Genomic DNA, 144,179 nt, shown 5'->3' with positions numbered 1-144,179 from the left:
TGATATCTACATACTACGTGAATCTGGCTACTGTGAGAGGGGCATAGGGTATTTTGTGAAGTTAATTATATGTTCATCCTTACATGTGAGGAGATATAAATTATGAACCAGCATGCATAGCAAAGGAGATGAAGTTGTAATATAAATTCAATCCCATAGCATATCATTCGCATATTTATTCATATTTTATTGACAGCCAAATTCTTTTTAAATTATTAGCCACATTTTTTGTATTAAGGCTAAACACCTCATAATGTTAAGGCATAGTTATCTACCATCTAGCAAATATTTTATACCTCCAGATATAGACGAGAAAAACAGGACCATGAAGGCAAGGGCTCCTAGTGAGACAGATTATGACTTTAAGAATGTATAGACAGAAGAATATGTTTTCAAAGTTAGAATACAAATAGTTTGTGGATGTGAAATCGGTAGCTAAAGAGTTTGTAAATACATCAGATTTGAAAATCAAAGATCTTTTGTGGCTAAGCATTACTTATGCAAATTTTTCAAAGAAACATTTAATGAAACTTCCTCCCAAACGAAAACTCTCTGCCAGGACACGACTTGAGAACATAAACTTGTCTTGCAACTAAGCTATAGAGACACAGTGGATAACCAGCCCTCACTGTTTCACTTTTTCTAGGATCCTCTCCTAATTTCTAAAATTCACAGAAGTACTTCTGCTTGTCTTGTCGGACTATCTGTCCTGAAACGTTGAGAGGAAATGTGATTGTTCCCAGAATTACACTTTGACTGTGCAGAAAAATGAGAGCTCTTTTGAAACTTCCTGGCAGACTGAAAGTGCTTGTTGTACTGGGGCTCGAACCTGCGATTTTCGTTATGAAAGTGATATAAAACAGAATAAAAGAAACAGAAACAAAATATGCTGTTGAAAATAAAGTGGAGCCTGGCTACCCAGTAACAGGAAGATTGGGAAACAGAAGGAAAACACAATAAATAATTAAAAATTGAAAAATGCCTCTTTCCAAATGTAATTACTGTTGATTGTATAATAGTCCTTATTTTCATAGCAGTGAAGTTGAAATTTTTTGTTATTAGCATACTAGAAGCGTATTAGCAAACTGAACATAATATTTCTTTAACAGTTGCCAAAAAATGTGGCTGCATAAAAATGATATTACTTTATACAAGGTGATTTTTTTCACTGTGTACAAACTCTAGGGATTGAACAATGAGAGGATATGGATCAAACTGTCTATTGAACTTGTGTTGCATGGTTTCCATACTAGAGACAATTTATTCAGCCATACACTGTTACAGAGACCGTGGTCTAACACACGCCATACCATGCAGCCACAGTTACAGTATGTGTTGAAAATGGTTTTCATGTGCCTCTACACATGCGTGTCAGCTGTGTAGCATGTTCTGGCTCACAGATTCACATCGACCAGGCTGCATCCAAACAGTGTCAATGGCAGCATGAATACGCTACTCCAGTGTCTCCACGCCGGGAATGGGCTTTGCATACACGATACTTTTGAGATGTCCCCATAACCAGAAATCGCATGGTTGAGACCCAGTGTATGAGCAGACCATGCAACTGGCCCCCTCATCCGATCCGCTGACCACGGAAGACACGATTGAGATGCTTCCAGACATTAACGGCGAAATGGGCTGGAGCACCTGGTACTCACACGGCGGTCGCCTTCTACAGTTTAATCACATTTTCCTTCAAGTCTGGTGTCCGAACATTTCGGCTACGTCCTTCATGATTTCCTGCTTCCTGAAACGGTCCTACTTGAGAAAAACAGCAAAACACTCTTGCAGACATTCTAAGCTGTGATTGTTGTCGGCATGGATAGGTCTCCTGATACAACCTTACCACTCACCGCTCATTGCCATTGCCTTTCTGTAAGTTAAACACCATGTTGGTAAACTCTCGATTTGGATACGGAATCACTGCATACAAGCCTGTATCACATTCACTAAGAGGTGAATCAGCTAGAGAAGTGAATTGGTCACAACATTACGAATTACTGTGGCAGGAGGGGACGCTAGAGTATGACTATGAAGAAGAGTACCACCCTCTAGGAGGAAACCATGCATATAGTAACTGTGGCTGCATGGTACAGGGCATATTAGACCGCAGTCTCTGTAACAAAGTATGATTGAATAAATGGTCTCTAGCACAGAAACCATGCATTTCCAGACACAAGTTCATTAGACCTTTTTTGTTCTGTATTCTCTCATTGATCAATCCCTTGACCTCGTACATGGGGGAAAAATCACCCTGTATAAAGATTACAAAAAAATAAAGAGTAAATTAAGAAAAGCCATAAGGGCAGTGCCTGCGAAAGGCAAGGTTCTAGGTTCAAGCATGCAGTTTTTTTTTATCTGTCATGTTTCTCCACAATATTCTTCCTCCAGAAATTATATTGCAGATTGAAGTTTGGAAAGTACAGGAGATCGACTGCCAGCAGTGAAGCTGCAAGGGTGGACCATGAGTCATATTTCGATAGTCCATTAGTAAGAGCATTGTCTATGAAAGATGGAGTCCAGTCCTGGGTATGGGCCTTGGTTCAGCACAAAGTTTTTAACCTTTTAATCTATGCAGCCAAAGCACAGTCCTCACATCTAATTTACCTCTTTCAAAAAACTAAACCTTTTCATAGTACTACCTGATTAATACATTTATAATAATAGTATCTAATAATAGTATAATAATATAGTATCTAACAGTAGTATCTTTAGACTAAACTTACATAAAGTAGTAGGTCTTTTTATTTTACGTTGATATGCCAAGCTCCATATCTGGTAAGCAATAATGCAGTACTGACTGGAAATGTTAAACAATTTAGGCTGGTTCATTACTATCAGGCCCCACCTCTTTCATTAAAAATTCTTCTCAGACACTGCACTACTACTGCCAACACACTTCTCAGTCGATCCAGGCTTCTCTTAAGAATTCCTGTGCAGTCAGTTAGAAATATATTAAAAACATCTTTCAGCACATTTTTGATTTAAGCGTCAACAAAACATGGGTGTACACTACACACAGAGAATCAACTTTGGATTCCTGCATGGTACATTCTATAGGACAAAGTCCTACATAGTTTCAAAGTTCTGGTCAAAGCCTCCCATCTGGGTTTCTGCAATCTCCCACCTGGCTTTCTGCAACAAAAACTTCCTCTCGAAGTAATTCCTACCCCACACACGTTGTCCCTAGTGCATTTTATTATCAAACATGTACACATCCTCACAAGAGCTGATGTCTTAAAAATCTACTCTTCTTTCATTCTATTCTTATTGCAGTGTGCACTACATGCCCTGAAAGCCTAGTTCATAAAATATTAAATTTTTACTGAGAACGCTGAATATATTCACATTTATTCCTTACCGCCCTTTCCCAGCTTCAAGAAGTTGTGAAGCAATTACAAATTCAGACTTCTTTCCATTTCACTGAAATTACATTCTAGTCACCCCATTCGGACCACTGATCTCTAAGTGTAATGCTTCACACACTTTCCTACCGTCAGAGTTCACGTGTGCAGTTTCCAGCTTTGTAATTCCTATTGTGAATGTTATAAGTTAGTTACTAATCACTGTGTCCTGGCTAACTCTCTGTCTTCATCAAGATTCTAAATTCACAAAAAAGACTAAAAAGCTCTTAACTTCCAGAGTAGAAATTAAGCTCCAAAAATATTTTTACTTTGGAAAACAAAACAAAAAATTCTCAGTTCATACATTTTATATCCTGAAGTCTAAAACATCTCAAGCTTTTGTTACTAACTAGGTCTTTCAGTTTCTCTTTATCATATATGGACTTTCAAATAAATTATGAATATTTTAAGATGTCCCATACATTTATCGCTTCAGCTACGACTATATACCCAGATCTTACTCCTACACTATAAAAAGGTAGTCAGATCCCTAAATTTAACATATCATTTTTCCCTTTCGACTGTCTGGTCAGATTTTGGATTACTGTTTTCTGCTTTCTCTCCCACGAAACTCCTCAGATTCAAGGAAAACAACGAGTTTCAACATGGGATCCCATTTTATTTTTCCTGCCAATATCTCTCTAGGCTGCTGAGTAATCTGCACTCGACAAATCCCTCTAATGCCCACTGGCAGTAAACTTTTTCATTCTCTTCTTGAAGGTGACCAACAAGCCTTTCCATCTTTCTCTTTGCTAATCTCTTTTCTGGAACATCTAAAGCTTCATTATTAGTTGCCATCCAGTCCAACCGCAGCAACACCTTCACTACTATGTACTACTTTTGTACAGAACCAGAAATATGGTTCTCAAAAAGATCTCCGAATTGATTTTACTCATTTGAAAATAATTTTCGAACGAAACAGCGTCATCGGCACGCAACTCCCTTATTAGGGTACTGGACGTTCCCAGACGATTCCTACAGGATGCCCATTCCCGTATCCAACGTTTGTGTGTCCGATTTTTGTTCGTTTATGTCACTAAAATCTCTTTGGCAAAAAGCTGCTAAATTCCAGTATGAATAATTTTGCTTGTCGCCATCTTGAAAGTCGCGTAACTAGTGTTTTCAAATTGCGCATGAAAATAGTGGTGGGGGCTGCACTGTAAGAAATTGATGTCTATGAAAACTCAGCTTAAAACTAGAGTCACATATTCCGTGAAATTTCGCCAGAATTGCCAGCTGTCAGTACTTTGATGCTACTTCCTCAAAGTCAGCTGCCTATCTTCTGGGGTATACAAGCAAAAGTGCACTGAGTTTCTCAGCTTAACATCCATCTGGTGCATCCTTGTTGATTAGACAGTTAACTGCGCAGGCATTACTTCAGCAGGAAGCTAACTCGAAGGTTGTGTCTAATGTAACAAAAATCAGTTCCAAATTTAACGTATTGTAAATGGATTTCTGTTAATTTTTAACTTCTGCTTTCCCAAGAAAACAAGAAGGAATAAAACACAAAAATCTGTAGATTAAAAAAATGATCAAAGTATTTTGTACAAGGAAAATGTGGTTATACCGGTACATAATTGTTAGGAAAACAGAAAAGTGGGACTGATTCAATTTTAAAAAGAATGCTGTCCTCTTTTAAGGAAGATGATTAAACAATCAAATAACCTCTGTATAATGGCTGAAATAAGTAAATCCGCGAAAAAAGTTACAGTAATATCAACAATAATGAACAGAAAATCTGCAAATTCAGTTAAGGACTGTGACTAGTTTGTTATTAAGCAAAGCAGCCAACGAATAAATGATACCAGTCAGATAGCCAACATATTTAATAATCACTTCCTGAAAGTAGGTAGGAAGATTGTCATGAATAGTTCAAAGGATAAAGCAATAGAATACATGCAAGAGGCAATGGCTTGCACATTCAGGAAAATCACAACTACTCCATGTCCTGCCAAAGAAATTATGAATGTACTCACACTCTCAAGAGCAAAATCGTTCAATGAGTTGACAATATCTCAAGTAAATTGCTGAAACTGTATTCTTTGCATATATGTAATGTATTCTCTTAAGTCTGTAACGCACCACAATCATAGGAGACATTTCTAGACAGTTGGAAATATTCAGTTCTCAGATCCCTTTACAAGAAACTTAGTAGAAGAGGCATTAAAAATTACTGGTCAGTCTCATTACTTACCTCATTATCGAAGATACTGGAAAAATATGTTTGCAAGACCCATAACAAACATTTCTCAGAATGCTGTACCATATTCAATCAGTCTGAATCTGGGTATGTGGGTTTCATAAGAGTTCACCACAGAACACCCATAAGTATTTGTGCTGCTGACTATGATTAAATGTACCTAACTTTTTGATAAGGTATCAATTTTGAAGAATATAAATCGAAAGAATGTGGGAAAGTGTACAATTAATCGGTGTTATAAGACATACAAAGCCTGTCCTACTAATGATCAGATACAAACATATGTCATTATGAAGATTAATTTTGACTAGTTAGCAAAATGTGTTACTAATTATGAAAGTGGAATTTAGTCAGAACCTAATTATTAGGTGAAATAAGATGGCAACGTAAAGTTTTTTTGATACTGTCTGAACTGTATTAAATCTGAACTTATGTAACAATTAATGATACATACTTGAGAGAAACTGGTCATTACACACTCAGGAGTTCAGTTTAATAGGCAAACTATCACAGAATTCAGATGGTCTGTTACTATTTATAGTCATCACTTTGGAATTGTTTAAAATCAAAATTGACTGACTTGCTAATCATTGAATTGGATGCGAAGATGTGTCATGGATGGCTTGTTCGCCAGACTAGACACTTCTGGATTTTTCTAGTGGGGATTCGTAAAAGACATTCTTTATAAAGACATTCCAACTACACCTGAAGATACGCGAGAGAGGATTGTCAGAGCATGTACTTCGATAAGTACCAATGTGATAAGGAATACAACTCAATCCATGATAAGAAGATTGCAGCACTACATAGATAAAAATGGTCATCACTTCGAACATCTTTTGTAAATTGACATTCATGTCACCTTTGTGACCTTCAACAACCTTACTGTTACACATCATTGGATTCATCTCGATAGCCGCTATCAGAAAATAAGTACCAAATTATTGCATCCCATTTAAAAAAACAAAGTTGACCTTTATATCTCTGACACAGCCCCACCTGGCAACAAAAAACCAACATCATATTATGGCATCCATTGTCCCATGCAACTTTTGTCCTTCAAACTTTTCATCTCCTATCATAATTTTGGAGTTATTCTAGGTGGCAATAGTTAGTGATTCACCCTGTATATGACTACATTGTAAGTTAAAATTAAGGTGGGCTATCAAGAAAATCTCACAGATGTTTAGGTTTGTAAATATAACTAAGTGTACATGCAAAGAATCGCATTCATTGTCTTAACTGGTTTTATCACCAGATAGCAGACTACAATAGTACTTGGTATGTCCACATAGCCCTTCTGAAATATATATGGATAATTAATGACAGTAGAATCAGATCAATGAAATAATAAGAATTTCAGTTACATTTATATACCTCACCAAGTAACACAGTTAATTAATTGCTGCAATGCAGTTCACAATACGCCCCAAATATGTGCAAATCATATATTCTTCCAATCTCGTTCTTTCTCATTGACAAAATGGTTTCTTTCTATAGTTCAAATGTGGCCAAATTTTTAAGTGGAGTGAAATCAAAGACAGTACAAATTACATAATAGATTTTTCTCCATTCTCAAAGCCAAACAGAGAGTGGGAAGTGGACATATAGGCCATCAAATAGACCATCGTGAGATCTAGTTTTGTAAAAGAAAATATTTAATTACCTCAAAATAATGAGATTAATTAATGAAAAATTAATTAGCGGTTTGAGAGAAAATTGTACAGTGGATCTTTGTCTAAATTTCCATAGGCAAATGAAGAGTCAGAAATGGACAAATGGGATATCAAACTGATCAGCATGAGGTCTAGTTTTGAATAAATGGGGTTATGTGCTTCAAATTAATCAAAGTAATTAAGAAAAATTTAATTGGTGATTTCAGGTTAAGTTTTTGTTCGAATTTTCAAACCGAAATGAAGAGTGAGAAATGGACAAATAAACTACCAGATCTGAATTTCCAGGAAGTTTCAAACCAGAAATTCATACTGTAAAAGATGCAACCACTTGAAAGTAATCTGGTATAGATCCTCTAAACTCGTTAATATTCCAAGTAAAAGACTGAACTTCAGATTCTCAATCAATGCCTCATTTGCTTTCCCTTGGTCTTTATACTTTTAACACTTATAGAATACACATCAATATTTAAGTATGTTGTAATTCATGCTTTCTCAAAATACCTAAAAATAAAGAAAAAATTAGAAAAAAATGTTGAAATTTTTTGTGTTATAGTAAGAAATACAACTGATTAAAGAAACATTTGATGTGCCTGTAAATGATGCTCAAAATCATATATAGCAAGCCGACTGAGAATTTAAAGTTCTAAGTTTAACTTAGAATTAAAGTAGTTCAAAGAGTACTAGTCGGTACTTGTCTTTGGATTACGCAGAGCATGCACTCAGGTGATGTGTGGCCTTGACGTATTTCTGTCAACTATGTCAGAAGGTCTAAAAAAGTTCCAACAATTTTTCAGTCTGAAAGATTTTCAATAGAAAATATTTCAAGTATCAGGAAACAGAATGCATGTTGCATAAGAGGTAATGTCTCGCTTCAAGTGCTTTCAGCATCATTGTTCTTGTTCACTTACTTTTCCCCATAGAAAAAAAATATAAGATATGGAATGAATGGATTTTTGGGTCAGCCACCAGAGGCCCTATTTTATTATTATTAGGAATATGCTTATGCTTGGACTGGTAGGCTATTCCTTTCTGTGAGATTATTTTTAATTCCTTGGCTACAGACTAAATATTCTTGTATTCTCAAGGGAAGGTTCTACATATATGTAAAGCTTTTCTGGAGCTACTGACTCCCAGTAAGTTTTCTTTTCTGTGCCAAGTAATAAAGTGTTTGCTCATTCCTTGTATGAAAGTTTGTATTTCATATGTCAGCAAGGCTAGATCTAAACATGTAAAACTTAGATGGTTGGATGGCAGATGCAGTAGGCAACCTGACAGTTGGTCGCCCCAACGCGATTTAGCCTGCACAATAGTACAGGAAGATTTCAAGCTACTAGTACACCAAACTTCGTACAATGATCGATGTACCTGATGCGACAGAACCGTCGATTTCCACACTTGTCGTGCGTTTACCGCCTTCCTGGTCACGCAACTCCGCGCTGTGGTTTGCGCAAGTGGAGCCCAGTTTCGATTATGCGAGGATCGCAATGGATTCTACAAATTTTGCAATAGTAGTGAGTCAGCTAGACCACCGGTACGCTGCAGAGAATGAAAATGTGATAACTGCGTCACCTGTAACAAACTTCTATGAGAAACTGAAGACGGAATTGATTCATGAAGTCTCTGCATCTCAAGAAGAGTGCATCAGGCAGGTTTTGACGCAGGAAGATATCGGCGACCAGAACTCAGCACTGTATCTGAGACAGTTGAGAAGCAAGGTCGACGCCAGCACCATATCTGACAACTTGTTAGGTGCATTATGGAGTGCTCGCCTACCACCAAAGTAAACTTAGTCATAGCGCCGCAAAACGAGATGCCCTTGGATAAAGTGGCTGACTTGGCTGACAAGATAATGGATGCGATGACGCCCACTCCAATAATTGCAATGACAACGTCATGTAGCAGCATATCGGCGACAATGGTAATAAGCACAGAATGTTCCAATCTTGCAGCCAAGGTCGATGCGCTCACTAAACAGATCAATGAACTGATATCTCGGCGTGATCGTAGCATTAACAGAAACCCCTGCTGCAAGAGGTCAAGAAGACGCTCTTCCGCAACCTCTACGACTTCTGGGGCAGATCACCACTCCATCTGTTGGTATCATCGTAATTTAGGGAGCAGGAGTTTTAATGCACTACTCCTTGCACCTACGCAAATGCCAGCAGCAATCGGACATAGGCGCATCATCTGACTCCCGAGAACAATCGCAGCGCCTGTTTATAAGTGATAGAAAGTCAGACCGGTAGTGTTTAGTGGATACTGTATCGGCTTTATGTATATTTCCTCGAAACCTATTACATGGCTGTCGACCGCCAAGCTTGATCAGCCTGTCTGCTGCGAACAACAATTCTATGGGCGTCATACCGACCTACGTTACATAGCAAATGGAATTAGATCAGGGAATACGTCTTGTCTACATATGGGACTTCACAATTGGGGATGTGACAGAGCCTTCGTTGGCGCCAATTTCCTAGCGTGCTACCACCTGTTACCAAACATAGTGAATGCGAGAACCGTCGACAGCATCACTGACCTGACAGCATTGGGTTTCCGATGTAGTGCAACAGTGCACATGGACAAGATTGTGCAAGCAGCCAGTGGCGAGTACGAGGGCATACTGAAGCAATTTCCAGCCTTGAAGCGATTGCGAGGGGCGCCTAAAGAGGTATATCATAACACAGTATACAGTATTAAACAACTGTCATTTCCTCTACCTCATATAGAACTAGACATCTACCTCCCGACCACTTAGCCATTGTGAAGCCAGAATTCTATTCCATGCTGAAGGAGGGTACTATCTGTGTGTCCAGTAGCCCGTAACACGTGACATACATGAGGAGACTATCTTGCACTCAACACGAGAACAGTGCCAGACCAATACCCAGTGCCTTTACTACAGGATTATAATTACGCCTTAGGTACTCGATTGTGCTCTGGCGTTTAGTAAGATCCCAGTGGTAGAAGAAGATATCTCATGGACAGCCATCATCACACCATTTGGCTTATCTGACAGTCTTTTCATGACATTTGGCCTACGGAATGCTGCAAAATCCTGGAAAAGATTCACCGATTCGGTACTGCAAGGTCATCCTTTTCGTTTTGACCACCTAGGTGACATTATTTTCTTTTAGTCCTCTTCCGAGCAGCACAAACAGCATTTAACTAAAGTCTTCATGTGATTAGAACAGAGCAGTGTCGTTCTGAACACCGCTGAGTGCATATTTGGTCAGTTGCAAATTAATTTCCTAGGACACCAGATTTCATCTATGGGCTCACTACCTTTATTTGAAAGAGTGGAAGCCATTTCAGAAATTACTCTGCCAAATACTCTAGAGAGTCTCGTCACTTCCTAGGCATGCGTAGTTTCTACCATCGACATCCGCCATGCTCTGCCAAGCTACAAGAACCATTGACCAAACTGGACCACAGCTCTATCAATGGTTTTCTTACGTCTTAGGAGTACTTACAAGCCAGATCCTCGCCAGCCTAACTAGTTTATGGTGAAGTGCTCCATCGTCCAGGATAGTCTGTAGACACACAATCCTTCCAGTTTTTGACTGCAGCTGCTGCGATTTGTATTGTCAGTTGAGTGAACACATTTCACAGATTCGTCTTCGCCAAGCTTCAGGACATGATACATCTCCCAGCTATGTATATCGTTACTTGGAAATATGTACACACATCATGCTTCATACAGTTGGTGTCAAACCCTCACTTCAACCACCGTAAACAGGTCCACACAGAGTCCTACAGTGAGCGCCATGCGCTCTGTCGACCGTGACAAATCTGAATATGCTTTCAAGAAAGTACTACTAAATGCGGCACCGTGGTTCCAACGTCCTTAGCCTGTGCAAACACATGCACCATCCACAGCAGACCCTCTTCTAGAATGCATGACACGGGGAGGATGAAAGATGCATTTTTCAGCGTGCTTTCTGGATGGCGTTCCACTTCCCTCAAGAAGGCTGATTGGCAACTGAGATTGCAGTCCTCCTTGTGAAGTGTTGAGTTGCATGTGTGTCTGTATTTATGTCGTGACTGTCAAATCATTCTTTGTGCCAGCTAGCAGAGGTACGTTTTATTCTTATTAGGAATATATTTATTCTGAGACTGGCTACTGTTTTTTGGAGAGGCTATTTTTACTTCCTTGGTTACGGACTTAACATTCTTGTATTCTCGAGGGAAGGCTTTACATATGTGCATAACTTGCCCGAAGCCATTGACTCCCGGTTACGTTTCCTATCTTGTGCTTAGCAATCAAGTGTTTGTTCATTTCTTGTACGAGAGTTTGTGTTTGTGCACCAGCCACGCCGGATCTAGACACATGCAACTTAGATGTTAAAATGGCAGATACAAAATATTTCTGCAAAATTTCGAATCCAGGAAATAGAGCAGGATATTTCTTACACAAAAAGTAGAAGTTTTATTATATAACATAGACAATTTCAGTAATGATAGGTGACAGCAACGTGTGCATTGTTGATGGAGCCAGCAATTGAACTAAGCTTAATTATGTCTAGATCAACGAAATATTTAATAGTTTTTACACAGTCTGATGAGACAATTATTTTTATCAGTGAACAGTAGTGATTGACTAACTGTTAACAAAAAATGGAGGAAACACAAACAAAAACGTGATCACTTAAGAAAATTAACGAAATGTTAGCTGTATTCGAAACAATTACGAAATCAAAATGATAATTGTTACTACCGTCATCAGATATCAAGAAGCTTAAACCCAAGATGCCCAGTTAGGCATAGATTTCAATATTGCCACACGACATTGTTTTGTAAGTTCATTGCTTTTCATATGTAATATTGGCAGTATCTAAATCAGCGTAATAAATAAAGAAATTTTAATAAGCAATCTAGAAAGTTTTATTTACAAACCTAGCTATACACCAATGCTTCACAATAGAAGTTAAAGAAGGTCCTTTGCATACCATCGCTTTTTAGAGTTCCATACCTCAAACAGTAAAAAAGGAAGCCTTATAGGATAACATTGTCAATACATTCCTATTCACTCTGCAAGAATTCAAATTTAAATAACACCTATCAAAAGAAGCAAAGTTAAGTTCTGGTTGCACAAAGCGAAATCAGTAAATTGGTATATCCTTGTCAATGTTAGTTTGCATTCATAAATATCAGACTGCATGCTTGATTCTGTTACTGACATAAACCTCAGAAAATACTTCTGTCACTATGGTAAAAGAATTAACAACGCTATCTATTGGTTCTTTGGTGTACTAAGAAACTAGCGGCGCCATATATCAGTTCTTTGGTGTACTACTTAGTCACTGTGAGAGGTGGCATGAGCCCCCTCTCATATTTCTATCTTACGATTTTCCTCTCTAATTGCATGCAGTGAAAAGTCGCTATTCCTTCACACGCGGACTTCCCACGCAGCGTCTCTCGTCACCCGGGTGGTCCGGTGACAGGCGGGCTCTGCTGATCTGGAGAGGGTTAAGCCGACGGGTGTGAGGAAGTCAAGTGAATGCTTTGCAGATGCCGACATTGTCAAAAGACACGCCCGGAGGGGTCTGAAGTAGCAGCTGGGCTAGAGGTTCCGTTACTTCGCAGAAACTTAGCGAAAACACTTTCTGGCGGGCTACCCAGGCAGTTGTGGCGGGAAAATTCCCGCGCTTTCTGCAAAATAGTAACTGTGATTGGCTTGCTCAGGGCATAGCTCCGTGACGTAGCAAAATCAGCGCAGAAATTGGCGCCAAGAATCTCCATTGGTGGAATGGTAGTGCTCGGGCAATAGAGTGGAATTTTCCGCCGGTTTTCGAGTCGCTGATTGGAACATTTAACCACGGCCACTGTCGTTGGGGCGGGAATGTTGTGTGTTCGGCCTGTACGGGTGCTCTAGGTAGTCGGCTCTCGCCTTTCGGTCGAGGACGTCGAAGCAACCAGCCATCGCCTCCGGTACGCCAAATCGTCTTCTTGCAGTTAACAAGACAGATTGGTAAGGTATGTCCACAGCACCGGCAGACAGGGATTTTCCTAGGTGATAATCAGAGCTCAGCAGAGCGCGCCTGTTCGTCTTTTTCTAACTTTGTTCAGTCTTGGGTAGCAGCAATTAATGTTGGGTTGGCTATGTGTTTTCTCTTAAGATTTGAGTTGCAAGGAATTGGCTCCACATACCACTTCGTCATACTCCTCACAATCTAGTTTAGGGACAACTTCACATTCACAGCATTTGTTTGAGTATCCAATTTGAGCCAATTTGATGTATTGTAAATGTTTCATGTGTTTTTGTTTATTATTTTGTGTTTAGTCTTAATAAATCATATTGTTATTTTGGACAGAACTTTCATTCTGTCAATCGGTAGAGCAACCCTATCATTCCTCACTATGTTAATGGAACCTTCGTTTATTTAACTTATTTATCAAATTAAATTATTTCAGGTGCCAAACTCTCTTCTACTCCACTGGCAGGGTTGATTAGAGTCAGTTCGCGTATTTTTTTTTAATCCTTGTGCAACAGCAAAAGTCGGAGTTAGAATAGGGGGGGCTTAGAGCATCATTTACATATGTAGATTCTAGAAGAATTTAGTGTTAAATACACTGCTAGCCCCGGCACCTCGCAACTGAGGTAAATGCAATAACTACTAACCTGAGCAGACCTTTAAATAATGAAATCTTTTTTGTATCCTATTTTGATTATATAAAGCCTATATTTTTCCCCAAGCTATTCTCAAATTACCTTGAAAACCCCATGACAATTCGTCTAATAATTTTGGACATCAGCATGGTTAAATAGATGAACAGACAGACAAGACAGCTTTAGATAAAATTTTAAAATACTATATCTTTTTTTCTATGATCGATTTTGATAAATTAAAAACTATACGTTGCCTCAAGCTATGCTCAAGTTGCCTGTCAAAACCCAATGAAAATTCGTTTTGTATTTTTGGAGGTTATCGTGTTCAAATAGATTGATATGACAGTTTTACATTTTTATTATTTGTATACATATTCACAATGAACGTGGATTCATACAGAAAATCTATTTCCTTTATTAATAACTTACGAAATTCATGAATTTTTGATTCAATTACAGATGGCAATGTTACAAAAGTTAGATACAATGGTGAAGCAATCCAAAAATTAATTGAAAAACTGGACAAAATGACACAGAAATTCTATAAATTAACAAACAGAGAACATTGATTCCTTTGGTGAGATATATGAAAAGAAAGATTTACTCACTTTGAAAGTGGACTCATTAGCGGAACTTGCTGAAAAACCAGAATAACTTGAGAAATTATCTGCAGTTACCACAAAATTTGGGAAATTACGACAGCCCATGAAAAGTCTGGACCAAGTCAGTCAGTGGTGTAGCAATAAAGTCATCATATAGTATTAGTAGTAACTTTATTTGTCTGTAGATCTCTTTTAAAGATACTGGATACAATTAGAGAACACCAAAAATAAAGTTATTCACATACACAGACCTTTACAGACTTACAGACCTAGAATGAGAATGGTACAATTCTCGACTTTTGTAAAGGAAGAAGCCACACAGATCAAGCAGTTACTAAATATAAATACTTTTGATTAGGAGTGACTCCAGGATCATGCTTAGGTAAAGGCTGTTATTAATATTTTAGAAAAATACATAGCTGAATCTGACAAACCCATGATACGAATATTAATAAAAAAAAGTTGGAGGAATTCAGTTCTAGTAAGGAAGAGAACCATATTCGAATTTCAGGAGAAATAAGAAATATTATAAATCAGTATTGAAAATCAGTCCCAATGTAGAAAATGTATGCAAGAAACTTGTGAAGCTTCAGAAGCAAGTATGTATGTGAGTAGACGGACTGCTCAACTTAGTTCAAGCCCCTGAATACTGTTTTGACATAGGTATAGCATCATTTCAACCAGTGACAGGCCCCAATACAATAACATTTCAACCAGCAACCTGTCTGAGTACTGCACCAGGCAAAAGTTTAATAACAATATTAGTACTGACAATGCTACACCACACTAGAGGAGCAGGGTACATTTTAGCAGCATATGTGCTAGAAGACAAAATTATAAGACAGATATTTTAACATTTTTGATTTGGATAAGAAAGAAGTACATCCTGTACCTTTTATTCGTTCACTTCGAGGTATTTTGTTACAAGCCTGATCAGAGATGCAGAAAATTAGACTCATGTGTGGTCATACACAAAGTGACTCTGCACTCTGTGTCTCACAGACACCAGAAACGTATATCTTTGAAAGAACAGTCCTGTAAAAATATGGGAGCTGGAAAGAGGTCTTCAGTCTGGAGTCTTATATGACAGATACAAGGAGTGTTTCGAAAACAATTTCAACAACGCAAGACATTTGGAAGAGGAAATAGGATCAGTTGACATCCTCCACATACTGAAAGCCAAGAGAGCATCTGTTGCGAGAATCAGTCTAATATAAAGATTGGACAGTATGGATTTGTTGGAGAATGATCACCATGGAAGTATACAGCATGATGCACACATACATTGGTGGGAACATGTGCATATTCACAGTGCTCAAGAAGCAAATTTTCACATGCCACAAAATGGTATATAGAAACTAATGGGGCCCAAAATTCCACTGTCATTGCAATAAAAATAACTATACACAGAATGGGAACAGTTTCCAAAGAAGAAGTCGGCAGATAAAACAGATACCAAGCTGGAAACGAAAACAACCACGAACAGTACAATAGGCCAAGTAGAGAGAAAGAGAGACAAACATAGAAATCATACTACCATGCCACATACTAACGTTATATTCCCACCTCCCACTCCACTGCCAATCTACACAGATCCCATGATCTCTCTGTCAGCTTTACGGCAAGGTCAGGCACAATGTGCAGCACGAAAGGTTATGTATAGTGAAATGCATAACTGTGCCACGCAGTCAGTTGTAAACTACACTGTGTTGATCTACTGTCCACACAAGAACCAACTAATGCACAAAAAAATGGGAAACTCAAAAATGACACAGAGCAAAACCCTGAATTTGTAAATAGTGAGCTCATCTAAATGTAAAAAGGCTGTATGTTTTTGGATTCAGGAAACGAGATGGGGGAAAGAATGAGAAAGTGGTAGTGTTCCACTTTAGGTACTTGTCCCAGAGCACTTGTGATAGTAACTACTAATGCACCATTTGAAGTGGTACAATGTGGGATTCGCTTGTTATAGATTGTAATTAAGTTCTTACATCTTGATGGAACTGTCACTAAAATTCTGTTTCTAATAAAAGCTACCTTATTCTGTCTTGATGGTCACCTTGAATTTTCTTGAAGCAGTGAACCTGCTACACAGGTCCACAAATTATGCTGTGAGAACTTCTTCACCATCTACAAAGGATTGAGGGCTATAAGATGTTTCACACCTACATCAACTCACTATGAAATGATGTAACCACTTGCGATGGAACACTTCTGTATTTTGTTGCACAAATAAAACCTCTTCACAGTTGGTTGAACAGATCTCACATTAACTCGAGCAACATATATTGAGTGAATTTTATCATATTACCTTAAGGAGGATATAAAGTCAAGTTATATATCAGATTTAAAACACTCACATCAGGTGGAGATGCTCAATCATCGTCGTGCTTTGCTGACTCCCAGTGACTGCATTTCCTTCATAATTTCTGCACATATCAACATAAAGCACACATAGTTGCTTGTTCGGTACCTTTTGTGTGACGTCATAAGCGAGTGACTGCGTGTGAGATCGCTCTCCAAGTTTTTATATATTTTTAGGTTTCAGATATATATTTTAACGATTTTTGTGATAATATTTACTATATAAGTGACTTATTAGTGGTTTCTTCATTCACCTCTGCCTTTCTTGTGTTGTGACCTGATATTTGTGAGTGTTTCGCATCGAGCAACGTAACCTCTTACCTGTGTTTACATTCCGCGCTGACCAGTTACAGCTGTAGCGGCGCATCGAAAGCTAAGTACTAATTAATTGTTTGTGTATAGTGGTTTATTTAGGAACTATAGTAGACTTCAACCGGAGTTTTTAGTGTTTTCTGGTGAAATAATTTCAGAAGAACCTTTTGGGAACTGTTTTCAGCTTCGTTACTGTCTCATTAGACGTTTGATTCTCTTTCTGTATTAGTCTTTTGTTTTATTCACATTTGTTGTTTATTAATACTGTTAATAATAGTAGTTACTTCCCTTGTAGAGTAAGTTTGTGTTTATTGTAGTCAGGTTTTTAACATCTTCTTATTGTAGTAGCGGAACTTAGAAAAAATAAAATTTTACCATGAGTGAGAAGTGTGGGCTTTGCCGTAGGTTCGTGAGTAGTGGATTGCGGTGTGAGACTTGTTCGAAGTATTTTCACTAGGGGGAATGCAGTGGGGAAGCCAGTGGGCATTCTGGTGAGATCCTCTCCTGGAACTTCAGGTTATGTAGCAAGAATAAGTTGATAGAGGAGCAGGAGCGCAAGATCTGTGCCCTTCAGGTGCAGTTGAAAAACGCACAGGAGGAGCTAGATAGGATGAGGAGGGAGAAGGGGGTTGGGGAATGGGAGCTGGCTGTTGGCAAGAGATCTGCTAGGAGAAGAAGATTTTCAGATAGTTTTACTATTGGTGTTTACAATAGATATGACCAACTGTCAGAGTCTAGTGGAGAGGAATCTATAGTAGCTGTAGATGTAGGAAGTATGCAGCAGACCTCAGTAGTTACAGTGGCTAGAACAGTTGCAAAGTCGAAGAGGAAGAAGAAGATTCTGCTGTTAGGTAGTTCTCATGGCAGAGGTATAGGCCAGCAGTTGCAGGAAGTGCTGGGGAGTGAGTACCAGGTCACCAGCATTGTGAAATCTAATGCGGGATTGGCTCAGGTGACTGTTAACATAGGGGGGTTATGTAGGGATTTTACTAAAGAGGATCAGGTAGTGATTGTGGGTGGGGCTGGTAACAGTATTGATAGGGATGGGGAATATGACATAGATGGTGACCTGGAAAAGATAGCCACTCAGACTGGCAACACGAATGTGCATTTCGTGGAACTGTTTCAGCGTCATGATCGGCCTCATCTTAATACAGCCGTCAGGCGTAATAACATGAGACTTGTGGGTGCGCTGATGATAGAAAGCATGGTTCACATTTCGGTGGTGTCGGTGGAGTCTATCAGCAGGACGGGTTTCACTAGACATGGCCTGCACCTCAACAGGTATGGGAAGGGGAGGTTGGCAAAGCTTATAGGTTACAGCATAGGTGTGGTTGGTGGGATCACTCATGGGAAAATTCCTACAGTAGTGGCTGTCAGAGCTGCACCTTTTTTAGATTGAAGTCAGCTGATATGTATTCCTGCTTAAGGGAAGTCTCTCTAACAAAGGAACCACTTTTGACAAAGCTTAGGTATCCGAGTAATGAGGGAATTAGTATATTTCATCAAAATATACAAGGTATTAGAGATAAAGTTAGTGAACTGCTTATAGATGTTGACTCTGAAATTATTGGTATATCTGAACACTTCTTAAATAAGGAGATTATTCAGAGGCTTCCTTTACCAGGATACAGGTTGGCTGGCAGCTTTTCGAGGAGCTCTTTGCGGTGTGCCGGAGTAGCCATATATGTGAAAAACGGCATCCCATTTGAGTCAATTGATGTTTCAAAGAACTGCACTGAAAAGGTGTTTGAATGTTGTGCAGGTGTGGTTAAATTTAACGGAGCTAAACTTCTAACTGTTGTTATTTATAGATCTACAGACTCCGATTTCACAACATTTTTGCTAAAGCTAGAAGAGGTTCTTGGTTCACTTTATAGGAAATACAAAAAGTTAGTTATATGTGGTGACTTCAATATTAATTGTATAAGTGATTGTGCAAGGAAGAGGATGCTGGTAGACCTCCTTAATTCATATAATCTTATGCAAACCGTATTGTTTCCAACGGGAGTGCAAGGGAACAGTAGAACAACCATAGACAACATTTTTGTTCATTCCTCATTACTAGAAGGGCATTCTGTTAGCAAAAAGGTGAATGGCCTTTCAGATCATGATGCGCAAATTTTAACTTTAAAAGATTTTTATGCTGCAACACGTGTTAAATATAGTCATCAGCTGTTCAGGAAAGCTGATCCAGTTGCTGTAGAGACCTTTCTAAACCTTATCAAGGAACAAGAGTGGCAAGATGTTTATAGCGCTGATTCAGTAGACGATAAATATAATGCTTTTCTCAAAACTTTTCTCGTGCTCTTTGAAAGTTGCCTTCCGTTAGAACGTTCAAAACAGGGTACTAGCACAAACAGGCAGCCTGGGTGGCTGACTAGAGGGATAAGAATATCTTGTAGAACAAAGTGGCAGTTATATAAAACGTTAGAAACAGTCACAATCTAAATGCAGTAGCCCATTACAAACAGTATTGTAAGGTGCTTAAAAAAGTTATTAGGAAGGCAAAAAGTATGTGGTATGCAGATAGAATAGCTAAGTCTCAGGATAAAATTAAAACCATATGGTCAGTCGTAAAGGAAGTGGCTGGTCTGCAGAGACAGGTCGAGGATATAGAATCAGTGCGTAGTGGGAATGCCCGTGTTACTGATAAGTCGCATATATGTAAAGTATTTAATAATCACTTTCTGAATATAGCAGGTGAACTAAATAGAAACCTAGTCCCAACAGGGAATCATATAGCGCTCGTAGAAAAAAGTCTTCCGAGACTGTTACTTGAAATGCTCCTCCATGATACTGACAAGAGGGAGATTGAGTTAATAATTAAATCACTAAAGACCAAGAACTCTCATGGATATGACGGGGTATCTAGCAGAATACTGAAGTATTGCTCCATGTATGTTAGCCCAGTACTTAGCCATATCTGTAACTTTTCCTTTAGGAGTGGTCGGTTTCCTGACCGATTAAAGTACTTGGTAGTGAAGCCACTTTATAAAAAGGGAGACAGGGATAATGTTGACAATTATAGACCTATTTCTATGCCATCGGTGTTTGCTACAGTTATCAAGAAGGTTGTATATGCAAGGTTACTGGAGCATTTAAATTCACATAATTTGCTGTCAAACGTACAGTTTGATTTTAGAAATGGTTTAACAACTGAAAATGCTATATTCTCTTTTCTCTGTGAGGTTTTGGACGGATTAAATAAAAGGTTGCGAACGCTAGGTGTTTTCTTTGATTTAACGAAGGCTTTTGACTGTGTTGACCACAAAATGTTACTGCAGAAGTTGGACCATTATGGAGTAAGGGGAGTAGCTTACAATTGGTTCGCGTCTTACTTTAAGAACAGAAAGCAGAGGGTAATTCTCCGCAATATTGAGAGTGGTAGTGATGTTCAGTCCCAATGGGTCGGTGCTGGGGCCACTGCTGTTTCTTATTTATATAAATGATATGCCTTCTAGTATTAAAGTTGATTCAAAAATATTTCTGTTTGCTGATGACACCAGCTTGATAGTGAAGGATCTTGAGTGTAATATTGAAACAATATCAAATAACCTAGTTCAAGAAATAAGTTCGTGGCTTGTGGAAAATAATTTGATGCTAAATCACAGTAAGACTCAGTTTTTACAGTTTCTAATACACAATTCAACAAGAACCGATATTTTGATCAGACAGAATGGGCATATTATAAGCGAGATGGAACAGTTCAAGTTCCTAGGAGTTCGGATAGATAGTAAGCTGTTATGGAAAGCCCATGTTCAGGATCTTGTTCAGAAACTAAATGCTGCTTTATTTACCATTAGAACAGTATCTGAAATAAGTGACACTTCAACACGAAAAATAGTCTACTTCGCATATTTCCATACGCTTATGTCATATGGTTTTTTTTTTTGGGTAGTTCTTCTGATTCAAAAAGGGTATTTTTGGCTCAAAAACTGGCTATTCGAGCTATATGTGGTGTAAGTTCGAGAACCTCTTGTCGATCCCTATTCAATAGTCTGGGAATTCTGACATTGCCCTCACAGTATATATTTTCTTTAATGTCGTTTGTTGTTAGCAATATTAGCCTATTCCCAAGAGTTAGCAGCTTTCACTCAGTTAATACTAGGCAGAAATCCAATCTGCATGTGGAATGCACTTCCTTGACTCTTGTGCAGAAAGGAGTGCAATATTCTGCTGCATCCATTTTCAATAAGCTACCACAAGAACTCAAAAATCTTAGCAGTACCCCAAACACTTTTAAGTCTAAACTGAAGAGTTTCCTCATGGCTCACTCCATCTATTCTGTCGAGGAGCTCCTGGAAGAGCTAAAAAATTAAGCAAATTCCAGTGTTACATTAATGATTTTCTTTATTTAAATTTACGACTTGTCACCTGAATATGTTTTTTTATATTTCATTTTATCTGTTTCTAATATCGTGTTATAATTTCATGTATTGACTCGTTCCATGACCATGGAGACTTCTCCTTAATTTGGTCCCATGGAACAATAAGTAAATAAATAAATAAATAAATACAAACTACCTAAAATGCATTTTCTACTTTCAGAAGCTTCTTTCGTTGTCCTAAGAGGAAAATGGTGGAACAAGTTGTTCTGGGTAATCTCATGTTGCACTTGACATTTCCATGCAGTCTTCCCCAAAATGACTTATCAGAAAAAGCATGGTCACCATAGGCAATGGATAACCAAAGAAGTAATCGAACACTTGAGTAGATTAAAGGGCCTCAGAAAGAATGGGAATTTTGACACATTTACCCCTTTTCAGAAGAAGTAGGCCTACAGGCAATTAATACTGGAAGCAAAAGCCAGTTCAATGAACAGAGCCACAACAAATTCGCAACATAAACATAAGGTGCCATTTTACGTAATTAAAACTGCAAGATATAGTAAATATAATGAAAATAAGATAATTATGTTAAGACCATTAAAACTGAGGACACCATAGACACAGCAGCAAACATTGCTAATATACTCCTAAAACAGTTTCATAGTTTATGAAAGAAATCAACACAAACCAATACAACCCAGAACACTTGAGCAACGATCCTACTGAATGTTTCTGGGATCAGTGACAAAACTGGAACGCATAAAAACTCTTTAGGGTCTAACTCCCATTATGTCTGCTTGAGATGATATATCGAATCATCTAATATTGCATGTGAGTGAGGAAAAACCTGTACCACTGTTGGATATAGCAAATTGCTCATTCTGAGAAGCAGTATTTCCCGAAAAGTTTAGACAATCAAAGTAGTTATAATATACAGGAGGTATCAAAGATGATTCAGATAGCTACAGACCAGTAGTGTCAATACCTAGTTTCTCTGAAATATTGGAAAAGCTTATCCACAGTTGATTAATTGAGTCAACCATTTCCAGACTCCATTACCTCCAATGTACATAAAGGTTCAGAAACGAGAAAAAATTAATTCAGTTATTGTTCAGTTTTTATTTTTATTCTTTATTATTCCTTTTATATTCTGGATGTATATTTATACTTCCCACAATTCACAGCACAATATTTTTGCCTAAAATAAATATTTTACTTTGAACATAAGGCCTTTTGGGATTGTAATCTGGACATAACAGTTTCCGGAAATGTTTACGTTATAAAGTGATGGGTAAAAAATGAAAAATAACAGAAATTTCATAATATTTATTCCTATTACAAAATAATTAGTGACCACTAGAAAGTATAACATAATACGTACCTACTAATTAATTCTTTTGAATAACTGCTATCAACTTTTCATTAAGGGGACCACACTGTGATTCAGGTCGAAAAAAATCGATTTTCGGTTTTCATTATATTTCGATAGATTAAGGTTTTATTTAAGTACTCTGAAAAGAATTTTGCTGAAAAAATTTTTCGAGCATATAAAATAGCACATATAGTGAGATCACTATCTTTTTACATCAAATACTGATCTGCTCTTCAGCCTCGCCAGGTAGCTCTCTGACATCAAATTCATCACCCAGCTCACTTCCAGACTTCTGTTTGAAGACTTTCTTGTAGAATAAAAGTTTATTAATGTCCATCCAACCTGGCCCATAGTGGTTCTGTAGAAGGACTGGTACAACTTTGACTTTTTCTGGTTTTACCATAACAGCTCTATGTATCTCTGCTGGTTTTGCACCCATCCAGGATATAACCTTCTTGCGGATACTTTTATCGTATACTATAAGTAACAGTGCTCTACCTTTCTATTTAATTAATATCCTTTCTGATGGCTCTCTCTACGATTGTGTACTTAAGAATGAAATCATTCTGGGTCTGTCTGTCAGATGTAACATAGACCTTCTGATTCATCCTTCTTCAGAAAGTTGATCACTTTCGTATGGTCGTCCATTATGCTTCCACGAGGGCATCGCTGGAAATCCCTTGTTGGAATATCTGGTAACGTAAATGCAATAAACATTAGACACTATACACATTTCCTTGTCTATAAGAAAGTTACTTTAAAAAAGCAGAAGTATATTATAAAATAAAATATACAACAGCTTATCTCATTTACTTTTCAAAATTTTTTGACCAATGTTTCTTCATTTGCCACTTTTTCTGCCATTTCCCTACATCAGCTGGTGTATTAACAGTATTGGATACTGCTGTACCTTCTGTATACATTATTTTATGTAGCTTATTGTTTTAAAATCAAGCTTACAATCTGTTAAGTTCAACTAAACAACCAGCTGTTACCCAATAATGTGTATTTGCACCAGAATCCAACATGACAGGTATACTATTATGAAAAATATAAAATACAGAAAGCTAAACAAAATAAAGTCGCATTTACCTCACAAGAGAATTAATACAATGTTTAAAATGTGTTCTAATTAGTATTTGACAAGTATACTGAAATAATGGGTTTTGGAAATGGTTCTTTTTCAGAGCATTAAATATGCACTGAATAAATCAGTTTTAGGTCCTGTGTTGCTATCTGGACTTATTGGCTACTTGAACTGCAGCCATCATGGATATAACGGAGTCTGGAACTACAGATAAACTTCAGAATTACTTCTATAACAGAAATAGCAGCTACTGGACCTTGTGTAATGTTCTAAATTGTGCAGCTCAAAATATGCTCCTTCTATGTATAAAAAGGTTGATTTAACGAGTTTTGGAAATGATTGACACCATTATTAAATTCCTAGAGAGATAGAATATTCAGAATTTGGTACAATACAGTTTCCAAAAAGGGAAATTAGGGACACAGCTATCTCTAGCCCAACAGGGCCTGCTATTCAAAAGAAACTCTGTATCTACAGGGGTTCAAGAATTGTAGAGAGGTGTGTGTCTGTCAGCCACTAACTTTTGGAAGCAAGTGCTGAGATATTTACATAGGAATTTCCTGTGACTTATCAAAGGCCTCTGACTGTGTAGACTACAATATTCTCCTAAGGAAGTCACCTTTTTATGGTTTTAACGTTAGCAATGATAGGTGGATTAAATCATATCTACACTGTACAAAGCAGAAGGTGATACTTAATGGTACTGTTGGCTGTCCTGTTCCATCTGACTGTGGCACATCAAAATGCCACAAGTATCCAGTTTGGACCTTTCCTGTTTCTTATCGTCATCAACAATCTCCCACTTGGTACAAATACAGTGAGCAAATTTACCCTTTTGGCTGATGACACTACTATTCTGCTTGAAAGCTAATGCTGAGTAACTAGAAAATAAATGTAATGGTGTACTTGTAAACGTCTTACACTGTTTTAAGTCAAATGGATTAACACTAAATATTGAAAAACTCACTGTATGCACCTTCATGCATCCTGACAAGAAAATGAAGTAATTCACATGGACTGTGATAACCAAAATATATTATTATATGAATCATTGAAGTACCAGAGCATTTTAAACGATGACAAGTTAGATTGGTCCAGGTGTATCCTAGAGCTTAAAAAAGACTCAGTGTGGCAATTTATGCGCTACATGTAATTACTCCTACTGCTGATATGAATGCTATCACAACTGCTTATTTTGGCTATGTCATATAGTACAATTTTTTGGTGTAATAAGTCATAAAATAAATAAAATTATAAAAACCACTTTCCCTAATGATCGATTTCTGGCGTAATTATCTTGCTGGATTTCTTTTGATAGCGATGCTCCTAGAAACGTAAAACGCAGGACTTGCAAAGTAAAGTTGTTAGTTGAACAGCTGCAGAGTAACTTTCAAAACGCTCAAACCCCAGGAAGAAATGTGGTAGTTATGAATCAATGATTCTTTGGAACAGAAGGTCGACTTTTTGGTAGTATATCCTCACATGTATGGTGTAAAACTGTACAAAATTAGTACAGAGGAAGGTTACACTTTTGTCTTGCTTGTTTATCAGGTGGAAGATGAATAATTGCAAGGTGCATGTCACACTGAGGCTATTACTATGAAAATACGTGAGCCTCTTTTTCAAAAGGCTGGTATTCTTTACGCTGACAATTTCCATACAAGGATTTCTCTAGTGCATAATTTATTAGATAAAAACATGCTTGTCTGTGGAACAATTAGTGCAAATAGTGCAGAGGTTCCCAAGGATATTGAGGAGAAGAATATTAAAGAGGGCGACATGTGTGAGCAGAGTACAACAGTGGAGTCAAAATTTTTAACTGAACTGATAAAAGGAAAAGTCTATGATGTCAATGGTGGTGAAATGGTGGAGAAAAGTTGCAATGCAACTTCTACTAGGGACATCCATAATAGAAGCATTGCATTCCACATTGTAAAAAGGGCACTTTGGAGAAAAGAATGTTTTTTTTCGAATTTTCAGAGAGTCCATTGCCTTGGATTTATGTGGATATGCTGCCTGTGACACTCTTTCATCAAGAAAGAGGGCCCATACTTCGGGAAAATTGAGGGACCAGTAAGAAAATTTTGCCAACATTGCACATTGTGCTGCAAAAGGATTTTCGCTCAGAAAGGCAAAAATGCAGCAGACAAGGTAACCAAAAAAGTGACAACCTTCTGCAGTGACTGCCCAGGACAAGTTAAAATGTGCATCAACTGTTTCAACGAAAACCATGTGAAGTAACAGGTGAGTTGTGGTGCCCTGAAAATATTCTAAGTTCGGAGTTGACGTGGCCACATGGGCTGCTCAGCAAGCCGGGACTCATCAGCAACTGTATGATACCGAACATTAGCCGGAGCAATATCGGTAGCCCCAGTGCATGGTAAGAGAAATATATGTAGACATAGTTCAATTCCACTGTGAAATACAATTCCATGTAAAATACTGTAGGCAAACCGACACCTTCTGTCAAGATGATATTGGATGCCTAAGTCTTGAATTTCTCTTCGTAATTTTTATTTGTATCTTCCTTAACAGGTAAAATACTTTTGTTTAGACATTCTGAAGTATTTGTAGAACGAGGGCTCATACCCTTCCAGCTCCTTCTGAAGTGTGTGTAACTCTCCTTCACAGTCGCAATTTTTCAACATTTTTCTAACCCGGACTCTTCTTGCTCTCTGTTCCTCATCATTAAGTACAACAGCAATCATTGCGAACTGCTATAAACTAAATTCCGGCATTTTATGACGATCTGCCATGCCTGCCGACGTTCAAAAACGAGACAGTGACATTCCGGCAAGTGTGAATACACCTTAATGCATAGGCCTACAGGTCGCGACGCTCTCTGGCGTGAAAGTTGTTAGCGTTTGACAGTTGGAGTGACACTAACGCTCCAGGCGGTGTGAAAGCAGACAGTGTCGTAAGGATATGTTTTCAGTATTTTTCTACGTAATTATCGAAATAACTGCTACATTTTTGCTCTCCATACATTAGTAAATTACCAAGGGACATGAATTATCGTGAAATAATGAAGAAACAGCCGAATTTCACAGATAATATGACATAAGCTGCAACATATCCACAAAGAAATATTTTCGAATATGTCTATAATCGCGGCTTACTCTGCTGACAGTAAGAGAATGTCACTACATATTTCATGCATTAGAAGCGCATATTTCTGCTGTTGCCTGTTCTTATTATGACAGGCACTTTGCTTGATATACAAAAATTTTTATGTAGCCTGATTATTCACCTATTTTTTCACTTCACTCTACTTTCTGATACATAAATATTTTTGTAAATATAGGTACTTTTGCTTCATAGGCGAATATGTTGAAGATTCTTGTCGATTGTGGATCAGATGTAACAACTGTTGTGGAAATGGTTTCTTCTTTGTTGAGAAACAGCTTTATTACTTTTTGGCGTTATATTATAATGTCTGTGCCATTTTCCGTTTAGCTAAAGGTGTGGTCCTTTACTGTAATTCGTACGTTAAATAATTTACGTGTTTCATTTCATACTTGTTTCTTGCCTTCCACATTCAGTGATTTGGTTGGAAGTGTAGCGAAAAAAACTTGGCGTTTTGTGTAGACGTATGACGTCTTTCTGCAAAAGGTCAGGTCTTCTGGTGTGTACTCGCAATTTTTTGTTAATGAAGGAAAATGACTTTATTCAGTAAATATCTGTACGTTATAAGAGAATCGTGAATGAACTCTCCTGTAGTCTACCATTTCATACCTCCTAGGGTCCATAGGAAACTATAGAACGACAAATGTGGTACCATTTTTTTAATTATTGTCGATTTTTATGTCACTCCATGCGCGCCATATTTAAAAATTATGTTACAAATCAATACAAACGATAATATTCGCACTCATTCGGTACTGTACTCACAAGTGTCACATGCTGGCTGTGTGGTGCGCTGCTGGCGCAATGGATAACAAAGACGAGACAGAGTATCATGACTGTTGCGTTAAGCCGCGTACACATTGCCACAGGAAATATGTTTCTGTTGGAAACATTGTTTTCTGCGATGTTTCGCAAATGTTTCCGACTTTGTTTCTGGTCTCTGTTTCCGTCCACACTGGCAGCAAACATTTCTCGTTGTGTGTTCACGCCGTCTGCAGTGCTCCTTGTATTATTGTGTTCGTATCGTCTGCGGCAGCGTTATGTCTGGTGTCAAAGAAACATTAATGATATGTGGTGCTGCATTATTAATACTAATCATTCTATAGAAGAACTGGCGGGAATAATTTGCTACGTGAGACTGTGGTGTTCATATATGCAAGTGTGATGCCAGTGCTGCATGTCACTAGCTGCTGCGTCACGTTATGTGTGTGAACCATGCTACACTTTCAGTGTCATGGCCAAAAACTGTGTTAATCCGCTGACGCAACATAAGTCTTCATGTTTCCTCGTGCAGTTTCAATGACACCACTCAAGTGATTGGCATCATATTTTAGTTTAGCGCAGTTTTATTACACAATTGCTGAATGAAATGGTGTTCTTGGGGGAGAAGACTCTTTGTGCACCATCATCCCATTTACGTGGGGCTCCCAAAACCGGATTTCTTAAACCGATTTCCCAATACCGCGTCTGGTTGGTCATGTAAACACTTCAAAATCGGTTACGGAAATCCACTTCTAGTTGCCGGTTTTCCAACTGCACAATGGATTTTCGCTCCCATGTAAATGCAACCAGTTTTGAAAAGTGTTTGGGCTGTCATGATTTTAAAAATTTTCGGATGGTTGCACAATGACATAGAATACTATGTATTTCAGCAAGAAGTTGTTGAAATTGTTTAAATGACTCTCTCCTGTCAAGACTTCTACTGAAATGAGAACCTAAATCTCAGCAAATACTCGACGCATCTTGGATGTTTGAAGCATGCTTTTGAAGCACAAAGATGAATCATATGACATAAGCATTTAATACATGCTATATGTGGGAAGTCTGTTTTTAGGCCCAAACAAACTGAATGATGCTCTACAACCATAACATCTGCTGCATCCAAGCTAACACCATCGAGATTATCAAGACTAATGCTCTCTGATTTTAAAAAAAATCTATCATTATGTTGTATAAGGTGTCAACAGTACCTGATGAAACTTCAAACATAGGGATCAAAGAAAGTAATTTCATTCTGGCCTCAATCCATGTCAAAACACATTACTGTTAGCACACCTCATTAGGAACAGTTAGATCAGTAGTTGCATCCATGATCAGTGAAAAAAAAAAAAACATACATGAATCTCTCAGATTATCACACAAGGACTCTGAAAACGACGTCCCTTACACATAATTAACATTTCTCATGCCTTAAAGCAATCTTCTGGGTGATTGTTGAAACAAAAAAGACATTCTTACAAAGAGGAATCAATGTACCCAATGTGCTGAATGGATGGTAAATTATTGGCAGCAGCAACTGCTGTTAATTTAATTTCTGCTCTTTTTATGTCACCAGCATTGCTATTTAGCATTGAAGATATATTAGAAACAGATGCGCAGCTTTCATTTGATTTATATGTTTGGAAGAATGTGTGTACTTGAAAATTTCAGATTTATGCGCTTTTAAAATGCTATCACATACCTTGCAATACGCCAAATCATATCCATCCCTCCATTTGTTGCTCTTCTCTAACCTGCCAAACCAGGAGTCACAAAATCTATTTATTTTGGATTTCTTTGATTTCCCATTCAAACATCATGGTTTTGAGTTACAGGTGCCATTACTGTCCTTTTCAATAAGTTTCCTTTGTTTCAGGTAAATCAGGTGAGACAGGAAATTCAAGGGCAGCATGTAGATTGTCTATAGATGTCACACTATGACATGTTTAACACAGCCACTTATCCATATTAGAGAAGTAAAAGCACTATAGCTTAATAACTGTACTATTACTGTCCACAAATATAACCTGCACCAGTATATTCACATCTAGTTGTCTAGTAAAACTGTGAGATATTGCTGTCACAAGAACAATAAGCTGACTAGTAGGCTTATGTGTTACGACACATACCAGTTGAAACAAACATCAGAAGCAAGAGCAGAGAAACTGGGTAATTTCTAGGCTCATTGCATAATATAACATGAGTCACAATTGTGATATTTTCATACTGCATATGTACTTACATTTTAAGAAGGCAAAGGACGATTTGAATGTAAACAAAAATATTTGGTGCAAAATTATCGAAATACTTCGAAAATACCAGCCATTTCATATTATCATCTAAATTAATCACCGACTAAGGTTTTACCCGAAAATCGGGTAATTACCCTCCAATTGGCAACACTGATAATCAGTGCACTCAATATGAGCTCATTGTCTATGACACCCCAACACGTACCAACATAGGAAATTCTAAATGCCAGCCTCACAAAGAGGCTACATGCACTATGTTTACATGCAACACATCTTCCGAAAGACGAAAACCGAATTTCGGAAACTGTTTTTCGCTGTCGTGTTCACATGTTAAGGTCTGAAGCGGATTTGCTAGCCCAGTTAAATATGGCGCCTGGAAAACAGCTGTAACATTTTCTGATTTAGTCAGCACAATTGCTATTTCTCTTCAATTAGACGAGCCGTAAACAGCTTCAATTTAATAGTTCCATTTATCCTTCACTGGCCTATTCCTATAATAGAATTTCCATGAAAGGTGGGGGTTCATGTATTTATGTGAAAAAAGGCATAACATTTAAAATTAGAAAAGATCTTATATCATTAAGTGAAGACAAACATGTTGAACTATAAACAGTTGAAAAAACAGAAAACAGCTTGTCAAGAAAATTAATTATATTTTGTATATATAGATTCCCCAGTGGTAATATGTACATTTTTTCTCAAAACTCAGTCAGGACTTAGAAAAGGTAATTTGTCCAAAAATGAAGATTCTCATATGTGGGTATTTAAACATCAACACAATGAAATCAGATGATCTTGATAGTACCTACTTGAACATTCTCGGCAGCTATGGCATAACATCACTCGTTAACTGCCCAACTAGAGTGACCATAAAATCTTCCTCAATAATAGACCATGTAGCAACAGACATAGAAAGAAAGCACTGCCACTTACTTGTTCAAAATCTAGGCCTATAACATCATCTCTGTCAGATACTCAAAGCAAAGTCTGCTAAATTGAATGCATGCAAGAGGGTCTTCTCAGAATCAAACCTATGTCATTTCTTATCTCAGTTACAACATGAAGGGTGGGAGGAAGTGTATGCTGAAACAAATGTAAACAAAATGTTAAATAAGTTCATGACAATATTTAAACTAAAATTTGAAGAAGCGTTCCCCAAAACACTGTATTCAATTGGAGCAACAAACAAAAATAAATGGGTAACCAGAGGCATCAAAAAATTGTCTGAAACCCTAAGGTATCTCACATCCATCAAAAATAGCCAGACTGACCCAGCTTTTTTAGAGTTCTACAAAAATTACAGGAGACATTATAGAAAAGTATTGCTAGCTGCAAAAAAACTTACAAATGGCAAAACATTACTGAAGGCAGATAACAAAATTAGAGCAGTTTGGAACATAATTAAACAGGAGACAGCAAACGATGGACAAAAAAATCTGGAACCACAGATTAAAAGCAAAGATGTAAAAACCAGCAACCCAAAGGAACTAGCAAACTTTGTGAATGAATACTTTGGTGGGATTGCTAAGAAATTGCAAGAGAAATTTCCAGACACATATGTTCTATGCCAACAGGACCAGCCACCACACTCTTTCCAACAACAGAGAAAGAGGTGGCACAGGTGATACACTATTAAAGAATAAAATATCCACAGGACTAGATGAGATCCCAGTCAGTGTGCTAAGGACATGTAGACACAACATAAAAACACCATTAACAATAATAATTAATGAATCTTTCAGATCTTGCTGCTTTCCTGAATACCTGAAACAAGCCAAAGTAATACCAGTACTATAAAATGGTGCAAGAAATGTAGAAAACTATAGGCCAATTTCCTTGTTATCTTGTATTTCCAAAATAATAGAAACCATAATGAAAAATAGACTAATGAACTACCTAGAAAAATTTAACCTTCTCTGCAGTGAACAATTTGGTTTCAGGCCCACAAAAAGTACACAGGCAGCTATAGCACAGTTTACCAAAGTCGTACTAGAAGCATTAGACAAGGGCAAGAATGCAACAGGCATTTTGTTTGATTTATCAAAGGCTTTTGGCACAGTTGACCACAGAGTTTTATTACAGAAATGAGAACTATTAGGCATAAGGGGTACAGCAAAGCAATGGTTTAAATCATACTTGGAAAATAGGGTGCAAAGAGTTGTAACCTCACATATTTGCAAAAGATTAGTAGTAAAACACTTATCTGATCCAATATATATATATATATATATATATATATATATATATATATATATATATATATATATATATATATATATATATATATATTAATATAGGTGTCCCCCCAGGGAAGTGTACTGGGCCCAGTCCTCTTCCTTATATGTATAAATGATTTCCCACAGGGTGTCAGGCATGGGGAAAAAATACTATTTGCTGATGACAGCACTGTAGTGATTACAGACACACGCTCAAGGTTGTTAATAGAAAAACTAATGAAGCTCTCAGAGACATCCACAACTGGTCACTAAAGAATAAAGTAACTCTACATTTCAAAAAGACAAACTGTGTAAACTTATGACTAAATAAAAAACCCATTGACGATACACTGAAAGTAAACAATGAGGTACTTCATAGTGTAACAGACAGAAAATTCTTGGGTATGAATGTAAACTGTCAGCTAAAATGGACAGGGCATGTGAGAATTTTAGCAAAGAGGGTATATTCAGCATGTTACGCCCTTCGAATCCTTGCACCAGAGTGCAATATTTCATCCCTCAAAGTAGCCCACTTTGGGTATATGCATTCAGTCCTCAGTTATGGGATAATATTTTGGGGAGTAAGTGCTGGAAACGTACAAACTATTTTCAAGATACAGAAAAGAGCTGTTCGAATAGTAACAAATAGCAGTAACAGGGCACACTGTAAAGAGTTGTTAAAAAAATTTGAAATTCTGGCAGTTCTGTGGGAATATAGTTATCAAAACATAATGTATATAGGAAAAACATTAATCTGTATAACACGAACAGCACAATTCACGACCATGGAACCAAATCCAGACACTGTTTAGATCTGAACAGAAGAAACAAGTCAAAAACACAAAATAACGTATTATATCATGGTACAAAATTGTACAACAGATTACCACTAGAAATAAAAGATGTAAATGATCCCCACACATGTTGTTAAAGGCAAAAAAAAATATTTACTAGATAATAGTTATTACACTGCAGATGAATATTTAAAATAACTGTAGACTAATGTTCATGAACACTGTACTGCGTAACAAAAATTAACTTGAATAATTAAAAAAGCAGAACTAAGTACAGGAGCTGTATATACTGTAAAGAGACATGTTTATTTTATAATAAGTATTGTACAAACATTCTACGACATCCATGCAATGTATGTTGTTCTACGGAAGAATGAATGAATGAATCAATCCATCAAGTATGATGTGTTTCTTTCGGGCCAACGAGATAAATGACGAGAAGCGGTGTATGGCATCGTTCAGCTCGGATTAATTAAGTAAAATGTTTAGTTTGTAATTTATCATGTAATTTATCGTCATTTTTCATCTATGTAAACATTTATGCAACTATTTTTGAAACGGAGGGTATTTTGAGGTAAAATCGGGTAATTTGACAATTTTGAGTAGGTAATTGAATTGATAAGCATTGGCGACACTGCTGGTCATAGATTTGACAGTGTTTTTGTCTCGGTAGTGTATTGTTTTGTGCGAAAGTAATACAAGATTTGACGATCGTCTGTAGAAATGCATTGAATGCGTTTGGAAAGAAAAGGGAATGAGCTCGAAAGTTTTGTTGCGACGCTTGCCACTCAAGCAACTCATCGTAAGGAATTCGTTATTTGCAATAAAATAGATGGTACAATGACTTCCTTATGTAGAAACGAAACCTTGTACGATCTTCCCTTTTACTGTAACCTTTCCGGTTAAGTGCTCTACAAACTTCGTAAATACTTATTTTCCTTATTGTCCTCCAAAACAAATAATTTCGTTTTGAATCCGGTACCGTATAAGACAAGACCTTATTACAGAATGTGGTGCTAGAGGATAATAAAGGTATAGGCGTAATATTCCACCTGTGTACACACAATAAATTCATCGCAATGTCGCTGCTAGTTTGTACCCAGTGAGCAACATGTGAAACGTGTACGCTGACAACTGGCTTCCATTACCCTGACGCACTCATGCCCTACAATTCTCGTCTGTGTTTCTTTAGCTTTACCTTGTCTTGACAAAGGAAAAGGAGCCCGCACGCCTTCACAGTGAATAGGTTGTCTAACGGTGGTAGAGGAGGATTAAATGGTCGCTGATGTTATGAAACATTTGAGCTATTCAAATAATCGTAAGCTATGTAATAAAAATTGTTTACGTGGTACGCTGTAACAGGTTCCCACACACCACCACCAGTTCTGAACCTATTTTTCCACTAAAGTGAGAATATAGAAATTACCACCTGCACTCCTACCTGTAGCAAATGTGAGTGCGATCCTTTTGTTCGACACTTGTTGCTCAACTCTGTGAACAACCTCAGCCTTTAAAGTTGGTGCAAATGCGCTTGCAAATGGCAGCCTTTTCTTCTATATTATAGAAATTACATAGTGTCTCCACTAGTGAGCTTTCTAACCCTTGACAAGGTGGTGAATGTTGCTAAAGGCCGAGGGTTGCCGCCTAAATTGTCATTACTTAGTAACTGAAAAAATTTTCTCCACAAGTTTAGCGTAACAAATTACTTCAAACTTGAGCCATGTCTTACCTGCAACTCATTAGTTAAATTCCCTGTCCATTTTTAAAATAACTGCTGTTCGGTAATTCAGTATTGTGTAGAAAAATAGAATGCAGCCTAAGGTGACATATATGGTATCAGTGCTGGTTTCAGCTCATCAGGTTATTTGATTGGGTTACGTAGTAACTTATCAATTCAGTAAGAGCAGGGAGACACTCACTATATATATGTAATATTATTTGTGTCACCTGGTGCAGAAATATGTTATTAAGAAAGTTGTTAGAAAGAAGAACCAGTTGCACTAGACTACAATCATTGGTCTTAAGGATAAAGGACCATCACACTAATTTTCAGCAATGTAGCTCACATGTTCCAGAGACCTATTCACTTGATTCATATATGCCCCAGACAGTCTTAAATTCATCATCTGTTATTTTTGTGTTATAATGTACAAGGCTTATGAAATAAAACAGATGCTTTCCAATCATTTTTACTGGTTTGGCTCAACATGTAATAATCACTGAACACCAGGAATCACCAAATAACATTTATTATTTCAGATTAGAATGCTATAACATAGCACCATTTTAGTGTAGAGCACATGATAAAGGTGATGGCATTGCCATTTGCTGAGAAAAAGCAAGCTTACAACCACCACAGAAAAAAATGCTGTGGTGAACAAGTTTTGTGTTGACAGAGATTTCAGAATTGCAATTCTCAGATCATATTTCACACTGTTTATTTCGTTTTTACAGGTGTATATAGATCCCCCTCCAGAAATTTTGATACTTCCCTGAAATCTCTTGGAGTCTTGCGTAAATTGTCAAGTTGTAAAAGTGTAAAACTCATCTCTCTTCATACTTGGAGAACTGAACTTCAACATTTTACATGACAGACATGAAAGAAAACATTTTCTACAAGTTGTATCCTATTTTATAGGGCCAGGACATATTAGAATTGTAACAATAGTAATTCAGTAGATCATGTAATAGCAAATTAAGATCACATCGTGTCAGCAGACATGTTAAATGGCTACCTGTCAGAACAGACACTAGTACTAAAGTGCAATAACAGATTCAAACAAAGAAAATGTTTGAGCACAAGAGAATTCTGTCTGTAAACAACATTACTACTTCACTGCATAATTTGTCATAAATCTGAGAACCGGTAATTACTACCATTGTGGTCAACAACAAATGGAACATTATCTTAGAAGTTCTTACTGGGCACAGAAATAGTACACCCCCTTGAAACAAAGGGAGTATTCACAAAAATCCCCTTCAAAATCAAAAGATGATTAGATGTTAAAATGAAAGATCTGAAAGGAAAAAAACGGAAGACGTAGCCTGTACAGACTAATTCCCAAGTTATGAGTAGATAAAAATTTTTACAAGCAGATAAATATTTGTACAAGAAGTACAAATATCAATTCCACAAAGAAATCAGGAGGTTAAAAGCAGGGACAATTACCTGACAGACAAGAAGCTCAGATAATGATTTAAGTGTTGCTGGCCTTTTGAAACCAAAATTGTAAACAATGCTACAGAAACTAAAAGTAATAACATAGAATTAATTGTGAATAATGATATTGCTGATTCCCTTCAAGTTAGCAATGTATTTAGTAATTATTTTATAAATACTGTTGAAAGTCATACCTGCATGAAGCCAGATGCATAGCATATGAGTCCACTAACAAACAGTACTGAGTTGCAGTATAAGCTGATGACATTCTGCACCTTATTGACAACATCAGGAAAAAAAGCATGGTTAGATGATATTTCTCCATCCCACACGTATGTCTGTGTGTCTCCGTACCGTATGTAAATATGAGCTAGTGAAACCATTAATTCATCTAATAAAGTGTGTTCTTGAGTATGGTTTATTCCCTCACAAGTTGAAACTGGTTGCAGTCAAAACCTTACACAAAAATGAGAAATAAAGCATGGTCATAACTATACACCTGTAGTCATAATCTCAGCATTCAGCGAACTGATTGAGAATATAATTTTAAAAGATATCTTGGAACATTATAACAAAGACGATGTAGTAGGTAAATTACAGCATGGTTACAGAAGAGGTCAAAATATCAAGTCATCTGTAGTACAATTGTTGATTATGCACTTGAGAAAATAAATGAAAATTCCTAAGCAACAGGAATATTTCTGGACCTCTCAAAAGCTCTCGACATAATACATCTTGCTAAATATTGTGATGAGTGGTGTCACTGAAAAGCTCGTGCAGTTGCTATCAGGAAACATATTCAAAAGGCAGACAACAGAACACAGGAACTATTATGCGAGAGGTACTGGAGAAGAGAGAGTTAAAAATAAGAAAACTACAGTTGTGGTGTTCCCCAGGGCTCAATCTTGGGTTCATTCCTATCCTTATGTTATGTAAATGAATTCCCAAGTTTGTAGGTAAAAAGCATCTGATCACTGTACATGCCAGTGACACATGTGCCATCTGTTGTGTGGACAGTGAGCCCAGCCTTACTGAAGAGATTCAGAACTTAGATTGAGAACGCAAGAGCCCACCCTGGAAGAGAGAACTTATAAGTTAACATAGAAAAAAATATTCACTTTCAACCAAGTAGTCCAAATGGGGAAAAATATTATAGATGATAAGATTGTCAAAAACTTATTCAGAATGTAAATTTTTAGTTAGTACATAGATTACCGACTTTCATGGAAGCGGTAAGTTGGCCATATCTGCCAAAAAATAACATCCAGTGTATATATTAAAGATTAATAACACACCATAATTCTGAAACTCTAAGGACCATATATTTTGGACTAGAACATCTTTTCTTTCCTTTGTGGAGGACAACATCAAAGAAGGCAAAGGAATGAAGAGAAGTAGATGAGTTTTCATCCAGCAGTTTAGTCTTGTTGGAGGTCTCTGATATTTCTTGAAAGTAAAATCAATCCATGGCATGCCTCTAACTTATTCAGTAGTATTTTGCTTCCAACAGTTCTCATTTGTGACAAATCTGTACTCCATCTTTTGAAGGTTTTGTGGTAATTGTTCCTGCAATATGACAATGAGAATAATTTACAGTATTTGCTGTTTGAGTGATTGCTATCCTAAATTCATGCTTTACTGTGATCTGATTTTCTCTCTGTTATGCACACATGAGTTCAGGAGATTAAGGATTATATGCATATATGTTTCCAAGAATTTTACACAGATAATTCAGTGAAGCCCAGGGATACTGATGCCAATTGCTTGGTGACAACTGCACATGCGTTAGATATGATGGACGATAATGATATTGCTGGTGTCTGCTGTGTGTTGGGAAAACGTATATAAGCATACACAAACTGTTATGAAAAGTAGCTGAACCTACTGATACCAGTTGTCACCTTCATCCTGGAACATAATGATGATGTGGCACGTGATGTCATACATGTGCACACAAAAAGAGAAAAGAAGACCTATTTTATTTCTTTTGTGTCAGTATTAGTTTTCAGAATGTAAGATAGACTGATCTGAAGCTTAGCCTGAGATCTAGGTTTGGTTGAAAGGCGACGGGTTGTCAGTTGGCAAAGAAATATCAAATGCTTCAGTTAAACTAATATCATTTCCATTACATTCAACTTTTGATTTATTTTATAGTTCCTTTTCCAGTTTGACATAATGGTGCAGTTGAAACTGCCCATGGTAAAAGTGTCCTTAGGGTGACTGGCTTTTCTGTTGCATGCTGCAGTTGAGAACTGTGCAGTGAACAATTGGAAGTAAACATATGAATCGTGAATTGGATGATTAGACAATATGGTGGAACCATTGAGAAAATAGTGTTTGAAAAATTTTGTTATAATGTCAGGTGTATGAAATTATGTGGCAGCTTAATGGTATATATCATGCAGAATGCTGTCATATGAAACAGAAGAATTCGTAAAATTTAAACTGTGCTCTCAGCTTCCTGCCTAACAAACACCAAGGAAATCTGGACGTTCTGAAAATACCTCACAAAGTTTCTAAAATGATCATCAGGCTACTCTACAGATGAGCCTTTTACCACAACCAGTTTTTTTACAGTCTCCAACTCACAATGTAACTATAATCATGGAATATAAAACAGCATCCCATGAATCCTTCTGTATTCCAAGAAACATGCAAGACAAAAAGTAAACACAAAAACCAGTAACCAAACTTACAGTCCAAGCTCAAGAATCGTCAATCTCATGCTCACCATGTTAAGAAAAGTGTGTGGGGGGGAGTGCATTGCAATCAGTTTGTATCTTCTACCAAAACAAGTCATTAGTCATTCGATTCGGTGATTCACTTTGGATACCTTATACTATCACCTAATTGGCTACAGAAACAATAATAAACTGCCAACAGCAGCATGCAATGGAAGAGCCATGGTACACCATAAGTGCACTTTAGCTTATCCAGTCTTGTGTTCTGAAGAGTTGCCTGTAGTCAAATCCATCTTAAGTTTATGATCTCACAAATGAATACCAAAGGAGGTGCTTTTTACTGCTGTGAGAGATTTCTTTTGCAACTCAGCAAGTGTATTGTACATTTAATTTTGTAGTACAGTAATGCAGAAAAGAAAAATTCCCATCACTGCTGCTATGAAATTGGTACTGAAACACTGCATTTTCTTCAATGCTAAATTTAATGCACTGATTAATACCTTTCATTCATCATGTAGAGAAACTATTACTGGAATTTACAGTGTTTTGTATTTCATCATCACTATCTTTGACTACATAAAACATACTATTATGGAAATTTTATTCAGAAATCTCATGTTCCAAAAACGTTTTTCTTTTCCGGTTGTCTTTGTTCTTCCCCATTCACAATTCACCTTTTCTTCTTCTCAGGCGTAGTGCTTAAAACTTCAACTTGTGTAAAGTGATGCTCTACATTCTGTTAATTGGAATATCATCCCTCTTTGCTCTTTCATGCTCATGTAGCCTGTAAGCAGGCAAATAATCTTTCACATGGGAACTGAAAGAAGGAAAGCTAGTGAGGGAAGTATTCCAGTACCAACCAAATGAAAATATTTTAAAATTCCGGGTTGCGTGTGTTGCACAACCCATCCTCTATCTTTAAAACTCACCATTGGTGTACAACCAGAGTTTGAAGATGAATGAATCTAAAACAACACAGAAGCACAAGTCACTGAAGAAACAACACTGTTTTAATAGACAATTATGGTTCAAATGGCTCTGAGCACTATGGGACGTAACATCTGAGGTCATCAGAGACAATTATGACCAGTGCATGCATAAGAGCCATTAACAAGCAAAAAGAAACATTTGCTTGAAACAGTATATGTTAATATATACAGTACTTGCAAAATTATATAACCCTAAATAGAAGTTCCTCTGTTGTCTTATGACCTTCCTTTCTTTGTCACCAAAGTGCAGTTTGATAATATTTAGTTAATTTGTTGTTGGAGAAACTCACAGTTGAAAAGTAAAGTATGTGCTTATAACATTACAGGGACAGAATGGATGGCCAGGACTTATCATCAAGAGGTGAAATTTCAGTACTACCTAAAGATGCATTTGAAAGTAATTATTAGTACCTTCCTCTGGGAGGAAAGAGGAATTGGGGGGGGGGGGGGGGTAGAGATAGTAAAAGAGAGGCAGGTGACTCAGAAACCAGGATGTGAGGTCGAGGGTAAACAAAACTGAAGAAGGAGGAGCCAAAGGGAATAGGAGATTATCTATTTATAGATTCTCTGTGATTTCACTAAACTAAATAGGATGGTTCCTTTGAGAGGGCTTGGCCAGTTTCCTTCACCCCATCCTTCCCCAATCTGAGCTTCTGATCTGTCTCAAAAAAACATTGAACCCTAATTTTATTTCCTTTTATAGCCTGCGAAATAAGTTTCAGCTCGCATGTTTAGGGCATTACAGTGGAAAATTCTCCAAGGGATTACGCTCTGTTCTCAATAAAAGCCAAACACAATTGAGACATGGATCTAAGAGACTGCTAAAACTTTAAATGATGTGGCTATTTGTAGCAAGTAGTGGTCCTTTCGCATACAGATTGCCCAATTCCTGTAGATGGGGAAATCTTCAGTCACTTTGAGTGATTGCTTGTCTTCCCTTATAATACTTTCCTCTTCTGACAGTTATGCTCGATCTTCAGACTCCAGTGTATATGCAGTTTATGGTGTGACTAGTACTGTTTTAACTTGTTTGTTTTATGAACTTTAAATGTATATACTTATTTTTCTTGAGTTCCTATGTTTGAATAACTGAAAGATTGTGTCTGACGAACATGAGAAAATGAGAGATGAAAAGTACAAATGAAAAGTGATGTAAGTCAAGAAGGGAATGGAAAACCAAGAGAGATGTACTTTATATATTTAGTCTGGATTATAAGTAATTTTTGCACATATATCATGAACATAGATTATTTGCTTCTCTTGCAGCTTCTATAACTTGTTTACATATTGCCCTAAATCTTCATTTTCTGTGACAAAGGGATTGGCAATCACGAAATAAATTTTATAATTTTGTTATAGTTTTATGTAGTTTGGTGATCGACATGCATCTGTAAGATTGTAAGTTACAAATTCATTCAGGACACATCGAATTTCATGAGATGAATGGCTTCACTTAAGTGAAATGATCAGAATTGTTTCTCAAGTGCTATAATGGGAAGTGGCTATGTGCAACAGTTATGTGAATCTTCATGTATTTATTTATTTGCCATAGGTAGTCACCCACCGGACATTGTGTACTGTAGCAGAATCGCATTATGTAAACGGTACCATGCAGTACAGTTCTGATGAACAGCAAAAAATTCTGGAGAAATTGAACAGTGGCTCTCATGAGGAGCTTGCAAGGTATGTAACATGAAAGAATAATTTACACACACACACACAGTGCTGTCCAGAGCAGAAGTTACGGAAACTCTGAAATTTGTGTCATCATTTGCTTTCATGTCTAGAATCTGTTTTAATTATATATTTCAACTGCAACTATAAGAGGAATAGCAATTAACCAAAAAAATTTTCTGTTTTGAAACATGATGAGAAGCAGATTTTCTAGTGTACTTGTTGCATCTGTCAAAAGATTAACATAAATTATTAATTCTTTGGTTATATTAATTACTTCTTGAATTTTTGAATGTGCTTCATGACAATGTCAGCTTAATTCATATTTTTTAGTTTTTATAATATAATATTGGTACACAAATAGTCATAAAGAGAGCACGAGATGAGTTAATTTATCAATGCTGTTATCAATATTATTATAGTTAATATTTTATTTTATTTTTCCTTGTCAGTATTGTGTTCTAGCAAACAAGAGCACTATAATACCTCTTTCTTTAAAGTATTTATTTCTGGCAGGTATAGAATAAGTCCTGCAAGACTGGCACGATTGTCAAATCATCGGCAGAAATTTGGCTCCTTTGCCAATCTTGATGATGTTCTTAAAGCAAGTGGTATGACACCTGAAACTCTTGACAGATTTTGCAATAGTGTTCTGTGTCCATCACCTACTGAAAGGTCACATGGAGTTAGAGTACAGCTGATCAAGCCGAACCTCACCAACTCTGCCAGAGATGTATGTGCTTTGTTCCAAGAAAGGTTTGTTTTACTTTTAGAATCAATAGTCATTAAGATACAGAAAGTGAATGCTGACTAGTTCTGCTACTTAATAACATTGACAGTGTACAGAATGGAAAATATTAAAAATTCTACTTACCTAATTTGCAATAGCGTCATGTGATTATTAAGTGTAATAATAATACATTAAAGATAAGTTTTAATTGTATGGAATCTGTATCTTCCAGCCATCCATATACTGGGTTCCTATGGTGTCCTTAATTCGTGACAGTCACATTTTAAATTGGATTCTTCTGATTTTCATCCAATTCCTCATTTGAGATCCCGATCTCATGGAAACGTTATCTCCACAAATATATAATGAAATGGATTCTTACAATGCTGCTGAAGGCAGCAATTAGCTCCTAGGTAAAATGTTATCTGTCTGTTCGTGGTCAAGAAAAACCTAGATTTTGTAGGCCTAGAGAAAGTGCATCTTTTCAGAAGTCAGCGGAATGTCGTGCATGAGAACTCACACTATGATTTGTCTCCAGATATGTGTTTGCACCATGTGGTTGCTTTACCAGAACCACAAAGTACACTGTTCAAAAGATTTGGGGGAATGCACGTATCAACATCTGGTACATTAAATATATTTTGAAACAGATGTTACTGTGGTCTTATTGTGTGGCTTGAGATCTTCACTTTCAATGTAGCAACAATTAAAATTATTCACCATCTATTGACAGTGTTATGCATTACAGTGTCAGGTGACCCCTCAGAAGGAAGTGAGCATTTCCCAATGTTTTATAGTGAGGTACACAGATAGTAGTTGTCATTTGTGGATGTGGTACCCAACAAAGCACATGCAGTGCAACATCGTAATGCAGTGCAAGTAGCAAGGACAATCTGTTTGATCCAAAAAGGATAGACTTTCAGTCATGTTGCTGCAGATGCCATTGCCTCTCCATGTGACATCCACAGGTTGTTGACACTCTGCAGGGAGACATATCAGTACACAAGGCAAGTTGGAAAAAGCCACTAATGCATTACAGTCCTACGTTATAACGATTACTGGCAATTCCTGCATTGCAGCAGCATATGGATACTGCCAGAGCACTGAGAGATTATTTCAGAAGTGCTGTGGAGCCACTGTGTCTAATGAGATTGTAATGCACAGGTTACAAGAAAGGACCTTAGAACCCAGACATTATGTTTGAGTATCTCACTTGACAAGACATCATCGTGCAACTCTCCTTCAGTTTTTCCATTCCCGTGGCAACTGGCAATTTCATCATAGGTGAAACTTGTTACTCACAGAAAAGTCCAGATGTCCCCTGACATGAGATGATGGCCATGTTCATATGCGAGGCCCCATTGAGAGCGGTACCCGCCAAATGTTGTTTAGGAAATTAACAGATTTCCAAGGTTATGAGGAGGTCTCAATGTTGACAGCCATATTACTCTTGTCATTGTCCACGGTCACCTCATTGTTAAGTAGTACATTGAACAGATCTTGTTTACCATGTGGTGGCTGCTGCGTATGGTGGTGATCTTGAATCCCTTCCAATGCCAGGACCCATGTGGCGGGTGTCAGCAAAGATGTCGTACTAAGTCTGGACGTTCAAATAATGGAATGGCCAATGGTGAGTCCTGACTTAAACCCTATGGAGCATGTGTGGGAATAGTTGACAGAAGTGTTTGTGGTTGTCCTGCTCCACCACAGATACACCAAGAATTCTCATGGGCTCTTAATTGAAGAATGGAATCAGATATCACAGGGTTACCTCAGTAGACTTGTAGGTAGCATGTCACATAGGTGTTGGACAATGATAAATGCTCACAGAAGGCATACACATTATTGAACCTCTCAAAGTCCAATGAAAAGTGCCCAAGATGATGGGATGAATGAATGTTTCTACTTTGCTTTTGACACCTGTCAGACATTTCAGTTCTTCTTCTGTAAATGACCAAGGATGTAATAATGTTTTGTTGTGTACTGTATTTTTTAAAGATAAAGTATAATTTGGTGACATACCAAGTCCTCAATGGAATATGGCAGATGCCCAAAGTGATGATCCCACAATTATTTTGAGCAGTATATTTTACCATATTTCACAATGATTTGTGTGTTCTGACTCTACACAACAGAATATAGTTTAAATAAGTGCAATCTATATTATTAATAACAATAATAATGACATTAACTACACATATATATAAGTTATAAAACATTAATCTTCATCAAATGTGCACTCTGAATTCAGGATGCCAGTAAACATTGCACTTTTCCAATTAATCAGATTGCATTTTCTGATGACTTCAGTGTCAGCAAAACTGCAAACTTTGACTTAACTACATCTCTTTTCTGCAAGCTACTGTTTAGTGCATGTTGATAGGTACATTATACTTTTATTTGCCACTCCATTTCTTCCTCAATAGAGCATGGTCAGAATTAGCTATATAATATTGTACTTTTGTTTCAAAGACTCCATATAGGCTTCTTTGACACCTCCATTAACAAACTGAATTCCTTCAGTGTTTACATGTAATGTAACTTGGTGAGATGTACAAGAACATCATGTGTAGAACATTGTGAATTAATTCTGTAAATATTAGCAGTTCCAGTTTACTGTACTGAAGTCACATATCTTGGCACTCTTGTGACAAATGATCAGGGAAGTGAGTATTATAGTCAAATGTTCTATGTTTTTTATTTTATATTCTCTGGCATGTTCGACACCCACAAGAATCATCATTTGCAGATCCATGGGATGAAAACTGAATCTAATCTAATTTAATTTAGAAGCTTTTATTGTAATCTCCTCAAACACATATAAGGATCATTCAGTACGATTATGGGTATGTCCGCTGAGGTCGCCAAGCACTGTGTCCAAAGACACAGCTCCTGGCACTAGGTCGTGTGGCAAAACACCTGCACCAAATGTAAGGACTACCCTGGACACTCACGGTCTCATTTGTCAACAAGCTGATATTTACAGCAAGCTTTCCAGGGTATCTTTGACAGTGACCCTATACCACAAGGTTTTCTCTTAGATTGTGGTTGGACTTTGTGGTCACCTACCAGTAACATTTATCTCACACACAGATTTGCCTATCTGCCTAATGCCGGACTGTTTTCACTTACTGCTCAACTGACCATTGTGTTTTTAGTGAACAAACTGATTGCTTATAGGGCACCAAGAGCATTGTTCATATCCAAGTGTTTCTGAAACGTACAATGATGCCCTCTGGTACTGACATGTGAATTACTCAAGAAACATTAACAGTACTCTATTGACTGTGAGGTGCCTACCTCCAGAAGTTTTTTCTTTGTGTATTTACAGAAGAATCAAGAACTATTACTTTCTGTGGGCTAAAGCATAGGTCAGGGCCAGTGCCAGTCAAGATGCTGTTTCTCTACTGCTCACCTGTTGATGGTAAATAAGTTATTCTTAATAAAATATGTGTTGTTGGGAAAAAAAAAGACTTAAAACAGTTTTCTATGTTGCCCTCTTCGCATATGCTCTACACTTTCCCAGAATTCTTTCAAAGATATGAAGCTTTCTATTTGTCATCCGCACAACATATTTTCTTTTGTTTACCTCCCCTCATGTTGCTTTGCAGTTTCACTCTCAGGTATTTAATCGGTTTACTGTGTAGAGTGCAGACACTGACACGGTACTTGGGAACTACCTGGTCTTTCTACTTGTCTACCTTGCACGCTATCATATTAAATTATCCTTATGCGTATTTAAGGAAAGAGGCCTTCCATGAACAATTTAGTGTACAGCCTTTTTAATACCCTTACATGAGGACATTTTCTCTGCACTGCTGTTTATTAGCAAACTACATGACTGCTGATCAGAGTATAGGTCTGGTGTTTTTAGCTGTTATGTTTTCCTGAGCACTTCATGTGTTACCTTGGTTCTTTGAGTGCGTAAGCTGTCAAAGATATGATCAGTCTGTCAGACATTTGTATATCTGTGAAGATATTGTGTTCCCTCACATCTATCGGTCACTATTTTGGTACACTGTGTGACGTCTGTTGAAAATATAACAACATGAAATCTACCTATTAACTTGTGGCCAAAACATTCAGAATTTCATATGTTAAAAGTGAAAGCTGTTTTTTTCAAGTGTGTGATGCTTCTAAATCTTTGCTAATTTATGAAGAAAGGCTTCTCTTTTTGAGCCCATAATGTATTTTAGGATCCTGTAACAGACGTGTTATGATGTTGTTGTTGTCGTCTAGAGTCGACCTTGTGAAAGTCTGTTCATCTCTGCATACCTACTATAACCTACATGCACTTCAACCTGCTTCCATTACTTACTTTTGTACTTTTTCATCACCAACATTTTTTTTTCATTCACCAATGTTATTTTCTTTCCTCTTAGTTGTGGTAGCCTCTTGTTTTCTCAGTTCTGAAACTTGGGATCGCCAGTTCTCCTCTTTAATCTCTTTTTCCAGAATCTGTTAGAACTGGCACTCTCACTTTTATCAAATAATCCATCCATTATGAAACTTCTAAAATAAATGGCACATATGAAACAAATAGCTTAACTGTCTTTAATTGAGGAATATGAGGAATATAAGGAAACATTTAATATTTTCATATGTTAATCCCAATCATCTAATTGCATTGTGACAGGAGTGTAACATTCTAAAAAGGATAAAATCACATGATAATCCAAAAAGTATATTTCTCTGTGTTGGTACGGTTTGGGCCAGATTTCCCTGCCACATAACAAATACTTTCAGAAAAGGCTTCTTAACATTTAAAAAGGTAGGAAAAGCTAGTTGCTAGTTACCGTAAAGAAGATAAAGAAAGACACTTCAAGTTGCAGACAGGCATGATTAAAAGACACTCACATGTAGCCTTTGGCCACATCTTTCATCAGTAAATACACACACACACACACACACACACACTCTCTCTCTCTCTCTCTCTCTCTCTCTCTCTCTCTCTCTCTCTCTCTCTCTGCAGTGGTGCATCGTGAAAGGACAGAGTGTGATAGCTGCTGAGAATCAACAAAGCATTTTCCCTTGAGTGTGTAGCTCAAAGCCTAGAGATTTGAGCCTTAAAACTGCGAACAAAACATTCAGCTTCAGCATTTGATTGAGGGTAGAATGGAGCTGTTCGCGCATCTTGAATGCCAGTTTGTTGGCAAAATACTTAAAATTCCATTGAGAAAAACTGCGGACTAATTGTTGGAAACAATTGTTTTTGGAAGCCTTCTAAACAAAGTACATAAGTGAGTGCTTTTATAGTGCCAGTGCTTGTTGTCAAATTCATTGGAGTGTCAGATGGGTATGTACTGTATGCATTGACAATAATAAGCTGCTGTGTGGTTCAGAAAATAAGCAGCAAAATCAATGTCAATGTGGTGACAACAACCATCAGGTTGAGGCCAATTGAAACATTCTTGGCATGGCACTGCCTGGTTGTCAGCACATGCATAGCAGCAGTCAGTTATCTGTACACTCTGCATATTGATCGTGAGCCACATGCAATGCTGATGTACTAGCTACTTAGTTATAATGATTATTCAATGCCCTTATGTAAAAGGTTCAGAACATTTTGCTGAAATGATGTGGAAATCATGACTCATGTTTGTTCATTAAGAGTATCCAATAACATTACACCTTTCTGAAGAGAAATACTGTCTTGTTGAGCATGGTGCTTACATACTACTGCATCTGAAATTGATTTTGGCGAGGGCATTCTGTCAGAATGTAGTACTCGAGCAATCGCAGTGACTGATCCTGTCCAGTGCCTTGTTTGATCCACTGACAATAAATGAGAACAGCGTGCAGTGCTTGTGAATCAGATTGATCAATTTGAAGACAATAAGTATCTGATGCATTGAAATCCATTTCACTTCCCAGACATAGCAAGAAAGAGTGTCTGCATTTACATGCTGTGTCGTATTGTGATAAAGAATTCATACTGGTAATTTGAAAGAAGCAATGAGCAACATTTTAGGTACTGTGCAGTATGATCAGGTGCCTCTTTCACCAGATGAAAGAGAGCGGTCGTGGCTTATCATCAGTCGAGGGAAAAATTTTTTTGACCGTGCAGATATTGATGACATTTTGTGATGCCATGTTTGAGGCTAATTCTTCCTTTTCCAGCTGACTCAAGTTGACTTGGGCCATGTTCATCTTAGATACAAATGCTAAGGGGCATTCAGAGTGTCCAACGTAGTTAGATAAAAGGTCCTTATCCAAGCTATGACACATCGACTGCAAACACTGCTGGTTTCTGCACATCATAATGAATAAGATATGGCCAATTAAGCTATTTATTTCTCAACCTCTGAGAAGATTTTTCTCATTCTCCAGTCCATTGGAAAGGAACATTTTTACGCTGAAGGTAATGCAAAGGAGCAGCAGTTTGCACAGCATTGGAATAAATTTAATGTAGATAGGTAGCTTTTCATGGACAATTTGTTGTTCCCACACACTTATGGTACATTGTAATCTCCAGATGGCATCTAAATACTTAGTCAAGAGATAAGCACTATGGGCATCAATGACATGTCCCCAATATTCAGTTTCAATATTGAAAAATGTACTGTGCCGGAGTCCTGCATCAGTTAAAACGAGGAAAAGAGATTCCAAATTTTTGAGATGCTATTCTGGAGCTTGTCTGGACACAACGGTATCATCCAAATAATAAATAATTTGAACAGTGCAGAAGTTTTGACATCACGTTTGACAAAGAGCTGAAACAGCATGGGAACAGATGTGCTTCTAAAGAGAGGTCACTGGTATTGATAAGAGCCGATGTGCTTATTGACCACTGTAAATTTCATCCAGAGGAAGCTGAAGGTAGGCATTGGTTAAAACAGTTTTGGAAAAGAATCATCTACCTGCTAGGTGATCCATAAGCTCCTTCATACGTGGAAGCAGGAAGAAATCCCTAATTATCTGAGCATTAACTATTGCTTTAAAGTCTGCACAAAGTCTGACTTTCCCTGCTTTATTTTGTAACAATGACTAAAGGAGATGCCCACTGGCTTGCAGTGATGGGTTTCAAAACGCCAACTTGTTCCAGTCTGTAGAGTTCAGAAACAAATTCATTAGAAGAAATGGTGTGAAGTACCAGATTGGTGAAACTTTGTTCGGACACCTTCCTAGAGTGTAACATCCACATGTAAATTCTTTACATATCTTAATGTGCCACTAAAAAGATGTCCACATTTTTCAAACAATTGTTGAATGCTGGCAGGAAAAACTTAAGAATCGATAGCATGCACAATGTCTTAGATATCAGAACTAAATCAAATGTATCCATGCCAAAAGTATCGTACTAGAGTGGGATAGAACTTTATATTTTGCTTGAAAAGGGCATGTCCCAAGCAGATACTTTTGCTGTTGTAGGCTGTGATGTGTAGACTTGATTTCTGTAGCTTAGGCTGTCCCAATTGCTTGTAAGTATTCTGATTAATTAGTGCAATTGTAGTACCAATGTCTAATTAAAATGCTAAAGTGCAATTGCAAATCTGTAGAGAGATGGACAGTTTGCAATTATTCCTCTGAATGTGATTGTTAGTTTTGACTTTCAGCAGACTGCCTTCATCTGATGTGTGAGTGATGAACCATTTTGCTGGTCATCTATTTGAGGAGAGCTGATTTGAAAAAGCAAATTTAGCATTCTGCAGCTTTGCAATTCCTGGACTCAAGTCACTGATTCACATGAGTATTGTCAGGAGGAGCTGTTGTGAAATCTGGATGTGAGATCATATTGATTTCCATTCCTTCAATTTTAAGTTTGTATTGAACACAGTTTACATCGTGATTCTTTTGCAGGCACATTACTTGTGTGTGTGTCCTGACTTGTGGCAGTGCCGGTATTCTGGTAGGTGGAGGAACAGTGCTTGCAGACATGAGTTACATAACACCTCACACACAATTTTGGAACTCATGAATTTGCTGGGAAACCAGCTGGTTGCTTCGTCTGCTTAAGCTGCTGCTTGAAGTGATGTCAACATGAGACGTGCAGGTCTGGACCCACTTAGAAATATCCAGTCAGTGTTGCAATAATAACAGATACTTTAAAGTCTAGTGTCACACTTCCTGAGATTCAATCATCATAAGTACATCAGTGATACCAGGATTGTGAGGCACTAAAATCTCGGCCCGTATTCTACGGTCAGCAAGGCTCATACTAATTGCATCTCAAAGCATTTCATCTTGAAATGAGGGTCCACAAATGCAGTTAAATGTACAATTCCTCATCATGCCCATGACTTCAACTATCCATTCCTTTTAAATGTGGTTACCACGATGATGAGTACGAAAAAGTATGAAACGAGCAGGAGCTACATGAATCTGAGACTCAAAAAAGTCATAGTGTTTCCTCATAACTTCCTCATAGGGTAGGGTTCAGAATTCTGTTACGCAGAACACTTTTCAATATAAACACACTATTTCAGCTTCTACCCATGAAAGAAAAAGAGAGCCTCATGAGTCACCTGAGATTTGTAGGCTGTGAAATGTTGCTCCATTTGCAACTTGTCCAGGCCTCTTGTTTTGCATTGAATGAACAGAAGGTAACAGCAGGTAAATGCAGACACTCTTTCTTGCTACGTATGGGAAGTGAAATGGAATTCAATGCATCAGATACTTCTTGTCTTCAAATTGATCAATCTTATTCGCAAGAACTGCATGCTGTACTGTAAAACAAAAGTTACCATGTAGCATTGTTAGACTCCTGGGTGTACAACAAATGTAGCAGCCAAAGATTGAAGCACACAACTCCATCAGCCAGATGACACCAGCCACTCGTGTGCATGGGGGATATGTTCAACAATATGAACACCTTTCATTGTTAGCAGCGGCATATGAACATTGTCTTTAATACGTACTACAGTTTGGGTTTATCGCTCTTTCTGCTACTGTCTTAGTGCAGCTTGTGACGACACCTTTTTCTGAACTTGTGTTCACACAGTGTTTTTTGTGTGCAAGTTTTAATAACCTTCATAACAATGGCCCCAAAGGTAAAGCCACAAGAAGACAAGCATAAGAGAAAGAAAATGACCTTAGAAATGAAATGTAAAATCATTGAAAAACGCAAACATGGTGTGAGCATTGCTGATTTAGTATGCACATTCTATCGGTCTACATCAACCACTTGCTCCATGCTCAAGAACAATGTCAAGATTAAAGAGTTGGGTGCTTCAAAGGGAGTGAAAAGAGTATCTACACAACGGCTTTGTATTCTGGATGATGTCAAAAGGTTGCTCCTTATATGGATATATGAAAAACAATTGCAAGGTGACACAATTAACGAGAACATCATTTGTGAAAGTGCGAGAATGATTTTTGCTGGCCTGATTAAGAAGATGCTAGGATCATCAGTGCCCAAAGAAGTGTTTAAGGGAAGCCCTGGGTGGTCCGAGAATTTTAGGAGAAGAACCAGTATCTACAGTGTTGTGAGGCATGGCGAAGCAGTCAGGTCAGACACAAAGGTGGCAGATAACTTCATCAGCAACTTCAAGATGCTCGTGGATCCTGAGGGTTATCTGTTGCAACAGGTTTTTAATTGTGATGAGATGGTTCTATTCTGTAAAAAGATTCTAACGCTTTGGATGACTTAAAGTGATGAAGTATGTTTGTAAACTCCCACTTCTTTAACGATATGACTTACTTGAAATTGTCAGACGACTTTCCGTGCTGGTTAGCTTGCTGCTGCAACCTCCTTTTCTCTTCTTCTATGAACTGTTGTTGCTAGGAACAGGAATTTCTCAAGACTCTTTCTAGTTATAAAATAAGCAGACGTATGCAGTTTCTTTTGCTTCACTTAACGATGTGTATTTAAACATCAAACTTTTACAAATCTCATTCTCCACATAAACAGACACTGTCAAGTAAGTATCCTCACATATCCAAAGATCAGAAACAAAGTTCATTTACACATAAGATAAAGTTGGGTTAAAACCCAAGTCCATTCTTATCCTGAATCTGAATACACGTCTTATCCTCTCCAAGTCCAAGACGAGCATCCATCTACAATATTTCAACTGTTCTTTTTTGCACTACAATAGTCAAAGTTATAAAACAGCATTGAATAACACAGAACTTCCTTGAGTCTGCCGTGTTCTTTCATTTAACTTCCATGGCACAACCAGCAAACACTTGTCATTGCCGTTCGACCGCTGTGTCTACAGTCTTCTTATACACAGTTCGGACCTGCACACACAGACAGGCGACGCATAGTAGATAGGCTCTCTCACACTTATATTTAAAATATCATGTGTTCGAGATGGTCAAAGGCTGAGTGGTTGTAGAATTTATGTAGAAATTCTCGAAACACTACATATCACCCTCCTCAGATTGAACACACAATATTTTATACATAATCATCATTTACATTAATATCACACCTAATAACAATTCTCCTTTTAACTGATATCAAGACCTGAGTATTCATTAGTGATCCAGTAGTATTTAGGAAACATGAGACTTTATTTTTATTTTCAGTCATAAACTATAGGTGTTTGTGACACTTGAGTAATCTATTTTCTGTTTTCATCTTTAATACTACCTTTCCTAAGTATGTATTACTTCTAATATTTTATGTTGTTTGGAGGAGCTCTGGGCAGCATGAAAGTGTTCCTTTTGACACTTGTAAATTTACATAGCACGTAATAATGCTCATTGTGTATAGAATTCAAACTTACCAGAATAATCTTTGTAAAATGTGTGACTTCTGTCACGATGCTGTCCTTTTCTCCTAGGATCAGTACCTACACCTTACCTGTGGGTTGACCATATGAGTGCACTTCCTCTCTCTATTCTGGTAGGTACGCCCCTTTATACAACATCCCTATTCATTAGGCTACAGGTCGTCCTATCTCCATGTAGGTACGCCTGCCCTTTATGTTCAGTAAATGCCAGGTACACCCCTCTTATTCTTTCTGAGTAGGCCTCATGGTTCATTACCCCCAGTATACATTCTTATGTATACATTAATTAAATCTTTTCTGGTAAAGATAAAAAATCTATTCTACACTTCGCATTTGCTTCTTAATACTTCATCTAATCCCTGGAGTCCTCCTCTACTTTTCAACTCTTACACGCTTAATAGATTCCATGTCTATATAGTGTTCAGTAGGTAATATATTTACATACACTATTCAAGTCCCACTATCCTACAACTCCTCAGTTTATCAGAATATTTGCTACGCTGACTTTCCTTAAATAAACATCATGAGTCCTTCAATCTTGCTTGCGTTCTCTTTCATTATTCATGCCTCCTTCTTATGTATACTTCCTTGATGTGAAGCAGTCACAGTTTTTTTTTTTTTTTTTTGTGTGTGTGTGTGTGTGTGTGTGTGTGTGTGTGTGTGTGTGTGTGTGTCTATATATGCGATATGGAATCATAATATAGGCGATGTAAAACTGTCCTAATAAAAAACGATGTATGCATATTTCTCGATGTACACATATCTTTCCCCCTACAACACTTGGTGGTTCTCACATCTTTCTAATCTGTTACCTCATTGTTTGTGTATCCATCTGTCTTTGTGTGTATGTAGATGTGTGTTCATGTAGTCTGATTCTTTGGCCTTCTTATCGAAGATAAGATGTAGGTTATTGGAAACCAGAAAGGACTTCTGCGCTAGAAGTAGATGAGTATGGAATGAGGGAAAAAATAAATAGGTCCTCAGATGAGAAGTAAGAAAAGAAATGAATAGAAATGGTTGCTAAGATTGAAGAAGAGAAAGAAGACAGCCCCAAAGACAGGAAACCATTCCCACCCCCCTCCCCCCTTCCCCAGGATCCGTACCTCACAGATACTTGAGTGAGACGCCGGAGGAGGTTTGGTGTTACATCTCCTACAGAACGGACATTACCACCTTAACCCTTGAGGTGCCGGAAGGAAATCTTAGCAACCCTTTGGAAACGGCAAGTGATGAAGAATCAGGCACACTTATTTGTGAAAGGTGTGGTGTGTGTTTTGTGTTAGTCCTGATTTATGTGTTTTCGTAAACCATGCTTTTTATCCACAATACCCACCCATTTCAAAACTGATACAAACCCTCCCATCTACAGCACATCTCATAAAAGGTATAAAATATTCTATACAAAGTCAAAAATATTTATACTATGTTATCACAGTTGTTTAATTAGTCATCCAATGTTATATGTTCTGCTAACTTAATATTTCCTTCAGTTCACTAAGAAAAATGTGTGTCAAGAAATATGAACTGGAACTCTGGCTCGATTGTGGTGGTACATCTGTCAAAGAATAACATGTGTCCTAAGGCCAGTTCAGTGAGGACAGAAACCTCGCATAGAGCGAAAGGGCAAAAGCTGGCTTAACTATATTTTATTCAGTATGAGAATAGTATTCACATGACTTCAGAAATTATTTGACGAAGAAAGGGATCACCAGGCAGCCTTCAGAAAACCATTGTTAAGGTCAACTTAATGTCACCTCATATCATCACGATATACAAAATTGATAACATTGGTTTCACCCAGACCTCTACACACAGGTTTGCAAAGAAACTGGTGAAAAGATTACATACTAAGATCATTCCAAGCAAAAATATGACCTAACTATATGTGGAGACTGCACCGGTCAAAACCAATGGAGATAAGAGCTGACCAGGTGCACCTGATATATCTTGTCCCAAGGCTGTGCCAAATGATGGAGATCGGAGACAACATGTGTGCTAATTTCTGCCTCATGCTGCAGCCGAGCAAAGTCGGGGCAATTCTGGGTTGTGGACAGGTAGGTGCGAATGCACTGTGCAGATTCCTACCTCCTGCATGCTCTTGCAGGGTACATAAGGGTAGTACCAGAAGCACTTAAGCAGATGCTTCTTTAGTTCCACAAGAGATTATATAGGGAGTTAGAGGTTGTTGGTAGTCTAACTGACTGGAACAAGGAAATCTCTTACCAGGAGCAATTTTGGATGACGTAATCACAAATTCTTGCTGGTATGGTTTTTTCCAGTACCTCTAAGTGGGGAATGATAGAATACTTTAAGAATTTGAGGGAATTCAGTGCAGGAAAATTATTACAGAAGAAACACCGAAAACAACTCGGGACCTGATGGTCATCACTCCGCTCGTTAACTTCTGTGGGGGATATGTACAACTTTACATCTTTTAGATTGTACTTTCCCTTTTCTGATCTAGTTGTAGGATCTACTAAAAATGGGGATGGATTGCCGTTAGTACTCGGTTTGGTCCTTCATATTTTTGGAAAAAATTTCATGTTTCTTTCTTCAGGGCAGAGCTTTGAAGATGTTGTTTTGCAAGAACTAGGTCATCAACCTTGTACTGAGGTTCAAGAGCCTTTTCATTATGTTTACTTACTCTTTGTTGTGCTTTTTCAATTAAATTCTTAGAAACTATTTCCTTATTCAGTTTGTAATCGACAATAGGTTGTTTGGGCCAATTAAAACATTTAATCAGAGGTTCTCCTACAAAGGGATTGCCTATTACTTCTAATGATGTCAGCCCAGTCGATAAATGTGGTAATTCATTTAGAATAAGTTCAAAGTCTTTAATTTTTGTTGCCCATAAAGTATGTTTTTCATGGCAGTAGGTATGGCATAGTTTTCCAATTTCCTTCATTACTCTTGCACACGGATTCAAGGATGGGTCATAGTTGGATATTAACACTTGACAAATACCTTCCCATGCTAGAAGTTCTTTAAAATCATTACTCACAAATTGCAGTCCATTATCGGTGAGAAACTGTTTTGATGTACCTACTTCCAGAAAGTATTGTTGCAAACAGTGTATAACTGTCTGCGTATTGGCTCTTTTGGTTGGATATAGTTTAACATATTTTGACCAACACTCTATGATGACCAAAATGTATGACATCCCTCCCTTTTCTTTTGGAACTGGTACAAAAAAGCTGCTGCTGTGAGATTGTGCAACGACTTAGGAATAATCGGATACATTTTGTACTTCGTATGAGTGTTATTCTCTTTCACTTTCAGGCAAATTTCACAAGTTCTTATCAAAGATGCTACCTGATGCTCTAGCTTCTTAAAACAATAAAACTTATTCATATGGGCTACACACTTCTTTATTCCAAAGAGTCCATATCCTGTATGAACATACCACACAGATGCATCTTCCATTACCTTTGGAATGCGTAAGTGCCACTGTTGCGATGTTATGCAGTCTCTCCAAAACAAATTATGACCTATAATTTTCCATTTTTCTACTTGATTAGGAGGTAAGGAATTTCAGATACACATAGAAAACATTTCTGTAAAATAGGGATCATGATGGATATTTTCTGTTATTCTTTGTGCCAACTCTTGTATCCTGATGTTTGGATATTCTACTGACATAAAATTAATTGCAAAAATAATGCTGGGTCCTTCCATATGTTTTGATTCTTCCATTCCTATTGGTAGCCTAGACAAAGCATCCGGTACAATATTCTCGGAACCTTTTACATATTGTATTCGAATATCATCTTCCTGTAGGAACAGCATCCATCACATTAACTGACTGTGCAACAATTAACTACTCATTAGAAAGGATAGAGCTTGATGATTGGTATAAACATGGATTTTTGATCCCCATATTAGTGTTTAAAATTTCTGAATACTCCATACAATTGCCAATAGTTCTTTTTCGATAGCTGTATAATTTAACTCATGCTTATTTAGATTACAGTTGGCAAAAGCTATGGTTCAGTACTCTACATTATTTAGATCCCACTCGCCTTGGAACAGTTCTGCAGCAATACCGTAATCAGATGCATCTGTTGACAATTTAAATGGTTTGCCCATAACTGGATGATCTAATATAGGTGATGCAACAAGCGCTCTTTTGACATTTTCAGACGCATCATTTGCCTCTTGGTCCCAAATTCACGGTACACCCTTCCTTAATAAATGTAAAATTTTTGGTTAATTCCGTTCTTGACCTCTTATGTACCGTCGATAGTATCTAGTATCCGGCCATTCCTATAAATCCCTTCAACTGGCTTACATTTCTAGGATGTGGGCATCCTTTAATGGCTTTGATGCATTCAGGGCTTGTCTAATTCCCTGCACTCCCACAATATGACCTAAAAACTTAAGCTCTTGGCATGTGAAATACGATTTAGATAGCTTTATCGTAATACCCTTTTCTTTAAATTTCTTTAGGGTCTTTCTTAAGGTCAGATATTGTTCTTCCCATGAAGCTGATATTATCAGGATATCATCTACATATATTATTAAATCCTCCAATAACTCTCTCTCTAATGCCTTATCCAGTGCACATATAAATATGGATACAGAAATATTGTCACGTAGAGGAAGGTGTCAGTAGATGAATGATGAACACTTAACTTCACTTAACGAAGGTTTATTCAGCACTTGCACATACAAGAGCGCAGAGCGAACTGCCTCTGGCCAGAACACATACAATATATATATACAGCTACAGAACATTCCAGTACAATGATTCTTGCCATTTGTGGATACTTGTAGAATGTACTCGAACTGAATATAGAAATTAAAATGTTTCGTAGTTCAGGTGAGTTTTGTACTCACAACCCTCCATGCAACAATCCAGTATCATAACCACTATACTGCGGTGACTGTGCTACTCGGCTTCTTCTGTGACATTGCTCCCTCCTTAATAGAACAGCGTCTTGATGTTACATCCTCTTAGACCGGGAACAAGTCATTGATCCTGCATACTCTGACTCATGATGACTGATGTTCGCCTTGGCAGTGATCTTCTTAGAACTTCCCTTGCCGCTGCGTTCTTCGGTACCACCATTCTGCTTGTTGCCTGTTGCTGGAGTTTCAAATTTACGCTGGGTTGCAGGATCCTTATAGAGCTTCATTTGAAGGACGTGGACCATATCTCTGATCTTTCGTTGTCCTGTGTTGAGGTCGAAATCTTCAACTTCATGAGTAACATCAGACAACTGTCTTACAACCTTATAAGGTCCAAAGTAGTGCATGAGGAGCTTCTCAGAGAGACCAACCTTCCGAACAGGAGTGAAGATCCAGACAAGGTCACCAGGCTGGTAGACAACAGGGCAGTGGCTCGTGTCATACCTTCGGCGATCGTTTTCTTGAACCTGCAGCGTGCGGAGTCAAGCTAACTGTCGAGCTTCCTCAGCTCTGGTTATCACCTGGCTGATGTAGTTGTTGTCCACGTCATCAGGATGTAACGGAAATTCAGTATCCATCGTCGTCATCGCCTCATGCTCATGCACCAGGAAAAATGGCATAAATCCTGTGGTGTCTTGTTTGGTGGTGTTGTAGACAACCGTCACGAAAGGTAGCACCTTATCCCAGTTATTCTGCTCGACATTGCCGAACATTGATAGCATGTTGGCCAAGGTCGTATTAAGGCATTCAGTAAGCCCGTTAGTTTGCAGATGGGAGGCAGTCGTCATGTGATGAGTAATGTTGCACCGACAGTTTATCTCTGTCACAAGATTAGATTGAAAAACTTTCCCTTGATCTACAATTAATGACCTTGGGGCACCATGTTTTAATACAGTGTCTTCTACGATGAATTTGGCTACCTCAAATGCTTCAGCTGTTTTCACGGCTTTTGTAATGGCATAACGTGTCGGATAATCAGTGCAAACAATAATCCATCTATTGCCACTAGCAGACGTTGGAAATTGTCCGAGGAGATCAATCCCAAACTGCTGGAAAGGCGTTTCGGCTTGTGGAATTGGTATGAGTCGGCCAGGTGGTTTCTGAGGAACTGCCTTTCTCCTCTGGCACTCGTCGACAGTGCTACAAATAGTGATGAACACTCCTCAATAAACCTGGCCAGAAAAATCTCTTGCGGATCCTATTGTATGCCTTAATAAATCCTAAATGTCTGGCCTCAGGTGTGTCATGGAATTTCTGTAGAACATCAAATCACATGTCTTTCCAGATGGATCAAAGTTTTTCTTGCAAAGTAATCCATTAACTACCTTAGACTGGCCTTTCACATCCTCTGACCTATTTACAGCAAGCATAATTTGAGATATCTTGGCATCCGTCTTCTGCTCAGCAGAGAGATCCTGGAGTGCAGCGAGACAGTCACTATCTTCATCAAAGTCTTGATGGTCTTGCACAGGGTTTCTTGAGAGATAGTCGGCATTTTGGTGATTTCTTCCACTTTTGTACACTACGGTAATGTCATACTCTTGAAGAGGTAGTGCCCATGTGGCAAGTTGTCCTGTTTGGATCCTTAAGAGCTGTCAACCAACAAAGTGAATGATGGTCTGTAACAACTTTAATGGCCTTCCATAGAGATACTGTTGAAATTTGCATGGCCCAGATCACAGCAAGAAATTCTCTTTCTGTAGTTGAGTAGTTTCTCTCAGCTTTTGTAAGTGTCCTAGAAGCATAGGCTATAACCTTCTCTTTTCCATCTGAAATCTGCACCAGAACAGCACCGATTCCATACCCACTGGCATCTGTGTGTAGTTCTGTAGGTGCTCTCTCATCATACAGACCAAGTACAGGGTCAGTTGTCACAGCTTTTTGCAGTACATCAAAAGACTCTTGTTGAACACCATCCAAGATAAATTTAGCATCGGCTTTTAACAACTCTTGGAGTGGCTTGCCTTTGATACAAAAGTCTTTGATAAAATGATGGTAATAAGAACACAATCCGAGGGAGCTTCTCACATCTCTAATACTTTCAGGAATAGGAAATTTCATCATAGCTCTCACCTTTTCTGGGTCTGGCCCCACACCTTCGTTTGACACAAGGTGCCCAAGTATTTTGATTTTGTTTGCTCCAAAGAGACACTTTCTTGGATTAAGTTTCATTCCGGCTTGTTCGAGACACTTAAGAACGGCCCTCAGTCTTTTTATGTGTTCATGAAATGTCTCTGAGAACACTATAATGTCATCTAAATAACAAAGGCACATCATCGACTTCAGGTGCCATAGAAGATTATCCATCATTCATTCATTCAAAAGTTGCTGGTGCATTACGCAAACCAAACGGCATTACCTTAAACTCATACAGGCCCTCAGGGGTGATGAATGCAGTTTTCTCACGATCAGCCTCATATACTTCGATTTGCCAGTACCCCAAGTACATGTCCATGGTTGAGAAAAACTTAGCCCCCTTCAGAAAATCTAGTGTATCATCAATTCCTGGAAGAGGGTAAACATCCTTTTTAGTTTGTAGTTAAGCTTCCTGTAATCAACACAAAAGCGACAACTGTCATCCTTCTTCATGACAAGAACCACTGGTGATGACCATGGGCTCTGCGAAGGCTGAATGATGTCATTCTTCATCATTTTCTCTACCTCGTCTCAAATTATTCGATGTTCCATTGCTAACACATGGTATGCTCTCTGGCTTATCTACATCTACATCTACATCTACATCCATACTCTGCAAGCCACCTGACGGTGTGTGGCGGAGGGTACCTTGAGTACCTCTATCGGTTCTCCCTTCTATTCCAGTGTCGTATTGTTCGTGGAAAGAAGGATTGTCGGTATGCTTCTGTGTGGGCTGCAATCTCTCTGATTTTATCCTCGTGGTCTCTTCACGAGATATACATAGGAGGGAGCAATATACTGCTTGACTCTTCGGTGAAGGTATGTTCTCAAAACTTTAACAAAAGCCCGTACCGAGCTACTGAGCGTCTCTCCTGCAGAGTCTTCCACTGGAGTTTATCTATCATCTCTGTAATGCTTTCGCGATTACTAAATGATCCTGTAATGAAGCGCGCTGCTCTCCGTTGGATCTTCTCTATATCTTCTATCAACCCTATCTGGTACGGATCCCACACTGCTGAGCAGTATTCAAGCAATGCCTGTTCCACTTCCTCCCTTATGACCTCTTAAAGCATCTCGCTTTTTTTATTGCCGTGCAATCCAAGTGCCTTCTGAACTTCCACTCTCACTATCTGACGAAGAACACTTGTGAAATCAGTTTCTTCCTCCATCACAGACATTGATACAATGTTTGGAAGCCATTCAAACTTCTTGCATGTAATTCATTTTTGACGCATTGTCTCAATATACTGGCACCATTTTATGAAGTTGTCTGCTTTCGAAACCTCCTTCAGGAGTAGGGTTGATACATGACCTCAGCAACACCCTTCGTGAGATGTGCAACCTTGTCTTCCTCCTTCATTCGAGGATCCACTATTTTACACAGCTCCAAGACGTCTTGAATGTAGGATGCTGTCATTTCTCCTAGACGCTCTGCCCTGCACTTTAATTTATCTTCAGTCTTGCACTTCTGTTGTTGTGTGTCACTGAAATACTTGCGCAGTTCTGCCTGGAATACTTCCCAGCTTGTGAACTTCTCCTCGTTGTTCTCATATCATTGCTTGGCAGTGCCCTCCAAGTAGAAAAATACATAGCCAAACACACGGTGTCATCCCATTTGCTAAATTTGGCTATACGCTAATATACCTTCAGCCACTTGTTTGGATCTTGGCCATCATCACCAGAGAACCTGGAAGGATGTCTTGTGTGGTGGCACACAGTAGCTATCATTGTGATGTCCTCTTCTTCTTCTGTCTCCGATAGATTCTGATCTGTTGAATATAGCTCGAACTCGGGTTTCTCACCACGTAAATGGTGGCTCCGTTGTGGCCTGATGGGAGCCACTGTGTCGTCGATAATGTGCGGTATCAAAAGTTCCAATACCCAGTGCCTCCACCAGAATATTGTCACATAAAGGAAGGTGTAAGTAGATGAATGACGAACACTAACTTCACTTAAGGAAGGTGTATTCAGCACTTGCACATACAAGAGTGCGGAGCAAACTGCCTCCGGCCAGAACACATATGGTATATATACAGCTACAGAACAGTCCAGTACAATGATTCTTGCAATTTGTGGATACTTCTAGGATGTACTAGAACTGAATATAGAAATTAAAATGTTACACTTTTTTGATTATGGATGTAACCTAATTTTCCAATATCCTGCATAGGTCCATTGTGCTAAAAAACCTTGCTTTCTAAAATTTGGGTAACAATTCGTCGATGTTAATCGGTCTGTCTCTATATGCTTATTCGATGTATGCACGTGTAACGCTAATCGTACCCCTCCTGTACCATTTTTCACCACTACCAAAGGGTTATTCATTACGCTAGAATTACGTTCTATTATATTGTTGTCAATCATTTTGTTGAGTTCCTCCTTAACTGCTTCTTTCAAACTCACATTTATCGGATATGGCTTACAGAAAACTGGAGTGTCATCTTTGATTTTAAACTTACATATGTAGTTGCTGATATTGCCTGGATGATCGGAAAACACTACTTCATATTCCATTAGAATTTTATATAAATCTTGTCTTTGTTGATCGGTCAGTACTATGGACTCATTTACTTTGTCTCGTATGTCAGCTCGATGTGGTACATGATTTACATTATTGATCACTGGTGACAATTGTGTTGTAGCAGTTAATCGTAAACATTGACACTCAGTTGTTTGTTTTGAACTGTGATTATCTGTCACAAATGGTATCCAACATCTACCGATCCCATTACCAAAACAAAGAAGATTTTCCTCAAAGTTTAAGATGACTTTAAGTTCTAATAACCAATATAAACCAAATAACAAGTCTATATTAATATTTTCTACTGCTAAAAGTGTTTGCCAAAATGAGATATTTCCAAGGCTGCAGTTCACTTGGGTTTCATGTTTCACCACTTTACTTTTTGTTCCTGTTATTCCAACTGTGTAAACTCCGGTCACCAGTAAAAATGGTAAGTGATGTTTAGTCTGTAATGATCTAAAGAATGTGTTGGAGGTGAGTGATACCTCACTCCCTGAATCTATAAATATATTAACCATGGAATTTCCCATGGTCCCTGCTACTATAGGTCGTGGATTACTGGTAGTCAAGCTTGGTTCTTCCAGTAGCAACTATTCCTTTGTAGGTATTTTGTGGGTAAAATTAACATACTTGTATGGACTAAGGCCACCTAGTGTATTTCCAGGACCTGGGCCCCGGCCATGGATCCAGATCGCACTACGTTTTCATTATTAGTAATAACAGTTTGGTTACTGAATCGAGATACTACATTACCACTTTGTATTCTATTATTACTCGGTATAAATTCCTGCGAAGATACGGGACCTAAATTCAAAGGTGGGTGGTTTTTCTGATAATAATCGTTACCATTTTTCCTGTTGCACTGGTGTACTCTAGCTAGGTTAGCCTCATGTTTTTTTAAAATTGTTACCACTGTTCCTTTTGTAGTTCAGATTTTCACTTTGGTGCAAGTTTTGATTGCGGTCCTTGTTTAAGGCATCAAGTGTGTCTACAAAGGACAACAACACTTCTATCATCTTCCATCCACTACATAAGATATCTTTCCTCATATAGATGGGTAATCATCTAATTAAAATCCACACTAATCCTCCTTCCTCCACCGGCTTATCTAAGTAGTTTGCACGCGTTAGATGCCAATCAAAATACTTCCTCATTGTACCCCTAGTATTATTGTAATATTTTGGGTCGCACAAATCTGATACTAACTTCTCCTGGTCACTTGCATTCCAATACTTCTCCTTAAATTTATTTTGAAAATCTTCCCAAGAGGAAAAATTCTCAATATTTACTGCACCCCACTCGGAGGCTTCTCCTAGAAGGTAACCCATAGCTAATTCAATCTTTTTAGAGTCTTCTGAGTTTTTCGGCAAAGCTTGGTTAAACATTTTCAACAAATTTGTTGGGTGCACATCTCCATCAGGCTTGAATTTAGGGAATTGTCTCAATAACCCTGAATTCGCTCCCCACTGCAAATCAGTGACTACTTCACTAGTTAACACAACATTAGGTGAAGTTGTCTGTTTTTCCACTTTGTCCTGGATAAGTTTGAATTCTTTCCACGAGTCATCTGTAACCTTTCAGGTATCTGAAAATTCAGAAGAAACAGTAGGTCTGAAAGTTCAGAAGAAACAGTAGGGGACACGTTCCTGGATGTGATCCGCTCAGTAACTTTTCTCTCTATAATTTCTTTGACTTGTTCTTCCAAACTACTTACATTTACAATATCAGAGTTTGCTGTTTTCTCTTTAAAGCTTCTTTCTACATTATCCAGTCGTGTACTTACACCTGTAATTTGCATTAACTCCCTTTGCTTACCTACACTTTCTTTTAAAGTACTCAGTCTCTGCTTTAAAGCATTAAATTTAACATAACACGCATTTTTGAAAGATCCTACCTTGGCACTTAACAATCCTAAAAGTTTCATTCTGAACATCCAGTTTAGCATTTAAAGTTGTACTCTGAACATCTTATTTATCATTTAAAGTTGTACTCTTAACATCTAATTTTTCACTTAAAGTCACACTTAGTTCCTTTCTTAATGAAGCCGTTTGAGCATTTGAAGCTGCACTTTGTGCTTTAATTAAATTTGCTGACTCAGTCCAGTCTGGCATTTCTTTACTGCCTCTCATAGCCATAGCTGGCTCTTGAGTTTCTTCCATTTGTCTCAAGTTATCCATATTCTTATGAGCTTTAGATCTAGTAAACGTTTAAAAACTTCACTCTAAGTATAACAACTACACTAATACAATTCACTCAATAGTTTATCCAACTTTACACTCAAACATCAAAGTACTGTTTTATGCTCACCCACTTAGAATGTAGGCTGTGTCGGTGAGCGGGTGTCGAATCAGCACCGGTGAGCAGCAACTGGTGCCGGTAGCATCGGATGTAGGTTTCCGCATTGACATCGGTGACTGGATATGGAAGCAGGTCAGCACCGTTGAACAACAACTGGTGCCAGTGGCGTCGGATGTTGTTTTCCACATCTCCGTCCTTGAGATGCGTGTGAGAGCTGTCTACTCCCCACACTGGGCCTTCTTAGTTGAACTGCTCTCGGTATATATTTTCTTTGTCTAATACATCAAGAACTTCTCTCTTTTCTTTTAATGTTGTGACTTTCTAACATCTTCCCTTTTGTTGCATTTACTAATTTTCTCCATTTGATTTTTAGCTTTACTCCAGTTTCTCATAATGGTTCTCTCACCTTGTTATACTCAGTTGCTATGGCAACACATAATATCTTCTTATCTCGTTTTTGTCTCAAAATTCCTGTTTACTTCTGTCCTTTTGCACAGGTTGCCAAGTTCTAACGCTCTGGACAACTTAAAGTGGTGAAGTACGTGTGTAAACTCCCACTTCTTTAACGATACGACTTTCTTGAAATTTTCAGCCGACTTTCCTTGCTGGTTAGCTTGCTGCTGCAACCTCCTTTTCTCTTCTTCTACGAACTATATTTGCTAGGAACAGGAATTTCTCAAGACTCTTTCTACTTATGAAATAAGCAGACGTACGCAGTTTCTTTTGCTTCACTTAACAATGTGTATTTAAACATCAAACTTTTACAGATCTTATTCTCCACATAAACTAACACTATCAAGTAAGTATCCTCGTGTATCCAAAGGTTAGAAACAAAGTTCATTTACACATAAGAGAAAGTTGGCTTAAAACCCAAGTCCATTCTCATCCTGAATCTGAATACATGTCTTATCCTCTCCAAGTCCAAGTCAAGCATCTGTCTACAATATTTCAACTGTTCTTCTTTTCTTCACTGCAATAGTCAAAGTTATAAAACAGCATGGAGTAACACAGAAGTTCCTTGAGTCTGCCATGTTCTTTCATTAAACTTCCATGGCGCGACCAGGAAACACTTGTCGGTGCCGTTCGACTGCCGTGTTTACAGTCTTCTTATAAACACTTCGGACCTGCACACACAGACAGGCAATGCACTGTCGATAGGCTCTCTCACACTTGTATTTAAAATATGGTGTGTTCGAGATGGTTGAAGGCCGAATGGTTCTAGAATTTATGCGGAAATTCTTGAAATACTACAAGATGCCGAAGCGTACTTTTATAACAGCAGAGGAGAATGCATTGCCCAAACACAAGCCAATGAAAGGTCGTCTTGCACTGCTATTGTGTGCAAATGCAGGCTGCGATTTGAAAACTAAACCATTGTTTGTTTACCATTCAGAAACTTCACAAGCCTTCAAGAAGTGTAAAGTCCAGAAGACCAGGTTAAATATGCTGTGGAGGTCCAACAACAAGGCTTGGGTGACTTGTGATCCTTTTTGTAATTGGATCAATGAAGTGTTTGGTCCTTCAGTGAAAAAACATTTGCTTGAGATAAATCTGCCACTCCATGTTGTGCTTCTTATGGAAAATGCTCCTGTCCCTTCTCCAGGCCTACAAGACCATCTCCTTGAAGAATTTCAATTCATCAGGATTTGATTTATGCTTCCCAACACCACTCTGTTACTCCAGCCTATGGACCAGTAGATTATTTCTAACTTTAAGAAGTTCTACACTAAAGCACTCTTTGAGGATTGCTCTTAGTTGACCGATGCTTCCAATCTCACTCTCAGAGAGTTTTGGAAATATCACTTCAGCATCGTTGCCGGCATCAGGATGATCAAAAAGACATGGGAAAGGGTTACAAAGAGAAATCTCACTTCTACTTGGAAGAAGCTGTGGTGGAATGCATTGTCAAACGTGACTCTGGGGCATTTGAGTCAGTACCTGTGGAGCCTATAGTCAACAAGATCGGTGTCTTTGGCCAAGAGCATGGGACTAGAAGTGGATAACAATGATATCGATGAGCCAGCACCATAGGTGTCATTGCACGGGGAAGGAGGACCACACCAGTCAGATCACTGCTGACAGAAGGTTAACATGGGCGAGGAAACCACCCGATCTGTCTAGGTGACCTGACAGCAATGACATCAGTGATGGTAGTGGCACAGCAGCAGATGCAGGTTGACAGCATTGTCGCTCTCACAGGGATTGGCCATCAGCTGTCTCCAGGTGAACAGTTGTAAGGGCAGAAGTGGCCCAAATGAAGGTGTGCTGGCCGCAGTTACAACTCCTTATTTTGCCCCACGGAGGGTGTGATTGAATGCAATGGCTTGAGAGTGTTTACCCACCGGTGTCCATGGTGAGCATTCACACACCATGCATCTCCCATACTGTAGCCGGCACCCATCCCAGCTGCTGACTGAAGTTGCACACCCAGACTGTTCTAGCCATAATATACTGTGAAGGGTGTGGCCAAGACACAGTCTTTGGCCCAGGACTGAGCTGGTGTAGCAGTGTCTGGGGTTGTCAGCCTCTCATCTGGGGTTGTTGGCCATAGAGAACCTCAACCAGGCTGTGGCCATTCGCAGGGTCATTCTGAAGGTGCTTAGGAACAGGGGCAATGCTGTATCAACAGGCGAGTGCGGCAATCACTTTGCAATTGTGTCTTAAATTATATGTTCTGCCTCCACCAATAACTTTGCCATGTTGTTGTTGTTGTTGTTGTGGTCTTCAGTCCTGAGACTGGTTTGATGCAGCTCTCCATGCTACTCTATCCTGTGCAAGCTTCTTCATCTCCCAGTACCTACTGCAGCCTACATCCTTCTGAATCTGCTTAGTGTATTCATCTCTTGGTCTCCCTCTACGATTTTTACCTTCCACGCTGCCCTCCAGTACCAAATTGGTGATCCCTTGATGCCTCAGAACATGTCCTACCAACCGATCCCTTCTTCTAGTCAAGTTGTACGACAAACTCCTCTTCTCCCCATTTGCATCATAAATAATACATTCTGCCTCACCATTTGATTTGGGGTGAAATGGTGTGGACATGAGGTGAGAGATATTGTACCAGTTGCAGAAATCGTACAACACCACCGAGGCCAACTGTGGGCTTTTATCGGAGACAATCATCCAAGTCAATCCTTCAATTGCAAAAATCTGCATGAGAGGCTGCACTTTAGCTTCTGCTGAGGTGAAGTGCATGCACATTACATATGGGTAATTTGACAGTGCACCAACAGTACTAACTACATTGAAGGGCAGAAAGCATCCGCAAAATTGATGAGGGCACTGCGTGATGCTTGTCACAATGTTTGCACCTTCAGACAAGCTTCTCAATTGCTGAATCAATGCCAGGCAAGTACACAAAATGCTTTGCAAGCATTTTCATGCAGCTTGTTCCCCAGTGGCCGCAGTAGAAAAGTACAAGAATCTGGAACTGCAGGACCAGTGGGATGACAATGTGGACTTCTTTCGAATCTGTACCAAGGAAGAAGGAAAAAATTGGGGAGCAGGCCCAATTCCTTAGCAGGCAGCCATTTGGGCCAACCTTTCGACACAAAATGGTACACCTGTCAGAGCACTGGAACTTGCCAAGTGGCTTTCTGTATGCACTTTGCTGTGACTGGGAACTTGTCAAATGCCTGCTGCACATGATCATCGATTTGGAAACACACAACTTCTGTTTTGTCAAATTCTGGGTCGAGTTCAGTGGGTAAGCACGACAGTGTATGATGAACAGTGGACCAATAATGAAACTTGTACTGATACACACTGAAAAATAAGGTCTGCCACTGAAGTCTTTGTGTGGTCCTGTCGAGAAGCTGAGAATGGGGGTCAAAAAGCACCACAAGCGGTTTATAGTTGGTGATAAGGTGGAGCTCGTTTCTCTAAAAACGTGGAACTTACAGACCATATAGCATCCCCAGTGCTATATTACGAAAAGACTTTAAAAAAACAATATTTATAAAGAAGAGACATTTAAAAATTGAATAATACATTTTTAACATGTAGCCGTAAAATAATAATTTCTCTGTATAGGTTTCGAGTGCAAAGAAATATAACTAAATGATCTAAAGAGACGACAAGATACGCTCTTTTGTTAATTTTTTAATCATCTTCACTTCTTCTCTTGTCTTGGTTGTGTGTAGACGGACATCTTGCGAGTGCTGGCAAATGTAAGCATATTTGTATGAGTTAAGCAGATAATATATTGATTTAGCCAACGACGCCATTACGTGGCGATATTAACTTATGAAAAAATAGCGGAAGTGAAATACTCGCCCGCTATTAACATAATATTAATTTTTCTCCACAGCCGCATGAAGTTGCAGAAATACGTAGCTTTAAGATTCTTATTTTCAGTACCATAGCCGACAGCCAGAGCCAAGACTCCGACTACGTGGCAATGGTTAACGGAGGTAAGAAAAAATACTCTCGTGCATGTGTGGGCCGCAATTGTAATTAATAACTAAAGATCTTTTGCTTTAAAGTGAGCTGACTAGCCGAGGAAATTAATATGCTTATGTTTTAAGATTCAGCGAGTCTAACATTCATTAACGTAATAAATAATTTGAGATTAATATTGTTAAAAAGGAGAACTTCAGGAAAACATTTAATCGTAAATCAAAATTAAATGAAATATCATTTGTATTAAGGCCCACCACGTAAGTCGGCAACAATAAAAAAAAATAATAACAATAATAATATATTAAATTACGACAGCCAACAGACGCGAGAACCACTTACACATTTGACAATGCTTCCTTTTCTGTTTGTGAATAACAGTGTTAAGCAGCTGTCAATGTCCTTCAGACATATGCCAGAGGTTATTCAGATCCATCAGCTTCCCTGTGAGACAAAACTGCCCCAAGTCAATATTGGGATGAGGCAATGCAAGAACCACCTGTTTACCTGGTGTAAAGGTACCAAGGCACGGGCAAGACATTAGCAACAATTTAACATGGGCAAATGCCTTGTCACACTCCACCAACCAAACAAAAGGAACACCTTTCTTCTGCAAGTTGTTTCCGGGGATGAATGACATCCTCCACATCAGGGATAAATTTTGGGTAGTCACCAACTTTTATCAAATATGCTTGGAGTTTGCAAATGACACTGTCTTTTATTGACTAATAAAGTCATCAGAAGATCAAAGCAAATTGAAAAATGATTTAGAAAAGATATCTGAATGGTGTGAAAATTGGCAGTTGATCCTAAATAACGGAAAGTGTGAGGTCATCCACATGAGTGCTAAAAGGAATTCATTAAACTTTGGTTACACAATAAATCAGTCAAATCTAAAGGCCGTAAATTCAACTAAATACCTAGAAATTACAATTACAAACAACTTAAATTGGAAAGAACACATAGCAAATGTTGTGGGGAAGTCTAACCAAAGACTGTGTTTTATTGGCAGGACACTTAGAAAATGTAAGATATATACTTAGGAGACTGCTTACACTACACTTGTCCGTCCTCTTAGAATACTGCTGCATGATGTGGTATCCTTACCAGATAGGACTGACAGAGTACATCAAAAAAGTTCAAAGAAGGGCAGCATGTTTTGTATTATCGCGAAATATGGGAGAGAGTTTCACTGAAATGATACAGTATTTGGTCTGGACATCATTAAAAGAAAGGTTTTTTCGTTGCAATGGAATCTTCTCATAAAACTCCAATCACCAAATTTTTCCTCCAAAGGTGAAAATATTTTGTTGACACCACCCTACATAGGGAGAAATGATCACCATGATAAAATAAGGGAAATCATAGTTCATATGAAAGATATAGGTGCTAGTTCTTTCCATGCGCTATATGAGATTGGAATAATAGAGAATTGTGAAGGTGGTTTGATGAACCCTCTGCTGGGCACTTAAATGTGATTTGCAGAGTATCCATGTAGCTGTAGATGTAGAAGTTCTTTCAGTGTTCATGCCTAAGAAAGGTTGGCAATAGCCACTAAATGATGCTGCATAGGACAGATGCCATCCTTTGAAAGAAGATGCCCCATGTATTCGACTTCTGCCTTTAAAAAAATCGACTTCTGGCTTAAAAAAAAAATCCTTTGACTTTCACAGGTTGCAATTAAGATCTGCCTCCTGCAGTTTAATGAAAAGACTCCAAAGGTTGTAAAGATGTTCTTGTCATGAGGACCTGTGACGATAATGTCATCTAGACAGTATGCACAACAGGGCATGACACATTAACTGTTGTAAAAATTGCTGAAAAATAGTGGGGGCACTTGTGATGCCAAAAGGCAAGTGCATGTAATGGTATAAATCAAACAGGATGTTGATCACCATAATCTGTTCAAAACTGGAATCCAGGTGAAGCTGAAGGTACACCTCCAGCAAATCAGTCTTTGAAAATATTCAGCATTCACCACCCACCAGATTTGTAAGGATTTCATTGGTCCGAGGAATCGGATAAAAATCCGCTACCAACTGAGTGTTACTGGTGGATTTGAAAACTCCACACAAACAAAGTGCCCCTAATGGTTTGCAAATGACAATCAGTGGCATAGCCAATTAGCTGGAGGTGACCAGTTCAATGATACCCAGGCCGTGCAACATATCGGGTTCCTCTTTGACTTCCAATCTCTGAGGAAGGGGAGAGGCTGAGTACAACAGAATTTAGGTATGGCCATTGGTTTGAAGGTGATGGCTTGAAAACCTTTCCCATCACCAAACCTGCCAAAAATATGGATCAAACTCACAGCAGAGGTCGTCCAGTTTCTGGAATGGAATAGAGTCAGAAGGAAGAGGTATCGTGTCTTGAATTGGAAACCCAAAGATTGGGAATGCATCAAGTCTGAAAATGTTCTTCAACATCACAGTGTCTGCCGCCAAAAACGTGATTGTCCTTGTGATGAGTTGATACTTGACATCAATCATGAACTCTTCTTGGACATGAATCAATTGGTTTCCATAACTGACCAAATGACAATTTGTGGATGAGAGAGAGCAGGTCGGCCCAGATGATAATATGTTTCCATGTTCAAGAAGGGCACATGGAACTTGCTCTCAACCTAGAAATGGAATGGCTGTTGCTTCAAAAACTGTCTTGAAGTAGACTCCTTGTGGACCCAGTCCGACTTTGCCCAGATCATGCTGTCAACTCATGCCCAGGAAAGTTATGGCAGGCTGGATGCAATTTCCATATGCAGATAGAATAGCTGTTTTGACATGGTGTCCAATTCACGGCTAGTAAAACTCGCTAGTCTCACCTTTTGTGTAGTGAATTTTACAGTGACAGTCTGGATAAAATGTCTCACTCTGGCAAACTTCAGAATAATGCCATTGTCTTGACACTTCGGGGAAGGGGGGAGGGGAGGGGGGGGGGAGGGGACCACTGAGAACTTAACAATCTCACTTGCTTATGGCATAGCTTGTCCAACCTCTGTATTTGCAGTGCTATCACATCCATGAAGAGGTATCTAACATGTTTCTTGAAGTTTCCTGGTGTGCTGAATATTCTGTGAAGTTTTGGGATTGCAGCCAGATCATGTTGACTTCTTGCCACAGTATTTCGGTTGGCAACCATGCAGCCATGTTCAGATGAGTGTCTACCATTGGAGACTGGTAGTTCATGGTGTCAGCTTTATAGCAAAAATTGGCATGGAAATGCATGTACATTGGCAGCCATCACAGGAGTGTCCTCTATCGAAATCTGCGCCCTCTACAAATACTGCTCCATCTGTGACATGCAGGTGCGTGCATAAAGGTGAAACTACATGTCTGAACATGCACTCATGTTGCTAAAAACAAATGTCAGATCTCACCCGATGTGTCATTACGAATAAAATGTTTTCTCTCAGAAGAAATTAAAGAGATTACTGGGTCCCAAGCCTTACCCTGTTGAAAGCCGCCATCACGATTTAGAAGATTTTGTGCCAGATGTATTTCTACATATTCTTTAACTACTGAATCCCAGAAGCACCACTTTTCATGGGCAAGTGCTGTACCATCTGAACTACCCAACTACAACTCACAACCCTTCCTCACAGCTCGGTGGTAGAGCACTTGCTGGCAAAAGGCAAAAGTCCTGAGTTCAAGTCTTGGTCCAGCACACAGTTGTAATCTGCCAGGAAGTTTCATATCCTCACACACTCCACTGCAGAGTGAAAATTTCATTCTGGAAGTATAAATATGTTTATCTCTTTTTATTTTTGTTTTCTTTGAATGTACTTGGCAGATTGTTTTGTTTCCCGTTATGTTCAGTATTGACAGTAAAGCAATATGCGGCACTGTATTATCACGAGATTCTACACATCTATACATTTCTTCTTCTTCTTCTATACATTTTATAAATTAAAATTGCCTGCCATGTCTTTCTGTCTATATGTGAAGGCTGATTGCAGACACTAATGTAGGGATTGTGATTGAGAATTTCCCTGGCATATATTATTGATGTAAGGTTGGCATAAAGAAGCAACTGAGAGCGTTGTAAACAAATAATTCACCAGGTCCAGATTGAGTCCAGTTTGGTTTTACAGAGAGTACTTGGCGGCATTGGCCCATTACTGGCCTGCATTTATCATGAATCTCTTGCCCAGCTAAAGTCCCAAGCGAATGAAAAAAAAAGCGCAATTGATTCCTGTATGTAAAAAAGGTAAAAGAACTGACCCACATAATTGCACAATAGTATCCTTAACATTGGTTTGCTGGAGAATTCTTGAACAGATCCTGCATCCTAATATAATAATTTCCTTAAGACAAGAAAGCTTCTGCCCACAAATCAGCATGGGGTTAGAAATCTTCACTCGTGTGAAAGTCGGCTTCCCCTTTTCTCATACAATATCCCACAAACCATGGATGACAGGCAACAGGCAGATTTCATATTCCAGATTTCAGATTTCTGGAAAGCATTTGAGACGGAGCCCCACTTAAGATTGTTGATGAATATCCGAGCTTTCAGTTCAGATTTCTCGATACGTGAGTGACTCAAAGACTTTTAAGTAATAGAGCCCAGTATCTTGTCCTCGATGATGGTGAGTGTTCACCAGAGACTGGGGTATCATCAGGAGAGCCTAAGGGAAGTGTGATAGGACTGCTTAGATTCTCTATATACCATATATATACATAAATGACCTGACGTTCATGGTGAGCAGCAATTTATGGTTGTTTGCTGATGACGCTGTTGTGTATCAGAAAGTGTCATCGTTGTGTGACTGTAGGAATAAACAAGATGACTTAGATAAAGTTTCCAATTGGTGTGATGAGTGTCACCTTGACAGAATTTCTAGTTGTGTGATGAATGGCAGCTTGCTCTAAATGTATAAAAATGTAAGTTAATGTGGATGATTAGGAAACCAATTAAGAGGTGGGCTGCTAGAATTGTTACTGGTAGGTCTGATCAGCACACAAGTATTATGCAGATGCTCATGAATTCAAGTGATATGTCTGCTTGTGTCTGTATATGTGCGGATGGATATGTGTGTGTGTGCGCGAGTGTATACCTGTCCCTTCCGCTCGCGGGATTGGAATGACTCCTTACCCTCTCTCTTAAAACCCACATCCTTTTGTCTTTCCCTTTCCTTCCCTCCTTCCTGATGAAGCAACCATGGGTTGCGAAAGCTTGAAATTTGTGTGCGTGTTTGTGTGTTTTTTATTGTGTGTATCTACCAGCGCTTTCTTGTTTGGTAAGTCACAGCATCTTTTTTTAATATATTTTTCCCATGTGGAATGTTTCTTTCTATTATATTCATATTTATTTCTTTGCATTTGCTTTGCATGGAACCAGCACATTGACTGCTTTTGCAAATGCCAGAAATTATAGGATGACAATACTTACTCTTACAAAATATGTTACATACTACAATTGTTGAATATTATATCTCTTGTATAGATTTGTTGGTTTATGATCGATATGTTACTGGTTCATATCATAAGCAGTGTCTTAAAATTCATTGGCTGAATATAGACACTTTTTTATTGGAAAAAAATTCAGTTGTGGGTTAAAATCAATCTCCTTCCATGTTCTTAGAGAATTTTATAGTTTGTTAAACCACATAAAACTGTTGCTGTATGGGCTTCGATCTGTCATTTTTAATTTTGTCATTTTCTGAAAGTAGTTATATTTTGTTCTGGTGTTATAAGGAAAAATTTTACACAACAGATGAAACAAGTTGGAGAAGCTTCCTGTGAACATTTCAGTGGACCATAGACTCTTTTGTGGCAGCACAGATTCATGTTCCACATCAATTAATTACAAATTAAAATAGTGAACAGTATAATTTTTGGATACATATGCTTTTTCTACAATTCCTGTACTGTAACAACCATTGCAAATAAAATTAAAGAAGTATGCTCATAAACAGTTTATATGGTCTCTTATTAGTGCTGTAACTACTATTGCAAGTAAAATAAGCATGTAGGTGACTGAACAGCTGATCTGATCATATTTGACCATTCTGAGAACAGCTACAAGTAAAATTAACATTTCTGCTTAAACATGACCTCCAGTTTCCTCTGCCATTGTGGACAACAAGGTACCTGGCATTTCCTGATCAGTCAGGAACTTCATTCCTTGGGAGTACCACATGGTGCTTTTGTTTACATCTTCCAGCCCATTTGCTAATCTCTTCATTTAAATTTTTCAGTTGTTTGAAGAAATTAGTTTGGAGTGAATTGAATTTCTCTCTGTCTTGGAAGGAACTGATGTGTTTTGTGTAGTACTACAGTACAATATATTTTGCAGTATGTAATGAGAATCAATATTTTTAAAGCTGTGTGTTCTTCTTCCACATATCTGCCCAAATCACCAACACCGATCTCAGACACTCAATATCATTGCCCAGTAATCAGTATTATGCAATAATTCTTGAGTTTGTGAAGAACCCTTGTGTTAGCCACTACTGACTTTCAAACAATGGAAAATCCAAGATGGACTGTAACAATATTATGAAAAGTAAAGTTGTACTTACTGTACCGTGGAGATGCTGAGTCACAGATAGGCACAACAAAAAGACTCACAAATAACGCTTTCAGCCAGTAAGGCCTCCTTCAAAAATAGACAACACACACACACACACAGTCCACAAACGCAACTCACACACTCAACTGCAGTCTCAGGCTACTGAGTGTGGTTTCAGTTGCCTGAGACTGCAGTTGAGTGTGTGTGTGTGTGTGTGTGTGTGTGTGTGTGTGTGGTATATTTTTGACGAAGGCCTTACTGGCCGATAACATTAGTTGTGACAGTTTTTTTGTTGTGCCACTACTGACTTTTCCACATATGAAATTAATGTGTCTTGTCCACTACAAATTTTCATCAACATACACACCTAGAAATTTATGGCTGTCAGTTGCTGTTGCAGTGATGTTGCACACATTATTTACATAGGTGTGGTGTGACCTGCCTGTTTTAAATGCGAATAATTGAGATTTTGTGACATTTACTATGAGGCTTTATCGTTGAAATGTTTTGTTAATTTTATTACCACCCCCTCCCTTTCCCTATAGCTGTTGTTTGCACAACTATCAGTGCTATAATGGTGGCAATCAAAATTTTAGAACCTCTTATTTTCAAAAGTTTGTAAGTTATTCACATCCACTTTATATTCCATCAAATCAAGATTAATTAAAGTGGCTCAGTCTTTTTGAATAACCCTGTTATCATCATCCTTCTACCCTGGAGTAACCTGTGCTTTTTACCCATCCTTCTGACAGTTGGGCATGCAAGAGATTTGACCTCGCCATCTATGTGTGACTCTGCCTGAGTTGAATGTATTTCCTCTGCTGATGGAAACATCACTGGGTGAGTGCTAATATACAAGCAGTCAGGATAATAAGAGAAGATTGTTCTCTGAAGCAGTCATCTTGAAATATTATTGCTTACAGTACAGGTGCCAACTCCATGGGGCCTGAGCCCCCTCAAAAATTCATTTGTGTGTGTGTGGGCGGGGGAGGGGGGGGGGGCAGGCATGGAGGCACCCCCCCCCCCAATAATTTAAGAAAATTATTAGTTATATTATGATTTGTAAAATCACAAAATTATGTTGGATTTCTTTTTTATTTTCCTTGTTTGACGATAGTTACCTTTTGAAATACATTCAGTAATGGCTTGAAACAAATAATTATTATGGTAGTAAGCAGGATAACAGAAAATAAATGGCGTGAATCATGATAGTGTTACGTTGCTGCGGGCACGCTTAGAATTTCTCCTGGTGCGTGGACCTTCGAGTAAAGTCTGGCACCGGAGGGCCAGCGCTGCGGCTGCAGCGACATCAAAAGGACTGGAGCAGAAGCACCTGGAACCCTCCGCCTTGCATCGCCTTGACACTTCAAGACATTACTACATCACAGCTATATAAAGCCCACCCTGCTGTTGCGATCATTCAGTGTCAATAGTTTCATCCAGTGCATGCTGCAGATGTGTTTAGTGTTCCGACTTTAGTGTCTAGTGACTATTTTATATGGCTATATTTTATTCATTTACTTTAGTCTCTTAGTGTATTGTGAATTAAGTTTGCAATGGATAAATTTGTTACCAAAAATGCGCGCTTGGATATTGATGAGACTTCAAGTCAGCCTCCAACAATTATTGTGTTGTCAATTACTTCGTCATCTTCAGGCAAGAACCGTTCACAGTCGAAACCTGGACAATCCGGTAAGGAAAGATCATTCCAGAAAAGTCTTGGTTGATCAAATATACATGGCTAGAATATGAAGCATCTACCAAAAAGTTTTTTGCAAAACCTGCAAAGAGGCAGATGCTAAAAATCTATTACAGTTTTCTTCAAAAAAAAAAAATGCATTTACTTCTGTAGGGTTTTCTAACTGGAAAAAAGGTTTGGAAAAATTCTGTCTTCATGAAAATACGTTTACACATAGAAAAGGTGTCCTGAAACTAAATTCTATCACTAACTGAAGGTATGGCCTCCCAATTGAATCAACAGTTAGATAGTGATGTGAAGAAAGGCCATTTAGCTCTTCAGACAATTTTTACTACTGTGCAATTTCTATGCCGACAAGGACTAGCAATTAGAGGGCACAGAGATGTAGCCCTGTGCCTGCTATATGGACGTCTGAGTCACAGCTCTCGTACAAGATAAGTAATTTAAGTAGTAATAAACTGTTTTTAACACTTTAAACTAATTTATTACGTTAACTATAGTGCTCTTCAAGCGTACCATTAAAGGTTTTTGTCTTACTCGCATATTTTCACAGTAATCACGTAAAGTTCGTTTTGTTTGCATATCGCGGCCAGGCCGAACTTTTGAGCTTTCAGATTAAACTTCATACTGCAATTTTAAGTGCATTTACTGATAGTTTAGTGTGCTAAATACGTTTGCTGCCCCTTTATGTCTGTAGAGTATCGTCATCTCTTAAGTAATTTCCAGTAAAAAACTTCTGAACCACCGTTTACATAGTTGCGAGTAGGCCTAATTTTTTGTACATGTATTTTCATTGTTTTCCAGTAACTTAATTGTCTTTGTGTCACTAAAATCGATTTGTACCGTGAGTGTAAAGTGCCTGACGTGCCGTAGAATCGTTAGCTCCGGGGTCTGGTGTGATGGATGTAGTAACTTTTTTCATTGGGGCGATTGTAGTGGTATGGGAATTGGGAAAATGAGTGAGACTCATCAGTGGTTCTGTAGGCTATGCAGTAGAGGTAGAAAGATTGTGGAACAGGAGGGGAAAATTGCTGCCCTTCAGGCTGAGTTAGATGAGGCTAGGCAAGAACTGGGCAGGTTAGGGGGGGGGGAGAAGGTAAAGAGGGGTGGGAAGTGGCAACAGGCATAAGGAACAGGCCAAGAAATTCTTCTGACAGCTTTGTTATTAATGTACAAAATAGGTTTGACCTGTTGCCTCAGTCAGAAACTGATGAGCCTCTCACAGAAGTAGATGTAGACAGGGCTCAACAAGCTTTCAGCAGCAAATTGAATAAGAATGTAGGGAAGTCTGCAAAGAGAAAGAAAGTCTTGTTGCTAGGTAGTAGTAGCTCTTCCGCTAGGGGTGTGGGCCAACTTCTGCAGGATGAATTAGGGTCAGAATACCAGGTCACAAGTTTTTTCAAACTTAATGCTGGACTGGGGAAGGTTACACAGGATTTAGGTTCACTATGTAGAGGTTTTACTAAGGAAGATACCGTGGTTATTGTGGATGGGCCAGGCAACAGTATTGACAGAGATCTGGGGTACAGCATAGAGTATGACCTGGCAAAGATTGCATCAACATCGAGTCATACCAGTGTTGGGTTTGTGTCGGTTCTGGAGTGCCACGACCGACCTCATTTGAGCTCTTCTGTCAGGAGAGTTAATTTGGAGTTGGAACGGCTACTTGGATCTGGAGCAGGGTCACACATTGGTGTGGTTCCCGTTGATTCACTCTGTAGGTGAGACTAGACTAGACATGGCCTACACCTCAACAAGAAAGGGAAGGGTAAACTGTCTGGGCTGATAGCAGGAAATTTAAAGGGGGGAGGAACTACATCTCATGGTGGAAACTCTTTTTTTTAGTGTAAGATCAGTGTCCAGTGGGAAACTCAGCCAGGCAAGTTACAAAGATGTTAAAAAAGTTCAAGATACCCACAAAAGTAACGTGAACAATAATGTTAGTATATTTCATCAAAATATTGGGGGATTGAAGAATAAAATTGATGAGCTTCTGCTTTGTTTAGGAGATATAGAAACTGAGAATGTAATAGATGTACTATGCCTGTCTGAGCACCACATTGTCACTGATATGCAAAAGGTTAGCATCAATGGGTACAAATTAGCTGCACATGTAAGTAGAGATAATATGATGAGAGGAGGAGTTGCCATATATGTCAAAAGCTTCCACAGTGTAAAAAATTTAGAAACTAAAAAATTTTGTGTAGAGCAACATATGGAAGCATCTGCCATTGAACTTAAACTAAATGATGGAACTTTCATAATTGTAACAATGTATAGGTCCCCCTCAGGGAATTTCCAGCTATTTCTAGAAAACTTGGATGCTTTGTTGTGCTATCTGTCAGACAGGGGGAAGCAAATTGTCATTTGTGGGGATTTCAATGTTGATTCCCTGAAAGAGTGTAGTAGGAAGAATGACCTTGTAGTATTACTCAGTTCTTTCAATTTGAGCTCCGTCACTGATTTTCCTACTCGGATAACAAAGAACAGCGGTACATTGATAGATAACTTTTTTATAGACCAAGATAAGTTTAAGGACATAAATGCTTATCCTGTTGAGAATGGTCTTTCAGATCATGGTGCACAGCTAGTTACAGTACATGACATAGCTCCATGCAGTATATCAAATCAGACTTTCAAAGCAGTGCGTTCAATTAACAATATAAATATTGCAAACTTTAGGGAAAGCCTGCAGCAGCTAGACTGGGATGAAGTGTATAAGGAACCCGATGCAAACTTGAAATATAACTTATTTCACGATACATTTTTAAGGGTATTTGAAAATTGTTTTCCCAAGAAAATAGTTAAACATAATCCCAAGAAAACATATAAAAAACCTTGGCTAACTAAAGGAATAAGAATAATTTGCAACCGTAAAATAGAACTGTATCTAACAGCAAGAGGGAGTACTGACCCTGAAATTGTTCAATATTATAAAAACTATTGTGTGGTACTAAGAAAAGTTCTTAAAAAGTCCAGAAGCATGTGTATCATGTCTGAGATCAGTAACTTTGATAATAAAATTAAAGCAATTTGGAATATTATTGAAAGGGAAACAGGGCAACCAAAAGCACAGGAAGACTTAAGTGCCATAAAACTGAATGACAAGTGTACTAACAAACAATCAGAAATATTTTCAGTAATCATTTTTTAAATGTTGTGGAGAAAATAGGATCTAGATCTTCACTAGAAGAGGCAAGGCTACTAATAGAAGAGGCCATACCTGTGTAGTTTGAAACAACTGTAATTTCACCAACCTCTCCCTCTGAAATCAGTAAAATAATAAACTCACTGAAAAGTAAAAGCTCTTACGGAATTGATAGCATTTCCAGCAAGGTACTTAAAGCTTGTTCCCCACAGGTAAGTAGGATTCTCAGCCACGTATGTAATAGCTCTTTGGAGTAGGGTGTTTTCCCCGATAGACTGAAATATGCCATTGTAAAACCATTGCATAAAAAGGGGGATACATCAGATGTCAACAACTACCGCCCAATCTCTCTTCTGACAGCTCTATCAAAAATTTTTGAGAAAGTAATATATTCAAGAGTAGCCTCCCATATTTGTAAAAATAAAGTACTAACAAAATGTCAGTTTGGTTTTCAGAAAGGCTTTTCAACAGAAAATGCTAAATACACTTTCACTGATCAAATATTAAATGCTCTGAATAACCGGACATCACCCATTGGTATTTTTTGTGATCTCTCAAAGGCCTTTGATTGTGTAAATCATGGAATTCTTTTAGATAAGCTAAATCATTATGGTTTGAGGGGGGCAGTGCACAAATGGTTTAATTCATACTTAACTCGAAGAATGCAGAAAGTTGAAATAAGTGGTTCATGTAATGTTAAAACAACAGCTGATTCCTCAAACTGGGGGGCTATCAAGTACGGGGTCCCACGGGGTTCGGTCATAGGTCCTTTACTGTTCTTGATATACATTAATGACTTACCATTCCACATTGATGAAGATGCAAAGTTAGTTCTTTTTGCTGATGATATAAGTATAGTAATAACATCCAAAAACCAAGAACTAAGTGATGTAATTGTAAATGATGGTTTTCACAAAATTATTAAGTGGTTCTCAGCAAACGGACTCTCTTTAAATTTTGATAAAACACAGTATATACAGTTCCGTACAGTAAATGGCACAACTCCAGTAATAAAATAGACTTTGAACAGAACTAAGGTAGAATTTTCAAAATTTTTAGGTGTGTCCATTGATGAGAGGCTAAACTGGAAGCAACACATTGATGGTCTGCTGAAACGTCTGAGTTCAGCTACGTATGCTATTAAGGTTATTGCAAATTCTGGTGATAAGAATCTCAGTAATTTGGCTTACTATGCCTACTTTCATTCACTGCTTTCGTATAGCATCATATTCTGGGGTAATTCATCGTTGAGTAGAAAAGTATTCATTGCTCAAAAATGTGTAATCAGAATAATTGCCGGAGCCCACCCACAGTCATCCTGCAGACATCTATTTAAGGATCTAGGGATCCTCACAGTAACCCCACAGTATATATATTCACTTATGAAATTTGTTGTTAATAATCCAACCCAGTTCAAAAGTAATAGCAGTGTGCATAGCTATAACACCAGGAGAAAGGATGATCTTCACTATGCAGGGTTAAATCTGAGTTTGCCACAGAAAGGGGTAAATTATGCTGCCACAAAAGTCTTTGGTCACCTACCAAACAGCATCAAAAGCCTGACAGATAGCCATCTAACATTTAAAAATAAATTAAAAGAATTTCTAGATGACAACTCCTTCTACACATTGGCTGAATTTTTAGATATAAATTAAGGGAAAAAAAACTACAACAACTTAAGCATTTGTGTCGTGCAATATTTTGTGTAATGTAATATCTTGTACAGACATCTTTTATTAACCTGACACGTTTCACATCATTACGAAGTGTCGTATTCATGATCTATGGAACAAGTATTAATCTAATCTAATCTAATCTAATAGGAGAGTGCTACGATGGTGCCTCAAATATGTGAGGTAAGTTCAAAGGACAAAAAAAGTTAGTTTTGCATATACAACCTAAAACATCTTATGTGCTCTGCACTATTCACAGTTTAGACTTGGCAGTTCTATACAGTCTCTGCCATCTTACGTCTATGAGGGATGTTATGGCTTTAGCCAAGGACTTAATAAACACAGTAAGGGAATCCAACAAAAGGATGGGACTTATCAGAAGCATACACTGTGAGAGTGCCAACGACCAAGCTGGTCTATGACCCCTTTGCCCGACTCGATTGACTATGTGAGCTTCTAGTATCTTGAGAATATTGAAAAACTTTGAAGAACTTCTATAGTTTTTTGAAACGTTTTCTGCAGAGGACAAAATCAAGGCAGGTTACAAATGTGCAGGCTACCTTGAATCAATGTTACAGTTCAAGACTTATTTCTTTTTATGTCTTTATTGCCATGCAGTGAACCCAGTAGAGGATGTCAATGAAAAAATTCAGTGCCCTCATCTATGTCTTGCTGATTTGGAAAAAATATATGAGTGCTTCATTTGTATATTGAATGGAAGGCATGATAGTTTTGGACACTTTTGTGAATTGTGTTTAAAAGAAAAACCTTCACAAGTTGATGCTCCTTCACTTTCTCGGAATCAAAGTATACCAAAAAAGTATGAAGACAATGAACCCAGCTCACCACTCACTTTCAAAACCTCAAAGGGATACTACAAAGCTATTTACATTGAAGTTTGTGAAACAGTGCAATCTTCCATTACTGATCAGTTTTCTTCAACTGGACTCATACAGGTCATCGAAGTTGAACAAGAGTGCTTGCTTTTAGTAAACAGAGGTGAAACAAATTTGGAAAAATCAACTGTTTTTTCAGGAATGATCTAGACATTGAGAGACTGCACTTACACTTGAATATGTTAGCTGATATCGCTAATAAAAATAACTGGTCTTAAAAAAATGTGTGATGTAAGAAAGAACATTACATAAGAGCCTGCAGTTGGAGAAATGTTATGTGAAGTAGTGAAGGGCATTAAGCTTCTCCAAGTAGTTCCAATCACGACAGCAACAGCAGGATGGTCATTTAGAGCCTTTAGACGTCTGAAGTAATATCTCCGATCAACAATGGGACAGAAGCGATTGAACAACTTGGCTGTTCTTCGTGCCCACTGAGATGTTTTGGATGAATTGGACATCCGACTAGTCATCAACGACTTCATATTCAGTAATCCAGTCAGATGGTCAACATTTGCACCTTTCTAAAGACACTCTAGCCGTAATAATGGCATTTAAAGGAATATTAAAAATCTTTATAAAATAGAGAATTAAATACATACATCATGTTAAATTTTCAGTTTCAAAATATTAGTACTAGTTTAGTAATGTGTTACTATATTACTGTATTAGTTATTTTCAAATACTTAAATATTTTTAGGGTGTAAGACCCAATTAAAACCCTCTATTTACATTCTTTTTGAGTGAAAGTATTAGGCATATTGTGTTAACTTTATTAACTGTTTTAAAGCATGAACTTTGAGATATTGTTTTTACTTAATAAACCTTGAGCCTTATTCAGAGTAAGCTTAAATTAGCTATTTCACTTTTTAGTCAAAGTGCTATTACTGTGCGACAGCAATATTTTATGTTTTATTCTTTTAATGACAGTTTAGGATTTAAATATTTAAATATAATTTCAGTCTTTTCAGAGCTATATATTCACTGCTCTGTAATAGTCTATAAGCATGATTATTACTGTAAATTAAATGAGCTTTTTATGAAAATACCATGCATGTTTATATTTTGTTTCTTTTTTCAAAGCCAAAAAATGTGTCAGGCTTGTCGAGTTTCCTCGAGTGTCGAGTTATCGATAGTCCACTTTTTTTTGTTCTAATGTTGACCATATGATTCTAAAATGCTTAAAAAAAACTTTAAAACTGACTATTATTCATCTAAAATTTAGAAAATTACCTGGGGCAAGACCCCCAATATGCCCCCAACCCCCTCCAATATTTTTTATAATCCGGCACCCCTGGTTCATAGTAACGGACAAAAGTGTTTCTGAATAAAGAGAGGTTGGGGATAATTTAAAAAAGTTTCCCCATGAAATGTCTGAAAGAACTGGCCATAAATCTGAAATGTATGAAGAGGCTTCAAAGTGGAACACTTTCAATTGAATCGACTGAAGGCATGAAGGATATCACCATGTTGAGGGAGATAAATATCCCTTTACAGTAGAAGTACATGATTCCGTTAATTTTGTCAAGTATGTTGTATCGTGCAAAGATCTTTGTTAATTGCAATATCATAAATGGAAACAGGAGTAGAAAAAAAAAGAAAAGCTTTTAGATGTATGAAACATCATAGGGGGAGTAAACAGTGAAATGGAAAAGAGTGTCTTTTATTATTATTCTGTATACTCCCACATCGCAGTGGCACTTATCCACCTCAAGGCAGGAACGGGTACTTCAAATCAAACATGTTGTGATTACATGTAACATTGAAGCAACATTTGGGAAACATAGAGCAGGTGGAAAACATAGATCAGTGTGCATATTGATGTCACCAAACATCAAGGGAAAAAAAAAACAGCTCCACAAAATACCTAACAGTTTTCAGAGAAGCACAGTTAGTCAGTTTCACTAGGACACTGGAAGAGAGAAAAACCCAGTAGATAAGCTTCCTGTATTCTAAAAGATTTTAATAATTCTGAAGAGAGAGATAGTCTGTACCTGTCTGAACACCATGTAACCACAGGTATAGAGAAGACAGATATAAGTGATTGTAGTCTGGCATCATGTACATTTGAAGTCAGCTCTGAAAGTGGTGAGTATTGTTAGCCACTTTATGTAGGAGACATGTTGGTGCTTGTATTCTGTGGTGTTTGCTGTTTTTATAGGAATAAACTGACACCACAGTGTTCATCTTTGGCACACTAGTGTAGAAGGTGTCATGAAATCAACTAAGTGCAACATCCTTGCACTTTCCATGTTTATTTACATACTAGCTTAGTGCCCACCCTTGTTCGTGTAGACTGTGTGGTCTGCACAGATTTTTTTCCCACCCTTAATCGAATTTTTATTTAGTTCACAAATTGCAACACCTTCTAAACTTTTGACACTAATTAAGGCTGTGGTCTCTTCTGAATGTACTTCAGACTAAAAAGCTATTCTGGTAACTGCTGTAGTCCAAGGCTTTTGTTAATCATGCCTTTTGCGTTCTTTTGGTGATGTTTCCATAAAATGTTTCATCCAATATCACATTTCTTTATATCTAACAAAGAAGTGAAATACCATTTTTCATATAACAAACAAGGGAATATCCGGGGTGTAATATAACATTATGAAAAGGGAAAGTTGCTACTCACCATATAGTGGAGATGCTGAGTCGCAGATAGGCAAACAAAAACACAAAAACACACACACACACACACACACACACACACACACACACACACACACACACACAAATGCAAACACAACTCACACACTCCACTGCAGTCTGAGGTAACTGAAACCATACTGTGAGCAACAGCACCAGTGCATGATGGGAGTGGCGACTGGATGGGGGTAAGGAGGAGGCGGGGGTGGGAAGGGGAAGGAATACTATGGTAGGGGTGGCAGACAGTAAAGTGCTGCAGGTTAGTTGGAAGGCTGGGGAGAGGTGGGTAGGGGGGGGGGGGGGAGGGGTTAGCTGAAAAGGAGAGAAGTAAAAAGACTGGGTGAGATGGTGTAATGAGGGCTGTGTAGTGCTGGAATGGGAGCAGGGAAGGGGCTGGATGGGTGAGGACAGTGACCAACAAAGGTTGAGGCCAGGAGGATTATGGGAATGTAGGATGTATTGCAGGGAAAGTTCCCACCTGTGCAATTCAGAAAAGCTTGGTTGATGGGAGGAATCCATATGACACAGGTTGTGAAGTGGTCATTGAAACGAAGAATGTCATGTTGGGCAGTGTGCTCAGCAACAGGGTGGTCCAGTTGTTTCTTGGCCACAGTATGTTGGTGGCCATTCCTGCAGACAGACAGCTTGTTGGTTATCATGCCCACATAGAATGCAGCACAGTGGTTGCAGCGTAGCTTGTAGATCACATGACTGGTTTCACAGGTAGCCCTGCCTTTGATGGGATAGGTGAGTTTGTGACCGAGCTGGAGTAGGTGGTGGTGGGAGGATGTATGGGACAGGTCTTGCATCTAGGCCTCTTACAGGGGTGTGAGCAGTGAGGTTATGGGTTGGGAGCAGGGGCTGTTTAGGGATGGATGAGTTTATTGTGTAGGTTTGGTGGACAGCAGAATACCACTGTGAAAGGGGTGGGAAGTATAGTGGGCAGGACATTTCTCATTTCAGAGAGGTTGCCAAAAACCTGGTGGAGAATGTAATTCATTTGCTCCAGTCCTGGGTGGTACTGAATTACAAGGAGAATGCTCCTCTGTGGCCAGACAGTGGGACTTTGGGAGATGGTGGAAGGCTGGAAAGATAAGGTAGGGGAGATTTATTTTTGTACAATGTTGGGAAGACAATTATGGTCGTTAAAGACTTCAGTGAAACCCTCGGTATATTTCTAGAGGGACTGCTCATCTCTGCAGATGCGACAACCAAGGGTGGCTAGGTTGTATGGAAGGGGCTTCTTGGTATGGAACAGATGGTAGCTGTCAAAGTGGAGGTGTTTCTGATGATTAGTAGGTTTGAAATAGACAGAGGTACTGATGCAGCCATCTTTGAGGTAGAGGTCAACTTTTAGGAAGGTGGCTCGTTGGGTTGAGTAGAACCAGGAAGCAACTGGGGGAGAAGTTGTTGAGGTTATGGAAGAATGTGGATAGGGTGTCCTCTCCTCGATCCAGATCACAAAGATTTCATCAGTGAATCTGAACCAGGATTCTGGGTGTTTAGGAAGGATTCCTCTTGATGGCCCATAAATAGGTTGGCATAGGATGGTGCCATGCGGGTGCTCATAGCCATACCCTGGATTTGTTGTAGGTAATGCCTTCGAAGAAGAAGTAATTGTGGGTGAGGATATAGTTGGTCATGGCAACTAGGAAGGAGGTTGTTGGTTTAGAATCTGTCAGACATTGGGAAAGGTAGTGTTCAGTAGGCCATGGGCATTAGGGATGCTAGTGTAAAGGGAGGTGACATTCAATAGTGATGAGCAGGGCACCATGTGGTAATGGGACAGGAACTGTGGAGGGTCAGTGGAGGAAATGGTTGGTATTTTTTATATAGGAGGGTAGGTTCCAGGTAATAGGTTGAAAGTGTTGGTCTACGAGAGCAAAGATTCTCTCATTGGGGACACAGTAACTGGCCACAACGGGGCGTCCTGGGTGGTTGGGTTTATGGACTTTAGGAAGCATGTAGAAGGTAGGAGGTGGGGAGCGGTAGGGGTAAGCAGAGAGATGGACTGAGGGGAGAAGTTCTTGGTTGAGGAGTGACTGGAGATCCTGTTGGATCTCTGGACTGGGGTCACTGTGTCAAGGTTTGTAGATGAAAGTATCTGACAGCTGGAAGAGTCATTCTGCCAGGTAATCCTTGCAGTTCAAAACAACAGTGGTGGAGCCTTTGTCTGCAGTTAGGATTATAAGATCAGGATAAGTTATTAGATGGTGGCAGTTATTTCTGCAGATGTAAGGTTAGTTTGCGTGTTGAGGGATTTGAGTAATGACAGTGAGGCAAGGTTCAATGTTAAGAAGTTCTGGAAAGGTAACAAGAGGTGATCTGGGAGCAGTGGGAGTGGATCATTGTTGGATGGAGGAGTAAACTGAGATATGCAGGGCTCAACATTGGTCTTTGGTTGAGTCTGATTGGTTGGGTTGGTGTCAAAAAAGTGTTTCCACTGTAGAGACCGGGAGAAAGAGAGAAGGTCTTTAACAAGTCCTCCATGATTAAATTTGGGATTGGGGCAAAGGGTGAGGCCTTTGGAAAGAGCTGATATTTCTGTGGGTCTAAGGCTTTTGGACCTGTGAGACAGGGTTTGTCAGCTATGAGGGGGCGTGGGATGGGTTTGGAGGTTGTTGTAGAGGTGGTGGATAGTGGTACTCCAAGGTGGGAGTAGGAAGTCAGCAGGGTGGAGAGCTTTTTGAGGTGGTGTTGTGCATGTTACTCTAGGTCCTGGAGGAAAAGAGTTTCAATGTGTGTTATGGGTTCCAGGAATTTTGGATTGCATAACAGGAGAATTTTGTGGATGGAGAGAAGGTACTGAAGGAGGTTTGGGCTTTGTTGATATGGTTTTACAGGACTATATTGGAGAGGGCTAAGGATTGGCAGAATCTGAACAGGTGGAGGCCATTGTGAAAGGAGGGGTGGCAGCTGGAGATGGGTAATTTGATGGTAAGGCCATCTGGGGAGATTCCATGACTCAGGCAACAATGCAGGAACAGTATGTGGGACTGGGTTCTGGCTAGGGATAAGGCAACTTTTCTGTATTGTATTGCATTAAAGGTAGGGCTACCTGTGAAACCAGTCATGTGTGGCCTCAACCTGCGTTATCCACTGTCCTCACCCATCCATCCCCCTCCCTGTTTCATTTCAGCACTATACAGCCCTGATTCCGCCATCACACCCAGTATTTTTACTTCTCTCCTTTTCCACTAACCCCCCCCCCCCCCTTCCCCACCTCACCCATGCCCTCCGTCTAACCTGCAGCACTTCACTGTCTGCCACCCCTACCCTACTATCCATCTCACTCTCCACCCCAGCCTCCTCCTTGACCCCACCCAGCCGCCACTCCTATCATGCACTGGTGCTGCTGCTCACAGTGTGGTTTCAGTTGCCTGAGAGTACAGTCGAGTGTGTGAGTTGTTGTTGTTGTTGTTGGGTGTGTGTGTGTGTGTGTGTGTGTGTGTGTGTGTGTGTGTGTGTGTGTGTGTGTGGTCTATTGTTGATGACGGCCTTACTGGCCAAAATCTTTATTTGTGACAGTCTTTTTGTTGTGCCTATCTGTGACTCAGCGTCTCCGCTGTATAGTGAGTAGCAACTTTCCTTTTCATAATTGTTACAGTTTTCATATATTTAACTTAATTTTTTTTTAATGTAACAAGATATTTTCTTAAACATTTTCATCCCCCTTGGCCTTGAATTTCTAAATACAGTGAAACACACATTTTTTATTTGCATCAGAGAAGCCAAAAACAAATTTTCATAGATTTAGCTTTGAAAATGCTTTCATAATGAAATAATTTCCTAAAACTTTTCATCCCCTATTTCACTCATTTCCCAAAACCCTGAAACATTTTTTTTTTTATTTCTAACTGAGAAGTCAAATACCAATTTTCCTAGATGTAACTTTAAAAAAAATTTAGTAGTTCTTTAACAATTTATTTTCAAAAAAACTTTCACTCACTGTTTTACTCCCTTAATGGTTGAATTTCCAAAAATACTAAAAAAAACATATTTTTGTATTCCTAACTTGGAAACCAGTTTTCATACTTCTAGCTTCAAAATTTCCTTTATAGCGAAATATGTACAAAAAGACTTTCATCCCGTATTTCACCCCCTGAGGAGTGGAATTTCCAACAATCCTTTATCAAACAATGCCTATAAGATGTACACCCTCTCCAAATTTCAAATTTCTATACTTGTCAGTTTGGGCTGGATGATGAGGAGTCAGTCAGTCTGTCTGGCCCTATCTCATTCCCATGTTGTTGTTGTTGTGGTCTTCAGTCCTGAGACTGGTTTGATGCAGCTCTCCATGCTACTCTATCCTGTGCAAGCTTCTTCATCTCCCAGTACCTACTGCAACCTACATCCTTCTGAATCTGCTTAGTGTATTCATCTCTTGGTCTCCCCCTACAATTTTTACCCTCCACGCTGCCCTCCAATACTAAATTGGTGATCCCTTGATGCCTCAGAACGTGTCCTATCAACCGATCCCTTCTTCTGGTCAAGTTGTGCCACAAACTTCTCTTCTCCCCAATCCTATTCAATACTTCCTCAATAGTTATGTGATCTACCCATCTAATCTTCAGCATTCTTCTGTAGCACCACATTTCGAAAGCTTCTATTCTCTTCTTGTCCAAACTATTTACCATCCAGGTTTCACTTCCATACATGGCTACACTCCATACAAATACTTTCAGAAATGACTTCCTGACACTTAAATTTATACTCGATGTTAACAAATTTCTCTTCTTCAGAAACGCTTTCCTTGCCATTGCCAGTCTACATTTTATATCCTCTCTACTTCAACCATCATCAGTTATTTTGCTCCCCAAATAGCAAAACTCCTTTACTACATTAAGTGTCTCATTTCCTAATCTAATACCCTCAACATCACCCGACTTAATTCGACTACATTTCATTATCCTCGTTTTGCTTTTGTTGATGTTCATCTTATATCCTCCCTTCAAGACACCATTCTCATTCCCTTAGGGGTTGAATTTTTAAAACAGTGGAAACCATATTTTTTTCATTTCTAACCAAGAAGCCAAATGGCAGTTTTTCATAGATGCAGCATTAAAAATACTTTCACAATGAAATATTTTCATAAAACATTTCATCACCCTTGTGGAGTTGAATTTCCAAAAGCCATGAAATGCTTTTTTGTTTTGATCAGAGAAGTCAAATACAAATTTTCATAGATTTAACTTAAAAAATGCTCTTGTAATGAAATATCTCCATTAAAGCTTTCATCCCCTGTTTCACACCAATAGGAGTTGAATTACCAAAAACAGTGAGACATGTATTTTTTTTTTATTTGTAACCGAAAAGTGAAGTAACAGTTTTCATAGATGTGGCTTTAAAATTACTTTAGTAGTTCTTTAATAATGATTTATTTTTTTAAAAAACTTCCATGCACTATTTCACACCCATAATTAAATTTTAAAAATGGCTGAAACACGTATTTCTTTAATTCTGACACGAAACAAATTCCAGTTTTAATTAATGTAGCTTCAAAATTGCCTTAATAGTGACATATTTTAAAAAAAAACTTTCATCCCCTGTTTAACCCCCTTAAAGGTGGAATTTCAAAAAATTCCTTCTTAAATGATGCCTGCAGTATAAGATCAACATTGTCTCCAAACTGCAAGTATTTCCATTATGTATGCATCAACCACATGTCAGATAAATTCACTTTGAAAATCTTGACCCCGACACTTTACACACAACCAAACTGTGCTGTTTGTATCATTTCTCCATTATCTTCCAGTTACTGTAACAAAACTTGTGCACGTATTGTAATAAATTAAATTGTGCATTTTTGAATGTTGAGTGGCTTGCGAAACATAATTCACACTATTCCATCAGTTGCTGACTACATTTTGCTTTCTACAAATTTTGGCTGTAGTATTCTCATTCAATCGTTATTCGTAATTTCAGTGTATATCTACTGTATTTACTCGAATCTAAGCCGCACTCGAACCTAAGCCGCACCTGAAAAATGAGACTCGAAATCAAGGAAAAAAAAATTTCCCGAATCTAGGCCGCACCTGAAATTTGAGACTCGAAATTCAAGGGGAGAGAAAAGTTTTAGGGCGCACCTCCAAATCGAAACAAAGTTGGTCCATTTTAATATCAGACACAATTTAGGTCGAATGAATGACGATACAGCTACAGTAGTTTGGTTCGAGTCGTGTGCTTAGCAGTTAAGCTTTACCAGGTAGCCATTGCTATGCGTCAGGCGCTCCGTCCGTATTTATATGGGTACCCTTCCTTTTTCACGTGCTTCGTGTGGTTTGAATTGATTGCTTATGTATCTTTGATCTCATAAGTGCCGTTCTCTTTGTTATAGGTGTTTACGTCACTCTAAGCTGAAAATGCATTACTGTACTGTGTCATGCATTGTTTGTTGCATTCTGATAATGAACGTTTACGGCCTCTCGCCGCTCGCGGCAAGGCTTGCATTTGTATGCGCTACCGCCGCTTACAATGGGGGAAAAAAAAAGTCTCATTAGCGAAACAATGGCAAGAGACTGCTGTTTGTTGTTACTTAAACTGCTGCTTTCTTTGATAATGATCAACAAGAACCAAATAATAGACTGCGTATGATAGAAGATGTTCTGAACGAGAGTTTAGCGAAAATTTTTCTCCATTTGAAAAACTTTTCACAGAAATTAGAGTCATCTTAGATTTAAAAATCTAGTCAATTGCTGTGTTTCATTTCTGACTGTATCACTATTAGGCATAAGAATAATACGAATATAAACATGACATGATATGTATATTCTTCCATGTTTGCTGTTGTCTCACTCTAGTTTCGTAGTTTATTAGGCAGACAGGATTTAAATGAGATAGCAGCAAACACGAAAGAATACAAGGCAAAATGTTTATATTCGTATTATTCTTATAGTGAAGAGAATACTGCATGTGATTCACAATTCATAAAAGTTCCTATTAGCAACCGTCTCTTCTCACAGACGTTTGCAAAAGACACCAGTTGGCGTCTCCATGGAAAAAAAATAAAAAATAAATAAATAAATAAATAAAATAAAATTAAGAATGTAGAGTTGGCCATATTGACAAAAACCCAAACAGTCTTGCCAGTCGGATTTTCGTAGTACATTGAAATGCTGCTACATTCGAAGATGAACAATACGGAATTTGTATTTACTTCGTCGGATAATGCATGAAAATGCAGTGGTCGAAACTCGGGGCGGAGAAAGAAAGCTCGTGTTCCACCTGTTTTTTTTCTTTTTTTTTTTTAATGACACAGAGGTTTTGGCGCCAGTATTTATCTTTGTGCCTGCAAAGCAAGCCTGTGTAGCGCTACATATATTCGATGGCAGAAGTTAGTTGTGGCGGCACCTACCAACATTTTTCAGAACTTCTGCTTACTTTGCACTCGATTCTAAGCCACAGGCGGTTTTTTGGATTACAAAAACCGGAAAAAAGTGCGGCTTAGATTTGAGTAAATACGGTATGTGAACAAATGTGTCTACGTGAATAAATGTGTAATTATGAGAATTTCAGAAGATCATGAGTATTGAGCATAACATAACTCCAAGTAAATTGATGGCTGTGAGGGTCTCGTTTAGTTCTCCTCTGAGTAGCATTGTATATTGTCTGCATTTTCAAGTTTGTTATGCGAGTTGTTTGTTAGTATAACCTTGACAAAACATTCTATGAAATAATTCTTAATGCTTTCTTTGAAAACTGTTAACAACAGATAATTAGGAAGCCCACTCATGATGGATATATATTAGATTTAATTGCAACAAATAGACCAGAATGCTTTGAGGATGTCCACATTGAATTAGGTATCGAGCACACAGCAGTTATAGCAACAATGATTTTCAAAGTACAAAGGGTAACTAAAACAAGCAGAAAGATTTAAATGTTCAGTAAACAAGATGAAGGGCATTTGTATCATATGTCAAGCTGGTATTTGAAATATTTATCTCTGGGTGGGAATATTTAGAGGAACCATAATCAAGTTTAACATCTTATTCAATTTTACTTTCATTGTAAACTCTAACATCTTATTCAATTTTGCTTTCATTGTAGAGTCCAATAGAATCCCTATCAGATTCTGTTCAGAATTTGCAATTGAATTAGCCCAATCCTTCTTTTAACTAAAATATACTGTAGCTCCCACAAAGAAAAAACTATGACCATTGGCTGGAAGAAAGCACTGATCACACCAGCCTACAAGAATGGTAGCTGAGGTGAACTATCATCCAATATCATTGACATCGATCTTATATCATGAGCTCAAATGCGATGAAGTATCTCAGACAGAATGACCTATTTTATGTTAACAAGCGTGGATTCCAAAGGCATTGCTCATACGAAACCCAACTCATGCTTTTCTCACGTGACATCCTGAAAGCCATTGATCGAGGCAGTCAGGTGCAAGCAGTATCTCTCCACTTCCAAAAAACAGTGGTGTCAGTACCGCACCAATACTTAGTACGAAAAGTACCACCATATGGGAAACGAAATGAAATTATTTATGTAATAATAACCTCAAAATTGTTACATATGATGAAATTATATGTAATGAAAGACTATCTTAAAAAAGAGGCACAATTATTTAGTCAGATCTTGATAGGATTTCAAAGTGCTTCAGAGAGTGATATCTTCCTTTAAACACTCAGAAATGTAAACTTCTGCATTTCACAAGATGCAAAAATGTGATACTCTAATTACAATTTCAGTGAGTCACTGCTAGAACTAGTCTGCTCAAACGGATATGTGGTTGCAACAATTTGTGGTTATATGAAATTGAATGATTACGTAGGTTTAGTCGTAGGTGAGGCAGGTGGCACACTCCATTTTATAAACTGGGTACAGGGAAAGTGCAGTCAGTCCTCAAGGGAGCTTACAAGACATTAGTGTGACCCATCCTAAAAGTGTGTAGGACGTATACCAAAGAAGAATAAGGGGATAGTGAACATATACAAAGAATGGCAGCACAAATGGTCACAGATTTCTTTGACCCATGGGAGAGCATCATAGAAATACTAACAACTTGAAGAGTCAGATACTTGAAGATAGATAAAACTACATTGCAAAAGCCTACTTCCAAAGTTTTAACAGGATATAGATTTTATAAGACTAAGGTACAACAACCAGGGGTGGAAGAGATATTTAGGGACATATATTCAAATGTGTCAGTATTTGAAAGTAATAACTTAAAAAGTTGATCTAAAATTCATTTAAAAAAGAAGAGAAAAGTATGAGCAAGTAAATGTATTTTCTAAATGATAAATGGTCTTTTTAATAATTACCACAAATTAAGTTTCCATATTACTTGCATTTTACTAAAATGCAGATCATGGCATAAATTGGTAATACTGATGAGAAAATTGGAAACTTCATGGAATATAGTAGACCAAGGTACAGAATAACCAGGTAGAGCACATAATATCACTGAAATAAAATGAGTGATGATATTGTGACTGGTAATCAAAAATTGCAAGTATTTTTAAAAGTCATATTTTGAACATAGCACAAAATAAGTTGAGTTGCTTAATTACAAAAGCAAGAGGATATCTAAATCAAGGATATGTTATCCTTCCTGTCATTGAAAATTTGATGGTAAACACTGGACACTGAGTCAAACCTAACTTGTATGTCATTCCATGCTGTTCAACTCTATGCCAGAGTTAATCAATCATTGTGGCTGCCAGATGATGGCATACCAATCTCTTGGCAACTCATGAACTGAAATGATGTTTTCAGTGGGTGACAGACCTGAAGAACATGCAGACCACAGCCAAAGTCAAATATGCTCTATATCAAGGTAGGTAATGACAGCATGGGCAACTTGAACATTAGTATTATCTTGTGAAAAATAACTTCATGCATATCTCAAATGAAGGACACAGCCACTGGCTTTGACATGTCAGAAATGCAATGGCAGCTGTCCAAATTACTAGCCATGCAAACAAGAGCTGATTGTGTTGTGTATCCAATGGCACCCCACACAATTATTCCAAGTGCTGAACCTATATGATGGTGATGGATGTAAGCTGCCAATGTTCATTCTTTACAGAGTCTCCATTCACGGATACACACATTTTGATGCTTTATGCAGTACTGGGAGTCATCTGGAAAGATGACAAGGTGCAATTGCTGTGTTCAGTGTTGATGTGTGCACCACTTTCGGTGCATCTCTCTAAGAGGTCACATTAAGTGAACCCACAACTATCTACATCTGCATATATTTTCTACAAGCCACAGTATAGTGTGTGGTGGATGCCACCCAGTACCACCACTAGTCATTTACTTTCCTGTTCCACTCACAAATGGAACAATGGAAAAATGACTGTTTGTATTCTGTACAAGCCCTAATTTCTGTATCTTGTCTTTGTGGTCCCTATGCAATGCGTATGTTTTTGGCTACTGCAGGTAGCTGCAATGACGGTTCTCTAAATTTTCACATTCGTGTTTCACAAAAGAACATCATTTTCTCTCAAAGGATTCCCATTTGAGTTCCCAAAGCATCGCCATAATATCTATGCATTGATCAAACCCACCAGTAACAAATCTAGCTGTGTGTCTCTGAATTGCTTCAATGTCTTCCTCTAATCCAACTTGGTGGGGATCCTAACACTGCTGCAGACGAGCCCATTTCCTGACTCAGGCACAATGACATGGCTGTATGGTCCTGTCTGTCCTCTTCAGCGCTAATCATGTAAGGCCATTAAGTTTCTCCATGTTGTTGGGTGTGAACATTCTCAACCCATTGATTCCATATTCACCATGTCAGTTATGTGATCCCTCTCCACGTGAGCAGCAATATCACAGAACAATAAACTTCAGTCTCAGTAGGCTGCAGTCCTGTTGCTGTTGATTTCTTATGAGTGCTTTTAGACCTTTCTTCTTCTTACATGAAGTGTAGCACAATCTTCTCAGAAACAACTAACATTCAGATGTGATTCCTGAATGAGAAACATGATGCATAAACTTTCATTATAAACAGAGTGTAGATGGAGTAACTCATACCTACTTCATTCAGTTACATTGTAGTGTTAATTATTTTCACGTCTGAGTGTATAGTACACAGGGTGTTTCAAAAAGGACTTTACAACTTTGAAAATTCATATAAATTAATTCATCGCATCTAAATAGGTCATTTTAATGTCGAGTTGTAGGAAAATACATCAAGTATTGTCTCGTGTAGTTCGCTAGTACTAAATCACACTGTAAGAAGTGCTAGTGGCAGTTGCATTAAAGATGGCTCCCTTTACTGGACCCGAGCATGCCAGCTGTGTGTTTTGGTTTGAAGGATCGAAGTCGGCAACAACAGTTCAGCGTAATTTACATACCAAGTACGCTAAAGATCCTCCTAGTAGGCCTGCAGTTTATGAGTGACATAAATGTTTTGTAGAATCAGGGTGCTTGGTAGGACATGGGAAATCATCAGGTCATCCAAGCACATCTGACAAAGTCCTTGAGCGAGTGAGACAACATTGTGTCAACAGCCCTATGAAATTGAACCGGTGTGCATCTCACCAACTGCAAATCACAAATATGACTGTTTGGCGTGTGTTGAGAAACCATTTGCATTTGAAACCATATAGGTTGATAATCATACAAGCAATAAAAGACACTGATAAAATTGCTCACAAGAATTTGTGTGTGGATATGTTAAATCAATTACATGAGAACCTTAAACTGGATGTTTTTTGTGCATTGAGCAAGAACAAAGTGTATGGCCCCTTTTTTTCTGTGAGAGAACCATCAATGGGATAGTGTACCTGAATATGTTCCAACAATTTTTGATACTACGGAAATGAGGATGACCAAGAACGAAATGTTTACTTAATGCAAGATGGTGCACTACCCCGTTACCTGGCTGCCAATTCTTTTTTTTTTTTAATTCTTCTTTTTTTTTTATGCATCAATGATATCGTGTTTGTACCTCCTGTGCCGACTTCTCTACCTCAACATAGAGCAAGACTTTATGCCACCACTAAGCAAGCTACACCTGCAATGCTACAATGAGTATGGGAAGAAATTGACTTTTGATGGGATGTGTGCAGGGTAAGCAATGGAAGCCACATACACATACAACAGGTAAAAAAACTTGACGTGTTTCCCTACAAAATAACACTAAACCCAGCTCTATGTCTTCTTCAATAAATTTATATGAATTTTAAAAGTTGTAAAATCCTTTTTGGCATTTGTTGCATTGTACCTTCATGGTGTGTCAGTTTTGGTGGCCAGCAGTGTTTACCTGATTCAGTGAGTCATTTTATGGGAAATAGTGGAGGGTTACTTCAGGTACCACCCTAATTTTCCCCCTTTCCTTTTCCATGTGCAAATGTCGTTTTGTGAGATGTTTGTCACAGGAACTACTCCATTGCCTAGTTCTTCTTGGAATGTACGCTCCCAGAATAGTACATGTAAATGAAATATGGTGCCTCTCATGTAATGTCTGCTGTTGGAGTGTGACAAGTGTATCTGTGACACACTCATAGTTATTTAACAAACCTATGTTAAAACATGCTGATGTTATTTGGATATCTTCTGTCACCTCTGTTAACCCTACCTGCCTGTTTGATGAGCAATACCCAAGAAATGTTAAAAAAAGATCTTATAAGCTGTCTCTTTTGTGAGAGAATTACATTTCTGTAGGCTTCTTACAAGAAACTGTTGTCTGAAATTGTTGTTTCTACAGCTAGTGTTATGTGGTTGTTCTGGTTAAGAATAATCTGGACTTACACCCATAGATATTTTACTGGTATTACTGTTTGTAGATATTTATCATCAATCATTTACTGAAACAGTAATGGGTCTTTCTACTTATCTATTTTTAATATGTTACATGTATTTATGTCAAGTGTTAACTTGAGTGCACAGCAGCATCTATTGGAAACAAAGACTTTGACAAGATTACCAAAAATATCAGTAGGATAATTGTTTAGTTCTGCCAGAACTCAGTTCATTGGAAGAGCCATTATGGACCCAACCTAGGTTGCTTTCAAAATGTTGTTCTTAGAGAGATGGTTCACTATTCTGTTGAACTTCACCATTGGATAAATTGTAGAGACTGGAGGAAGGAAGGAGAGTAGTCTATTATGGGAGGCCACATTTATAAAAGGATGTTACCACAACATTCTTCAATCTTTCAGGAAATACACCATGACTCAATAACTACTTACAAAGGTAACTTAATGAAGCCACCAACAAGTAAGCACAACATTTCATTACCTAGTATGAAATATCATCATAGACAGGAGAGTTAACCAGTAATTATTATGAGCTATCTAACAGATAATTTGACAGTCTTGGAGTAGTCAGTAACTGTCTTAAGTAATTCCAATGGATCTGCTTTCAGTGGTACATTTTTCTGTACCCTTGATTTCAGCCGTTGTTAGGAAGAATTCATTGAATTTAAGAGCCAATGACTTGAAAAGCATATAATCAGTCTTATTGATACTGTCTTCAGGGAGTTGTATGCCATTAGTCTTACAGAGTTTACTTGTTTCATGAAGACTACTAATGCTGAAAAACACCATTGCTTTGTTCTTGGAAATTTGATTTTTCTGTATATGGTGTATGGTTTTTGCCATTTTTATGACATGGTTAAGAATTTCCAATACAACTTCTAGTGCACCTTTCTTTTTGATAGCCACTTTGTCTTTCGGCTTCCACTGTAATTGTTGTTAAGGAGAATTGGTTTTTAGCATTGTAAGAATATTTTTGAGAAAGAATTAAATTTGTGATATACTGTTCGCTGTCGCTGAACTTCTTGGCATTTTTCATCCTGTAAATTCTCCCTGAATAATGTAACTGAGTCAGCATTTACAAATCTGTGAAATTTTATGTTTCCCTTCAGGGTTAAACCTGATTGATGGGGATGATTTATTGCTGCCATTTGATCATTATTATCATGAGGCCATTTATTGTGGGCACACATCTATTTCATCAGATACAATCTGATTTAAAAATAAATTATCAATTGCTGTTGCATTATGTCCTCCTACCCTTCCAGGGGATGTTACTGTGGGGATCAAACCAAAGCAGGGCATCTGCAACTCTTATGTGCCTCTCATCAGAACTACCTGAGTTGAAACCAATATTGAAAGCTCCACTTTCACGTACTTCTCAGTTATTCCTTCTAATTAGTATCCTCACTGACTGCTTAATGAGATTAAAACACATATTGTTGGGGGCTTGTACACTGTCAGAACATCTATCTTGTATGTTTCCCTGTCTATAACTGAAGTAGAACATGTGAAGAACTGTTGAAGCAGTCCTCATTTATGTCTGTGACCAGAGGCTTCAATTCACTTTTTGTGTGTATAACCACTAAGCATTTCCTTATATTACACCAACAGTAATGTACCCATATTACCCCAAATAATCCGTGAGGATGAAGAACAAGCGACCCTCCACGTCAGGGCGGAAGTGTTTGATGGCCTCATAGACCACAAGGAGTTCTCTGTTGAAAGTGGATTATTTCTTCTGAGCTGTTGATAGTTTTTTAGAGAAGAAATGGAGAGGGGTAACCATGTCTGCCTTGCATTCCTGTAGTACCGCTCCCATTGCAATGCCACTGGCGTCCGTAGTGATGAACAACTCAGCCGAGGGGTCGGGGTGGGCGAGTGTCACAGCATGAGCTAAAGAAGTCTTTAATGAATTGAAAGCCTCCAGCATAGGTGCAGTCCAGTGAATGGGTTTGAGGCCTGAAGTCTGTTTACCTGACAGTGAGTCTGTCAACAGGGTCTGCATGGCGGTGGCAGAGGACAGGTGACGACGGTAGTAATTTATTGTGCCCAGAAAACATCAGAGTTCTTTGTAAGTAGGCGATCCTGGAGTGCTCGGCCGGTGGTGAGAGCGACCGGATGATGCTAGGCGATGTAGAAGGTGCGGAAGTGGAGTGAGTCCTGCCTCTGCCAGCAGACGGCTGCTAAGTGGGAGCAGTTGTGCCAATTAGCAGTGAGTGGTGAGCTGACTGGCGTTATCATAGCAATGAATACAGTTGGTCTGCTATGTGGAGATGAGAGCCTATTGACTCGAAGGAGTGTGGTAGCAGGTGGATCTTCTGGTCAGTAGGCAACTTGGCAGGCCACACCGCCCACAGTGTGACATCTGGCATGGTGTGCTCATTCACAAGTAGGCAAAGGTGGTGCCAGAGTTGTGATGGGGTTCGGTTGCCCAGGTGTTCTTCGTGCAAGATCTTGATTATTAATATTTGTGGTGAGCAGGCAATTGTCTTCTTTTTCAACTTGTATTTTGGTGGAGGCGGTGGCGAGAGGAGGAGATCGCAAATTAAGTCCGAATGATCATGGAGGTGCATGACTAGGCACAGGAATTTAGAGTTGTTGTTGGACACGTGATGCAATTTGAAAAGATGTTCGACAAGCGCAAACCATGACACTGGGTTGTCCTCGTATAAAGGTGGCAGCTTCGGCAGACGACCTGGGTGAGGGGACGAAGGTGGCTTCATTGTCTCTTGGAAAACTGGCTGGTCTGTGACGGGAGAGGCTATACAGCAGGCCTGTGCAGTAGGTATGGGTGTGTTTCTGGTGAAAACATCTTTAGCAATGGTGGGTTGCATTGTCCTTGATGTGTTGTGAAAACACGACGCAACTGACACAGTTGATACCATGGGAACAAGCAGTTGCGCAGTAGGCCTTGAGGTCCCGTAAACTGGGCCATAGGCTACAGGCACTGATTTGAATTGACTCACCCCGGAAATAACATGGAAGGCTGGCTTGGCAGACACAGGCGGCACTGTGGGAGGGGCGAGCAGCTGAGCGGCCGGAACCAGAGCCCCCTGCGAGTGCGGTGGGGGACAGGGGGGTGGGGTCTCGATAACTCGTATGACCAAAGTTTAAGTTCTCCACGCACGTTGAAAACACACCCCATGAGGTTGTACTATAACTGACTGGTGGAACTTGTGAGAAGTCACATCGGTGTGGTAAGACGCCATTGGAAGGTGAAACACCGAATGATGCACTTGAACCAACGTGGTCGAAAACTTGAGCAACCGGTTTGGGGGTGGGCATGGAGAAATGTGCACACTAAAATGTTCTTGATTAGTTTGCCAATGAGGCAAAACTGGAACAGGTCGCGGCTGATTATGGCTGGGTGCATTTTGCAATAATGGCGGCACTGCACACAGCACGACAGTAACTGCTGTTGCGGCCCGTTGAGAGTCAAAGTATGTGTGTGAATGCAGATCGCTTTGAGCATTATATGATCGATCAGTAGGTACACAGTTCTGAATATTATACACTTCACACTTCGCATGTTGCCGAGCACAGTCGGGTGACACGAAACCCAAGTCCATTGTTTGTGTTAGCGGTGTAGCACTCGACCATTGTAGAGCGACAAAGTTTGAGGTTAACGTGGATGGAGATTGTGAATCACTGTGAATTAATGTAGAACCGGTCATTGGCGAAGGAATGAAGAGGTCTGGTAATCACTGCTGTGCTTCCAAATCTTCGAACAAAGCGTTGTCTGAGGTGGCCATGGCGGTGTGTGCATAACCTGTTGATTTACAGCACCCTTTACGGAAGACGTAGAAACTTCGGGGTCACCAGTATGGGAACAGGATGCAATTAGTGGTATATGGAATAAACTGTCCCCATTTATATCTGCACATACATATATTTTGACAATGATCATACACGGGCACACAGTACAAGGTACAAGAACAGATGAGCAATCTGAGTCCCAAAGATTATGTTATTCATGGGTGATACGACCTATTGACACCACAACATATTATGTTGAGTAGAATGATTAGCAACATAAGTGTATACCTTTTTCTGAAACACTCTTGCTTCTTTCCCCATTTCCAAATCTTCATCCTGCATCAACCATGTACGTGAATGCTCTGGTTTACTAAGCCTATTTGTTTTGCTATTTTTCAGAACATACAGAATGTTATAGGGATTAATTTCTTGCCATACACTGTGACTTGGGCAAAGATTGACAGAGAGGGTAATCTCTTGGAATGGAATTTCCAGCACCTGGATCTTGGGTCCAAAAAACAGCATCCACTTAATTTGCTTGAGATAGTGAGTTTCCACAGTTACAAATGTACATAGATGTTTTCAGTGTGTAAACATGTGACAAAAATTTTGTGTAAGTAATGTGCAAACATTTGATGATAGATTGTGAAATTGTATATGTTGTAATAATTGAGAAAGGGACAATAATATGTTCTCTAATCACACTAAGACCATTTTTTTTCAGAACTCTGAAATCACCACTTAACAATAGCCTGTTCAATTTGGTGCTTGTGAAGGTATCAGTGACAGGTGTCATAAGTATCAATTTTGAAGCAGTTGTGTAAAGCTAGATAATGCAGATGATGTTAAAAATGTAGAGAATATTGTATTGTAAAATTTCACAATCTATCATTTACATTTTTTATGAATTTGCTAAGAATGTATGTAAAATTATTTATGGACCTAACAGTTTATGTCTTTTAGCATACATTATTAATTATGTTTGAAATGTTAATAGTTAGTTACTGAAGAATATTTCTATGTTTTGGTTGTACAGTAATACCTGAGGACTGTGAATCATAATAGTATTAATGGTATGGATATGTTTACTGCTGTTATAAATTATCTGTAAAGTTAAAATCCACAAACAAAATACAGTAGCTGGATTTTGACATGGAAATGAAATCAGCTTTCAGAAATTGGCTCCCCTCTGGCTATGAAACCTGCAGTAGCCTGATGTGGTACAGATTGTCTAAGCAGATGTACACCCAGTATCATTATTGGCTGCAGTTCACATAGTTTTCTCAATAGTATGAGTAATTGATTAATTTCACTTTTTGCTATCCTTCCTCGTGTTGTAAATTTAATGGCCAGTAGTTCACTTTCACCACTTTTTTCTGTTATTTTGCAATGATAATAACAATTACTAAACTGTTACCACCATCATTTTTCAAACTTTGTTTTCTACAGTAAAATGACATAGTTTCCATTGATTTCTATTCTTGAAGAACCGGGCTAGTTTCTGGACATGTCTATTTTGACAGTAGAATTTTTGAATAAATGATTTATTTAGCAAGTGATAATGTTTACAAGATTTCTAAATACACTTTCTTTTGCCAAAATTAACAATTACCTATGCTGTGTCTGCTGAGGTAGTCATCTTGGGAACTGATACTCAAACAGAAATGAAGGGATCATTAATTTCAGGTGCTCCGGTTCCCTGTGTGTGTGCTTTGACGTATATCTCCATTAGATGTTCAGGTTTTTGTTTATTCATATGAGTATGTGCTGGCAAACTGAGAGCAAAATTATTCTCAAACGAGTTTCATATGAGGTGCATTCAAGTTCTAAGGCCTCCGATTTTTTTTCTAATTAACTACTCACCTGAAATCAATGAAACTGGCGTTACTTCTCGACGTAATCGCCCTGCAGACGTACACGTTTTTCACAACGCTGACGCCATGATTCCATGGCAGCGGCAAAGGCTTCTTTAGGAGTCTGTTTTGACCACTGGAAAATCACTGAGGCAATAGCAGCATGGCTGGTGAATGTGCGGCCACGGAGAGTGTCTTTCATTGTTGGAAAAAGCCAAAAGTCACTAGGAGCCAGGTCAGGTGAGTAGGCAGCATGAGGAATCACTTCAAAGTTGTTATCACGAAGAAACTGTTGCGTAACGTTAGCTCGATGTGCGGGTGCGTTGTCTTGGTGAAACAGCACACGCTCTGCCCGTCCCGGACGTTTTTGTTGCAGTGCAGGAAGGAATTTGTTCTTCAAAACGTTCTTCAGGATGCACCTGTTACCGTAGTGCCCTTTGGAACGCAATGGGTAAGGATTACGCCCTCGCTGTCCCAGAACATGGACACCATCATTTTTTCAGCGCTGGCAGTGGCGGTGGCGGTGAATCTGTGTGCTTCCATTGAGCTGACTGGCGCTTTGTTTCTGGATTGAAAAATGGCATCCACGTCTCACCCATTGTCACAACCGACGAAAAGAAAGTCCCATTCATGCTGTCGTTGCGCGTCAACATTGCTTGGCAACATGCCACACGGGCAGCCATGTGGTCGTCCGTCAGAATTCGTACACCCACCTGGATGAAACTTTTCGCATTTTCAGGTCGTCATGCAGGATTGTGTGCACAGAACCCACAGAAATGCCAACTCTGCAGGCGATCTGTTCAACAGTCATTCGGCGATCCCCCAAAACAATTTTCTCCACTTTCTCGATCATGTCGTCAGACTGGCTTGTGCGAACCCGAGGTTGTTTCGGTTTGTTGTCACACGATGTTCTGCCTTCATTAAACTGTCGCACCCACGAACGCACTTTCAACACATCCATAACTCCATCACCACATGTCTCCTTCAACTGTCGATGAATTTCAATTGGTTTCACACCACGCAAATTCAGAAAACGAATGATTGCACGCTGTTCATGTAAGGAAAACGTCGCCATTTTAAGTATTTAAAACAGTTCTCATTCTCGCCGCTGGCGGTAAAATTCCATCTGCCATACGGTGCTGCCATCTCTGGGACGTATTGACAATGAACGCGGCCTCATTTCAAAACAACGTGCATGTTTCTATCTCTTTCCAGTCCAGAGAAATAAAATCGGAGGCCTTAGAACTTGAATGCACCTCGTAACATAGATGATAGGTTGCCATGTTTAATGGAATGATATTTCTGTTTACATTTGAAGTTTCTTCTCTCATTATTTGGGTGTTTGCATGCTTTAATCTGACCAAAAAGTGATGTAGAAGAAAATTTAAATATAGGATTTGGCAATACTAATATTTCAGTGAATATGTAGGTGTTTTTGCAGAAGTTTGTAACTGTTGATGAGATTTGATTTGTACTCATACTCCAGAGCCATAGCAACAAACAGAACAATGAATAAACCTGATAATATTTCACAAAAATGACTTAAGTCCATGTTGTCAGTGAGAAAGATGTTGGTAACTAATTTTTGTGATTCTGAAGGTACGGAGTGAGGCAGAAAGGATGAATGTTTTTAGAACAGGTAGTATTCAGGCTCAGATAGTAGGAGTGGCGGAGGGGGGGGGGGGGGGGGGGGACTGATGTGTTCATGTGTTTGGTAGCTCCTGCCATTTTGTTTAGTTGAGGTCATGGAGCTGTGGACTGCGCGTCATGTGTTTGCTTAAGATAGTTTTGTGCGAAATAGTGAGTTTGTCATTGCAATTCAGTGTGAGTTTTGCTGCCAATTCAATCTTGCGAGACAAGATAGTGTTCTCACTCATAACACCATTTTACATTGGGCCAAGTCATTTTGTTTACGAGGAACAGTGATGAGAAGGAAAGTGCCGGGGGCTCCTTGCTCAGTACACACTGCAGAAAATGTTGAAAGAGTTTAGCAAGCCACACTCCATAGTCTTGGTCGATCTGCTAGAAGACATTCAGCTGAACTGCACCTCAGTAATCATTCAGTATGGCTTGGAAATGAAGACCATACTTGAGCAAAAGACAGCATTATTTTGTTTGTGATTTGAATGGCATGCTAAATCAGCAGAACTGTCATTATTGAGACAGTCAGAATCAAAAACTAAGTATGAGGGACCATTACATAGTACCAAGATGACTGTTTGGTGTGCTGTAATCAGTACAGATGTTACTAGTCCATGCATTTTTTCAAGGCGATACAGTGAACACTCTAACTGTGACCTCGGAACATCATAGACAGATGATCACTGAATTCTTCATACCTTAACTAAGAAGAAAAAATTGATTGTTTTCTCGATTAAGTATTTTTCAAAACTTCACAGAAGCTACTTTTATAATGACATAAAAATCTATAACTCACGGGAATAAGTGTATAGTTTATGCAGGAGAGAGCAAGTGGGTTTAACAATGTGTGTCTTATCTTTTTTCTTTTACCACACTTAACAAACTTCTGTCACAATCCTCATTATATTGTGATCTTAGATTTTATTTGCTCCTCTTTGATTGTGGATGCCCATGATTTCTCAGTATTGTAGAGAGCAGATTATTGCTGAAAAAGATTTGAAAAATCATGAAGTTGTAAGTTTGATCTCTTTGGCCCTCCATCCCTCCCTCCTTCCACTCACCATCCTAACTTTCCCCCTGCCTCCCCCTCATTGCAACTCAATACATAACTGTGAAGATTATTCTTCGTTATGGGAGCCACACAGTTTAATGTATAATTTTTGTTTGTTTGTGTATTGCCATGATTTAAAAATTGAATTTTCTGTAAATTTAAATTATACCTGAATCAGAATAACAAAGTGACTGACAGCTAGTTGTTCATGGGACAACTTCCTTTAGCAGCAACAAATGAGAGGATGAGTTTAGTCATCCGTTGTATGCTGTTCACTATCGCCCTGCTATCTCAGGTGCCAGTTGCCACAATCAGTTGCAGACGACACTTGTGGTTGGTAACGTAACACTGGTGATTAGTTTTTCTTGTTTACATTGTTTCTCTTTCCTTTGTGTTTTCACATGACAGAACATCTTAAACTACCTCCAAAATCCAAAAAGAAGATATACCGCTGCATTCCATTGTGAGCCACATCAGTGCAGCTGCGTACCACACAGCTACTTACCTTAAGAAGATGTTAGTACCATATGTGGGAAAGTGCATCCCCATCATTCCTGACTTGTTGGACTTCATGAAATGTCTCAAAAACTTTTATATCTCTGATGCAAATATTGTGGTCAGTTTTGATGTGGTGTCCCTGTTCCCAGTGTACCACTCCAGGGCACACTCAATTGGTGAGAGGTATGATGGAGATTTGCTGGATCTTTTCAAACATATTTTAACACAGACGTACTTCCTGTGTGGAGGCCAATTCTTTAGCAGACTGAAGGAGTGGTGATCTGTTGAGATGAGAAAAGATTAGAAGATTCGGAAATGTGGTGCTGAAGATTAGATGGGTGGATCGACTAACAAATGAGGAGGTAGGGAACTAAATTGGGGAAAAAATAAATCTATGACATAACTTGACTAAAAGAAGGGGTAGTTTGTTAGGAGAGTCCCTGAGGCATGGGTAGGCCATTATCTCCATAGTGGCCAATCTGTTTATGGAGTAGTTTGAGGATGAGGCTCTTACAGCTGCCACCTAACAGCTGACATGTTTCTACAGATATGTGGCTGACACGTTCAGCACATGGCCCCATACCTGGGAAAGACGGATGAGTTCTTGGACCATCTGAACTCATGACATCACAGCATAAAGCTCACCATGGAGAGAAATAAAAATGATCAGCCTCCATTCTTGGGTGTCTTGGTGAAGACGAAGGCAGCTGACACCTTCGGACACAGTCTTTGTCAAAAGCCAACACACACCAATTTATATCTACAGTCTGACAGCTGCCATCACCCAGCACAGAAGACCGGGATGCTTATTACACTTGTACACAAGGCACTTTCTGACTATGGCAGCTTGACAACAAAATTAGAACATCTTCAGCAAGTGTTCAGTGACAATGGCTGTTCAACCAAGGACATCCACAAAGCGTTACATCCCACCAGTCAATCTGATACACCAGAAGAGGAACAAGAAGAAGAGACCAGGAAGGAAGCTTTTTTATCAGATGCAGGGCCTATCTCTGCTAAGATCAGAAGAATCCTAAAGAAAAATAATATCAAAAGTGTGTTCTACCCACCCAACAAAATCAATTGTCAAGGATGATTTGGAGTTAAGAAAACCCAGTATTCACCACATACCTAGTGAATGTCGTATGTCTTGTCAGTCAACGCACTATAACAGTGGACATAAGATGTGAGGAACACAGGCAGGCCATAAAATCAGCAATAGCAGAACACAGCCTCGGACATGAATACATCATGGATTATGATAAAACCAGAATCCTGGCCCAAGCCCTCAGATTCTGGGGTAGTGTCATTAATGAATTGATTGAAATTGAGATGGTGGAAAACCTACTCATTCTGGAAGTGTGATAGGAACTCAACTCTGCGTGGAATCTAGCACTTTGACTGCTATGGAAACACCAGGAAAAGTTCCCGGCTCCAGTAATGAACCTCAGGCAACTGGAGGCATAAATGATAGGATCACACCACGTTCGGAGCACCAGGCTCCCCATGGGAGATGGCCACAGCAGGTGTGGATGAGATATGGAACAACAACAACAACCTGAGACCTCAGGGATTGTGCCTCATGGGAACAGACCTAATATAGAACACCAGGTGGCACTTTCTGCTGCAAGAGGCTGCTGCAACAGAAATGGACATAACATGCAACTCCAGCAGCAGCATGAAGTTTCAGGGAGCACACCTCATGGATGCGGACCTAATATGGAACACCATAAGATTGACACTATTGCAAGAGGCAGCCAAGCGAGTGCAGACAGCACAGTGAACACCTACAGTAGCACAAGACTGCAGGGAACATGCCACACAGGTGTGGATTGAGTAAGGAACACCTGGAGACAGGTGCCACCGCAGGAGGCAGCCACAGTAGGTATAAAAGGAGTTGGGAACACCAGGAGCAGTACAGAAGCATGCCTTGCAAGTGTGGACCAAATACAGATCACCAGGAGACAGATTCCACCATGAGAGATAGCCGCAACAGACATGGATGGCTTAGGGAATATCGACAGGTGTGCGAGACTGCATAGGACATGCCTCATGGGCACAAACTGAAAATGGAGCACCATGATGCGGCCACTGCCACAGTGGGTGCAGACTGAATAGGGAACACTTGTAGCAATGCACAAGTGCACCTCAAGGGCGCAAACTGATGAGGAAAAACCCAGTCCAGAGCAGATGGCAGACGGAACTCCAGACACCGCCCAAGCATAAATATAGAATGCGGTCAGCCAGACATCCATTCTCAGGGAACACTTGATAAAGACATTGAGGTATGGTGTCAAAATATTGTGTTGGAAAGACACACACCTATAGCAGAACACCTGAACTCAATGAGATGTCCTAAACTAGATACAAAAGTGTACAGGAAAGTGATAAGACTATTAGCACCCAGCTAAGCAAACCCAGTACTGGACATCTGAATGTATCCAGTTGGGAAGTGCACAGCTGTCGCTGCCGCAGCCATATTGCGAGTGCAGACAAACATGAACTGACAACATTGATCCCTCCCAAGCTCAATTGTCAACCACTTTGTTATTCTAATCAAGATCTAGTTTTGCATGCTATTCCTAGTGATAGATGGTGTTTAAGTATTCAGATTTGGCTTTAATAATAGACTTAAGTATTATTGCAATTACATTATTAATGGTGTTTCAGGCTGCAGGTATCACAGAAAAGATTCCTAATTGTGATGCCTATGTGATGGAAGAAATGGGAACCCCTGTGCAATTGGCAAAGAATTTGTTAAATGCACTTCAGACAGTTCAACTTCGCGCAATGTTTATTGCTTTACTTAGTGCATCTTCTTTGAATTACTTTGGAGGTATAATCATATTAGCTAATGTAACAGATTTCTCTTGACTGTTTTTAATTACTGCTTTCATTAAGTAAGTGTAGAGGACTGAGTCTGCATGTACCGATTATCACTTGTACAGTATGGGCATAGGTACAAAAAACTAAATATTAAAGTAAGCAACAGTAGCTACAGGAAAGTAATTTTCTGTCTAAATTATACATGTTTATATTGAAGTGTACAGCTAATTTCATTCCATTTATGTATTTGCAGCAATTTTTTTTTCTCTTCAGTTACAAAACGTAGAAGGAACATTATTCTTTTTTTAAATATGTCCTACGTTATTTAACTTTTTAGAAGTAGTGTCCACTCCACTCAGTACATCCTTCCCTCCTTTGAAATCAACGATCACGTAAATTGTTGTCTCATGTATCTTTTGGTAGCTGAGCACATATGGCAGTTAATGTATGGAGAAGGTCGTCACTCAAAGAAAATTACAGCCATTCCGCAATGCTATCATTGCAGAAGTAAGCAAACAGTTGATGAAGGAAGAACAGGCTTAGGGAGAGTTCTGAAGATTTTTGAATGGTGGGTAGCCAGTAATATTGCTACATCAATGTACTGAAGAGAAGTCATGATGAAAGAAGTGTATGAGCTCAGTTTTAGATGGTGGTTGTAAGTAGTAGTTAGAATTCAGGAAGGTATTGTTCTTAATGCCACTTCCCAGTGACTGTTTTAAATATCCAAATGTTTTTATTTATTTACAAGCTTAGCACCAGGCATTGCCAGGGTATGAATATATTACAATCTTCTAAGTTTTACTGGACAAACACCAAAAATGTAGTAAGGAATAAACTTTTTTCCTTTCATCACATTGTGGGGCTTGTTAACAATAAAGTTTCGTAAAAGTTTGAAAAAAATATGTTGCAAGTCACGAAGTGCTATCATTCTCAAATATTGGATGAGTAAAGGAAGGGTATTTGCATGTTGTGGGCTACTCTGCTTTTTCACCCCCACCCCTTTGATAGGTAGGTGGTTCTTACCCCCACAGCAATTCTTTCCAAAAAGTAAGTGATATGTGCACCAAGTTTCTCTGAAATAGGTCCAGTGATTTAGGAGGGGGTGTGGAACATACCCACAGAAGCAGATCCATTTTTATAATATGTGTGGGTTTATCCATTCATGTGTTGTTGTTGTGGTCTTCAGTCCTGAGACTGGTTTGATGCAGCTCTCGATGCTACTCTATCCTGTGCAAGCTTCTTCATCTCCCAGTACCTACTACAACCTACATCCTTCTGAATCTGCTTAGTGTATTCATCTCTTGGTCTCCCTCTACGATTTTTACCCTCCACGCTGCCCTCCAGTACTAAATTGGTGATCCCTTGATGCCTCAGAACATGTCCTACCAACCGATCCCTTCTTCTGGTCAAGTTGTGCCACAAACTTCTCTTCTCCCCAATCCTATTCAATACTTCCTCATTAGTTATGTGATCTACCCATCTAATCTTCAGCATTCTTCTCTAGCACCACATTTCAAAAGCTTCTATTCTCTTCTTGTCCATTCATAGGCCATACATATTATATGAATGTTGTCCAAATGTACATGTATATTTTATGTGAAATAATTACAAGGAAAACAAATACATGCATTAAACAATACACACATATAATGCGAACTGGTCCATGCGTAGAAACAAAAATCTATTTTATTATACATACCGTATATGCTTCTATTTTTATAAATTCGTAGTCTCTTTTTCATAACTTATACTTTTTTGCTTCCTAACCAGCAAATCCTTTTATATACAACAATGGTTCAGTTAATTTTTTAACCAGGCAACAGCTGTCATTAAATGTGTAAAAATAATGAAAATCATAACTCTGTAAAAATAATGAAAATCTGACAGTTCCTGTCAGTTCTGAAATCAGTTGTAATTGACAGTACCACTTGTGTCTAATTGCTAGCTGTGAGGACCTCTTTACAACTACGTTTCGTCTGTTGTGTTACACAGCTGCGAGTGTTACACTGTGGCTTACAGACACATTGATAAACCTCCTGTGATACACCTTATTTCACAGTATGATCATGGTCAGCTCCAAACACAATAGGTCCTTCCTGCCATTCTGTCTCTATGTTTACCCATCTTAATGCACAGACTTCACACAACCAACTGGCTCATACACACCACTTCACCTCCATGACTTATGTCCGTGGTAGTGGCTCTCGTTACTGCTGGGTACCAGTTCTACACCAGTACACGACTCCCAGTATGATCTTCTTGAGGGGCTGACTAATATTTCATCTTTTAAAAAGTAGGCTACACTTTGACCCATCTACAGAGTACAATATCACTCTAAAGGAGCACAGTGTCAAATCAGTACGAGGTTTCAGGGATTTGATTAAAATACGATCTTAGCCAAAAGAGTTATTACTTTCTGGCAATCAAAAATCATTTTCATTATCTCTTTAACAAAAGAGTTGGGAAAATCGATGTCTGCTGGTTGTGGCACCTCTTTTCTTAAATTTAGGAGTTGTTACATACTTTTTATGGTTCCTTAGTTACAGATAAGTAACTATAGTTAATGTTCATGCACAGTGACTAAGATTATGTAAGAGCAAGGAGAAATTAAATTGTAGATACATAATACAAACTACATCGTAGTGTGACGAGAATGTTTCTTCACAATTAATGTCTAAGTGATGGCACAATGTAGACTCTTTCATTAGCATTTGCATTCTCATTCACATTCACATCACATTCCTTCGCTACTTGGATACTAATTTCTGTTCATTGCTGAATTAAGGTAAGGGTATGTTGAAAACATAATTTGAAAGTAAAGTGTTGTTCAAAGTTGTGTGTATTATTTATGCAATTCATGTCACAGCTATATTTAAAAAATATTGTGAGACAAGTGGAGTATGTTAAAGATGAGGTCTTTGTGGGAGATTTTTTAGTCGGCTTCACTGACATTTAACCGTACTGTATATCTGAAAAGGTAATGTGCAATTTTCAACATTGCATCAAAGACATTGGATGATTTTCTTTGATAGGTGGCATGGTCAAATATTTTCAGTGATCTTATTCAAATCCCACAATCCAAAATCATGGAGAACTTTAGCTTGAAGTGAACTTGGTTTATGATAGGCATTAGAACATAAATTATGAAATATTACAATTTCAAACAGAAGAAAATTTTCTTGGTAAGTATTTATGAGCCAAAGATGTAGCACAAATGCATTCCAGTCTTATGTAGGATTTCATTGTGATCACTAAATAAAAGTAATCGTAATCTCCCACGACGTACGTCTAGGTGTGAGGGGTAAAATTTAAAAAATAAATTTTTATGTAGTTAGATGGTGGAGTATGCAAGGCATGTGGAAATGATTCTAATGGATCTGCTTTTGATTATCCATTTTTAAACTCTTTGTTCTCAGCTACTTTTTGGGAAAAATCATTGAATTTAGTGTCAGAGGATCTGAATACAACATCATCACTTTTCCAGCTTTCATCATCAAGGAGCTGAACATCACATGCCTTTCTAACTTCATTACTCTCATCTCTACTAATGTACATAATTGTCTTTTCTTTGTTCTTGGAACTTTTTTTTTTTCATTGTGCTTGGTTATTGTATTTTTTATGACAACATAAAGAACTTTACAAGCTTGCTTATCGTGTAGATCCTACTATCTACATCTGCCTACTGTCTGCAAACTACTGTGAAGTGCATGGCAGATGGTACTTCCCATTGTACCAGTTCATAAGACTTCTTCCTGTTCCATTCACATATGGGAAGCACAACTTTTTAAATGCCTCTGAGTGTGCTGTAATTAATCTAATTTCGGCCACATGATACCTACTGAAGCAGTACATGCACAGTTGTAGTCTATTCCTAGAGCTAACATTTAAAACTAGTTCTTAAAACTTTCTTAGTGGGTTTTCTCAGAATAGTTTCCATCTGTCTTCAAGTGCCTGCCAGTTCAGTTACTTCACCATCTCGGGACCCCGTCCCACAGGTTAAACAAACCCGTGACCTTTCATGCTCTCCTCCCCTATATCCACTCAGTATCCCTTGTTAGTCCTATTTGATATGGTTTCCACACACTTAAGCAGTATTCTAGGGTGGGTCACACAAGTGATTTGTAAGTAATCTCCTTTGTAGACCTATTGCATTTCCGGAGTATTTTAACAATAAACCAAAGCCTGCTACCTGTTTTAACTGGGACTGAACTGTGCGATCACTCCATTTCCTATCTGTACAAACTGTTACACCCAGGTATTTGTATGAGTTTGCTGACTCCAACTGTGGTTAATTGATGCTGTAATCATAGAATACAAAGTTTTATTTTTGTTTTGTGAATTCACAATTTTACATTTTTGAACATTTAAAACAAGTTGCTAACATTTGTACCATTTTAAAATCTTATTAACATGTAACTAAATGTTTGTGCAGCTTTTTTCATACCGTATTTCATTATAGATAAATTCATCATCTGTGAAAAGTCTGAGATTACTACTAATATGGTCTGTGCAGTAATTAATATAAAACATGAACAGCAAGGATACCAACACACTTCCCTGGAGCATAACTAAAGTTACTTCTACATCTGTTGATGCTCTCCAGCCAAGCTGCATCTTCTCTGTCAAAAATTCTTCAATCTTGTCATAAATTTTACTTGATAAACTATATAATCCTTCTTTCAATGAGTGTAAATGTGGTACTGAGTTAAACGCATTTTGAAAATAGAAATACACTGCATCTATCTGATTGTGTTGATATATGGTTGCCATGATGTCGTGTGGGAAATGTGCGAATTGAGTTTCACATCATTGATGGTTTTCAAAATTCTTGCTGGTTGACATGGAGGAGATCATTCCTTTAGAGATACATTATTACATGCAAGCTGAGAGTATGTTCTAAGATTATACAATAAATGGCTGACAAGGATAATGGATGGCAGTTTTTTGGATCTCTTCTGCTACCCTTCTTGTAGATGGATGTGACCTGTGCTTCCTTCCAACTACTGGATACGTTTTTTTTTGTTTGATAGGTCTGTGGTAGGGATTTAAAAAAAAAAGGTTAACTCAGCTGCAAGTTTGGTATACAATCCAACAGGGATTCCATTGGGCTCTAGGGCTTTCTTCAGTTTTTAGTAATGTCAGCAGTTTCTCAACATTACTGTCATTAATCCTGTATCATTCACCTTTGCAGTGATGTGAGACTTACAATGGGGCAATACCATCCCCCTGCCCCCAGATTTTCCTTTGTAAAGGAACATTTGCAAGTGGAGTCCAGCATTTGTACTTTTACTTTGCTGTCCCCAATTTCAGTTCCTCTCTTGTCCACAAGTGTCTGTACACTAATTTTGGTACCACTAAAAGCCTTTACATATGACCATAATTTATTTGGGATTTGTGAAAGATCTTTCAATAACATTCTGCTACAGTTGTCATTGAAGGCTTCATGCATCATTGCCTTCTTGACAGTTAAACATGCTTCATTTAGTATCTTCCCATCTCTAGCCCTATGTTTTGGGTTACATCTATTATTCAGTAGTCTCTTTTTCTTTAAAAGTTTCTTCATAGTGACTGTATACCATGGAGGGTCCTTCCCATCATGAACTGTTCTACAAGGCACATATCTATCAAATATGTAGTCAACTAGTCTTCTAAACCTGCACCATAGTTCTTCTACATGCTCCTCTCCAGAGTTAAAGGCTTAGAGCTCCTCATTGAGATAGGGCACTGCTGCTATTTTCTCTAGTTCACTGAAAATATAAGTTGTTCTACATGTTTTAGTTCCCTTTTTACTATGGTAATCATTATTGCTACAACTGCCTCATTGTCAATGATACCAGTTTCCATGTGGAGATCATCAAAGAGATCAGATCTGTTTGCTGCCATTAGATTCAGTAGGTTTCCATTGTGAGTTGGCTTCCAAACAATCTGTTCTAGGTAGTCCTCTGAGTGCATTCAATAATGTTTCATTACAAAACTGTAATTTTTCCAAATGATTGACAGATTGTTGAAGTCATCTCCAGTGATTGCAGGATGTGTGGGGAACTTTTAGTGAGTATAGGTTTTGTGAAAAGTTTTCAGTGACATCTGAAGGCGAGTCCATTGGTTGATAGAAAGATCCAATTGTAAGTTTATGCACACCTTTGATATCAAAACTTCCCTAAGCAGTCTTGCATGCAATTTCAGTTTCTACATCAGTGGATTTGAGTATCTAGTCTACTGCAACAAATGTTCCACCATGTCCATTATAATTATCCGGGCTGTTATGCCGTGGTCGGTTGATGAATGCTGTGGTGATTCCCAACGTTTCGTCTCCGACTGCGGGAGACATCTTCAAGGGGGTCCGTAGCTTGATGGAAGGTCCAACACACACACTGGCTCGCTACTGACTGCCGCTAAATTCCGTGTCCGCGCGCCCCCGCGCTGCGGCGTGACGTCACGTGTTTTGAAAACGTCAGTGCAATTGGCCGCTGTCCGTCGCCGTCGATCGCCGTTGCCATCACCCAGTAGTGGACGAGTGGTACACATCTTCTTTAACACCGGCATCCATATACCGTTTAATTTGACGCCCTCCTCCTTTCGGTTGAAATTATTTGGGTGTTTAGCGATTTCGATCGCCTCCCTGTAGAGCCTTTCGTAATATCCGCTCGTGGCCGCTAGTACTTGCGTCTCCTCGAAACGAATATTGTGGTTCCCTGGCTGGAAAGCATGCTCTGCAACAGCTGATCGTTCCGCTTCTCCTCTTCTACAATTTCCCTTGTGCTCTTCCAAACGTTTAGAAACAGTTCTTTTAGTGGTACCCACATAAACATTACCACAGCTGCATGGGATCCTATACACTCCAGATTTTTCCAATGGTTTGCGAGCGTCCTTGGCAGGCCTAAGGTATTCCTGTATCTTCCTGGTGGGCTTGTAAATTACGGCAATATTCCGCTTCGTCAAGATCCTCCCTATTCTTTCCGTTACGTTTTTAACAAACGGCAGGAAAACCTTAGATTTTGCAGTAGCCTGTACGTCAGTATGATTTCTGCGTGGCTGCCTCAACGCACGTTTTATTTCGGCGGACGAATATCCGTTCTTCGTTAGTGCATTGTGGAGATGTTCCATCTCAGCGTCGAGCAACTCAGGTTCACAAATATTTCTAGCTCTGTCCGCTAACGTCTTGATAACACCCCGCTTCTGTTGTGGGTGGTGGTTCGAATCCCGGTGCAAATAACGGTCCGTGTGCGTGGGTTTGCGGTACACTGAGTGACCCAAACTACCATTTTCGTTTCTAAACACAAGCACATCGAGGAAATGTAGTTTGCCGTCTGCCTCTTCCTCCATTGTAAACTGAATTCTTGAGTTTATACTGTTCACAGATGTTCGCGGAACCGGCTTAGTTCCTCCCTACCATGTCTCCACAACACAAACGTGTCATCCACGTATCGGAACCATGCATTTGGTTTCTTGCTGGCAGTACCTAAGGCCTGTTCTTCGAATTTCTCCATAAAGAAGTTTGCAATTACGGGACTTAGGGGGCTTCCCATAGCCACGCCATCCGTTTGCTCATAAAACTGTTCATTCCACTTGAAGTATGTGGTCGTCAAACAACACTTAAACAGCTCTAAAATATCGGCAGGAAAAATTCGATCCAGCTGTTCCAATACATCATTAAGTGGAACCATGGTAAACAGCGATACCACATCAAAGCTGACCAATATGTCTTCCGGCTGGACCACTATGCCATTCAATCTGCTAATGAAATGTGTCGAATTCTTTATATAAGAGTCCGAACGGCCCACATGTGGTTTTAACAGCGTAGTCAAAAACTTGGCTAACGAGTAGGTGGGCGAACCAATGGCACTTAGTATCGGTCTTAACGGAACATTTTCTTTATGAATTTTGGGCAATCCATAAAGCCTCGGTGGTAGCGCAACCGAATTGCAGAGACCTTTCTGTACCCTCTCTTCAATGGAGGACTTTTTTATTAACCGCGACACAGTTCTGAGAACGTTGTTAGTGGGGTCCTTATTCAGCTTCCTATATGCTTGCGGATCCAGTAGATCCGTAATTTTTCTCTGATAGTCGGCCACATCCATAACCACCGTTGCGCTTCCTTTGTCAGCTGGGAGAACCAAAATACTATCGTCGTCATTCAGGAGTTTTAAAGCTCTTCTCTCACCCACAGTTATATTACTTTTCGGCGGTTTTGCATTGGCTAATATTCTCACTGTTTCTATACGGATTTCTTCAGCTGTTACAGAATCTACACTGCGAATTCCTGCTTCTACATTGGCTATAATTTCTTCCGTGGGCACAAAACGCGGACTAACAGCAAAATTTCCTCCCTTGGCAAGCACAGATGTCTCATCGTCAGATAACGAACGTTATATAACTGTGGGTGAGAGAAGAGCTTTAAAACTCCTGAATGACGACGATAGTATTTTGGTTCTCCCAGCTGACAAAGGAAGCGCAACGGTGGTTATGGATGTGGCCGACTATCAGAGAAAAATTACGGATCTACTGGATCCGCAAGCATATAGGAAGCTGAATAAGGACCCCACTAACAACGTTCTCAGAACTGTGTCGCGGTTAATAAAAAAGTCCTCCATTGAAGAGAGGGTACAGAAAGGTCTCTGCAATTCGGTTGCGCTACCACCGAGGCTTTATGGATTGCCCAAAATTCATAAAGAAAATGTTCCGTTAAGACCGATACTAAGTGCCATTGGTTCGCCCACCTACTCGTTAGCCAAGTTTTTGACTACGCTGTTAAAACCACATGTGGGCCGTTCGGACTCTTATATAAAGAATTCGACACATTTCATTAGCAGATTGAATGGCATAGTGGTCCAGCCGGAAGACATATTGGTCAGCTTTGATGTGGTATCGCTGTTTACCATGGTTCCACTTAATGATGTATTGGAACAGCTGGATCGAATTTTTCCTGCCGATATTTTAGAGCTGTTTAAGTGTTGTTTGACGACCACATACTTCAAGTGGAATGAACAGTTTTATGAGCAAACGGATGGCGTGGCTATGGGAAGCCCCCTAAGTCCCGTAATTGCAAACTTCTTTATGGAGAAATTCGAAGAACAGGCCTTAGGTACTGCCAGCAAGAAACCAAATGCATGGTTCCGATACGTGGATGACACGTTTGTGTTGTGGAGACATGGTAGGGAGGAACTAAGCCGGTTCCGCGAACATCTGTGAACAGTATAAACTCAAGAATTCAGTTTACAATGGAGGAGGAGGCAGACGGCAAACTACATTTCCTCGATGTGCTTGTGTTTAGAAACGAAAATGGTAGTTTGGGTCACTCAGTGTACCGCAAACCCACGCACACGGACCGTTATTTGCACCGGGATTCGAACCACCACCCACAACAGAAGCGGGGTGTTATCAAGACGTTAGCGGACAGAGCTAGAAGTATTTGTGAACCTGAGTTGCTCGACGCTGAGATGGAACATCTCCACAATGCACTAACGAAGAACGGATATTCGTCCGCCGAAATAAAACGTGCGTTGAGGCAGCCACGCAGAAATCATACTGACGTACAGGCTACTGCAAAATCTAAGGTTTTCCTGCCGTTTGTTAAAAACGTAACGGAAAGAATAGGGAGGATCTTGACGAAGCGGAATATTACCGTAATTTACAAGCCCACCAGGAAGATACAGGAATACCTTAGGCCTGCCAAGGACGCTCGCAAACCATTGGAAAAATCTGGAGTGTATAGGATCCCATGCAGCTGTGGTAATGTTTATGTGGGTACCACTAAAAGAACTGTTTCTAAACGTTTGGAAGAGCACAAGGGAAATTGTAGAAGAGGAGAAGCGGAACGATCAGCTGTTGCAGAGCATGCTTTCCAGCCAGGGAACCACAATATTCGTTTCGAGGAGACGCAAGTACTAGCGGCCACGAGCGGATATTACGAAAGGCTCTACAGGGAGGCGATCGAAATCGCTAAACACCCAAATAATTTCAACCGAAAGGAGGAGGGCGTCAAATTAAACGGTATATGGATGCCGGTGTTAAAGAAGATGTGTACCACTCGTCCACTACTGGGTGATGGCAACGGCGATCGACGGCGACGGACAGCGGCCAATTGCACTGACGTTTTCAAAACACGTGACGTCACGCCGCAGCGCGGGGGCGCGCGGACACGGAATTTAGCGGCAGTCAGTAGCGAGCCAGTGTGTGTGTTGGACCTTCCATCAAGCTACGGACCCCCTTGAAGATGTCTCCCGCAGTCGGAGACGAAACGTTGGGAATCACCACAGCATTCATCAACCGACCACGGCATAACAGCCCGGATAATTATAATGGACATGATATTTCCGGCCGTGAAAGTTTACATTTTAGTAAATGTTCCATCACCATTTATCATCTGTCGTTTCAATGTATGCTTAAAATTTTCCCTAAATGTCTCATTGCTATAAATTTTTGATTTTATCCAAATTTCTTTACCTAGTGTTGTGTGACCTCTACAGCTTTTTAGAAATGCTTCAAATTCTACACAGTGTTGTGAATGCTTTGGCATTTAATCACTAGGATTTTAATACTCACTTACAGAGAGCATTTCCTTGGATCATATACTGACATGTCCCAGTCTCCTACAGTAATCATCTGGACTGGATGGAGATTTTCCTAATCTATACAGCTCCTTATGTGCATCCCACACCATCTGCCACCTGGGTAGTCAAAGAACCTTCGCATTCTCTAGTTCAATTCTTCCACTCTACTCAGAACCAGAGGGGAATGATCATTTATGTGGACAGTTCTGCAAATTGTGAGCTTTATTAATACTCTAATTGCAAGGCTTTATTTATTTTTATTTTATTTTTTTTTTTTTTTTCTGCCAGTCGCTAGACTGAACTATGTATGACCTTGGATCCCAGAAGACATGTATCGTTTGTTCCAACATGCACCTTGCTCTCTAAACAGGTAACAGAACAGCCTCATCGACAAGCTGAATGAGGCTCCCAGGTATACACTCTGAGTGCACTTGGTGTTCCTTCCCGTTCCTTGCTGCTATTTCATAAGGGGCTCCATTATTTGTAATACATCTGAACTGCTGACAATGACACCTGCACTTTTGCATTTGCCTCCTCTTAATGCAGGACACAGCAGGTTTCCCAACAGATGAAGTAAGTACTGATTAGAGCTAGTCCTCTTTATTAAATAAAACTCTCCCATCCTGACGCACAATGCTTTGATCTCAGATGTAGACTAACCTTCCTCCCAGCTTCTGCAGTAATTGTGCCTGACCCAGTGCATAAGAAAACAAAAATCATAGTGTTGTAAGAATATTTTAAGGAAATTATTAAATTAATCTGTTGTGTATCCTTGGTTAACTTCTTCACATTCTTTGATTGGTATATTCTCTCAGAATAGTTTGACTGAGTCAGCATTTGTGATTCTGTGAAACAATACTTTTTCATTCTTGGCTAAAACCAATTGATGGGAATGATTTGATGTCATAGTCAGACAGATTATTGTGAATTGTGTTTTATTCATCTCATGATGTACACTTGCAATCCATTTTGTTTGCATACAGGAGACATGTCAAAAAGTTTTAATACAGTTACAATGATTTTTACATTTATGAATAATAGCACTATAATGAGTAATAACACTATAAGGATATTTCTTGGAATATGTAACACATTTTATCCAGCTCAAATTTCCAGTTTGTCCTGCTTGAATTCATCTACTGAGTAATAACACGTCATTGTCAGTACCTCATATAGCTTTATTTTAAGTGGACCTATGTTCATCTGCATCAGCTTGTTCTCTTTTAATTTATTACAAATTTTCATTCCCATGTATTGAGGTCACTGTGCATACAGTCTGAGGTGGTGAGTGGGGAGCATACAATTTTCTTTGTTTCTAGTATCATGTGAATGGACAAGATGGTGTCCCTCAAATAATTCATGTCTGTTGTACAAAAATATAGTAATCTCATATATGTATAAGGATGGCAGAGTTAATATTTTAAGTTTTCTAAATAATGGTCAACATAGTTCTTTGTGATTTGCAGTGCACATATTTCAAATGATTTTTTTCTGTATTTTTAGTATCCACGCTTTGTTTGTCAAGTTACCCCAAATTTATCATAGGGCTCACACCTGTTTCATGAAAGACATTTGGATTTAGAAATAACTGTACTATATTCTTGTACTCTTTTTTTTGGAAATGTGGGGGAAAATAAACTGATGCTGAACATCAGAAATTCTAGGTGGCTGTGATCAGAAATATCAAGACAAAATCAGTGTTAAAATAACCATGTACAGTAACTTTCCATTTATTTTTCTTAAGCCTTACTAGCATTATTCCTAATTTCCTGATGAAACTATCACTCAGGTTTAATGTTCCCCATCTGAAGTAAGCTTTATACCTGTGGTAACATTTGTTATCGTGATCCTGTGTTTCTGTTGTTGAGATATAACTCTGCCCATATAAAGGAAATGCCTTTAATGCCATGAAATTTTAATTTCTTCAGCAAGTAATTTCGCAGTGAAGCAGAACACTCACCAAATATCAGAAGAGTAGAGTCATCAACAGGCTCACAAAAATGAATGAAACTGTGCTAGCATGTGGTTGTCAGTAAAAGGAGACGTGTCTGTAATTAGACATTACTAGCTTATTTCCTCCTTTTATTAAGTGAGCATTATCAAACCAGCCCAAGATCTTTTGTCCATCAGTGGATCTTTCAACTGCACCATTACATAGTACTGTTTGCACCTTGCAGGCAGCACATTTACATGAACAGGTGTCATTACATCCTATGGCATGCCGTTTGAGACTATAAAACTGCTGTTGATTCTTGACATCAGAATCTGTATGTCTGTTTGTCCACCTTACATTCTTTCTTTTGTCCATCTTAGATTCTTTCCTTCTTCCTGTGCTGAACTAAACTGTATTTCTTTCTCCCATTCTTTCTGATTTTCTTCTTCAGCAAGACTGTTGTCAGTATTTTCGCACAGCTTCATTCAAAAATTCAAATCTGGCTAGTTGTCTGGAATCTGTTATTTGTCTCACACAATATGTTGCGTTCTCCTTTTTCAGCTTTATTGCATACTTTTATTTAGCACATTGTCATGGGAGATCTAATTACTGAATAGTGTCTTTTGTGACTAATCCAGCATAACAGTGCCTCTGGAACCTCGTTTCTGTCCCCGGTTTCAATAGAGAATTCATGATAACCTGTGTTGCTTTATATTCTTTCAGAAACAGTGTAAGCCTACTTCCTTTTACTCCATTTCTAGCTGCCTTTGTTCACTTGTAATGTTCTTGGTTCTGCTATGTAGATGTAACATTAAGGTAATAATTACCTATTAAAATACTTCTGTTTGAATATATTGCATTAATTACTTACTTCTTTTACTTTATTTTTTTGTTCTTTGTTTAATTGTATGTTTGCTTTTTTACACTGATACACTGACCGGCATGAGAAATGCAACCGCCAGTAAATGATGTGTAATTATCTGTTTATTCAAAATGAAGCACTTCAACTAATTTTTTGAGACAGGATATGTTATTGGCATTGCTTTGCAAGTAAACAGTGAAGTTTATTGCACTAGCCTCAATTGTTGTTTCCCACGCAGCCTGGAAAACGCATCACTGAATGTGAGCGAATAATGTTTTCCCACTCGTGTAGCGCTTGTTACCCTGCGTTGTTCCCCTGTCAATCATACGTGTTTGTAGGATTTTTATGTGATTGTTGTAATAAACTTTCTGGAGTAAACACGTCATTTAGCCCTGAAAAAGCTGCGAAAGTTTTTGCTTTGGTGGAAGGTGGTTGCAGCATTCACTGCATTGCAGAAGTGTTAAGAACTAAATCTTCCACGATTTCCAGAATCACACGAAGGTACAGGGAAACTGGAGGCTTTGCAAGGAGGCCAGGAACAGGCCCGAAAAAAGCTACATCAGAGAGAGATGAATGGTTCTTACAACTTTTAAGTTCTCTGTAATCATTACATCACCACATTGAAGCACGAAATCGACTCCACCAGGTTCGAGGGAGATAACCATTCGAAGAACACTGGAAGAAGCCAATCTTCAGTCCAGAAGACCTGCTACAGGTCAGGATCTCACCAGAGAGCATTTCACAACTCGACTACATTTTGCAAGGGAACATCTTGGCTGGACAGTACAACAATGGGATCACATATCATTCACCAGCGAGTCACAGTTTGGTCCCGGATCACCTGACAGAAGAGGAAAGGTATTCCCTTTCCACATTCTCTTCCAGGAGGCCTCTTCAGGGTGGTTCTGTGATGATGTGGGCAGGAGTCAATACAGCTGCAAAGACGGATTTGGCCTTCGTGGAGCATGGAAGCCTTACTGCACACCGGTATGTGGAGGAAATCCTTCTGGAGCATTTTGCTCCATTTATTGGTGGTGATTTTACACTAATGCACAACAACACATGTCCACATGTTAGGAGAATTGTGCAAGAGTTCTTGGATGAAACGAGGGATTCATGCTATGGGTGACCTGCTGAAAGCCCTGATTTGAATCCTGTTGAGCACATTTGGGACTGGCTTGGGAGAAGAGCCTGTCAGCAATATCCAGAGACCCTACAGGACCTACAAAACAGCCACCTTGAGGGATGTGATATGATCCATCAACAGCACATTACCACATTAATCAGGAGCATACCTGAAGGACTGAATGTCCTTATTGGTGCAAGAGGTGGTAATACATGCTTTTGAAGATGTGAACAGAGGTCTCTAAGATCATCTCCAGGGTCTGTGAAGTAAAGTGTGAATAATGTCAAAACAGACATGTATTACCTTTATGAGCTTACTCAAAATTTCCTTGTAGTGTGCATGTCTGGCTTAGTTTGTTAAATTTGTTTATAATCGTCTTTCCTTATCCATTGTTGGATACTTAGATGGGAGCACCGCACAATATTCCATCATAAGATAGTGGATTAGTGTCATAAAAGTGTCATAAATTTAAAATAAATTTCAATTTTGTAAGAAATTGAAGTGTTGCATTTTTCATGCCGGTCATTGTACATCAGGTTTCACTGCTGTATCTCACGGAACACTTCTGTCGATTTTACTTGTAATATTTTTGCGTGCATAAAACCATTGTATTCTATCTTTTTGGCTTAGTAATAATCAGAATGAAAACAGTTGCATTATTTGTATGGTTTATGCAAATCACAAGAATTGTTTGGAAACAATATGCAATACTCTAAAATAAGGAAAATTTCTTTTTGCAGCTGTTCACATCTCCTGAAAAATATTGTTGCAGGTAATGGCTTCTTACAGGATAAACAACAGAAGGTTTTCTTTCTGAAATCTCATCTTCCGGCGCGGCTTTTCCAGACACTTATCGGGTCAGAGCGTGTTTCTGCACAGTCTGTTGTAGAAGAAATTTTCCAAGGGAGGTCAACTTCTGAAGCTCTTAACTATACGCCAATAATTGTTCCTAATCATGTTCAAGATTATTATCATGCATGTGACAGTGCAGAGCGAGAAATGTTGTGCCAGTCCCTACTACTTACAATGACATTTATGGATGTGGCAATACATCAAAATGAAAGAAGTTTAGCAGCTGTTACTACTCGTAGAATCTCAGTTTAATATTATTTGTCCTGATTTTTTACATTTTTGCATTCAGTTGGTGTATGAAGACCTTGTTAAAGCAGATTTGTGTATAGACTGTCCTGGTATTTAGTATTTTTTGTCTCAGATTGTCTAGTGAAAATTATAATTGCAAAATTATGCAACAGAAACATTTTGCACTGAAACTTATTATTAACTGCCATGTAAAACACACATTGTGTGTCATTGGAAGAATATATAAAAATTGGTGTAGTCCTCGACATTATGTGCTGTGTGTCATATGCGTATAGACAAAGGAAAATGGACAGTTTGTTGATAAATGTAATTAAACAATACTCCTTTGGTAATACAGGAAATTATTTCAAAGTGAACTTACTGTAGTTAGTGACAGTGTTAAGGGCCTGTGGCAGTGCAACTCACGAGAATGTTGCATTGTCAACTCGGCTGAAAGCGCACAGCAGCTATGTTACCTTCCTGCACCTTGGCAGTGTCACAGACCAGATCATCTAAATCTGTCTCATGTTTGAAGAAAAGGTCCCTTGCCTGTTTGTGAAACACTTGGCGGCTTCTAGGTGTTTCAGACATTGTGAGAAAACACACAGAAATCAGTCATTCATAGTTTCCTCCACATAAAATGCGATAGAATGCTCAAATATGATGGAAGTTTACACAGTACAGAATGCTGAAATAGACTGAATGCTGATTGGCAGGGTGTGCAACTGTCTACTATGCATTCCCGGCCCAGAGACCATAAACATTGTCACAGACTATAGTAGTCAATAATGATATTATCTTTGTAAGAATATTATTAAAATAATAAAGATACTTTATTTAAAAAGGAAAATTGACAGGCTGAAGCAGTATATAGTATATAGTGAGAAGTTCTGTGGGAGGAAGAACAGGACTTCTTGTCCGGTCAGTACAGGGTTAGCAACACAGAATCAAATAGAGGTGTGTGTAATGAATAAGAAATTAGGAATGTGGATAAGCTATTATGAACTGAATAGTGATCGCATTATCATAACCAAGATAGGTACAAAGCCAACACCCACCACAAAGCAATAAAAGTTTATTTGTCCACTAACTCCAAAGATGATGAATGGGTTAAAAGAATATTTGATGAGATAATGAGAATTATTCAGATAGTTAAGAGGGATGAAAATATTACTGTGATGGGTGACTGGAATTCAGTAGTAGGAAAAATAGTAGGAGAACATGAGTTGAGTGAAAGAGCTAGCTGCTTGGTAGAATTTTGCACAGAACATAATTTAATCACAATAAGCACTTGGTTTGAGAATCATGAAAGAAGGTTGTACACATGGAAGAGACCTGGCTGCTCTGGAAGGTTTCAGATTGATTATGTAATTTTAAAACAAAGTTTGAAACCAGATTTTTAACTGTAAGACATTTCCTAGTGTAGTTGTGGACTTTGCCCATAATTTATTGGTCATAAACAGTAGATTAAAATGAGAAATTGCAAAAAGTAGGAAATAAAACAGATGGGGCCTGTGTAAACTGAAGGAATCAGAGGTTGTTGAGAGTTTCAGAGGAAGCCTTGGGCAACATACTGAAACAGGGGAAATGAACCAATAGATGACAAATAGGTAGCTTTGAGACACGAAATAGGGAAGGCAGCAGAGTATCACATAAGTTGTTTGGTTCATTGATTTGGAGAGTAAAAGGACCAAACTACAAAGATGTCAGTCCCTTTCCCATAAGTCAAAAGACAAGGTCCATTATAAGTCTCTGGATAACATGGGAGATGTTGATTTTACATGGCAAAAAGAGAAACTACAAAAATGAAGCAGGCAAAAGGGAGTACAGAAGCCTAAAATGGTGATAATGCAAAATGGCTCTGCAGGAATGGTTACAGGACAAATGAAAGACTGTAGAAACATGCATGACTAGGGGAAAGATCTTCTGCCTATAGGAAAATTAAGAGAGACCTTTTGAAGAAAGAGAAGCAACTGTATGAATCTTAAGAGCAACCCAGTACTGAGCAAAGAAAGAAAAACTGAAAGGTGGAAGGAATATACAGAGGGGCAGTAAAAAGAGAAATGAAGAAGAGTTGGAAGATAAAATACTGAAAATAGAATTTGACAGAGTACTACAGCACCAAAGTCAAAATGAGGCCCTTGAAGTAGACAACATTCCCTCAGAGTATTGAGAACCTTGAGAGAGCCATTAATGACCAAATTATTCTAGCTTGTGTGCAAGATGGATGAGACAGGCGAAATATCCTCACACTTCAGGAAGAATGTAATGATTAAGTTTCCAAGGAAGGCAGATGCTGACCATTCTAAATATTACTGAACCATCATTTTAATAGGTCATTGTTGCAAAATTGCAAATTATTTACAGAAGACTGGAAAAACTGGTGGAAGCCAACCTCAGGGAAGATCAGTTTGGGTACTGGCGAAATGTAGGAATATGCAAGTCAGTACTGACCCTGCTACTTATCATACAAGATAGATTGAAGAAAGTCATACCTACATTTATAGCATATGTAGATTTAGAGAAAGCATTTGATTAAACTACATTCTTTGAAAATTTGAGGATAGCAGATATAAAATACTGGAAACATAAGGTTATTTGCAACAAGTACAGAAACCAAGTAGGAGTTAATGAGAGTCAAAGACATGAAAGGGAAGTGGTGGTCGAGAAGGGAGTGAGGCAGAGGTGTAACCTATACCAAATGTTACTGAGCAAGCAATGGTGGAAACCATGGAAAAATTGGGAAAGGGAATAAAAGCCCAGAGAGAAGAAATAAAAACTTCTAAGATTTACCACTGAGATTGTAATTCTCTCCAAGATGATAAAGGACTTCGAAGAGCTGTTGATCAGAATGGACAGTGTGTTGAAAAGACATTATTAGGTGAACATCAACAAAAGTAAAACAAGGGTAATGAAATGTAGCCTTAATTAAATTGAGCAATGCTGAAGGAATTAGACTAGAAAATTAGACGCAAAGTAGTTGATGAATTTTTCTGTTTGTCAGGTTTGATTCCATCGGGAAGCAGTTGTGCACAGGCACAGTATTTGTTTCAGGTAGTAAAGTGTACAGCAATCAGTCCCAAATAATGTTTATTGCATATCCAGATTGTGCTCAATGTGTGGCCATCTTCAGTGCTAAAAGACATGCAGGACCAACTACAATAAGGTAACATGCATGCCTTATTGAAATTACTGTTTTATAGGCTTTAAATGTGAGTCATTCATAAAATACACACCAGAATGTAATTTAAAACATTAAAACTATGTATTGCACATAGTGCCAACTGGACTATTCATGTCAAAGGCTGAGTTCACACTGAGGCCGTTGTTTACAGTTGCAACGCAGCTGACATCAGCGTATATCATACCAATCTTCAGAGCCTGTTTTACAAGTGTGATTCGTTGACAACATGTATTAACTTTATTTGCCAATTTGTTTTATTATTGCATACTTTTTAAAATTTATGCACATGAAACAAATATGGTGGTTGTAACTAAAACAGTGACTAATTTTTTATAGTTATACATGATGGTAATCATGTCAACTAATCAGTGGCATCCATTATTGCTGCACACTTTACAGCTGAACAAAGTTTAAAAATACAAAGCATCTTGTTCAAAATCCCTGAGATAGCAAAATTATTATTAAAACTGTGTTGTATACGAAGCACAGTTGAAGGAATTGGAACATACAGTAGTGATGTTATAAGTTTTCGTACCAGCAGTGGTATGTCAAAAGGACCAGAAATTACACTCCTGGAAATGGAAAAAAGAACACATTGACACCGGTGTGTCAGACCCACCATACTTGCTCCGGACACTGCGAGAGGGCTGTACAAGCAATGATCACACGCACGGCACAGCGGACACACCAGGAACCGCGGTGTTGGCCGTCGAATGGCGCTAGCTGCGCAGCATTTGTGCACCGCCGCCGTCAGTGTCAGCCAGTTTGCCGTGGCATACGGAGCTCCATCGCAGTCTTTAACACTGGTAGCATGTCGCGACAGCGTGGACGTGAACCGTATGTGCAGTTGACGGACTTTGAGCGAGGGCGTATAGTGGGCATGCGGGAGGCCGGGTGGACGTACCGCCGAATTGCTCAACACGTGGGGCGTGATGTCTCCACAGTACATCGATGTTGTCGCCAGTGGTCGGCGGAAGGTGCACGTGCCCGTCGACCTGGGACCGGACCGCAGCGACGCACGGATGCACGCCAAGACCGTAGGATCCTATGCAGTGCCGTAGGGGACCGCACCGCCACTTCCCAGCAAATTAGGGACGCTGTTGCTCCTGGGGTATCGGCGAGGACCATTCGCAACCGTCTCCATGAAGCTGGGCTACGGTCCCGCACACCGTTAGGCCGTCTTCCGCTCACGCCCCAACATCGTGCAGCCCGCCTCCAGTGGTGTCGCGACAGGCGTGAATGGAGGGACGAATGGAGACGTGTCGTCTTCAGCGATGAGAGTCGCTTCTGCCTTGGTGCCAATGATGGTCGTATGCGTGTTTGGCGCCATGCAGGTGAGCGCCACAATCAGGACTGCATACGACCGAGGCACACAGGGCCAACACCCGGCATCATGGTGTGGGGAGCGATCTCCTACACTGGCCGTACACCACTGGTGATCGTCGAGGGGACACTGAATAGTGCACGGTACATCCAAACCGTCATCGAACCCATCGTTCTACCATTCCTAGACCGGCAAGGGAACTTGCTGTTCCAACAGGACAATGCACGTCCGCATGTATCCCGTGCCACCCAACGTGCTCTAGAAGGTGTAAGTCAACTACCCTGGCCAGCAAGATCTCCGGATCTGTCCCCCATTGAGCATGTTTGGGACTGGATGAAGCGTCGTCTCACGTGGTCTGCACGTCCAGCATGAACGCTGGTCCAACTGAGGTGCCAGGTGGAAATGGCATGGCAAGCCGTTCCACAGGACTACATCCAGCATCTCTACGATCGTCTCCATGGGAGAATAGCAGCCTGCATTGCTGCGAAAGGTGGATATACACTGTACTAGTGCCGACATTGTGCATGCTCTGTTGCCTGTGTCTATGTGCCTGTGGTTCTGTCAGTGTGATCATGTGATGTATCTGACCCCAGGAATGTGTCAATAAAGTTTTCCCTTCCTGGGACAATGAATTCACGGTGTTCTTATTTCAATTTCCAGGAGTGTATTTCTGCTTTAAAATGATATCTCTCATAAGTTTCCCGTAAAAATACATTATAATTGACATAGCTTGGTAGTGAAATAATAAACTTTCAACTACGTAATGCAATAATGTAAATACGTTGCATTTGTCTCCAGAAACTTTGTACTCTTATGCAATATAGAAGGAGTGTAATGATAACAAGGTCATTATTGTCAGATCAGTGCACCTGTTGAGATCGGACCATAGTAGTCGAATACTAATGGTTTGCAAACAGTTCCCAAAATTGGGAGCTTCTTATGGCCACCTGCTCATTAAACAGTTATCTACAAGAGGATGCCTGATGGATGGCAAAAGACTTCAAACTCCTCCATCAGGTCCATACATTTTCACTTCTTGCATGGATGGAACATCCTCTTATGTAAGGTCAAAACTGGTGCACTATGAGCACTGTACCTACTTTCAAGAAGGTGGTCAGCGTAGTCAGATCTTTATGCCGCATTTTTACGATCTGATGCCGCATCTTTGCTAAGTCTGGCTTCCAGCCATCTAGCAGTTTGTGGCACATAGCAAGCATCACAGTATTGAAAAATAGAAACATGTTTCATAGGTCAGGTGTCTGTAGAATTGAATGTCCTGAGTGCACACAAAACCAGTTTTTGGAAAGATGACACAACAACAACAACAAATCATGGATTCATTCATACGTACAAGATGGACACACACAGACACTCATTCAGTACAGGCATAAACACAGTCAGAATGCATACATTTCTAGCATATCATATTGCTTATTCTGATAAACAGAATATAGAATTTTAAGTCCAACAATTAAAAGACTTCTTGATTTCAGAAATTCTACTTGATTGAAGGTGTGTGGTATGTTTACTTCCATTACAGATGGGAAAAAAATGTGAAGTGACCACGAGTGAACAACTCTTGTCATTCACAAAATGTTATTGTTAGGAAGAACCCATATACGTGTGGTAAACGACCGTAGAGATTGAGATATGGTAAACTACTACTGTGTATCATGTTATTAAATGTCCTTAAAGACAGGTGTTTTATGTTATTTGTCTTAGACACTTACCACACACTGTACTAAGCTAAGATCTTTAAATCAGTGCCTCAAATGGTTAGAAGAGAAACAGCTTACTTTCAAAGTAAGTACTACTTTCCTAGTTACAGCACTGAACTGTTGCCTATTGAATGCAATATGCTACCTGTTATGTGAATAATTGATTACTCTTTTGTAGCCATAGAGGAATTGTATCACAATATCAGTACAAAAACTATAATGCACCTGTTATCCAAATATGTGAGTAATTACGCAACTGGACAACTGGTATATCATATTCTCTGTACTGACATGGATTACAGTTGAGGAACAACAATTAAGTTCCATATCTATAGCCACGTATGTATGTAAGTGTCATCTATCTTTTACAAATACAGAATTCAAATATTCAGATAATTAATAGAAGAAATGGTGGCAAACCCATTAAAAATGTGCCCTAGAAGAAAAAAAAATTACAGGTAGACCAGATTCCTTATGGAAATGATTTAGATGTTTTGCATTATGATCATATATTTCACAACCTATTTGAGAGTGACTTTTATTATTTACAATGAATAACATTAATGAGCAAGTTGAAAAAAAATTTACGAGGTGTTTGGTTATCAGTTCTTTATGATAGTTTTATTGGTCATTTTTACACAATAAATTCATCAAAATGAAATGATCGTATGACACTATTGGCTGGAAGACCAAGTCTGAGGTGTTTTGGCCACCTGTTGCAAGTCTTTCTATGTGGTGCCACATCACCAACTTGTATGTCAGTGAAGATGAGGTGAAATGATGACAGCACAAAGACAGTCTCCATGCAAAGAAAATCCTGATGAATCCAGGAATTGAACCTAGTGCCTTGTGATCTAGAACAAGAAATGCTGATGACTAGTCCAGAGCTGTGGATTCAGTAAATTCATTATTGACTTTAGATACAATGGCCCCTAAAACACCACCAGGAGATGAAAATATACACCTGCTGACTTTTTTCTAGGCACCAAAACCAGTGACAGATATTTCAGAGTCTATAACAGACTGAAAAGAGTTTTTTGTCTACTTGTCAATGTGTTTATTTTATTTTTATTGTTTTCCATATGTACGCCAAGTTGTTTACACATTAAGTTTAATGAATGATGGTGAAGCATGTATCTCTGTGACATGAATATTATATTTATTCTTGATTACAGAGTTCTGTTTTCATGAAATTGTGATTTGTAAACCAGTTATTAAAGTATTTAGCTATTCTCTTGGTTCTGTTTAGTGTGATTGAATTTAAGTCATTTTTCAATATATTTGCTCTTAAGAAAAAGAGCTTTCAGTCTCAGTGCAACAAAGATAGGGGTCAAGTAAAAATTACACAAAACATCTCTAGGGAGTTACAGAAATTGGTTTGGTACACCTTGAGAATTAGAACATAGTATCATATTACTAATAAGTATGCTGGTGTGCAAAACTTAAGGGCAAAAGCAACTTTCATGTGATGTGTCACTGCCAAGTAACATGGCTAGATGAAACCTGAACTATGCATTGAAAGAACCGCTTCAACATAGAACAGAAGGTAACTGAAAGAAATACGCAATGAGATGAACAAAATGACACTTCTAATCAGAGACAATAATTGTACTGAAGTCACAATGATTTATGATAGTTCCCTGGATATTACAAAAGGTGGAACATGGTTCTTAATAGGGTGTGTAATCATAGGGGACAGCAGTCCATGCCCCCACACACTGGCCACAAGGTTAATAACTTTCTGCTAGGAGGTTCCGTTCCTTCACCAGCATGGTGGACAACTGTTGATGCGTGTGGTAGTGTTGCAATACACAATGGCATAACTAGGTAGTTTGGTACCCAGAGCAGTGTTTTAATTCACCACCCCTACTCGGGGTGGGGGGTGGGGGGGGGGAGGTGGAGATGTTTTATAAATAATATAGTTTATCTTATTATTAATGAAGCAATACAAATAACTAAAGCTCTTCTTAATAATATATAACTTCAACATGTAGCTTAAAATCTCTTGCTTTCAATTTTTTTCCATTGCAAATTTTGAAATTGCATCGTCAAAGTTGATACCTTTAGTTACAATATTTTTGACAGAATTGCCTAACTCTGGAGTTGTGCTTGACTCATAGTGGATCTAAGGTAATTTTTAACCCTTTGTGTGTCACGTTTAGAAAAAAAAAATTGGGGAAAATTTTATTTGTGATGAATATTTACTGTATATATTGCACATCTGCCATATCCATTGCAAAAGTTCTTTTGAAGCTATTGGTTAATAAATAAAATGATTCCAAATGGCATCATTGTCACAGAAATTCACCATAAGTGTTACTTAGGTGTTAAGTAGTCAGTATAACTACATGTATGTTAGGAAGACATGAAAGGGAAGCAGCGGTTGGGAAGGGAGTGAGACAGGGTTGTAGCCTTTCCCCCCGATGTTATTCAATCTGTATATTGACAGGGTGTATACGACCCGGGACAACCGGGAATTCCGGGAAAAACCCGGGAATTTTTTCATCCGGGAGAAAACCGGGAAAAACCCGGGAATTTTTCGGAATTCCGGGAATTTTTCATTGCTTTAGCTTTCAGTTACATTTTTGTAGTTTTGACTGCAGAATTGATTCTCTAGCAAAGAATGTTATTGTATCCTGCTACTGGAGAATGATACTGCAGCAATAAAATATAAACGAGAGGGAAAAAAATAAAACTGTAGTGGCAAAGGAAATGTGCATTTTACGACAACAAAACACCGTGCACGCACAAGCGTATACAGATAGCAAAAATATGTTAAAGGCCGTAGGGCGCAGACTAATTCTTCGTAACAATAAACTGCTTGCTATGAGCATGACGTCACAACTGTTCACATTAGGTTCGTTTGACCAGTTGCCAGCGGTCTGTTGCGCATGCGCATTTGACTCGCGTATAAGCAGTACCTTCTCTCGCTTCCCGCTTCTTGAAGTTTGGCTGTCAGCTGCATCGGTAGTAGCAGCAAGCAGCCAGATGCAAACGAGAAAAATTTTTCTCGCGCGCCCTAGCTGCCAGATTCGCACTTGCACAGAGTTGTCTGAGTTGTAGTCGGGAGGGGGTTAGTCTCCACGTGACCCGTGTTTACGTTAAGTGATTTCGCTGCTTCTCTTCGTGTACAGCTCCCACGTCAAATGAAAACAAAACGGATTTCTGTGGCCGGGAGCTATCAAGTGAATTAAAATGCATTCACATAATTACAGAGGGCAAAAATATATTATTAATTTCAGTTTCTGATTTTATTTTCTTTCCAAGTTAGTAGCAGTCAAGCATTAATCGCCTTGCAGAAGAATGAAGTTATTTTTGCAAGTTTGCTAAAGAAATTCCGCTGAGGCAATCATTTTATTTGAAACGAAGTGTTTCATTTAACAATTTTGGGTACTTCCAACTGTTCGGTGAATTTCAAGTGCACGTTATCATCTTCTGCCATGTATGGCATTATGCCATAATAAAGAACCAAACATGAGATCGTAGAGTACTGGTACTCCAAGAAAATTTACATCCCAAAAACCACACTGAAAAGCTTAATATCAGATGGGACCTACTTCATTGTGAATCTGGAAAAAACCAATGTGCACTTCAAGCCGAATTATGCATTTTAGTATGATTCACGAAATTTTGATGCCTTTTGGAGTATCCTCTGATGCCCTGTTTCTTTTATGGTGTAGTGTAAGCTCTCTTAGTGCTTTATACACACGAACATGCGGGCTTCCTACACCACTGCAGTTGCACACGCACAATAATTCGTTTTTGGCGCTCTCTGGCAACTGGTAAATCGAACCTATAACTAAAAGTATTGCGAACGGTGGTTAGAAAAGCGTTACTTTCAAAGTAAATTTCTTTTTACGCAAGATGAATTATGTTACGTGTGTGAAAGTGGGATGGATATCTAAATCACAGAGCGTTCGAAACTGAACAGTGTGAGGACCAGCCACTTCAAGAATTTCGAGCCGAGGCATTTATGTCACAATTTTAAATTTACTGGCACATTTGTGTGATGTATCTTAAAGTATATCACACAAAAAAAGACCAATATTACACGTGAAAGCTTAGCTTTTCTTGTAGATATACGGTACTGTGTACATCAATGTAAACCGTTAACTTTTCCTCTTGTGTGTTCGCGCTATGTAACCAGTAATCTTGCTAGTGGCTGACTATAACACGTGCCCTATGCTCTGAATAGCTGCTGTCATCGGCTGGCGAGATCTCGTGGCTTGAGATATGACTCGCTTACAAAAGGACATCACAACCTCGGTTGCAACGCTCCGGAAACTAACAAGCTGTGTTTCGTGCAATTGGAATTTATACTTTCGTAATACGAAAATATGCAGCGTATATGTTGCTGCAAATCAAAGGTCTTTCCAAAACTACTCTGCTCCGGCTTTTCTTTTTTTTCCGGGAAGTTCTACGCGATTATATAAAACGTTAACCATTCAAAGGATTGATAAGTTTTACAGTTCCGAGGGAACTTTTTCTGTACTAAGTGACAGTAGGTCGCCCGGGAAAAAGCATATTTTTTAAACGGGATATCCGGGAGAAATCCGGGAATAATCCGGGAATTTTTTTTCCTTGTCCCTGTATACACCCTGATTGAGCAAGCAGTAAAGGAAACAAAAGAAAAATTCAGAGTAGGTATTAAAATCCATGGAGAAGAAATAAAAACTTTGAGGTTCACCGATGACATTGTTATTCTATCAGAGACAGCAAAGGACTTGGAAGAGCAGTTGAACGGAATGGACAGTGTCTTGAAAGGAGGATATAAGATGAACATCAACAAAAGCAAAACGAGGATAATGGAATGTAGTCAAATTAAGTCGGGTGATTCTGAGGGAATTAGATTAGGAAATGAGACACTTAAAGTAGTAAAGGAGTTTTGCTATTTGGGGAGCAAAATAACTGATGATGGTTGAAGTAGAGAGAATATAAAATGTAGGCTGGCAATGGCAAGGAAAGTGTTTCTGAAGAAGAGAAATTTGTTAACATCGAGTATAGATTTAAAGTGTCAGGAAGTTGTTTCTGAAACTAACTGCATGGAGTGTAGCCATGTATGGAAGTGAAACATGGATGATAAATAGTTTGGACAAGAAGAGAATAGAAGCTTTCAAAATGTGGTGCTACAGAAGAATGCTGAAGATTAGATGGGTAGATCACATAACTAATGAGGAGGTATTGAATGGAATTGGGGAGAAGACGAATTTGTGGCACATCTTGACAAGAAGAGGGGACCGGTTGGTAGGACATGTTCTCAGGCATCAAGGGATCACAAATTTAGCATTGGAGGGCAGCATCGAGGGTAAAAATCGTAGAAGGAGACCAAGAGATGAATACACTAAGCAGATTCAGAAGGATGTAGGTTGCAGTAAGTACTGGGAGATGAAGAAGCTTGCACAGGATAGAGTAGCATGGAGAGCTGCATCAAACCAGTCTGAGGACTGAAGACCACAACAACAACAACGTAACTACATAAACTGATTTCTTATTTATGTTATTAGTAAGTGTTAAAACTCTTTATTTTTTGTTAAGGAATGAAACAGCATGTTTCTTTGAACTTTTCATTTATTTTTAACACAAAACCATGCTACAAAATTGATTTTTTACTGATTTATTTACAATGAAAATTTCTATAACAGTTGTTTTGTTTGTTAAAATACAATGCAACATTGCACTTGGAGCATTTAACTCTTGACTATGCCTTTATACAAAGTCTGCATCTTGATTTTGATTATAAATGCTCTGGCCAGTGTCCTATTTGGTCAAAGCGAACATCAGTGACTGGGTGAATTGCCTCAGGCTTTCTTTTGGGAGCAGGTAGACTTGGAGAGTCTGTGGCTGGACGGCCCCTCTTTCTTGCAGGTGTACCAATTCCTTTCTTCAGCAAAGCACTTCCTATATCTGCTCGAAACTTCAGCAGTGGTGTATATTTCTCATTTTTCTGAGCGCAATATCACCCGTAAAGCAGCCAAGCGTTCACACAAGCCATGTCTGTGAAATGGAAAATAATCCTCAGGTAGTAACTCTTACTTTTTAAGTTTATTCTGTATGTTTGGAGCAACATATCATGGAGGTCCACTCCTCCCACGTGCATATTATGCTCTTGCACAATGTTGGGACGTGGAACGTCTATATACGATCTGTTTTTTCCTAAATGTTCCACATTTTCAGCAGGTTCCTTCCCTTTATAAGTAGAAATCAGGTGGACAGTTTTACTGTCATACCATTTCAAAGTTATAATTTTGTTTTCTTCATCTACACGGTAATCACAGGTTCCTCTTTCTTCTTTTTTCATCTCTGCATCATTTTTCACTGTTTTTTCTGATGGTTCCCACAATATATATTCCTTCATTTCTAAGCTGTACTGCTAGGTTGGGGAAAAGAAAACCAGTTGTCGATAAAGAGTTTGGAATTGGCGTGCCTAAGCAAGTTCTCAATCAGCTGAGTCACTACATTTCCACTCATTCCTAGCTCAGGATTACTTGCAGTATTTGTTCCCTTCCCAACATACACTTCAAAATCATAAATGTAGCCACTTCCACCAGTTCGAGCAAATACTTTCATGCCCCATTTGTGTGGCTTTGATTTTATATACTGGCACAGAGATGTATGTGATTTTAGTGGAATAATAAGTTCATCAGTACTGTTGTATTCTTCAACTTTGGTTTTTAGGAAATTGTTCTTTAGTTGATCTAAAAATGGCCTGACCTTGAACAACTTGTCATGATGAGGGTCATCCCTGGGTAACATATTTTCATTATCTTTCACATGCAAATACCTCTGAACTTGTCAAATCATCAGAGTGGCATCACATCAGCTATCTGATTATACCTTGTCTCATTTTCCCAACACATCTTGTAACTCAGCACACTCACAATACCACTTAGTAAATGAATGCCAATGAACTGTCTTATTTCATTGGCACTAGTGTTTATACTTTGTCCTAACACTTGAGTAGAGTATAGATTTGCCTGCGTAACTAAATTTAACTAAATTGTCAGTTACAGTCTCATCAATAAAACTTTCAAAATATTGGAGGGGAGAACGTTCTTCACTTGGTGGACCTGAGAACTGCACAGCACGCTGAACATCCCATAGCCTGCAGATCCTTGCATATCCACGTATAGCTCAGTCAATTTGCATTTCCTGCTCCTAAAGTTCAAAACCGAACAGATAGGGGGGTGGGGTTCATCATCAGTAAGAGCTTCTTCTAAACTGTCCAGTTCAGGTTCTGTCTGTAGAGGCAATACTTGTTGTATTGATGGATCATAGTCACTTTCATCATCCAAAACAATTTCGTCATTTGATATTTCAGAGTCATCGCCGTGCAGAAGAATAATTTCATCACCCGATAGAACTTCATGTTTTCCGCATTTAACCTTTAAAGAAAATATGATGCAAGAATGAAAACTACAAAATATTATATAAGAACAATCACAATTCACTCTTATGATACAAATTCATTTTTGCATACCTCATACATACTAATGCATCAATGACTCCAAATGGCGTTATTAGAAATTACGTAATAATTACTCCAAAAAAATGTATACGTAACTGTATTGTAAACTTACCGTATTTCTTTCCCTTGCCCTTGAGGAACTTGGTAAAGTTGGTTCCATAACCAAGAATTTCAGTATACACAGAATAAAACTAAACAACAATCATTGTTCACTCACAAATGCAGTAGCACAACTCACGACACTTCTTTGTTCTACACTTGAAACGGCGAATCCCGAAAGCAAACGCCACTGTGATCTGTTGGCCAAACTTAGAACTACACAAAGCGTTGCCAGACAGTATCATTGAAGCATTGGGGAGCTAAAAAAAGCCAGGAATACTTAATGATGCCATTTGGAATCATAGACGCAGAAAGGGTTAATTACTCTGAGTTTTGAAAACTCTCCTCACATGATGCTGCTAAAACACACAGAATTTATAAAAAGTCTTATTAAATTCATACTGAATGAGAGGATCTGTAAGAATCTCAAATGTATTCAAGCAAGAGATTTTTCTTTTGGAACTTTGACAGCTTGCAGAAATCTTCTGAGGCTTGGAGTTTGTGAAAAGATTCAGTGTTCAGAAATCTCATCATAATTGTCAGCTAAGCATTTTATGATCATGGGAAGTTTAGTTTCTGACATTTTAGTCAGATTTCTGGGCTCGAAAGCAGCATAATGATCTAATGGATCATATGAATAAAAAAGAGAACATTCTCCTGAGAAGATTTTCAGAGCAGAAGAACATCCTCTGAGAAAGTTCTCAGTTTCATATGAATAAAAAATTCAAAGCTTATTCTCCGATGAGAAAGTTCCTTCCCACTACCTCCCCTCCTCCTCGAGAAGGTTCTCAGTGTGTGCCATCTGCTGTGTCCAGCACAGAACCCACACATAATGTTACATTTCATTCAACTTGGTCAAATAGGCACACTGTTCAGTGTATAATTATATATAACTGGCATCAGTGTTTACTGTTGCACTACTTTGCAATCTTACTTTTATGTGTAGAGAGAAATTATTAAGATGATTATGGAGAGTTTGCAAAACTGCATTTTCCTGCGATATTACCAAATTTTCGACATGGCCAAAACTTTTTGTTATTGAAATTAGGTGAACACATTATGCAAACGAAAACTTAAGATTACATGACATTTTCATCTACTCCAAACCTGAACTGTGAGATAATTTTGGTTAAATATGACACATAATGGTCCAGTTGTGTGTCAAGTATGTAAGCAGTTGCCCGTGCAGTTCGTTACAAGAAACAGATCACTAGATTTTTAATGCACCAGTTATTAATTTTCCTGATTTGCCTACTTAATTATAATATAAAAAACATAAGATTTATGTTATGATAACGCATGATGATGAATGTCTGAAAATTTCAGTGACTAAGTTTGATGTTTCTCATACATCAGTCTGAAAAATAGGGTCTGATCAATAGCAACAAAAATGTTTTAATTTTCACTTCATTTCAAAAGGACGCTCCTCTTCCTTCATGATTTTTGGGAAGGAAGTTCACCAGGAAGATAATATTATTATTGTTAAATCTATATAAACCTCTAAAATTTCTCTCTTCAGTATTTCTTCAGACTACATATGTCTTTTCTTGCTTGAAAGCAACACATATTCTGTCATTTTTACTAAAAAGAACTCAGTAAAGCTTAAATCTCAATAGAGCTTACTCAGCTCAAACTATGCTACAGAGCTGACTTCAAGAAATGGGGAATGTCCTCCACTTGTGAGATGCTCCACTAATTGTGTTCGTACAAAATCGGAGAATTTCTTTGTTTTGAGCAACTTCCCCCTTCTTTTACTCACAATGAGAACATTGCTGGGAGAAACACTCTATTCGGCTCACTTTATTCATGCAAATCTGAGAAAGTTCTCCAAAATTTTGATTATAAAGTATATTCTGCATTTTACCTGTAGGACCCAATATACATTCTATCATTTTCCAACATTCAGCGATTCCTTGTAGAAACTTGTTGATGCACCCTAACCTTGATGTCTCAGCACCTGGTGCGAAGTCAGCATCTCATCTGCAGCCTTCTCTCTAGGCAGCCTTCTCTCTTCCTGATAGTTCTACCTTTGTCCACAGAAATACCCATCTTGTCACATGTGTCATTAGCAAATCAAAGTGCTATGTCAACATGATAATTTTTCTTATTTTTTAAAAAAGATCTTTAGACTTCTGATCTTGCTAATACACATTCTAAAACTGACTCCAAAAATCTGTAAATAGTTTTGAGCATGGTTAGAGTCTTCTAAGATGGTACTCCATAAACACATAAAATGAGAAATCACGCAATGATGTCAATGGAAATAGAAATGAGCATTTGTCGTCATCAGCCAGGAGGCTCCTTGCGGAGCAGGTCTGGCCGCCTTGGTGCAGGTCTTATTACATTCGACACCACATTGGGCAACCTGCGCACCAAATGGGGATGAAATGATGATGAAGACAACACAAAACTCAGTCCCCGAACAGAGAAAATCTCCGACCCAGCCAGAAATCGAACCCGGGCCCACAGGACGGCAATCTGTCACGCTGATCACTCAGCTATCAGGGTGGACAATGATGGCAATTAAGTTACAGCAGTTCCTCTGAGTTCTATAGTTTCCAAAGAATCAGAAAGTATTTCATGGCATTGGTATTTTTTAAAGCATTGAAACACATGTTTAACAGATTTTTAGTGAGCATTCAGTTGTGTATTTGAAAGCTTCATAATTGTAAATCCAATGGTTTATACAAGGATCATCCATATGTTGGTAAAAGCTGAGTAAAATACGTACATACTTTAAAAGGTTCCAAAAGAAGTCGCACATAAAGGAACTGTTGCAAAAGCATGTGATCACAGATTAAGAGACTGGTTTGCAATATTTAGCCCAACTGTGACTGAGTTGAGTGTTCTAGTGTGATCAAGTGTTCCCTTAGTACAGCATCATATTTCAGTAACAGTCTAATTAGCTGCAGAAAGTTTCATTTGTTTTCTGCCAGCATATACCCTCAATGGCCACAGAAAGGAAGATTTCGTTCAGCCAAAAATATAATGACCTCTAGCAATCTCTTTAAAATATCTCTCAGTTTCCTTTTTTCTATTTCAGATGCTGCCTGAGTAACTTGATCAGTTGTTCTTGTGGCAGTTGGACTTGTTCTTAAAGGTTTCCATTTTTTAAAACAAATTCGGTGCTTCTCTCAGGTTCATGGTTGCAAACTATGAGACTAAGTTTCCACCAAGCTTGAAAACCAGTAAGAAATATAGATCTCTGCTGAGCAGAAGAAGGACGCCAAGATATCTCAAATTATGCTTGCCTTAAATCGGTCAGAGGATATGAAAGGACAATTTAAGGTAGTTAATGGATTACTTTGCAAGAAAAACTTTGATCCGTTTGGAAAGAGGTGGCTACCAGTGATTCCTAAACACATGCGCTTAGATGTTCTACAGAAATTCCATGACACACCTGAGGCTGGACATTTAGGATTTATTAAGACGTACAATAGGATCCACAAGAGATTTTTCTGGCCAGGTTTATTTGGGAGTGTTCATCATTATGTGTCGCACTGTCGAGAGTGCCGGAGGAGAAAGGCAGTTCCTCAGAAACCACTTGGCCAACTCATACCAATTCCACCAGCCGAAACGCCTTTCGTGGCAATAGAGGGATTGTTGTTTGCACTGATATCTCACGCACTATGCCATTAGAAAAGGTGTGAAAACAGCCGAAGCATTGGAAGTAGCCAAATTCATCGTAGAAGACATTTTATTAAAACACGTTGTCCCAAGGTCGTTAATTACTGATCGAGGGAAAGTTTTTCAATTGTATCTTGTGACAGAGATAAACCGTCGGTGTAACATTACTCATCACGTGATGACTGCCTACCATTCGCAAACTAATGGGCTTACTGAATGCCTTAATAAGACCTTGGCTGACATGCTATCAATGTTTGTTAATGTTCAGCAGAGCAACTGGGATGAGGTGCTGCCTTTCATGATGTTTGCCTACAACACAGCCAAACAAGACACCACAGGATTTACACCATTTTTCCTGGTGCAGGGGTGTGAGGCGATGACTACAATTGACACTGTGTTTCCGTTACATCCTGACGATGACTACATCAGCCAAGTGTTAACCAGAGCTGAGGAGCTTGGCAGTTAGTACGACTCCGCATGCTGCGGGCTCAAGAAAATGATCGCCGAAGGTATGATGTGAGCCATCGCCCTGTTGGCTATCAGTCTGGTGACCTCGTCTGGATCTTCACTCCTGTTCGGAAGGTTGGTCTCTCTAAGAAGCTCCTCAGATCCTACTTTGGACCTTACAAGGTTGTAAGACAGTTGTCTGACGTTACTTATGAAGTTGAAGATTTCGACCCCGACACAAGATGACAAAAGGTCAGAGATATGGTCCACGTCCTTCGAATGAAGCCCTATAAAGATCCTGCAACCCAGGGTAAATTCGAAGTTCCAGCGACAGGCAACAAGCGAAAAGGTACAGAAGAACGTAGCGGGGGAAGTTCTAAGGAGGTCATCGCCAGGGCGAACATCAGTCATTGGGAGTCAGAGTATGCAGGACCAATGACTTGTTCCTGGACTAGGAGGATGTAACAATGAGATGCTGTTCTCTTAAGGAGGGAGCAATGTCTCAGAAGAAGCTGAGTAGCGCAGTCACTGTACGAGGTGCATTCAAGTTCTAAGGCCTCCGATTTTTTTTCTCC

The 144,179-nt window shown here is 38.8% G+C and overlaps 1 protein-coding gene across 2 annotated transcripts; it reads left to right on the top strand.

Annotated features, from left to right (window-relative positions):
* Window positions 1-33,764: 33,764 nt before the first annotated feature.
* On the top strand, window positions 33,765-126,548 carry LOC126175018 (transcription elongation factor, mitochondrial). Of its 2 annotated transcripts, none has more exons than XM_049921508.1 (6): window positions 33,765-33,901; window positions 41,482-41,612; window positions 42,120-42,336; window positions 102,720-102,866; window positions 110,034-110,199; window positions 125,433-126,545. In XM_049921508.1, exons 1-6 carry the CDS (start codon window positions 33,854-33,856, stop codon window positions 125,762-125,764), a joined length of 1,041 nt encoding a protein of 346 aa, XP_049777465.1. In that variant the 5' UTR covers window positions 33,765-33,853; the 3' UTR covers window positions 125,765-126,545. The 2 variants fall into 2 exon arrangements, with proteins under 2 accessions (XP_049777465.1, XP_049777466.1); XM_049921509.1 differs by having other exon boundaries at window positions 33,766-33,901; window positions 42,104-42,336; window positions 125,433-126,548.
* Window positions 126,549-144,179: the final 17,631 nt, after the last annotated feature.

Source organism: Schistocerca cancellata, chromosome 3 (assembly GCF_023864275.1).
Source record: "Schistocerca cancellata isolate TAMUIC-IGC-003103 chromosome 3, iqSchCanc2.1, whole genome shotgun sequence".
Taxonomy (NCBI): domain Eukaryota; kingdom Metazoa; phylum Arthropoda; class Insecta; order Orthoptera; family Acrididae; genus Schistocerca; species Schistocerca cancellata.
Note: the sequence above shows the minus strand (reverse complement) of the source record. Positions and strands in the feature narration are given on the sequence as shown.

What these genes read in the sequence shown, in the direction of transcription:
- LOC126175018 (XM_049921508.1), top strand. Translation starts at nt 33,854, where the DNA reads ATGAGCTCGAAAGTTTTGTTGCGACGCTTGCCACTCAAGCAACTCATC. An exon ending in TCTCATGAGGAGCTTGCAAG is followed by an intron (nt 41,613 to 42,119) that starts GTATGTAACATG and finishes TATTTCTGGCAG; the next exon opens with GTATAGAATAAGTCCTGCAA. An exon ending in TCACCAACTCTGCCAGAGAT is followed by an intron (nt 42,337 to 102,719) that starts GTATGTGCTTTG and finishes GCTATTTTTCAG; the next exon opens with AACATACAGAATGTTATAGG.